This window comes from Mustela lutreola, chromosome 7 (genome assembly GCF_030435805.1).
Source record: "Mustela lutreola isolate mMusLut2 chromosome 7, mMusLut2.pri, whole genome shotgun sequence".
In the NCBI taxonomy this organism is placed as follows: Eukaryota; Metazoa; Chordata; class Mammalia; order Carnivora; family Mustelidae; genus Mustela; species Mustela lutreola.
This window is the reverse complement of record NC_081296.1, coordinates 3,789,445-3,928,568: the sequence shown is the minus strand read 5'-3', so window position 1 is coordinate 3,928,568 and position 139,124 is coordinate 3,789,445. Positions and strand designations below refer to the sequence as shown.

The 139,124-nt window shown below is 60.5% G+C and overlaps 1 protein-coding gene and 1 long non-coding RNA gene across 8 annotated transcripts; one reads left to right on the top strand and one right to left on the bottom strand.

Moving 5' to 3' along the window:
* Positions 1-44,421: 44,421 nt before the first annotated feature.
* Positions 44,422-83,389, bottom strand: LOC131835489 (uncharacterized). The gene is made up of 5 exons (XR_009355186.1): positions 83,053-83,389; positions 58,321-58,536; positions 55,810-58,143; positions 54,747-54,910; positions 44,422-44,541 (listed from the first exon to the last, which is right to left on the bottom strand). It is a non-coding gene; the product is annotated as an uncharacterized LOC131835489 (long non-coding RNA).
* RASGRF1 (Ras protein specific guanine nucleotide releasing factor 1) lies at positions 50,712-138,826 on the top strand. 7 transcript variants are annotated; one of them, XM_059179794.1, is made up of 29 exons: positions 50,713-51,402; positions 68,591-68,697; positions 74,616-74,763; positions 81,667-81,759; positions 83,996-84,249; positions 91,367-91,446; positions 93,134-93,327; positions 93,752-93,861; positions 96,615-96,733; positions 98,370-98,530; positions 101,427-101,490; positions 103,137-103,273; positions 105,213-105,295; positions 111,322-111,570; positions 112,224-112,280; positions 113,972-114,064; positions 114,207-114,580; positions 115,607-115,732; positions 116,936-117,106; positions 117,336-117,442; positions 117,850-117,962; positions 119,339-119,399; positions 122,301-122,404; positions 123,934-124,018; positions 126,916-127,113; positions 130,734-130,813; positions 135,518-135,635; positions 136,023-136,091; positions 137,520-138,826. In XM_059179794.1, exons 1-29 carry the CDS (start codon positions 51,127-51,129, stop codon positions 137,610-137,612), a joined length of 3,924 nt encoding a protein of 1,307 aa, XP_059035777.1. In that variant the 5' UTR covers positions 50,713-51,126; the 3' UTR covers positions 137,613-138,826. The 7 variants fall into 7 exon arrangements, with proteins under 7 accessions (XP_059035781.1, XP_059035777.1, XP_059035778.1 ...); XM_059179795.1 differs by lacking the exon at positions 112,224-112,280; XM_059179796.1 differs by lacking the exon at positions 113,972-114,064 and having other exon boundaries at positions 50,714-51,402.
* The last annotated feature ends 298 nt before the right edge of the window (positions 138,827-139,124 follow it).

Genomic DNA, 139,124 nt, shown 5'->3' with positions numbered 1-139,124 from the left:
CTTCTCCCGCTCGGGGAGGGTGGAACCCCATAAACACAGCCCCCGTGAGAGGCACGGACAGCGGCGCCTCAGCGGTCCTGGGGGAGCCCAGAGCAGACAGCATTTCCGTCCACGGGGAGTCAGCGAGGCTCTCCAAAGAGGGGATGTTGGCCCGGAATCCGTTCTCGTGGGACCTGATGTTCACACGTGCTGTGCGTGCTCCCGGCAGGGGGAAGTGCGAAGCTTCTCTTGGTAAGAGAATAAGAAGCCAGAATTGAGCACAAAAATCGAACGTTGATTCAGAATGAGAAAAGACATCACAACAATGACAGCATTTCAAAGCTGGAAAACATTACCAGCTTCGCCAAAATCACAAAAGGAACATAACATTTCTATTAATAGAACGCAACTTGCACCTAAAAGGCTTTTCTATTTTTCGCTTGCCCAATCCTCGATGGTCCCTGCCTCTGACAAGGAGCTGGGGGCCGTGTAATTTTTTCTGGTCGAGAGAATATAGATAAACCAGTCTTCCCTTCAGCGTGAAGGTTCAGAAGAAAAGAATTGTTGTGATAATGTCACATCCTATTACTTCCAAAGACAAGTAAATTTTTACAATTGCTACCAATTTGGGAAGCCATTGGGATTACTGGGTAGCAACTGGTAGCAGTTGGGATTGCTAGCCATCCTCTGTCAAGGATCCTTCCTAGGTGAACTCTAAGATTTCAAAGCGTTTCAAAGTGCTTTTTGCAAGGATTTGTCTTCAATGCTCCTTCAGCTGGAGACACACACTGATGTTCTCTTTGTCAATCTTGCATTTATTCCGAATTAACAGGAGACGTCAATCGTTTCCAAACAGGCTCACTCACACGCGGGTTACTCCTCCTTCACCGAATGACCAAAGCACCCAAGAACCAACTCATGGAAGGCGTCAACCTTCTTCTCAAGGGTGTCATTCACCCTCCCCGCAGCCTAGGTCCTGTCCGTTTTGCTGCCCATCTTTAAAGCTTCTGTTTTCTATTCCATTCATTTTTATTTGACTCCCCTCCTGTGCTTCCATTAGTAAACCGAAAGGCAGCCGAAGAAAGACACTTTTGTATGCGTGCAAATCAGTAGCCTGTGATTTCTCGTTTGTTTGCAGAAACTTTCCAAAATATCTCTCTGGCTGCTGTTAAAACGGTGTACTTGAGCCTCAATAACTTTCTAAATGAGGGCGCCTGGGTGGCTCAGTTGGTTGGACGACTGCATTCAGCTCAGGTCATGATCCTGGAGTCCCGGGATCGAGTCCCACATCGAGCTCCCAGCTCCACGGGGAGTCTGCTTCTCCCTCTGACCTTCTCCTCGCTCATGCTCTCTCACTGTCTCTCTCTCAAATAAATAAATAAAATCTTTAAAAAAAAGAAAATTCTCTCTCACCTTTTAAAAAAAAATAATAACTTTCTAAATGAACTTTCAGATTTTGTATCCGTGTTTGAGCTCCTCCTACAACCCAGAGCGGATGTGTACAGTCCTTAAAACACCGTGGGACCACACTGCAGGGTGTGGTCCGTGCCTTCTGGGGCTCCGGCCGCAGGACACGCACTAAGGACACCTGTGGTCCTGCCGGCGAGGTTCAGGCTTCGGGAGCCGGCTCCATGGCTGGGTGGGGGGACATCTGCGAATGTCCCTGCTGCCCCTCACTGTCCTGACCCTCAGGTGCAGGGCCAGGGGCCCTACTGCAGTAGGAAAGTGTCAGGCACGTCTCCAATGCCACGGACACAAGAGTCCATGTGACCAAAGGGCATCAGAGCAGGAAGAGCTGCGGGGCTAGGCCAAGTGCAGACAAAATATCTTACTTTGGCAAATTTCTAAAAAAAATTCATTGTCCTATAAACACATTGCTAGGGTCCCTTGCAGGGTTGGGGATGCTCAGAAGGGGCTGTGCAGGAGAGACCCTAAGGCTGACATCCTTTCGCTTCCTGTAAGTCAACCTCAGAGGACGAGAAAGGGTCGTCAGACGGAAAGGGAAGAGAATTCCAGGCAAAGGCAGCAGCACGAGCAAAAACAAGGTAGCCAATCATTCAAAAATGCATAACCCAGTAATAAACCCAGTACCGCTTGGGAGACAGCAGGCTGCTGAGAGAGATGCAGGTCAGATCACGAAAGGCCTGGGCTCCCGCCTGAAGAGGTTAGACCATGCCTGGCTCAGGTGGCCAGCATGGTGACCCCACGTTACACACACTTCCCTTCCACTCTGAAGGGGCTTTTCCCGTGCTTTATTTCCTTTGTAACTAAGGACATCTTTTAAGCATGGGAGCAGGTCCTGAAGATACCTGCCCTTTGAGAGCAGGACAGAGTACAAGTATGCGGAGGGCGGTGCTCTCTCTGAAGACACAGCGAGCGTCCCCCACTTGACAGCTCCTTTCCCCAGAGAGAGGCAGGCAGACAGGAAGCCGAGAGTACGTTTGCTACACCAAGAAGTGCCCAGTCCCCCAGGGCACATGTGGTCCACTGGCCACTGACCCCTGGCCTCTGGCTCATCTTGATTCAGACCTCACCCCTGAGAGGCTGCCGCACCGATACCACCCTCACTGAGCGAGCCAAGGCCCCCAGGGGCCCAAAGGACTTGAAGAAACAGGGCAACAAGGCCCAGCTGCCAAGAATCTGGCCCCCCCGGGACCGCGAGCCGCCGGGCCCCCTGCCATCATGGTCCTAGCCATTGTCACAGGACGCCCTGTCTGGGAAGCCGTGTCAGAGGCAGTCTGAGCCCGACCCCCCGGGGGCCACAGTCCTCCCCACCCCCACTGAGGCCCTTGGCCTCGCATACGGCACCGTCCATCATGTGCCCTGAGCCCTAACTATGTGCCCCTGCCTGAGGCCCTCAGCCCCTAGAAACGGGGGGTGTCACACCAGGGGTGTCCTCGGAATCACAGGTGAGAGGTGATCCGTCAAATCATGGTGGTTTGACCCCAGCCTTCTGGATCCTGTGAGGCCTCGCTCAGAGCGCCCGAGTCGGTGTCTGGCGGGTCCCCTCTGCGGCCCCCAGACTGAGAGACACTGTGTCCCGGCAGCCTCTGCAGGAAGGGCGGGGGAGGGCGGTTCCCCTGGGAAGTGCACACCCACCGCTCAGCTGCTCTCTGCACGCAAGCCCGGCTGTCCCAGCACGCCGGTCCAGAAGCTTCCGTCGCTCGCCCTGACAGATACCGGAGGAGGGGCAGGGTGACCGTCCTGGCCACTGATGACTGACTTCTGGGGACGTCTCCAGCTGGCGGGTCTGGACAGGGAACGGACGGTCAGACCTCCGTGTCGTGTGTGAGGTCCCAGTGGCCCTGGTCTCTGGGGCATGGGGTCCACCCCAAGTCGGGGGTCTTTACCCCTGCAGCGTCCGCAAGGAGGCCCCAGAGTCTCGCGTGGCAGGTCTGGGGCGCCCCAAAACGGCTTCATCAAGAGGTCATCGCTCCACGGCTCTTGACCAGCACCTGCCTTCGCATGTCCTCAGCCCCGAGGCCCCGAGCCAGCAGAAGGCCACCCCCTCTCAGCACTCCGGAATGCGGCCTCAGTCACCCGCCCACGTGCACTGGACCCAGCAGCCTTCTGGGCCGGCCTTTCTGGGCCTTCCCCAGGTTTGCCCCCTGCGAGCTGTGAGTCTTAGGGAACCTCTCCGGGCCTCCGTGTCCTCACTAGAGCAACGGGGTTACCCCAGGGTTGTAGCAAGACTGAGTCAGGGGTCCGTAGAGCACCAGCACCAGCGGGAAGGGGTGTCCGGACCAACGTTCCAACCGATCCTGAGAACCAGGAGCCGCAGCAAACCTCCGTCTGCCACGGGACGGTTCCCGGCTGCGGGGACCCTGCCTCCCCTCCTGGCCTCCGTCCACCAGCGGCCAGCGACAGAGACAGCAAGACCTCCCCCTTCTCCTGCCTCCTGCCTTCCTTTGTCACCACACAGTGAACCCCAGGATGCCCGACAGACAACTGTGTCCGGGTCATGCTCACTGAGCATGTAAACATGGGGGTCTGCATGGGGGTCCGGGGGCTGCCGTGACCGCGCCCTCCCACCAGGGAGCTCTGGACATCAGGAACACACTCTCAGGCTGGAGGCTGGAGGTCTGAGAGCAGGTGTCGGGGGCGTGATCCCTGTGAGGCCTCTGGGGAGACCCCTTCCTTCCCTCTCCAGCTTCCGGTGGCTCCAGCCTGCCCCAGCTTGCAGCCCCGTCCCTCCAGACTGTCTCCGTCCTCCTGCGGACTCCTCACCGGGGGGTCCCTCTGCCTCTCCCCAACTTGTAAGGGCGTCTCCCTGGGTCAAAGGTCCTCCCTAAATCTAGGGGGTCTCCCCTGGAGATCTTGAACTGAGGACACCGCAAAGCTCCCATTTCCATATCAGATCACACTCTGAGGTTCAGGAAGACGTGGGTTTCGGGAGGGTCCCATCCAACCCCCGCGGCACAGCCTTCAAAGTGAACGGCACTGCTCATGGCCCCTCTCCGGGCCACCGAAGCCACTCTGAGCGCAGCACTTGGCCACGGCACCTCTGTGCATGCCCGGGGGATGTGGGGGAGGGGGGCATCCGCGGGGGAGGACAGGACCCTCTCCCACCTTTCTCTCCCATGGCCAAAGGGCCACACCCGGGGGAGCGTGGCCTGGGTCACGAGCAGCCTACGGACATCTCTCACGAACGAGCCGAGGCTCCGGCACGTGTGGCTGCAGGGGTGACGTCTGGGCTGTGGGGCAGCAAAGCTGTGAGGGAACCGTCTACAGATGCAGGGAGGCTGGGATCCCACAAGGGCCACAGAGGCCGGGTCTGCAGGGACACAGCGCTTGAAGAGTCTGGCAAAGGCGTGGCGTCCTCCTCACCACCCGCCCGGCTCAGCCCCGACTCCCACTGAGCAGCGGGGGACTCCGCACGGCCTGAGGCCACAGATGTGTCTGGAAGCTCCCTGTCATCTTCCCTGAGCTCCGGGGTGTGCCGGTCACTGGGTGCAGGAGATCTCCCCCAGCGCACTCACGGGGTCTGCAGCTCCATCCCGTCCACCCGCCCCTCCCTCCAGGGCCGCTACCTCCCCGGCCACACTGGCCCTCGCCCTCCCCGGAGACCCGGGCTGCTCAGCCTCCACACGGAGAGCACGGCGGGTCCGGGGAGTTCCTCGTCGTGGGCGTCTGTCTGGCAAGCAGTGGCTGTCTGCCTCCACCATGAGAAGCCGGGAGCGCCCACAATCCCACACCTGCATCATGATAACCAAAAATGTCTCGAGATATGCCCACGTCGCCAGGACCCAAACCGCGGCCAGGGAGGCACCGCAGGCCCCAGACCCCGCAGAGCAGCCCCCGCACCCCCGCCCCCTCCTGGCCACCGCAGAGTCCCTCCCGCCTGCCTCTCTGCGTTCTCCCCACCCCCTTCCCCGGATCCAGCCCAAACTCTCTGCCTTGGGGTTCAGGGCTCCCCGCTCCGCCCAGGCCCTTAGAACAGCCCCCTCAGCATCCCCCCGAGGTCAGTCGGGCTGGCTCACCTCCGCCCTATGACAAGCAGAACTTCTCCAAGGCCTGGCCGGCTCCTCGCCCAGCCAGCTGGAGTTCACGATGGGCCGGTCCCATGCGCTCGAGCTTTCCGAGATGATGGCCGTGCTGCGCGTGGTCTGCGCCTCCGGGACGGCGGTCGCCAGCCACGCGTGGCCGCTGACCGCTTGACGTGGGCCCGTGGGACTGAGGAGCTGGATTCTTATTCTCACGGGGAATGAATGAAGCGTCCAACGCAAGCCCCGTGTCCGGAACGCGGCTCCCACTTTCTCCGACGCTCTCCCAGGTCACCGGGCGTCCACACGGCGTTAGAATCTACCGAAATCGTTCAAAAATCCCACCATCCAGGCAGTCGGGATCTCGGGGGTGGCTCCCAGCCTTAGCCCTCTTACAGCACCGCTTACACCCCACATGCGTGTAGGGTTGGGAACGGCCTGCTGGGCCCTGCTTACCTCCCCACCCCCCACGCACACCCCCAGCCCCAAAAACTCACCCTATGCCTATGGGTCCGAGGCCACCTCACCCTCTGCGCCCCGACCCACGTCCCAGCTCCTCTGCCCGGAAGGCTCTCATCCACGGAAATCCGCGGCGGAGGCCTGGCTGGTGGTCTCCGGAAGCCACATATGGGACAAGGGCAAAGAGCAGGTTTGGATGACGGGGGGCCGTCCTGGGCTGGGAAGGGTTGCGTCCCTCAGAAAAGCCGGGTGGGGGCTCCTTGTCTCCAGACAGGCCGGGGGTGTGTGTCCATGGCAGGGCGGGCTGGGGGACGGCTCACGCGGGGTGGCGGCTGGTGACGTGGACTTGGGCTCCTGGCAACGTCACGGTGCGCCCCACTTCGCCACCCACCTCCGCACCTGCTCCTCCAACGGGCAAGACACGGACGACAGCCCCTCCCTCTGCAGGCTGTTGAGGGGCGAACACCCAGGAAGCGCTGGGAACAGCACCTTGTCGCGGCATGCACCCGATCCGTGTTACCGTCGCACATCGTGTGATTCGCAAAAGCTCCTTCGTGGGCAGAGCGCCGACCCTGGTGTCTTCCATCTTCGCTACAGCCTCTGAGGTGAGCCCCGTCATCTCAGCCCCATTCTACAGATGAGGGCTGTGGGACTTGCCCCGAGGTCACACCGCCAACAGGTGACGTTCCAGAACGGAACTCGGGCAGCCGGGCTCCGGGGTCCCCCCTCCCTCCCCACGCATCCCCTGGCTGAGTCCTCGAGCGCTCGGCCCACCGGGATTTCTCTCCCGTCTTACAGACGGAGAAAAAGGCTCAGGGGCGTGCGGGGAGCCGCCAAAGATGGCACAGCAGGAGACGGGCAGGCCAGGCTCAGCATCAAGGGCCCCCCACGCTGGTCCTCTTCCACGGACAGAGGGCTCCTTGCGTCTTCTCGAAGCCGACGGTTTCGTGAACACAGCTCACCAAACGGACATGTTTCTGACTTGATCGCCCAACTCTGTTCCCACAGTCTCTGGGCTCTTTCCTATTAATGACCGCTATTAATTTCCACTATCTCACGGATCATCGAATTTCTTCTTTTCTACCAGTCCTGGGTCCAAGCGGCAGTTCAGAGAGGGGACGGCGGACCCACCGCAACGGTGCATCCCAGCACAGTCACCCACCTGCCCAGCCCAGTGCCCAAGGAGCCAGCCCGAGGCCCTGGCCCTGGAAGGGCAGCCAAGCAGGGGTGGACTGGATGGCTCTCCAGAAAGAGGCTGCTGTCGGCCCCTTGGAACACTTAGTGCCCCAGCGCGTGCCAGAGGTCTGGACGGGGGTTAGGGACCTCGCTCCGGTCCTCACTGCCAATGACTGTCTGTCCCCGACCAACACCTGCACGGTTAGTGAGCTCCTGGCCTGCCTTGGGATTCGGCACCTGCTCCCGCCAGCTTTGGGGTGGGGGTGGCAGGGAAGCCCGCTGCACGTGTTTGCACCTGCACAGAGGGCTCCCCTGGAGGCCAGCCACACCGCGTCAGCGCACCCTGAGAAGCAGGTGCTTTGTTGGGAGCCCCTGTATGAGCCCAAGGACAGCCCCAGGCTAAGTGCGACTGTCGGACTCCACCCTGCAAGGGAAATGCGGCCTCCACACCCAGCCCCACGCCCCCTGACCTCCTCCTGCCACAGGTGCTGGCAGGGGCAGAGCACATTACGGGGGCCACGTGCCCCGGCTCAGAACAGCTGGGGGAGGGGCGGGAAGGGACAGTGTTGTTCAGCCTCAGGCCGACCTGGAGCGAAGGGAAAACCCCAACACCAAAGACAGTGCGGGGCCAGTGGCCACTGTGTCCTTGTCCACCCCAGGGGCCCTGGGGGCTCAGGTCAAGGTGGGGCTTGGGGGTGGGGCGTGCAAGGCCTTGGCAACCGCAGCCAAAAGGCCAAGGAGGGAAAGTGGGGAGCATCCCGGACAGAGAGGTCACCTCTCCCCCAGAGTGGCGTCTGGGGACGCAGAGACACCCCAGATGACTCCAGAAGGGACTTCGGGGACATCTGGCCGGGAGAGGGACGGGGACACCGGTGGCACCAGCCAGCTGCCATCCCAGAAGAGCTAGGAAGGACGATGTGCCCAACCAAAACGGGGAATCTGAAAGCCAAACCCCAGGCCCAGGGGCAGATCCAGGCGGACCCGGGGCTCCGGGCTCTGAGGTCAGTGTGACCCCAGGAATGACTCTGTCAGGGACAGCCAGATGGGGTCCAGTGGTCTCTTGTGCCCCATTGGCTCAGAAATGCAGCCTCCTCCTGGAGCCGGGGGATGGAAAGGGGGCGGCCCTGTCACCTTCCCTCCCGGACACCATGGCCCTCTGCACAAGGACAGAAGGGTCGGCAGGGACGGGCCCGACAGAAGCATGTCCAGCCCCATGGACATGCGTGCACCTGGCGTGGAGGCAACCAGCTGAGCTCTGGGACCCGGAGAGCAGCAGGAACCCATCCAGGGTCATCTCGCTGGTAAGCAGCAGGCAGAGTCAGCACCAGAGGCTGGACACCTGTGACCCCACGGGACGGAGGACACACTCTTGCTCACACCCTCAGGCTCCCCCACCGGCCTCACACACAGCCTCTCCCCGTCATGCTTCTCGTGTCCTGTTTTCGGAGCCCTGGTGCTACTGCTCAGCACTTGGGGCACCCTGCAGGCTCGATCGCACAGAATGGAGCCCTCTTTCAGTTACAGGAAGGATGCGGAGTCCCTCTCCTACAGGTAAGGGAGCAGAGGCTCAGAGAGGTATGGTAACTCACCCAAGGTCACACAGCCAGTTGATGGCAGAGCTGGGATTCGACCCCTTTGCTGAGACACCGCCCCTCCCACTGGCAGAACGAGTCTGTGTCTCCACACACCTTCCCTGGCAGTGAGAGCCTGTGGGTGTCTGTCCTCTCTGGTCCCGGCCGGGAAGGACACACAGCCAGGACTCAGGCTTTCAACCTCCCCTTGTAAAACTCGCTGACTTCAGCGGTCAGGTGCAAATGCCCTGATGCCCACTCAAGGGAACCCTGAAAATCCAGGGGGGACGGCACTGTCACTCCAGACCTTCATCCGGTTCAAATAAACATCCATGTTCATCCGTCGACAGGGGCACGAGATCAGTGAGGTCACAGCACCCCAAGAGTCTCTGTCATACAAGAACACCAACCGCAAGCAGGTTAATCAGACACAAACTCTGAGGTTTTTAAGTGGGAATATAGAGGCAGAGGCCCCGTCATCAGCTGGACCCAGCAGAGCCGCGACCCACCTGTGCCCGGGGCGGGGGGTTGGGGGGAGCCACCGGGAGCCACGGGGAGCGGCTGTGACTCAGTCTGACCGCTGACCCGGTCGGGCCGGGGAAGGCAGGCACGAAATGTCAGGAGCCCGTCAGGGGAATGTGGCTCATCGATGCGGCATCTGCTTCTGCCTCTGGGGAGCTCCGAGAAGTGCTCTGAACGGAGCTGACAGGTCCGTGCATCGCCCGCTCTGACCACATCTCCCAGACGGGGCGGCCCCACCCACAGCCGCTGGGACCCATGGCCCGGTCTACGCGGGACCCTGCGGGAGCAACGGGACACGGTGCCTTCGCCAGATGATCACCGTCAATGCCCATCACAGAGCACCGACGCGAGCCGGGCACCGGTCAGCAGAGTCCCGCTTAACCCCCACCACACCCCTGCAAGGTGCCTATCGCCGACCCCACTCAGAGACCGGGAGCTGAGGCTGGGGGGAGGGAAGGCACCCCATCCCACCCCACCCCACCCCCGAGATCATCCCGGCCGGGAGAAAGTCATTTCTGCTCCCATGTCCTGCCGTCAGACCTCACCCGGGACGGACTTCTCACACCACCCCTTCAAGAAGATGCTCACCTCCCCACTAGACAGATGGGAAGACTGAGGCCCAGAGGAGTCAAAACCCACAAAATCCCTTCCTTCTTCCTGAGTCCCAGGGCGGGGGCAGCACTGAGGAAATTCAGAGAAGGATGTAGGTTGCATAACATGCCTCGCTCCTCGCCAGAAGCTGCCAGCGCCCACCTTCCCCATTCACGAATCTGGGCGATGAGTGGTGGGAGTTGGGGAAGGATATTTAAAAAAAAAAAAAAGTGTCTTCAGTCAGGGAATTTCACAGGATAATTATATAGTGAGGACACAAATTAGCAGAGAGGGGCCCATCAGCCGCAGCAGCCCCACGTCACCGCCTGCATCCCCACGCGCACAGCCGCTCACGGCCTCGGCGGAGCGCGGCCCCTGGAGCCTGGGCACACGCCGGTCTCCCACTCGCGGACACACACCGTTGGGAGGGTCCTCCGAGGCCGGGACCCTCACGCCCGTGCCCCACGGTTAGGGACCCGGAGGCCCCAGAAGAGAAGTTCTCCGTTTGAAGTCACCCAAACACGGGCCCCGGTGGGTCCCCCAGCCCCGGCCCCATGCCTCCCGGAAGCCCAGAGACAGAAATAGACCGGGCTCGGGCTTCCAGAGTCCAAAATAAAGGCATGCACAGGGCTGCGCATTGTTGCCATGGTTATCGATGAGAAGGGCTCGGTTACAGCACAGCAAATTAGCTAATAACGAGAGAGCAGCTCCCAGCAGGGGCACACGCCGCGTGAGCAAATGGCTCTCCTAACGCGGTGGCAAGCTGGACCGCAGCGGCAGGGCGAGCGCCAGTAGTCAGTGGGGGTGGGGCTGGTCACGGTGGCGCTGGTGAGAGCTGCCACCACGTGCTCTTCCCAGGCTGTCCCCACCCCTCCCGACTCCTGGAAGGCTCACCGCGGTCAGGCTTGCTTCGGAGGCCGGCAGACAAGGGGGTGGGTTCTCTCTAGGACCCACAGGGCGGCGGCATCTGGCCCTTCGTGGGATGCGTAGTCAGGCCTGGGGAAGTCTGGGGTGCTGCCAGAGACAAGCTTCCCGTGAGACGCGGAGTGATTGGTCAGAGGCAGGGGGTATTCTCTCCGTGTCCTCAAGCTCCCGAGTTACCTGGTTCCTGCCCTTGCTGGGGCGGCACCCCCCCATCCTCATCCGGTGCAGCACGGCTTCCCAGACCCTCCCAGCAGCAGGGGGAGAGGGTCTCCCTTTGAATGCATTGCTGGGCCATGAGGGTACTAAAGTCCATCCATCGTCTCTGACCCAAGAGACTTGTGTCTCCCCGCAGCGTCTGTGAGACAGGCTAACCACCTCCGAGGAAACTGGGTAAAACCCCATCCTGGATCGAGCACCACCAGGCCCGCGCCTCGGGACGCACGCAGCCTCCGTTCCCTCAGCCTGCAACATTTCCCCTTGGCGGTCCGCACGGCTCGGTCTCTAACCTCTTCGGATCTGTGTCGCCCCCGTCCTGCAAGCTCCGGAGCTAGGGTTTGTCCGGGGAAACGTCTGCGTGAAAGGAAATAGGGTGAGCAGGGGAGACCGGGGTGAGCGAAGTCTGGCCCCACAGCAGGAGAGAAGAAAGAAGACATCATGCGGATGTTAGAGTTCCGGACAGGCTAAGGAAGTTTTAGCAAAATCCCGGAGCCCAAACGTGCCGACAAGGGATCCCAGTCTCTCCGGAGGGGTCAGAAGCGGGCAGGAAGCCGCGGTGGGGGAGGCGACTCTCCGAGCAACCACGTCCCGTCTAGCCCCTTCCCACCTCCCGGCTTTCCGCCTTTTTGACTCTACCTGCCTTTCACTGATCGTACGGTTACTCGCTCACTTGCCAGTTTTCTCTCCTTGCCACCAAAAGGCAAGCTTCATGGTGTGGGTATCTTTTTCCCCCAGAAATGAAGAGCTTTAATCGTCGGCCCACCCAGACGACAGGTCATGGCCAATTCGATAAGAACCAAGAGCGGCAAAGAGGGAAACCAGAAGGAACCGTGCCTGCTGGGTGGGGGTGGGGGTGAGGGGAGGCCTCCACCACCCCAGAGACCTGTCATCACAAAGGGACAGGAGCGGTCCACACCAGCTTCGGGCTGCTCAGAAGCCAGAAGGACTCCCGGCGTGGGAGTCACGGTCACTGCTGTGTCCTCGGTTGTGGAGTCGTGTGTAGCACTTGCAAACATCGTTAGACGAATGAATGAACCAACGAATGGATGAAATAAGAATGCTTCCTGGTAGGTACTAAAGGGCCACGTCCCGCTTCTTCCCTGTGTTATGGACTAAACATCTGTGGCCACCCCAAATCCATAGTCAGAGCCCCCGAACGGGAAGACATGGGCACATGTGGCCCCTGGGAGGGAAGAGGGGGGCGCTGGGGTCATGAGGGGGGAGACCCCGTGATGGCAGCAGCGCCCCTATGCGAAGAGACACGGAGAGCTTCCTTCCTCCTGCACACCTTAGAGGAAAGGCCACATGAGCGCAGGGTGCCAGGAGCCCGTCCACAAGCCAGGGACCTCGCGGGAAACCGAATCAGCCAGCACCCCGAGCCTGGATGTCCAGCCCCCAGAACTGTGGGAGACAAGTGCTGGTTGTCTAAGCCACGCAGGCCGCGGTATTCTGTTACGCAGCCGGGATGACTGAGACACCCAAGCCCGTGGTCCGCTCACACTGAAGAGTGCTCCAGAGCAAACGTTGTGTTCCCTAAGGTCCGTGTGTCCGTGTTTCTGGCTGCTGCGATTCACAAGGGGACAGGCATGGCCCATTTGTGGCTGGCGGTAGCAGGTATACAGGAGGGTGGACAGGGGACAACACCCTGTGGTCACACCTCTACTGTCCCACTCACTTCAGTTCCGGCCCAGACATCCCAGGACATTCCAACCCCCAGAGCCCTGATGACGGGGAAAGCAGGCTGGTCCCGTGGTCGAATCAGGCCCTGAGCTGCGGGGCAGTGTTCCCTACCTCGTTGCTATGGCAACAGAAGGCCGCTGCAGGTGCCCCGGTCCCTGACTCCAGGGCTGCACTCCCACTGCATCTGAACGCGGCTGTCGGGCTGGGGACGGGGGAAGCAAACACGGAACGCCCTCTGGAGCCCCAGGGGACTGCAGGTGACAGCCGGCAAACAAGGCTGAGGCTGCTGACTCTCCCTGGGGATGCCGCCCCCCTGCCCCGGTGCCGGTGTGCTTGAGCCCGGCGCCGCCCCCTTCTGGTGCTGGGGCAGCCGGGCACACCAGAGCTCCTGTGACTCCTGCACGGGCAAGCATGGGGGGTTGGGATTCAAGCAGGATGCTTCCTGCAGGCTCCACTCAGCACCCCGCCACCACCAGAAACTCAGGACTAGCCTCGGACCGGAGGCCCAGCGCCCAGACCCAGTACTTGCTCCACGTCCACCTCTAAGTCAAGGGTGGGAGTCAGGCTGTCCTGCATCCCCATCTTCTGGCCCTTGGGCCGCCCCTCAGACCCCACTCTGGGCCCAGCCCGGGGCATCTCCAGGACCTCAAGGGTGGGCCGTGAGCACCGCTCCCAGACCACCCGGCACAGCTCCCAGGCTCTGCGGTCACTCCCCGAGCTGAGGCCTCCAGTGGGCTCTTCTCCCTCCTGCCCCCTCCCACCCTGGGGCCCCTGTCCCGGGCTGGGCCGCTTTCTCCTCTCCATTTGGCTTGTCACAGCCGCGTCCCCAAGCAGCCCCCGCTGCCTCATGTTCCTCCTGATGGGCCGGGTCATGGTTTGGGCTCAGGGATCCCACCTCCTTCACAAACAGGACCCCTCCGACTCCCGGCCCCACCCTCCCCCGGCCAGACTCACGACCCATTCCTTAGAGCAGATCAAGAGTGGGGGAGGTGGAGGGGCACTGCGGCCTGCCCACACTCCCTGGCTTCCCCGTGTCTGCCCCCACCCCGAAACCCCCCTCCTCTAGGCCCCCACGACAAGCCCACACAGGCCAGCACCAGCACACAAATCCTTGCAGAAGCAGCTGTCCCCCTGCCAGACGTGTCCCCGAGGCAGCTCTGCCTGGGCCAGGCCACCTGTCTCGCCGGGTAGAGGCCGTCCTGGGCAGCTCTGCCTGGGCCAGGCCACCTGTCTCGCCGGTAGAGGCCGTCCTGGGCAGCTCTGCCTGGGCCAGGCCACCTGTCTCCCCGGTAGAGGCCGTCCTGGTGTGGTCAGCAGCGGGGCTACCTGTGGCCACAAGCAGCAGAAACCCCGCCCAGAACGAGTCACCCATCTGTGATCCCAGCAGGGCCAGGTAGGGCGGCTCCAGGTGTGATCAGCTCAGCGGCTCAGCATTATCACGGGCCCAGGTTCTTCCTGCTCTCGCCGCCCTCACGAGCTCGCGGCGGATCCCGTCCTGTCCCCGCCGTCCAGCGCACACCTGCAAGCACACAGCCCCGAGCCGGGGTCCTCACCTGCAGCCTTCCCGCCACATCTCACGGGCCTAAGCCGAGCCCTAAAGGGGCGTGGACATAGGTGATTGGCTGATGAAATGAGGGGTCACGCCCCTGGGGCGGGAGCAGGGCCCAGGGTCTGCAGGGGCGGGAGGGGGTGTGGCTGTGGGCGTTCACCGGCTCTGCCAGGTGTCTGGGCTTCAAAGCCCCGGAGCAGGTGTGTTCCTCCCCCCACCCCCCCCACCCCCCGAGGACTGGCCGGCGCTGAGGGCTAGGGTCGGCGAGCAGGACACGGGAAGAAAAGGAAAGGTGGCCCCGGACACCGGAGACGTTACGTGGAACCGAGAAATGGTGAACGTGGAATAATGGCCTTGGGGTTGGAAATAAAAAGAGAGGACACGTGCAGGAGAAGTTGTAGCCTTAGACTCGGGGAGCCTGGTCTCTGCTTGGACGCAGAGGATGTGGGGCGAGGGGGTGACTCATGGCTGGGAGGGGGCCAGCCAGGGCGCTTGGGGGGCAGGGGGCATTGGTGTGCCTGGTGCTGGACATACTCATTCTGGATGACTGAGGGGGGGCCGGCATGCCCATGGGACCACACGGCCTGCAAGGCCTTTCCCTGCTCATGGGTCTGGTTTGTTCTGCACAGCGGCACGGCGGGGCCGGTATTGGGGTTCCCCTTGTACAGATGAAGATGCTGGCGCCTCCTGGTAGCATGGGCTTCGGGTCCTCAGGGTGACAGAGCCTGGAGCTGGGACAACATCTGGGCCCCAGGGCTGGGGGAAGTCAGGCTGGTCTGGCCTGGGATCGCCAAACTGATTTCCTGGTCCTCAAACGGTGGCAACCCTGGGTTCTGAAGTCCTCTGGATTGACAGGTCCTGCGCTCCCCGGCCTCGCATGGGGCCGTGCACACAGCAGACGCCCCATAAGCCTTCAGCCTGACTTCCACTGAGTCAGGGCTCCGCTCTGGCCCCAGAAAATAACCGATTCCCTGAACAAGTAGACAAGGACCCTGGGGCCCCCCAGCCCCAGTGGTGAATCCCACCCCCCCATGTTAAATTCAGCAGGAGCTACAGATGAAATGCTGGCATTGCCCCAGCCCGGGAGACCGTTGTCAGGCAGCGGCTCCAAGGCAGCCGCCGCACGTGCGCCCTCTGGCCCCACAGTCAGGGTTGGGCACCTGGCATGGAGGCCTCACAGCTCTGCGTGGGGACAGAGAGGCGGTGGCCAGGCATGAGGGTCGCTGTCCGTGTCCTGTGTCTCCTCCCCATCCCCCAGGCGGGCATCCGCCAGCCGGGCATCTGCCACCTGGGCATCCCCCCGGGCGGGCAGGTGAGTCTCATCAGCCCCGGATTCCGCCTCTGACAAACACAGACGGAGCTCGCCAAGAGGCCGGATGCAAGTTTAGCAGCGGCCTCAGGGCAACCAGCGCCTCGGCCCCACCGCTGGTGCACCATTTTCCCTGCTCCTAGGCCGTCCTCCTGCCCGGGGGGCCACAGGCAGGCAGGATCCGTGCCTTAAAGACCCTCCTCTGAAAGCCGTTGCTGGCTGGGGGAGGGTACTGGGGTGGGGGTGACACCTCCTAAGGGGGTCTCAGTTCCCGGGGCATGACCCGTGCCCCCCTCAGCCACATCAGTGCCCTGACTCTGCAGCCCCCCGGGCGGAGCCAAGGCCCACCTGGCTCTACATAGGGATCCTTAGGTCACCTCACTCGATCTTGGTGGCCTTGGGCCGACCGGTGTCCTGGGGTGGGCAATGATGACCCCTTCCCCTTCATCCAGCCGAGACCGCTTTTCACTCAAGAGTGAGTGCCGTGCGTCAGCACAGCTCTTGAATCACAGACTGTGACTGGGCTCTCAAGTCCTTGGGTCGCCTCCCCGAATCCTTGCAAAAACAGTGTGAAGTAGGTACTACCCACTTTTAACCCATTTTGCATATTGGAAAACTGAGGCTTGTAGAGGTTAACTCACAGGACAGTGTGTATCTGCGTCTGTACAATACCAGACCCCCTGCTCTGAAAGGGCTCTGGGACCTCCCCGCCCCAACCCCCGGATCTGAGGCTGGTGCTACCACTGGCCTCCCATGGTCTGTGCAGTAGAGCCTGGGCTGAGCTCAGACTGTCACTGAGTGACCCTTGCTGGCTATGTGGGCCTGCGCATGTTCATCAGCCTCTCTGAGGCTCAGTTTCCCCATCTGTAGGGGAAGAAGGGCGGCTTTGTGATGTGTCCGCGTGGCTAGGCTGCATGACATTTCCCAGGATCCGCTTCCTTGTGTGTCTCCAGTTGGGGTGGGCCGAAGGAGCCAGGTCCCGGCTGGGTCTTGCTACCCCCTATTTCCCCTCCTTCCAGCTCTCTCCTCAGCACCCTGCTCTGTGGCATTCAAGGCCCAGCACCCAATGTAAATAAAGAGGCTTCCGGAGACTGCTTAACCTGCCCCACATTGGGAAGGTTAAAACCTGTAAGATAGATAGATGATTAGACAGATGGATGATAGACAGACAGAGACAGATGGATGGACAACGGGTAGAAGACTCAACGGATGGCTGGGGGAAGCGCGGGTGGGTGGTGGGTGGTGGGTGGTGGGTGGTGGATACACAAGTGAGTGACCCAAAGGCTTGCCGAGTGGGAAAGGTAAGGAACATAGGAGGAGTGTTAAGTCCGTATCAGGAAAATGAACTGGGAGAGTTTGTGTATTTTTTTCCTCGCTCGTTTGCATTTTGTATTTTTTTTACTCTATACAATAAAAAAAAAAAAAAATACTACAGAAATTTTAAACTAGAAAAGGCACGATTTTCAAAGCTATCCTCTCCATGGGAAGGGGTGACTGCGTTCTGGATCCGGGGCCCCGTCCAGCGTAACCTGCCGTCCTGAGTGACGGCCGAGTGGGCAGTCAGCGTACCTGCAGCACTGCGCGGGGCCTGCGGTGGCCCCGTGGCCGCGTCTGGTTTCAGCTCTGAGCGGCAGAAAGCAGGCTTGGCGGGAGGCAGGGAGACCAGGCAGCGGGCTCTGGAGCCGGAAGCGCTGTCAGACCCGTTGCCGTAGCAACAGCACAGCCAGCTCCTCTGGTTAACTCCTGCGAGAAAAGGCAGGACCAGAATTAAGGTGAAGTTAGAGTACAATTCGGACTGTGGGCAGAGCCCTCCCTCCCCCACACCCCTGGAGGCGCGGGCGGGTTCCCGGAGAGCTCCGAGACCGCTCTCTCCGCTAGTCCAGACACCGAACTTGAACCGGCGAGAGGGCGGTATTTGGGAACGGTCCTTACAGCGGTGCTCGCAAACCCGGCCAAGGGCACCCTGGGCACTTGGCTGACACGCAGGGTCGGCCTCCAAGGCAGGTCTGCGGACCACACTGAGTAGCACAGCCCTGGCCTGGACGGTCGAGCCTTTGCGGAGGAAGAATCCAGAACTCTTGTGCTTTGTTTCCTGCCGTCTCCTCGGGGTCCGGCCCGACACCTGACGCGGGTGACGAGGGGAAAAGGCAGGAAGGAGGCTCAGGACGTGCTAGGGGACCCCACAAGCACACGGGTGACCGGGTGAGTGCGGGGCCCCCACACATCGACACGGTCGTCTCAGCTGAAACCTGAGGAAAGAACGGGGCTTTCTTCTTGCCGGGACTCCTGGTTTTACCGGCTTTATCCTCCAGAGATCATTGTTAATACAGCCCCATCTTCCTGGCGTAACTGGGAGCCTACTGTGGGCCTTGCTCAGTGTCTTGTGGGCTTAATCCTAATAGTGGACTTTCTTCCCTCTCGGCACTTAGAGATTCCTTTAAACAACCGTATCGCATTCCATTCTGAAAATACATCATCATTCCCTCCTGCTGGACATTCCTCATTTGACGCGTCCTGCTGTTTCAAAGCAGGCTGCCCGAAACTCCCTTGTAAACCCGTGTCTGTGCACATGAAAGTTATGTGTTGGGTAAACACCTCGAGGGGTCTAGATGTGGCTGGTCAAAGAGTAGGATCGTGTCTATGATGCTAGAGAGTGTTCAGCTGCCCCTAAGAGAAGTTGCACAGATTTTATTCTAATAATGTCTGTTTCCCTGCGCGTTTAACGGCTGTCCGTGTTTTGACTTCATCCGTCTGGCCAGTGAACAGAGAGTACCTGCTTCCACGTGATTCATTAGGTAGGAATGAGATTATGCAACTTTCCCGCTGTTTCTGTGCATTATATTAACTCGTGAAGTGCTATTTTATTTCAGAAAGTTACCGGTTTTTTAATACTGATTGGAAATCAGCAGCCTCCCCGGATTCTTACTGCTGCTAGGAGCTTTTCTCCGTTGATTCCTTGGGCTTTCCAGTTATATAAGCAGAGCGCTTGGAAAATGACCGTTTTGCCTCTTTCTTTATGACCTTTACACCTTGGTGTCTTGTCTTATTGTTGAGCGATGCAGAAAGACTCTCCAGTGGCAATGCTGATGGTGGGCATTCATGATTGTTCTGGACCTCGTGTGTGTCAATCCGTTTCTCGTGAAGAATGATGCTACTTCTGGCTCGAGATGGGGTTTTGTCCTATTGAGGAAATATCTGTGACTTTAGCTTTTTCCTCAATTCCTAGTTCATTAAAACATTGTTTAAAGCAGGCTCCACACCCAGCACAAAGCCCAATGTGGGGCTCGAACTCACAACCTTGAGATCAGACCTGAGCTGAGATTGAAATTTCCCTTTTCCCAGAAAGTAATCCATTTTTTCATATTTGCCTGCATAGAGGTAAGTAAACACTCCCTTAAAACTTGTCTAATTTCCTCTGTCTACGACTATTTTTCAATTCTTGCTTCTACTGTGGCGTATTTGTGCTTTGCGCCTTTCTGCTCGCGAGGCTTGCTGGCGCTTTACCTTCCTTATCATGAGTGCATTTTTCTCTTAGCTCCCCCAGGTTTGGACTTTCCTGCTAGTGCCCTGTTTTCTGAGCCAGGGCCTTGCGTTCCCGTTTTTGTTCACCTTCTGTGCCTTCTCCTTACCGTTGCTCCCCTGCTGTGTTTCCAGCCTCTTGGGTTGTGAGAACCGATTTCCAGCCCTTCGTGTTCCGCCGTGGACGGCTCTGAGGCCGGCGTCAGCCGGGACCCCGGTCAGTGCCGGCCCACACAGCTCCACCTACACCCACTTCCTCCGCGTGGGTGAGGATGAGACGAAGCTCAGAGCTCGGCTCCCGGCGTGTTGGACGCACGCTGACGTCCAGCAGCCCCGGCGGCCGGCGGCGGCTGTGTCGCACATCCCACAGGCAGAACCGTTCCTTCGTGGAACCTCTCCCGGGGCACTATGAGTCCCAGGTCTCTGCTCATGCCTGCCACAGCTCCGTGTGGGCTCATTCAGAGCCCTGATAGGCAAACAGTGGCGCTCGGGCCCTGCTCACCCTGTGGGCGGCTGGCGTCCATGCCTTGTTTCTCGGCGTCTCGGCTCCTCACATCCCAGCCCAGTCCTTCCCTCCGTCGCGCTCTCTCTGCTCGGCTCAGCGAGGCGGCGTCGCCACCGAGTCCCTGCTGCACCGCGGAGATGATCTCGTTCGGGAGCTCTCGGTGTCTGCATCTCCTCCTTTCTCAGACGGGGATACGCGAAAAGCTGCCTCATCCCGTCGGTGCCTAGACTAAAGAGATGAGGCATCACAGCGTCTAGAACAGTGCCTGGTGCTTACTAGGTGCTCAGCAGACCGCAGCTGACACAGCTGCGGGACACGCTGTCCCGGGTGGCAGGCTGCGTGGCCACAGGCACCTGCGGGCTCACACCACCCACGCCTCGCAGGACAGAGAGGGCCTTTGCCAGGAGCTGAAACACCTCGGCGAGGACTCTGTCGGCCCGATACGGGGCAGGTGCTCACCTCTGAAACAATCACGAGGTCGGGAACTTGCTCACTCGTCATGGCGCTGGCCTGGCCCACGCACCCCAGTTCTGCGGCCGGATAATACCAGCCACCATGGTTCGGAATAAGAAACTCATCAAAACAACAGCATTTGAGGCAGAGATGGTTTCCCAAAGAAAAAGAGGACTTACTCTCCCCAGAGGAAGGATCTGGAACCACGGCGGAGTCGGTACATGCCAGCCCCTGAACACCCACCGCGTGTACACACACGGGCACCCACTTCTTCCCACACACGTCACTTCTCAGTGCCCAACACCGTGGGACAGTCCTGCACGCACGAAATATACACACACATGTCTGTCGGCTCCGGGCGCGGCCCCCGAGAACCACACAACCCGGGGTTACAGGATACACTGAACCACCGCAAACACACGCCGTGTGCAGAGCCGGGGGCTGATGGTGCAGACAGACGCGCGCGCACGCCTGCTGAAAAAAGTGCACATGTGGAGATCAGCAAACGGTCTCCCTTGAGGAGTGTGAGCCAGCGCCGCTCCCTGAGGGTCATGAGGACTCCATTCTCCCTTCTGGGCGCCCCAACGTCTGCAAACTCCCCTTGTCCGTTATTCCCCACGGCCATGTGCTCGAGGGGCTTGGGGGACGGCTCCCGTTCTGAAGCATGTGTTGCCCTAAAGCCTGTGTCCTGTTGGCATAACTAAGAGGTCCTTGAAGTTTCCTTTGGGTTTGAGCAAACACAGACATACTTTGCCAGTTCTAAAGTATTAGACCACATAAACTCATTGAAAATGCTGATATTCAGCCTGGAAAAAATATGTTCTGGCGTGTTCTTTGAGCAGGAAATCCCACAATAGAAACCCTGCCGAGTTATGGTCTTTGAACTCAAACCCCTCTCTTGTCATTTCTGTTAGTTAGAAAGAATCCCTCTAGAAATTCTGGACTCAATTCTGACTCAACTTTGGGTACATAGAGCTCTCCTGCATCCTCATACTGAATCCGAGTTTCTTTGGAAATTTTTACAGAACGACTTGATTTAAGAACACTTGAAAATGACACAATGAGTTTTCTGGGATCTCCAAACCTCAGTTCCTTCATAGCCACATGCGAGCTGAAAACCCCACCCATTCTCCAAAAGTTCAGTGGGGACTAGACACCTACTTTTTGTACCATACAAGGTGACCGAGGGGCACAATCATAATTACATTATCAGACACTCTTGCCTCCATAGTTCTGAGTCAATGTCAGCAAGCATTCTGCTTGAAAACCGAAGAAATGCCAGTGTACCGACGCCAGGGCTCTGTCCGAGACCGCAGCTGGGAATTGATTCACGCCTACAGACCAGTCTCCTCACCCATGCTTCTCGTGGGGGGGCCTGTATAGAACAAAGAAATGTGCTGCTTACAACGTAAATTCGCCTTGCTTCCGTTGCATGGGTGCGCGTGGCTGGACGGAACAGGCTGGCAGTTACCCGGTTCTTCTGGTCAGCACGGACCACTGTGTGCATCAGGACTCCAGGCTGACGGCACAGCAAAGGGGTTCCTAGAGTCAGGGCGTCCTGCCCTCTGAGTGGTTGAGAAAGCCAAGACTTGAGTCTAAGGTTCTCAGATCAGGGACCAAAGCCACACCACAGAACTCTTCTTCTGCCGCCCCCACGTGCCGCCACCCCTGAGGCCCCCTCACGCCAACAGTCAGATGCCTGGACGGCACCTGCCTCCGCAGACGGGGTATACCAGAGGCTTCTCCCCAGCTTGCTCTCTCACATCAGAGCCTCAGGAGACATATCTGGTAGGTAGGTATGTGGTCACGTGCCCGTGTCCTACAGCCAAGCTAGCTGGGAAGTAGGTCCCCAAGGTCCTTCCTCAGGGAAGCATAGGACTTGGAAGTCTGGAAGTTCTCTGAACTCACAGTGTTCTAAGTACCCATAGATGTGGCCATTCTACTAGAATCATCAGAGGACATTTTCCAGCCAAGAAATCCACATGTGGAAACTTACACTACGTAGGGCCCAAGTTCCAGATCTGTGGGAGGGACAGAGCTCGGCTCCCACGTCCGGCAGACTGGCTGGTGGGTAAATGTGATTGGGACTAAGAACGTGCCTCAGCCTTCTTCCCCCCCAAGTCTCATCAAGTCTTCCCTGAATGACCACTGTTGGATGGATGCGCTCGGCTCAGAAGGATGCTCTGCTCTCTACACGACGACAAGGAGACCCCTGCTCCCGGCAGGGAATGTGGGACTTCCCTTGGCATTCTGAGTGCCCTGTTTCCCCCTGGCACACCAGGTTGGTTGTTCTCAATGTGACCGGTTGCTGGACTTGGGATCTGCAGGTTCGGGTTAATGGGGCAATTCAGAGGCCCCTTTCTTTGGGCCCCTGCTTCCTGCAGTTCAGGAGGTGTGGGGCTACAGTAAAGCCTCGATCTGGATTCCCCGGCTTCATCGGATGAACTACATTGTCCTTAGGTCCCGGACCGCTCACCCCCGCAACCCCCAAGACGGCGGCAAAAGAGCGAGCAAGACTCTCCTGGGAGACTCTGGCCGTCCCTGGCACCGCGGAAGCCGCTGTGAGGGGGACGCCGTCTGTGCCCTGTCCCACCTGGCTACCAGCGCCCCCGCAGCCCTGCACCGAAAGTACGCGGAGCTGGGGTTGATAACAGGGAACATTTGCCAACCCTCCTACAGAGATCAGACTCAGTAAGAAAGAAGGATGTTGTTTGAAAGAGAGTGGGTCTGCATTTGCATACCGTGATCCTGAAGGCTCCCCGGGAGCTTCTGATCCAAATCTGATACGGAGGTTGGAAGAGAACAGGCCAGATTCTGATTCCTCCCCCCGCAGCGCGACACCGTCGGGCAAGGCGAAATGACGCCGAGCCAGTCTGACAGCGGACGCCGGGGGCCTGGACCACATGATCCTGTTTTTCTCTGTGTCTCTGAAACTAACTTCAAAGCGCACGTTCAGTACAAGCCGCAACCTCCTGCCTTTCCTCGTCCGCTTCTGGGCCCCTCGGCACTCACCGCCCGGCATGGAGCAGCCGGCTTCCAGCATCGTTTCTCGATGTATCCGTTTACGGCGGGTGGAATCCCGCGGCGCTGGGTGAGGAAGGGGCTGTCTGGAGCGCCTCCCCCTCCGCCCTTCCCCACCGTCCTGCGATACTTCCTCCTTCCTCTGGGCTACAACCTGAGCAGGCCACTAGCATGCACGGCACCCACTTCCTTCCTCCTCGGGCCTCGGAGATCAGAGATTGACAAACGCAGTCAGCTCCCGGCTTTTGCCGAGGGGGGCCTGGAGCGCTCCCCATCCCTCAGGGGGCACGGCGGAGCACGGCCCCAGCTTCCTCGTAGTGAGAACCACCAAGCACTCTGGGGCTCCGGAGTGAGCTCCTGCCATACGGTCTTGAAAACCAGTCGCTTCTCAGAAGAAAGACTAGTCGGGGGAGAAGTGAAGGTTTAAAATTCTCCCGCAGTATTACAGCTTCTCCGAGTTCCTTTCTTTCTAATAAGAGCTTCAGACAACTTACTTCTCCTGCTTGGTGATGAATTCGATCCTTTATGCTCAAAACATCCCGCGCCCCCTCTGGTCCGTGGGCAGGCGGGTACCTCGGGGTCTGGCCAGGAGGATGTCAGCCCTCGCTCCCCGCTGCCCTGAGGGCCCGGGGCCGGGCTAGAGCGGCTTTTTTAAGCTTCATTTTGACCGTAACTCTCACTTCTAGTGGGATTTAAATCCCAGCAGCATGGACTAGTGTCCCTGTTTCTGGAACCTTCTCTGTCTTCCTTCTGAATGCCTGTGACAGGGCAGCTTGGGTCTCGATGGCCCCTTGGTAAGGACCGCACTGGTCAGCACTGGTTTGAGTTTCTGGAGCCATCGTGTTTCCCACAGGTTGGGAAAATGTACTTCCACCAGGGGACATTCAGAAAGTGGGAAGTGGGACTCCGAGATTAGGTTTTGTTTCAAAGATTCAAAATGACTTTGTTCCGTGTGTATAGAGTCAGAATGGGCCGGCATCGCCTTGCAGAAGGGCTCCTTCCGCAGATTCTGAGTCACAGTCCAGGCGGTGGAAGGCAACGGGGCTTGGAGATCTGTCAGGAAGAATTCCTGGGAGACTCGGGGGTTTTCTGTCTGGACCCGTCTCCCAGGTTCTCTCAGGCCGTAGACGGTTCCAGGCCACCTGCACACGGGTTTTCTGGAAGAGACTCTGCCAGGGACACAGACCCACGGCTGTGACTCATGGAGGCACGGACCGCACATTCCTGGGGCGTCGTCCACACAGGACCTCCCCCAACTTGCGGCAGGCCCCCGTGCCCTAACCTGTGGGAAGTGTTGTTCAATTGGGTCTAAGCGGAGTCTGGAAAATCGAGTGATTTTTGGTTTTTCTGAAATGGCAAAAAAAAAAAAAAGCAAACGAACAAACAAACAAACAAAAAAACCCTACAACATTATCTGGTCAGAAACTCCTGCGTCCCTCAGGGCTGACGTCAGAAGACCCCTTCCAGGGCTGATCCCAAACGGGAGCCTCGTCTCCTCGGGCAGACAGCAAGCGACGGGAGAACGTCACACGCTCTCCTTCTCCGGCTCTAACCCCAGCGCCCCTTCCTCTGGGCGCTGAACAAAGTCTCGTCCCGACACCCTCCGCGAGCGCTGCCGTCAAACGTGTGCTTCGGGGGGCGCTGGGGAAGCGTTGTAAACCAGGAAACCACCCCACCAAGGTCGAAGAGAAAGAAAATCTTATTATCGGGTAAGCATTAAAGCAGACTGAGGTACGCATCTCGGGCAACCCGCCGAGACACAGACCCAGGAAGGAGCCGCACACTGCACGAGCCACGCGCACACCCCCGACGGCGTCCCTGTCCTCGAGAGAAACGCGAGCCAGGCCTCCGGAACAAAGGACAGAGACTGGGGCGCGGGCCACCAACTGTACCGGCCAACGGGCTTCACCCGAAGGGAAGACGAACGGCTCGCGTCCTAGGGCCCGGGATGGTTTTACAACGTGGAGGCTCCTGCTGTTCCCCAGAAACCGGGACGGGAGAGCACCGCCTGCCCAGACCATGACCTCTCAGAGACCATGACCTCCGGGTTCTCCACCAAGACAGGCCTGGACCCTGAAGCTAGCAAGTAGGCGTATCTCGCTTCTAGAAAAGTTCTGCAAACACTTCAAAGAGGCAGAGAAGCAACCTACAAGTCTTCCGAAGCGAAAGCTCCCAGAAATGGGAAGGGGAGAGATGCTCCTCCTGTGTTGAGAACTGAGTCTCCTGGTTTCGGTGTGTACTGACGGTCCCCTCCATGGGCACGAGGAAACGACAGGCAAAACTTTCTTTTTAAATAAGTAGATTCTGAGGTGCTGCTAGGTGAGGAGGGCAGGGATAAGTCCTTAAAGCGGCAGCCGAGGGGCGTGGAAGCCCCCACTGCTGGTGACGTCCGGCGTTTCATGCCGACGGTTCGCCGATGTTCGAGTAGCTTCAAAAGTCAGCGACTGCGTCACCACCGGCAGTTGCCATGGAAGCCGAATTGGTGTTGCCTGATACGGTGGGTGACGGACGGTCGGGAGCTCGGGTGCGGGAAGCGCGTCTCTGTGGGAGCGGCTCGCTGCCAGGCCATGTGCGGGCAGAGCTCGGCCGAGCCGACCGTGTGGAATCGGGGTGTGAAAGTCAGGTGGACGCAACCCAGCTCTGGTGGAGCTCTGACCAGCCGAGAGCCGGAAAACAGAGAAACGTTGAAAATTAGGGGGGCTTGGGCATCTCCTCGCTCACGAGTCCTTACAGAGGGCCAGGCTGGGGTCAGCCCAGGCTGGCACAGAGAGGAGTGGTCACCGTGCACTGCGCAGTTTCGGTGACTGCGCCCACACCACCTGCCCCAAGCCTTCCCTGCGCCGGGGCGCCATTTTGTGGGAGAGCATGGAGGTTGTGGGGGCAGAGGAGGACATCCGAGGTCATACCAGAGCAGGATCTAGGCTCTCAGCTCCCCCGTGGGAGACGCTGTCAGATCCAAACACACTGGCTTCCCTGGAGGAGCGGGTGGTGGGTGTCCAGCGAGAGGAGGGACTGGAAGAAGCGTTACTGGTAAGTTTGGGTCCACCTTATCTGGTGAGATCCCAAGCAGGGGGAAGGCTGGCGGCACCGGGGGCAGCAGGGTGAGGACCGAGTCCGTTTCACTTCCACTCTTCCTCCAGGCCCTGGAACAGGGCTGTCCCTGAGACCCCACGTCCGTGTGCTGCACCGCCCACAGCGTCCCCGCTCAGCCTCACGTTGCAAGAATTCATTCAACAACCACTCAACAACTTTTCTCTGGGGGGACCTTCTGAGCGTCCGGCCCTCACGTCTGGTGAGACCGGGATCTGGAGGCGTGCTGCCCTGTCTCCTACTGCCCGCGCTGGGCGGCCTGTGGTCACGAACACACGCCCTGGACGGGCCCCCTGATCTGTCCAGCTTTCTTCCCGGAATCCCGCCGAGTTCACTATTCACCCTCAAAGTCTGATCTCCCAGCTTTGCAGGGACCCCAACGAGGACATTTCATCACAGAGGGGCCCTGGGAGGCAGCCGCGCCGGCCGGCGTTCTGGGATCGGGTCGCTCGCTGGCCGGGGGCCTCAGGGATCCGAAGGCCGTGGTAGGTGCCGTGGTGGGAGTCCCTGCCGCAGCGTCTCGGGGACGACACAGAGGAAACGGGGCGCACGCTTCAGCACTGGCTCTGGGGCACAGAAATGATGCTGCTGGTAGCGTCCGCAGAAGCCGTGAGCAAAGCAACAGCTTCTGACCAGCCTGGAATCAGCCCAGGGCATGGAGTTAAAGCCAGAGGCGTCCCTGAGATACTAGAAAGGCCGTAGCTCCAAAAGCAAGAGCGCCCGGTGTGCTGAGAATCACGCACCAGCACAGAGCCGAGCGTGCCGCCCGTTGGGGACCCTGCGGCTCCTACTTCCAACCCCAGCACTCCCTGCCCGGGGGCTCCCTCCGGCCCCGCGAGCCTGCTCAGCTCCCTCTCTAGGCACAGATGGAGCAGAAGCCCCTGGGCCCTTGCCCCCCTCCACAGGCAGCTCCAGGGTGGCCCACGTGCCCCCAGAGGTCCCCAGGAGCCGCCCCCTTTCTATAACACCCTGTGTCGGCTTCCTCCCTCCGTCTGCCTCACTTCCCCATCCCCCACAGTACATCCCGGAGTCATCTCCCAGACAAGCCATCTGCACTCAAATCCCAGGCCAGGGCCAGCTCCTAGGACAAGCCCCTCGAAGACACCGGTAGGACACGTTTCTCTGCCTCCTGGTCCGTGGGTGTGAGGAGGGTGGCAGCCCAAGTGCCATTCTGTGTCCCCGACGGAGGCGTTCTGCACCTGGGAAGCAGCCTCCCACGGGGTGGGAGCTTACAACCAAGGAAGCCCAGCTTTCGCAAGGGCGTCCCTGGGAGCCACGGTGACAGGGACTGAGCCGGCTTCCCAGACCCTTGTCTTGTAGGTCCCGGCAGCACTGTCCACCGACAGCTCGTGGGCTCGGGGTGCAGATAGCATCCTGGAGCCTGGCCCCCAGTTTTGGGGGTGGGTCCCAGAGCCCGCACCTTAGCTGAGACTTCCCAGGTCGTTGCACTGTTTCCTGAGGCCGGCTCCTTCCGGCTGATGGGTACGCAGGAAGCCCCCCGCCGTGTGCCGCCGTCAGCCATCTTCTTCCACGCACGGGGTCCCTCGCCTCAAGGCCGCAGTAGTGATAGGAGCAGTGCAGACGGAGCGCGGGCAGCCAAGGCAAGCAGCCTCTGCAGGAGCCAGGAATGCGACAGAACAGACTGCTGCCTCATTAGGAGGGAAGGGGGTCTCCCTTAATCAGCTGTGACCGCCTGGCCGGCAGCTGCCCTCATGCAGGGGTGCCTTACCGGGGGCTCCCTCAGCCCTGCCTCTATCCTCACTGATCTGTGGCAACTCTCGAAGCACTGACGACACTCACGAGTCACCACCTGTGTCCTAAATATATTCCCCAGCTTTACTTCACTTTTAAGCTCATTTTTGATGGGTTTGTAGATACGGAAGTACTCACTTCTGGTTTCGGTGAAATCCATCCATACTTTCCTTTACGGTCTTTGCCTCTGTGCTTCTAAAACGTTTCTCCATCTGAGGTTAAATGCAAGCTTCCCCAGTGGTCTCCAGTCTGCTGGTGACTCTCTCGCTCTGTAAAACTTTCAGGTCGTTCGTGTATTTGGTGTGAGGGAGGGATCTGGCTCCCCCGGCAATGAGGGAGCTGTCCTGCCGGCCTGGGGTGCTGCCTTCCCGATCCTGCGTCGCTGGTTTGAGACGCCGCTGCCTCTAGCACTCAGCTCTCTGGGCTCCTGGTCCGTGTTGACATTTTCTCTTCCGTCCCAGCCCTCCATCAACCCCGGCGCCGGGACTAAACTATTTCAGTTGTCATAGCGTGACGCACGTTAGTACCTGCTTGGGAACGCTCCCTTCTTTGCTAACCATCCCTAAAATGTTCCTGTTTTCCTACATCCTTTGACGGGAGGCTTCCTTGGGAGTCAGAGGGAGCTGTCCTGCAGCATCACAGAGGACAGAGGACAGAGGACAGGCTTCCAGGTTCCAGGACCAGCGGGAAGAATCTGAGGGTTAAGACCCGAGGGGACTGTGGTCCAAGCACACACGGCTTGTCTTGGTCTAGGACCGGAGATGATCTCGTTGCCGCGGGGGCGGGGGTGGTCTGCCAGCCATCAGGCAAATAGACTCTGACCCAGAGGGAGGGTCTCCCCGTGCACACTGAGAAGCACCGACAAAACCACGCCTGAGGTTCCTCAGTCTGCCAGCAACACGGAGGGCTCCGGAGGCTCTGGACAGCGGGGTCTGCCTACGTCTGTACGGCCGGCTCACTGAGGTGACCAGGGAACGTCCACAGGCTCCCGTGCAGGCCAGGCTCCCGGTGCGGAGCTGCCAGATCCGAACAGGCTCGTGGACCATGAACATCAGGGTCTGGAAAAAGAAGGCAAGACGACCCTGGAAAGCCCATCCTCCAGAGCTGTCGGCCGTGTGGACAGGGAAGGGAATTCGGGCTGTCCGAGGTACAGCTTCCCACAGGGACGGCAAGCAGGAGAGAGCCAGTGTCCATAGACACATCCAACCTCCTCCCTCTCAAGCAGGAGTTACAGCTGAGAAGAGCAGCAGTGACTGCCGATCGGCGGGTGTGAACAGGGCCGGGCAGCCGCAGACAACGACCCATGGATCTCTGGGCCCCACGACTCAGGGGCCCCCCTCCCACAAATCGTAACCCTGCTCAGCTGCAGAAGCACACCGTACAAACCTCGGGGGCGTTTCCCAGATGTGTGTGTTTAAGTGGGTCCAACAGATTCACTTCACTTTTTTTTTTTTTAAAGATTTTATTTATTTGACAGAGAAAGAGAGAGAACAAGCAGGGGGAGCAGCCGAGGGAGAAGCAGGCTCCCCCCAATGCGGGGCTCAATCCCAGGACCCTGAGATCATGATCTGAGCTGAAGACAGAGGCTTAACCCACTGAGCCCCCCAGGCGCCCCCAGATTCGATTTTTTTTAATGTGCTTTTTCATTTATGGGGTATGTTCTGATCAGCAAATAATTTGTTTCTGGGGCACCTGGGTGGCTCAGTGGGTTGAGCCTCTGCCTTCAGCTCAGGTCATGATCCCAGGGTCCTGGGATCGAGCCCCACATCGGGCTCTCTGCGCTGCAGGGAGCCTGCTTCCTCCTCTCTCTCTGCCTGCCTCTCTGCCTACTTGTGATCTCTGTCAGATAAATAAAGAAAAAATCTTTAAAAAAAAAAAAGAAAGAAAAGAAAAGAATTTGTTTCTGAAATTATCCCATGTTTTCAAAGGTTCTGGGTTGACTGTTTGAGCTCTTAGAGCATTTTCATCATTAGAACAAAGAATTTAAGAATCTAAATTCAGCTTCATAAATCTTATTCACTGGATTTTTTTTTTTTTTTTTTTGCATGAAACTGAAAGGCCTGTGTGGACATATACCGTGGTTTGTGAACAAAATGAACAGACCTTTTTCTCGTCGGGTCTGCAAGGAGTCAGGAGCAAGGACGTGCAGTATGGCATTGGGGACATCGGCCCGGGGTTGGAGGCCAACCAGGGGTCTGTCCCTGGCAGAGCTGACAGCAGTGGGAGAGGCCCATCCAGAATGTTCTACAGCAGTTACCATCAATAGGTTAGAGCTATAAAGATCGATCTTGAAACAGAGGGCCATGTGGAGAACCAGCAAGGAACAGTAGGACTTACGCCAACACCAATAACACCGATGACAAAATACACATCCACAAGATAGCCGCGTACGTGGACCAGCAGACAGAGGACAACGCTCAGGAAACACACGGGGACGCTCTCCCATGGGGAGAATGGTAACAAGCTCGGGGAACCCAGATCAAAAGGAAATAGAAGAATAAAAGACTATTTTAAAACACGTTTCCCGTTTTTCTTTTATGAGGACTTCGTATTTAAATTGTGGTTTTTTTCCTCTTCTAAATCAGGAAGAAAGCCTTACACCCACAGTACTCTGGAGAGAGATGAATATTCACCATCTAACTTCTGAAATTGACATTTATTTTGTGATTCAAGAAGAAAAGTTGGTGGGAACAAGTCCATAACTAGGGAATTCAGCCCAGGAAACTGGGAGAACAAATTAGGTTTTATTAATCGAATTTGAACGGGGTCTACTCGTCCGCTTGGGAGATTCCGTACCTGGCGATCTTAACTTGGAGGGGGAGAAATTTTAATTAGTGACTTTGCTTATTTTTATGGGTATTCGTCTTGTGCCCTGCAGCTGGGCTGCGCATTCACCACTGGACAGAAAAGCCTGTCGCCCAGACCTGACATTTCCACCGGCGATGACTTTCGCCAGCAGACGGCCATGGGACCCACGGAGAAACCCCGCGGGACAGCCAGTCTCCGGCAGCGCACGCTACTTCTGCTGGTACGAGGCGCGGGGACTTGCACGCAGGGACTTGCACGCGGCCGTGTTTTCTGAGCCGCTTCTTCGGAGAAGGTTGGCAGCACCCGTTAGCCTCCGACGAGGCCTCCCAGCTCCGAGCGGCTGGGGAGCGACCCTGAGCGGCCCACGGATTACTCGGCATTCCCTGCGGCCTCCCGGGCCCGTCCACGGAGTTGGGCTCACCCTTCTTGCCCTTGGGGGAGGAGTCAGAAGTCCACGGCCCAGCGGGGAGCCGGCCACACTCGTTGCTGAGGCGTCCGGCGGCTCTGGTGGGGCACGGACCTCTCCGCCGTTCCCTGTCAAGCCCCGAAACAGAGGCGGCATGCCTTGCCCCGACTCCCCACTTCCTCCAGCTGGGTGTGGGGGTCTGGGACAGATGCTTGAGGAGGCAAGGCCCGTGGCGCTGGCCGGGCCATCCAGGGCTGCGTCACACCCCAAACAGCAGCTTCAGGCAAGAACCATTTTCCTTGGCTGCCATCGCCGAGGGTCAAGAGCGCAGACAGGTGGCAGGTGGGGTCGTCCGTGTGTCCGGGCGCTGCCCCTGCCTCCCGCTGGGGACGGGGCTCCCGGGGAGGTCTGGGTAGGCCACGGTCACCCATCCACTGGCTCGGTGCCCCCCCAGTGTGGTCGGCCTCTCCCGCATGTGTCCCTCCAGCAGGTCGCCGTGGGGTTCTTTACAGTCCGGTGACCATGTCCTGAGAGAGAAACCAAGGCACTTCACAAACCTCTGCTCTCAGCTCACTGGCTCAGGTCCCCTTGGCCAAAGCGAATCACAGGGCCGAGCTCAGAGTCACTGTGGCAGTGACAGCAGGGGGACGTCCATCCTGGGAGGCACAGTTCCTTGGCAGCCACCAAAGGGACAGGCTAGCATGAGACGCAGTCACGGCTCTCACCGCCAGAGGACGCCACTGGGTTGTGGGGGGGAGGTTGTGGGCAGCCCAGGGACCCAGGCAGGGGGAGCCAGGGTGGCCCTGAGAAAGTCCGTGGCTGGATCGGCTCCAGGGGGCCTGGGACCACCGGCAGTGTGGCCGCTGCAGCTGAGAGACCGTGGTGACGAGAGGCCGCCAGAAGTGGGAGTGTATTAGGGTGTCCCGGACAAGCCCCCCAAAACCCTCCCATGAGCTCCCAAGGGGGGATGGCCCCCAGCCCCCCAGCCCCTTGAGTGGGGGGTTCGTGCCACGTCCGAAGCCTCCAGCAAGGCTGGCTGCTCACGTCGTGGTTCCCACCCCCCTCGGTCCAGCCTCCCTCCCAGAGAGCCTCGGACACCCAAACAGGACCTCCAGGTCTGCTTCCGAGGAAAACCAGGTTAGATGCAGTGGGGTCGGGGCCCACAGAGGATGGTAAGTGTCCCTCCCAGGACCTGACCCATGGTGCCCTGATCCTGGGTGCAAGCCCTGTCTCCTGGGGTGGCCACCAGCCGTCCCTGTTCTCGGGGGCCAGCGTGCCATTCCTGTCCTGGGAGATGAAGCTGCTCCCTCCTGTCCTTGACGCCACACTGACCCCAGGGCTGGCTTAGGCCGGAAGAAACGTCCTGTTCTGACTCAAGTCCAGCCCTGAGAGAGCTCGTAGCTTCCCCTCTTCTACTTCTTGGAAACCAGTCTGGCTGGGGAGACCCCGCCTGTCCCCGAGGTCCTGCCAGCCCCGGGGGCCCTGGAGACGTCTAGGCGCAGATGCTCAGAGGGCAGTGACATCCAGACAGCTCCCTGAGTCTCTCCGGATAAGAACCAGGCCCTCCTCCAGCCCCTGGGCCAAGAGCTGTGTGCTGCTGTCCGAGGAGGTGCCGCGTCAATGGTACGCGTGTGCGGCGTGGGGGCCGAGGGCTTGGAACAGGCTGTGCAGGCTCCGTGCCCCCCTGGCCTCCCACCCACAGAGCAGGCCTCAGCCACGCCGGCCCAGGCTGCTGAGTCACCCGCCTCCACTCAGCTGACCTCCCTCCTGCCCCCGCCGTGCCACATCCAGCACCACCACCGGCCGCAGGGGAAGCCACTGCGTGGGGTTCGGCTCAGCGGCCTCGCTGGCTCCGGAGGGCGCCTTCATACCCCGGCACACAGACCCCGCCCCAAGGGCTGGAAGCCTGGCCACCATCCCTCTGTCCCCAAGGGCTGTGGAGAGGGCGACCTGCCCTGCTCTGGATGCTGGGTGCAGTCAGAGCCATTGGGGGGCTTCTGGAGTCTGGCAAGCGGCTGGGAGGAGCCCGCCCGCCCTCTGTGGGATCCCGGGGTCTGGGAAGGGGGCAGTGGGAAGAACAGGGCTCACCGCCACCGGGCTGGTGGGCTGGGGGGACCCTGGGACGCCACCACCATCCCGCCGTCCCGGGGGCCGCGTGCTCAGAAGAGGCTCTGGCAGACACATGGACGGACCGTGGTGATATTTGATGGGGCTCTGCTGACCTGAAGGTTCTAGCTCGGAGCGTCCTATCCCTGAGAGCCTTCTGCCGGCCGGTCAAACTCTGTCCGTCCTCTGTAGTCACCGTAGTCTGATTGTCGGCCGGGTGGGCCTGGGCTCCTCCCGGCTCCTGAGGCCTCTCCCCAGAACCCTCCCTCCCCTGTGCACCCCGGCAGCAACCCTGGGGAGCCCCTGGCTCTCCCTCTGGAAGTCCCAGAACCGGCGGCTGAGGTCGCCGTGGACATGCTGCTGCGCACAGAGGTCTGAGACTCCTGCCCCAGCCCCGTCCCCGCCCTCTCAGTGGACTCGGATTTGACATCACGCTCCAAGCGTCCCCTTGACGTCAGCACCAGAATGGAAGTCCGTCTCCTGCTCCCTGGGTACAGCTCGGCCCGGCCTCCAGAACGCAGCCTCGGAGATGGGCTCGCTGAGCATCGCTTCTAGTAACAGCAGCAGTCACAGGGGCCGGACAGCCAGCCCCTGCCTGCCTCCAGGTGAGCGGCAGACAGAGGCGTTTTGACACCCGGACGACAGGCGGGGCGTCCCCTGGGTCCAGGCAGAAAGCAGTTGCCGCCCCGCCGGTGCCGCACTCCGGTGTATCACCTCAGACTCACAGACACTGTCCCTTACAGACATTTACTGAGCGGGCCCCGTGCTCACAGACACTGTGCAGAGCAGAGATCACTGTGTCTGCTCTAGGAGAGGGAACAGAGCCTGGGCCGGATCCGAGGCACCCGAGCTCCCGGTCCTAGGGCTGGGGCGAGCCCAGGTGTCCAGCTGCCCTGCCCCAGCTCTGCAGGCAGCACCACGTTGTCTCTGCTTTGGTCACAGGCACTTCCCGTCCCCGCCCCGCTTCTAGGCCTCCTTGGGTCCTAGCAGGCCCAGCGGGTGCCTGACCCCTTTGAGACCCAGGAAAGGCTGTGCCAAGTGTCCCCAGGGCCCCTGCACTCTGTCTTCTGCATCCATGCCAACCCGGTCCCTTCTGTGATGCCTCCTTCTTGGTCTGGCCTTTTCCCTGGTGAGACATCAGCTGTCTGGAACCCTCAAGCTGGAGTCTGCCTGGGGCCTCGGGCAGACCTCTGTGTTCCCATCACCACGCCTCCAGTGTCCTGTCCTTCCGCCTCCCTGCTCCCAGAACGGTCTCCCGCATTGGGCACGACCTGCCCCGCCCTTGGAACGCAGGGGCTTAGACCACCCTTCTCTCCTGATTAGAATCAGAATGCCCCCTTTAGAATATCACCCCTTTCCCAAATATCCAGCCTGCAGGAGTAAAGGCAGGACTCATCACCGCGAGGGTGCTTGGCAAGAAATCACGGTCACCTAGACAGGTTCAAGAAGGGTCACCCCCACGCTGCAGAGGGGAGTCTGAGGCCCAGAGATGGAGGGAGCACAGGTCTGCCAGCCATTGGTGATTAGTACCTGAGATGGTTTATGGGAGATGATGCGATAAAAATGCGGGGCTACGGTCCTGTGGCTATAGCAGAGCTCACCTGTATTTTTCACCACTAGAAAAGGTATCCCTTCCTTGGACAGACCCCACTCTTCACCAGGGCAAAGGCTTGGCCAGCAGACTAAAGGCTAGATTTCAGGTCCCACTTGCCTCTTCAGCTAAGCACTTTTGTGCAGTGAAGCACCTGAGCAACTGTACATGGCAGCCCCGCACATAGAACTCTGAAATTATTTGCTTAAGTCTCTGCTTCTTCAACCAGACTTAGGGCTCCTTGAGAGCGGGAGTCCTGCTTTATTAATCTTTGTACCTCTCCCAGTCCTGGCAAAAAGCCTGGCAACAAAGGGGCTCACAGAAGCCTATTGAATTAGTGAACGCATCAATGCGTGAATGAGCAATTCTTTCTTCCCACTTCACTACTTTCCTGACATCTATTTGCTTCAGTGGCCCTACCTGGATACTGCTTAATTTTCTTGAAGCTGTAACGACTGCTGTGCCTCAGTTGTCCCCATCTGTGACCTGACAGCACTGACTTCTACGCACTATCCTCCTCACAGGGCCACTGAAGCAGCCGCGTGCTCTTACCTCCCTGGAGAAAGGTACGAGCTTTGGCTGGGCTTTGTGGACGAGATCCCCACAGTCCCCGTAAATCCGCGTCTGCGCTCCTCTCTCCCGCACGCCCCGCTGGCTGGCTGGAGTTATTCTGGGCTTTTCCTCAGGTGTCGCGGGTAACGCAGACCTCACCAGTGACAAGCTGGCAGATCCACTTACAGAAAGCTGCTCCTGAAAGCTCCTAATGATGCCATGAAGAGACAGGAGGCAGGAACCGGCAGTATCTGGTCTTCGGTTTAAGGCATAAATATCTGAAAATGAGTGATTCCTTGGAGTCAGCCTCCCAGACGGAACACTTAGTGCCTGGTTACATAAAGAGCTCCCCGAGGCGGGAGGTCGGGGCGGCGCGGCAGCCAGGGGAGCGAGGCCCCGTGGGGGTGTGCGTGGGGGCAGGCATGGGGGTGCCCGGGGGACCGGAGTGGGCATGCCAACTTCCGCTCACTCCACTGGGCACCTCCCTTGTGGCAGCACATCCCCAGGAGCTGCAGACACGGCTGGAAGGGAAAGTTGCAGAACCCAGAAGGAGAGGGACCTCCCTCCCCTCTCCGGAGAGCCAGCCAGCCGCGGCAGAGCTGCCCCAGGGCAATGAGGACAGGCACGGGTTTTCTCAAGTCTGGACTCAGGACCCAAAGCGCTTGTTGTGCATGGAAAGGGGGCCTGGGAGGCCGGGCAGAGGCTCAGCGCCCCACCCCACCCCAGAGACAGGGAGCAGGGGCGGCAGGAGGGGCGCTGGGAACAGCTAGCCGCCTGCTCTCAGCCGCGGGGCCGGTCCTGACTTGCTGGATGGACCGGTTTCTGTGCTGGGAAGATGCACCGTGCACGGTTTCAGGCACCAAGTAGAAGTTGGGAACAGGGTGCCGACAGCCGGCTCTCACAAGCCGGTACAACACAGCACAGCAGGGACACGGAAGCGTGCATCCCCTCGGTGCAGCACGTGGGGCGGAGAGGAGCGGGACCTTCCACTGGGCACCAGGACCGAAACCCAGCCTGCCGCAAACGGTCTCCGAGCCTGGCTTGGCGTGGAGGCAGAGAAGCCGCCCCCCACGCCGGGCATCAACCACTTGGGCTGCGGCATAAGGCTGCGGGAGTGACCATATGGGACAGAAGAAGACAATTTCTGCTGACGTTTCTGGCCGGTGCAAACCGTCCTTCTCACCCTAACCAGGGCTGCTCCAGGCAGTGACTCAGCCACAGTGACTGGGAGCTCATACCCATTTTTAATTTGGTTTACAAAAATAAAATCCTGGTTGTTCTTACACAAGCCTGCTGGGATGTGAATTCACAGCGCTGCAAAGAATGGGCGAGCCTTCTGATTTCCAGGGGGGAGGGGCGGGGGGGGTCCTACCTGCAGGTTTCTCAGTCCACGAGAGACAATGACACGAGCATTCACATGCGCCCCACGGAGCATGATGAGGACCACGGGAAGGAGAGCGAGCACAGCACACGTTTCCGTGGCATCAGATCTGCAAAGAGTTCTCAGGCAGGAGAGCTGTCCCTGTCCTCGGGACCTCGCCAGGGTGGCCGCTGTCCCATTTCACAGATTTGGATGCGGAGGGTCAGAGAGGCCCAAGGCCATATGGTCCTTCCGTGCATTCTCCTGCGGCTCTTCTGTCTGCCACGCTCCGTGTTCTTGGCTTTACTGCCAAGAACTCTTCAAAAATAATTTCCGGGACTCCTGGGCGGCTCAGTCATTGAGCGTCTGCCTTCAGCTCAGGTCATGATCCCGGGGTCCTGGGATCAAGTCCCACGTCAGGCTCCCTGCTCAGGGCAGATCTGCTTGTCCCTCTCTCTGGGCCCTTCCTCTCTCCAACCCCGCTTGTGCTTGCTCTGTCAAATAAATAATTTTTTAAAAAAGAAAATCATTTGCAACCAAGAAGTCTTTTCCCAGCCAAATTATCAACAGAGGAATGGCAGATTAAAGGCACTTTCAGACATCCCGAACCTCAGATTTCTTATTTCCTTCACACCGTTTCTTTGGGTATCGAATGTAAAACAAGAAAGAAAAACGCAGGATCCAGAAAGTAGAAGTTCCACCCCAAACGGCATCCCTCCCGCGCACAAACACGGCCACACCCTCGGTCTCCCACCGCGTCGTTCTGTCACCGTGAGGATGCTCTGCTCGCTCTCTATGGGGACCTTCTGGGACACGACTCAGCCCCAAACTGCTCTCATCCCAGCCGAGCGCCCGCGACGTCCATCCGGGTCGTCAGGTGAATGAACGGCCTGTTGCTCTCACCGGGACAGACCGCCACGGCGGAACCAGAGCACCGCTGGCGGGGTCGCAGTTGCCGAGGGACGCTCCGGTCGTTTCCTGTTTGGACTATGGCAAGAAAGCGGCTGTCAGCGTTTCTGGGCAGAGGTTTATGTGGACTAAGGTTTTCATTTCTCCGGGATGAATGTGCAGAAGTGTGCGTCTGGGTCGCGTGGCGAGCACACGCAGAATCTTGTAAGAAGCCGCCACCCTCTCCTCCCCAGGACCCGCACCACTCCCTGTTCCCACCCACAAGGCAGGAGCGAGCCTGGCTTTCCCCGTCCCAGACTCCATTTGGTCTTGTCACTGTTTGTTGTGGGAGCCGTGCTAATGCTGCAGGAGGGGAACTCCGCGGGAATCCGCACCCCCACGAGCCCTCCCCCACGAGCCCTCCACATGCCTCTTCAGCTCAGTGTCCCCTCACGGTCCTTGTCCACTTCCCACTTGTGCTGTTCCTTGTCTCCTGTCGTAGACGTGAGTCCCTTCTCAGACACGTGACCTGCAGCTATTTCTCCCCGTTCGGGATTTGTCCTTTTCTCCTCTCGACAGAGTCATCTGTGACTTTGATGCCGTCCAAAGTATTGATTTTTCTGTAATAGATGGTCTTTTGGTTGCCAAACCTGAGAACTGTGCGTCAAACCTGTGTCCTGTTTTCTCCTGAAAGTTTAACCCTTCTAGGGTGATTTTTTTCTACCTAGGATCCATTCTTTTGAGTTCATCTTTTTGCACACGACATGAGGTTTAACTCAAAATCAGCATTTTTGCCTACGGCTCCCGACGGCCCAGCACCTCGGCCAAAAGTGTCACCTGCTTCTGCTGTGTTGCTTCTGCACTTTTCTCAGAAGTCAGTCGACTGAACTCGTTTGGGTCCATGTCTGGATTCTTCTGTTCCGCTCGTCTATGTGGCTCTCCCTCCGCCAACATCACACACCCATACAATGTCTTAAAATCGGGGGGGGGGGGACCGGCTTCCCCACTTTCTTCTTCTTTGTAAAATCGTTTCGGGGATTCTGGGCCCCTCACGTTTCTGTGTGAATTTTACGGTGACCTTGTCTGCGCTGCAGAAAGCCTTGCTGGAATGCTGATAGGCACGGCACGACACCGGCCCATGCCAGGCCGCGCGCCCCACCCCACGGCCGCTGCTCGGAGAGTCTAGATCCCCATCTGCGGCCTCTGCTGTGCTAAGTGTACAATCCTTTGTGGATCTTGCGAGACTTGTAATGAACAAACGGTTATCCAAAGCTAACTTTCTAGGCTTATAGGCTTAGAGTTCGTTTTGGGGGACACCCAGACAGCAGGTAAAGCATTATTTCTGGGTGTATCTGCACTGGTGTTTCTGGAAAAGAAGAGCACTTGAGTCAGTGGCCCAAGTGAAGGTGATCACGCTGACCAGCGGGGGTGGGGCACCTCCGGCCCACGGAGGGTCTAAGTGGGACACGAAGGTGGAGGAAGGGTGACTTTGTTCTCTGCCCAGGCCTGGCCCTCTACCTCCTCCTGCCTCGGACACCGATGCTCCTTCCTGGTCCTCGGGCCTTCGGACGCAGACCTGGACTTACACCACCCCCTGCCTGGTTCTCCAAACGAATATGCTCTACCCTCCCCCTCCTCTGGCCAGTGTAAATGGTACCATATTTTCAATTTTGTTCTTCACGTATTTAATGCTATTTAAAAGAACTATAATTACTTCTTACAGGTTCGTCTTGGATCCTGGAATCTTCACTAACTTACTTCTTGCTTCTAGGATTATTTTTTCTTTATAGGTTCCTTGGGAATTTCTAGGCAGACCCCCACGTTGTCTGCAAACGGGTGTGGTTTTCTGCCTTCCTTTCCGATCTGTGTGACTTTCACCTCCTTTTCTGGCCTTCCTGGGCTCTCCAGAACTTCCAGCACTATGTTGATTTGCTAAGAATTAACATCAGTGCTACACAATCTGTTCCAGAAAATAAGAGAGGACGCTATACGAGACCAATATTATCCCGATAACAAAATCAGACAATTACAAGTCAGAACAGGAAAACGACAGGTCAGTCTCCTTCGCGAATGTAGACGCGAAAATCCTTAATACAATATGAACAGCTAGGGACCAGAAGTGTATAAAGAGAATGACACACCAGGACCAAATGGGGTGCCCCCAAGGACACAGGTCGGATCAATACGTGAAAGCCCATCATCGGTATTAGCAACCTACCGTGTTAATAATGCACCCTAGTGACAGACTCGGAGAAAAATCACATTTTATTGTCAACCCATATGGAAAACTATTTGAAGACATTCTCGGCACTTCGGCACAGCATGACCTAATCCCTCTTAACCCAGGAACCAAGAGGAGCTTCCTCAACCGAATAAAGAACATCCGTGTAAACGACAAACCCACGGCTAACACTAGACTCCGACGGTGAAAGCCTGACTGCTTCCCCCGAGTTCAAGAACATGGCGAGAGCAGCTGTTATTGAAGCTCATGTACATTTGGGAATATTTTTTCCCGGTATGTAGTCCCTGGGCTGGACCACCGGGAGAATCCAGAGGCACACAAGAGAGTCAAAAAAAGGGAGTAGGTCCCCGAGACAGTGGACATGCGTCCCACCCCACCCCACTCCTGGCCCGTGAGCCCTCAAAGATGACACAACGGGAATCCTGGGTCTGTCTGAGGGAATCCTGGGTCTGTCTGAGGGAAAGGCTGCCACCCCAGGAGCACTAGGCCTCTCTTCCAGGTGGGCTTTGGGAAGAGGCCTGCCTCCCGGAGTTGCACCCCGCCCAGCGTGAGGCCAGGGCAGCAGCACGGGACTGACTCCGTAGGGTCTCTGGGCAACCATCCAAGGAAGCTCAGGGCTCCCCACTCCGCCAAAGCAAAGCAGGGAGGGGTAAGCCAGACCAGCGTCTCCTGCCCGTGGTGGTACAGAGCTGCTGGGAGAAAGATCTGAAAACCCCAGGTACCGGGGATCGTGGTGCAAACCCGGCCAACAGCATCTCACCGCCGATGACCTCCCACCCTCGGGGTTCCCCACCGCCCAGCACTCACGCACGGCCCTGAAGAAAAGGGAACTGGGACTCCACGAACTGAAAAGGCCGAACCCCCTGGGCGTCCTGTCTGCCTCCCATCAGAATCAGGCTCAAACTAGTCACAAAGTTTAGTTCCCGGAAAACACCTGCTTGTCGGTGGGCGCGGGCGGCCTGAGCGCCGGACAGCTGTGCGCACGGGAATGCCGGTCGGCCGTCACCTCTTGGCAGCCTGGTGGAGAGTGACCAAGAAGGAAACCTAGAAAGCTCGATTTTGAGATGTCAGATTCCTCCGATCCACTTAGGGGACCCTGGGAACGGAGGGGGGAGGAGGAGGAGGGCAGGACAAACCCTCGGGCTGAAGGAAAGCTGCGGCGATGGGAAGACACATTCCGGGCTTCACAGGAACCCAGCGGCGTTCAGGAGCGGAGCCCAGGGGCCCACAGACCTGGGACGACAGTGTTGGCCGCGCGAGGAGCACGAGGCTTCCCTCCTCCTGCTCTCACACATCAGCACCCAGAAATGTGGGGTCCAGTCCTTCCCTTAAATCAGAAAGTCCACACTTACGGTTAAAAGGCCGTGCTCCAGAACTCTTATCCACAAACGTCACGAGGATTCAGAGGGTTGGAAGAAGCAGAAACCAATGCTTCTTGCCTCCTGTCTGGACCTGTGACAGACTGAGTATGTGGTTAAGAACCTTCAGGCCCCAGGCGCCAGCGAATGTCCCCTCACCCCAGCAAATTAGAACCCCCTGGCAGATTCGACCTTCTTCCTCAACAGAGAGCAGCTGGCAGCTGGCGACCCAAGCTCCGTCTGTTTCCGCCCGGCTCTGGGTTCTGCCCTCAGCTCCCTGCACACCCAGTTCCCTCACTCAGGGCCTCGTGTCTGTCATCAGATGCTAGACAGAGCATCCCACTGCCGGGCTCTGAAATCCTTCCCCAGGAGCTGAGGGCATTTTTCCCACCATATGCCACACCAACCAGGTTGGGGGCAGGGACGCAGCCGGGCAGCCACCGGCACCCGGCACCAGACCCTGAGCACATACCGAAGTGGCTGTGCATGGACACCTGAGCCATTCTGAGTTTGTCCCCCTTCCCAGACTCCTCTGGGCTCAGCAGGGAGAAGGGGCTCCTAGATGGGACTAGACTTCAGCACTTGCTGTCTCCACATCAAGCCGCACACGGCAAACCCAGAAGGCAGAGCCGTTCTGTGCACTTGCTTTCAGCTCTGCTAACGATGGTTCTTCTGGAGGCGAGTGCCAGAAAATCCAACTGGTCTAGAGGAAAAAAAAAAGGGAGGGGGGAGTTTGCTGGCTAATTTAACTGAAGAACAGATTCGGCTCCAGCTGGATGCATGTGGTTAAACAACACCATGCAAACCCAGTCTCTTCCCTTCCATCCACCATCTCTGCTTTTCTCACGTGGGCTTCAGTCTCACTCATGGTGGCAAGACAGCTGCCGCTGCGCCGGGGCTCACATCACATGGTCTCAGCCTTCCGGGTACCTGGCTCAGGTCACATGACTATCCCTCGTCCACTCACAAAGGCCAGAGGGATGAAGCCTTCGGATTGGTCAGGCCTGGAGCTGGGGGTGAAGTCACTCTTCCTCCGAACCAGGTGGACCCAGACGTGGGGAAGTGTTGCTGCTGCTGTTACCAGAGGAGGAGATGCGCGGTAGGGGGCAAAGAGACGTCCCTTCGTCCACTTCTTTGGCCTTTGCTCAGCAGGAGGATGAAGCCCAGACCTGGAGCCCTGCCCTCTTAGTCTGCTGAAGCCCGGCAGTGAATGTACCTGCTCTGGATGTGTCCCAGGCACAGTGTCCAGGATGCTGAGCCCTGAGTCCCCACGAGCAAACAGAGCAAGAGTTGCCAGTGGCCGCCCCCACCCCCCGTGAGCGGCCAGTGAAGACCCGACTGCCTGCCTCCCCACCACATCAGCACCAGAGCAAGGCCAGAGAGGCTGAGGACCCGCGGGCTGGACCAAGGGCAGCGTTGGAGGGAAAGGAGGGTGCCCAGCACCCGTTTGAGCCCCTCAGAGGCTTCACCCCTGAGCCCTGGCCCCTTCAGCTCTGGCCAGGGACGCATCACCACTGTGGGACTCCAAAAGGGTGGCCTTCCCTGGGCTCCCTGTTCCCCCCGACCTCGGAGTCTGAGCATCCCGTGCAGGTGTGCTCTCACTGGAGGGCCGGCACGTGCGGCGGCTGCTGGACCACCTGCCCCTGCTCCCCCACACCCTCTCCCGCCGCCTTTCCTCACCTGCCTCTGCGTCCCCGAAGCTGACTTTAGGGACCTCACTGGCAGGCTCCCAGCCCTCGGCCTCCTGGCTGGGTTTACCCAATAGGAAGTAAAGCCACAGATCCCGAGGGAGGGAGAAATGGGGTGTTGATTGCCCCGTTCTCACTCTGCCCCATCTCGGAGGCTGTCTGTGTCCCTGTACGGAAGGCTGTAGCCCCTGCCGCCCGGCCCTGTCTCTGGCTCAGCCCCGGCCCCTTCCCGCCAGTGTGGAAACAGCGTCCCACTCACTGCTACTGGGCCCAGGACCTTGCCCCACCCCTTGTGGCTTCCCCGCACCCCGACCCCGCTGTGTAAATGGTATCCCACTGACCTCTCCTGCTACCCTGAACGCGCCATCTGCTTCCCCCCAGCATCCTGTCCGAGGGGCCGGAGGCGAATGAAGCCCAGGCGGCACCCTGAGCCTCAGAGAGAATCATGGCCCTGGATGTCCCTGGAGGAGCGGGAGCAGCCCATGGCCCCGGGACGGGGGGAGGCAGGCACGGTCAGGGCCACGTGGGAAGTCGAGCAGGGAACCACTCAGGGCCAGCGTTTGGCTGAATGGGAAGCAGCTCAACGTCTGGCCTTCACCATAACCCGCATGCTGGCTCCATGACCTTGGACTTCCAGCCTCCGGAACCACGAGGAGTGAGTGTTTGCTGTTGGTGACCAGCACCCAGTTGCTAGAAGAACAGCCTGAAGCCAGAGAGCCGCCCTGGGCTGTTGGACAAGCGCAAACCAAGCCACTTCCCGAACCAGAGCCGCCGTCTTCAGGGTTCGCTTGTTCCGGAGTCGGTCTACACCAGCCAAGACCCTCAGCTGACCTGGGGGTTTGCGCAGCGCATCTGGGCTCCTTCCCAATGTGCTCGAGGAGCCGGGCCCAGCGTAAGCTCCGGAGGGCGCGCACACGCTGAGAAGTTGTTCACTAAGCCGCTGCCCGCTGCAGGCACCTCAATCATGAGAAAAAACTCTTTCATTGATTTTCCTTTCTGACTGAAAAGAGCAAATCAGCCTGATGAGAATAGATTCATCTTAAAATCCCTCTGAATCCACTTTCTTCAAAGCCTCTCTCATTTCAGCCTCCACGAGAAGCCCGCCCCCGGAGAATCGATACCGGGCCTGGGAACGATTCCTCACCTAGCGACTCAGGAAGCCCTCTCCCCCAGAACGTTCTGGAACTCTCTGTAACCGTGCCACGGGGGGGCACGGGGGGGGCAGGGGGGGCTCTGGTAACAGCCGAAGGTCTGCCTTCTCCTGTAAACACCAGAGACTTTGACTGTGAGCGTCTCAGAAGTCTGCGCGCGCCCCTGTCCGATCTGTTCACTGTAGTAACTTTTTGTTACGAAAAGTAAAAAAATATATAAGGATATGGGGGAAAAAAGAAAAATATTGAGTTAAAATGAGATGCAGAGCACATATGCCTACTCCCTCCTACTCCCCTAAAATGACTCAAAAGATCAGATTAGCTGGGCCTGATTCCAGGGAAGGGGTGGTAAATCTTTGACTGATTTTTCATATTCTTGCCTGCTTATAAGTCAATTCTAGCTGTACAAATGTAACAAAATTGGATCCAGAGAGAATGGAGTGGCGGGAAAGGCGAGCCAAGACCCCAGAGACCTGAATTCTGCCTCTGGCTGGCCATGACCCTCCTGGGGGACTCTGAGCGTGGCACTTCCCAACGGCAAGATGAGGAGGTTGGACTGACTTCTTCTTCCCGTTTCCGACCCGCTCTGCATCTGTTAGGGCCCAGGAAGCAGAGAGAACATTCAAATTGGATCCTTTGAGATCCAATAAAGGGACGATTTCCAAGTGCCTGGGCTGGGAGTACGGAAGTCAGCAGTCCTGAGGCACAAGGGAGGGCGTCCGGCCCCTGGGACCTAGAGACCCAGCCGGGCAGGGGAGAGGCGACAGCCCCCTCACTCGCTCTCCCTCCAGGGAAAGGTGTCTCTAGGGCCAAACGCAGGCAGAAGCCCTTGATGGAGCTGGGAGCAGGGACAGTGACATCTGCCCCCAGCCCCCACCCCAGGGCATGGAGCTGGCAGAGAGGGTCCGGCTCAGACTCCTACACAGGTGACTGGGCTGTGGTCCTCTGTGCTCTGCTTCTGGTCACTCGCTGTCAACCCTATACTTAGCTCACTCACCCGTGAACCTTTCCCCTCTCAATTCTCGATGGCCAGGAAGCCCAATACCCAAGTGCACGAGAAGGTGCAGGGCGGTGCTCACGCACACGCCGGTGTTGGGATGGGGATGGGAGGTGCAGCACCGGCCACCGGCGGCCCATCTGGCCACTCAGAGGCCCTTCATGTTCGCAGCTGCTAGTTTAGCCCAGGGGACTGGACCGCACGGAAACACTGCAAATACTGGCTTCCTCAGCCCTGGTACTCATGACTGCAGGTCGCAGCTTCCATGCACGGCAGCTAGCTCCCCCGAACACAGACGACCGGAATTAGGGATTCGTCCCTGCGGAATACGATCGAGTGAGCCGACCTGCTACACAGTCATCAGACTGAGCGTGCGCCCTCTTTCCTGGGACCCGTGCTAGTTACAAGACTGACCACATACAGGACACGAGAAAAACAGCAATGCATCTCAAATATAGGAAGAGTACAAACCATGTATAATTATATGTTATATTTAACATATTTAAAACTGTTATGTATTTTATACAGTATATATATTATGTATAATATGTAGAAAAAATATATTCTACATATGTAACTATATAGCAATGCCATTGAATCTGGAAAACATCTGCACTTAAAGGAAAGGGCATAGTCTTAAATACTAACCAGAAGTAGTAAAAATGAATAAATTAAGCATTCAAGAAGTTGAAGGAAACAACAAACAGATCGAAAAAAAGCGGGAGAAAGAGTTTAGTAAAGACACAGGTGTGTGCGTTAACCAACTACAAAAATAGAGTTAACAAATAAATTTAAAGCTTTCACAACAAGAATAATGAAATTAAAACCCTTGCAAAGAAAGACAGATCATTTAAAACAGAAAATCAGTACCTAAGAAAGGAAAAACACAGATGGAGATAAATCAGAAAACTTGGTAAGTCAGTGTTCAGTCTATATAACAAATTGGAAAATGTAAACAAATGATTTTGGAAATTATAAGTCACCAGGATTGACTCAAGAAGAGATAAACAAACAAAATAAAACAAGGATAATGTAAAAAAAAAAAAAAAAAAAAAAAAAAAAACCAGGGTTAGATGGGAGGGGAGTTATCTACTGGGAAATGTATTCCAACTGTCCAACTGGCAAGCCCAGCACATAAATTAAAATTTTAAAAGCAGGAAGAATTACGGATAGTAGTGGTTTACAAAATACGTACAGGAGTGGTAATAGTTTTCTTATATACTAATCATGTCCAGCCTTTTAAAAATAGAAAATGATCATATTTTTATTGGAAACAACAAAATGTAATACCCAGAAATAAACTAAACAGGAAATGTATAAGAGAAATGTAAAGAAATGTATATAATTCTGTCAGAAAAATTTAAAGGACAAAATTTGGAGTGATGCACTCTTTTCTTGAATAAGAAGACAAAATGTCATAAGGTATTAATTATTCCTAAATTAATAAATATTTTCAATGTCATTCCAGTAAAAATCTCAATGAGACTTTTCTGGAACTAGATAAAATTAGTAATGAATTAGCCTCTTTCAGTCAGATATAATTGACATGTAATGAATTAATCTTGAAAAATGAATGCAAGCGTTATTTAGGAACATTTACAAATGTAAAGCCACGGGAATGGTCCTGTTCTACCAGGACTCAAAGTGGTTAGTAAAGCAGTAGGAAATAAAACCAGGTGTCACTGGTATAAGACAGACAGACAAAACAACAGGACAAAAAAATAGCCTCTGAAATTCCCAAATATAGTTAAGTACACAGTGAGCGTACAACTTCACATCAGTGGTGGAATTTGGATTATGCAAACAAGTGCTTTGGGGACAACTTATCAGACATTTGGGAAATTAGGAAAAATTAATAAGGAACCAGATCCCAGCCTCACTCTCAAAAATAAACTCCAGGGCGCCTGGGTGGCTCCGTGGGTTAAAGCCTCTGCCTTCGCTCGGGTCATGAATAAAATCGTTTAAAATAAATAAATAAATAAACTCTAAAGTAAAATTATGTGTGGAAAAGTGAAATATAAAAACCAAGAAATTTTATCTTTTTTTTTTTAAGATTTTATTTATTTATTTGACAGACAGAGATCACAAGTAGGCAGAGAGGCAGGCAGAGAGAAAGGAGGAAGCAGGCTCCCCGCGGAGCAGAGAGCCCGACGCGGGGCTCGATCCCAGGACCCTGGGATCATGACCTGAGCCGAAGGCAGAGGCTCAACCCACTGAACCACCCAGGCACCCCCAAACCAAGAAATTTTCTTGAAGGAGCTAGGACACGGTTGGTTGGTGGGAGAGTTCAAAGTCAGAAGCCATAAGGAAAAAGATTTGTCTATAATCTGAACCATGATTGAAAGCAAGCAACAGACTGTGGAGATTATCTGCCACGTGCACGGTGGCGATCGCAAGTATCCCTCGTGTATGGAGCACGGTGACAATTCTACAAGAAAAATACTAACACGTCTGAAGAGAGGCGTTAACAAGAAACTCACGAGAGAAGGAATGCAAATGATCATAAACATTTAAAAAGTGTCTAACCTCTCAAGCAATCAAAGAAGTACAACTTAATACAAGAAGGGGATGTCATTTTGCCCTTTTCAAACGGGGAATTCTCAAGAGGCAGAGACTGTGGAGCTCCAGGAGGGACAGGTGGCTGAAGTGGGGCAGCTCGTGTCCCCGCGACAGCCACGCAGAGTAAAACACCTCTCTGGAAATCCAGTATCCCCCGTACCCATGTTTCCCGCACACACTCCTTAACCTAGAAACGCCCCTTTCAGGAATCCGGCCCGAAGGACCGAAGTGCGTACATGAAGACGTTAAGCACAGTGTTATTCCCGAAAACCGTGACTGGGGAAACAGCCTAAATGCCCAACCATGAGAGAGTGACTCCTCAAATTCGCGGTCATACAAAGACACGGCCCCACACACCGCTAAGTGAAGGGAGCTGGGGGAGATTTCAAATAGCCTGCGCTGCAAGAAGCCCGTTGGGTAAACAGATGAGCATTGAACTAGGGTTAGCATTGAACTAGATTAGACAGCAAAAATAGAGGGGGGGGGGAGAGAGGAGCTACGCTTTTATTGTCTAGATTATGTTACTTTTTACAAAGAGCCTCATTACACTCACCCTCAGAATAATAGGGCTGTTTCCACTGGCTGGGAGGTCACGGTGCAAAGCCCTAGCGTCTGCCCAAGGAGGCAGGGTGGGCGGCGGCTGACGGAGCTGGCCCAGAAACCTCCGTTTCCAAAAACGCTTCTGACTCCACACTCTTAATTCTTCATTTTTTTAGGTGGTGAGAAGGTTATATATATTTTTAGTATAGTGTCCAAAGAGCAAATTCCCTGTAACACCTGCCGCCCCACAGTACACACGGGCTTCCCGTATCCACAGTGCACGGCTGAGCAGCCCCCGCATACATGCCGTGTCCCCACCAGGACTCAGCAGGACTTGCTACTTCTAAGGTGATCAAACCCACCAAAATACTCCTTAATTCTCCTCCTTGTCTCCTTATTTACAGACACCTGCTCCCCAAACTCAGGGGAAGACGGTCTTCCTCCGGCAGGAAAGGCACCTTGTGCTGGCCTGCGTTCCACACAGCAGAGACTGTGTTCTGTTCCTCACGGGGGCCCCGGTGGCCCAGCCCAAGGCCCGGCACAGACGAGAGGCCCAATGAACCCCAGGGGGACAGCTGCGTGTGAACGAATGAAGGAATGAACACACCCCATCTCTTCCCACCTCCCCAGTGCTCTAAATCCCGCAAAGCCGGTCCGCACAGGTGCAAGGCCACATCACAGGCGTTTATGCCAAAGTGCCCTCAGACCCCGCTGGCAAGGAGAATCTGCTCCCGACCAACAAGACCCCGGGTGATACGCGGGTATGGACAGAGTCACGGGTTCTGTGGCACGCTCCGCGTTCCCCAACTTTGCTGCACGTGAAAATGGACAACCCACTCCAGCACTGCTGTGGGTGCTTGTCAAACGTCCCTGGATGATTCCGAGATGCAGTCCAGGTTCAAAAGGCAGGTACCATCATGGGTTTCTCTGTCATAGCAGCTTCCACCCGCCCAGCCTGGGCTCCTGCACATTGGAGAGGTCCTGCCACCGCTCCACCCCCCAAAAACCCAAGGACCACCCACTCAGCTGTACACATACCCTGGGGACACACCGCCCAGCTCAAAACCCACCTCTGCCACGTCTGGGGAAGCCCCAACCCCTGCACGCCTCCTCTTCCGCCACCTGCACAGTGGAGCTGCGGGGGTGGGGCTAGCTAGCCTCAGGCAGGGGTCTAGACAAGAGAGCCCCTGCCCCAGAGCGTTCTCTGCCTCTGTATCCGTCCCACGAAGAACCTCACTCCTGGAAACTGCTTCCGTAAGGAGGGCCAAAGAGAAGGAAAGGTGGTCGCAGTGTAGGGTCCCCCTGGGGACAACCCCGGCCGAATGTAGAGGCTTAGCCATCTCGCCACTTTGTTTTCATTATACCCGAAGAACAATCAGCCTCGCTGGTTCTTTGCACTGAGGTGCCCCCCCCCACCCCGCCCGGAGTCTGGGCACCGAGAGGACAGGCTAAGGTTAACACCGTTTCTCCCCAGCGCGCTCCCCGGGGAGGGACACAGGCCCACGCCACTGCGCCCGGACAGGGGCCGCTCCGAGCCCTCCCCCACCGCGGGGTGTCTTCTCCTCGTGGATTCCGCGGGCCTACCCAGGACTACGTGATTCCCTTCCCTTGCGCCACACCAGGGTGTGTGTGTGAGTGTGTGTGCGCGCGCGCGCGTGTGAGCGTGTGTGTGTGTGTGTGTGTGTGTGTGTGAGAGAGAGAGTGTGTGCGCGCGCGCGCGCCGGGGGAGGGAGCCTGCGGCTTCGCCGCTGAAACATGGTGTCGTTGCTTCCTTCCTCTCCCGGGCCGCGCGGCCGCCCTTCGCCGCTGCGCACAGGCTGGGCCAGGCCGGGCGCCACGCGGGGTCCCAGCGAGGCCGCTGCCCTCTGCGGCAGCCGGCGGTGCGCGCTCCCCGCTCCGGCGCCCAGGCTCGCGCGGAGGCCCGCGCGCCCTCCCGGTGCAGCATGCGGGCGCTGTGACGTTCTCGGATAAATGCCGCGCAACTGTGTAGGCGAATGGGAGCTAAAAATAAGAACGGAAAATCTATCATTAAGGTATCATTGCGCCAGAGCAGCTATTTGAAGGCTCCCGCGGTCCCTGGCGCCTGCGTTTGAAGCCCGCCTTTAGGCTTCGGGGGTATTTGCAGAAAACTCCCGGCAGCGGCTCGCCAGCCAGACCGCAGGGTGCAGGGGGCGGCGCGCGTAATTATGGCAACACTCGAAATAAAATAGAATGAAATAAAATAAGCGCTCACCTAACCCCTCCCCCATCTCACCCCCGGGGCGTCCTCGGGTCGCTGGGGAAGCCGCGGGGAGTGCGGCTGGACGCTGAAATGAATGTGACCCGGCGATTACGCAAAGAATAGGACCGAAAGCTGTTCCGGATCCATTTCGCCAACCGCCCTGCTCGGATTAGAAAAATAAAGTACCGGGAGGCCGCCTTTGGGAGAGCAAAACGCCAACCGGGACTTCACCCCCGGTCTACAGGGCGCCGCGGTGGGGCGCAAAGACGCAGAGTCCCAGGGTGGCAAGCCTCCGGGGTGCCCCGGGGTTAAACGAACATTGATCTGATTTAGTTTTTAACACCCGAAGGGGAACATTGGACACCGGGGTAGAGGGGCAGGACTCGTGTGTGTGCGTGTGCGCGTGTGTGCGTCCGGGGCGGGGGAGGGGGCGCCAAGGTGCAGCCTGCGCGCGGCTCTGCGCGGCGGCGGGCTGCGTGCGTGTCTCTGTCCGCGCTGCTGAAACCGGCTCTTCGAGGGATCGGCGTCACATGACTCCGCCTGCCCCTCGCCCGCGCGCAGCTCGCCAGTCCCTCAGTTTGCCCCGCGCCGGGGGAGGGTCGGCCGGCATCTCCTGAGCCCCGAGGCGCTGAGGAGCGGAGAAGAGGTTCCGGCGGGGAATGGTACATCTCGCTTCCAGAAGCCCCGGCTCCGCGCCAGATCCCGGAGTGTAGATATTTGGGGGGAGGGGAGAGCGACCAGGAGCGAGCGAGCGAGCGAGCGCCAGAGAGAGGCAGCGCGCCGCGCGCACGGAAGGGGGGCTGCCGGGTGCCGCGCGGAGAAGATGTAAGCGCGTGGGGTCTAGCTGGCCTCCGAGCACCATGCAGAAGGGGATCCGGCTGAACGATGGCCACGTCGCGTCCCTGGGACTGCTGGCGCGCCAGGACGGCACGCGCAAAGGCTACCTGAGCAAGCGGAGTTCGGACAACACAAAATGGCAAACCAAGTGGTTCGCGCTGCTGCAGAACCTGCTCTTCTACTTCGAGAGCGACTCGAGCTCGCGGCCCTCTGGGCTCTACCTGCTGGAGGGCTGCGTCTGCGACCGCGCGCCCTCCCCCAAGCCTGCGCTCTCCGGCAAGGAGCCGCTGGAGAAACAGGTGAGGCCAGCGCCGCGTCTGACCTCCCAGCTCCCCGGCCGCGGCCCCAGGCACCCCGAGCCCTCCGCCGGCAGATGCTGCCCGAACTTTGGTCCCTCCACTCTGGGCTCCCTCGGCGCGAGAGGAGGCTGGGCTCAAGCGGGCGGGTGACCCCGCCATGGGCAGAGGGGGCAGGGACTGCGGGCAGGAAGTAGGCGCCGGCTGCGGCTGCCCTTCACCGGGCGAGCTCCGTGGGAGGCAGGGACGCAGGGGCCGAGACGCGGAGGTGCCGAGAGCGACCGGGTGCGGGAAGAAAAGGGGCTCTGGGAGACCAGTCATGGGCTGGGAATGTGGACCCACATCCGGCCAAGCATGGTGCCTCCCACCCCGCGACCCTCTCGGCCTCAGACAGCCCTGATCGTCTGCGCCCGGCCGGGGCAGGGCGAGACGGAGGCGTCGGAGCGCCGGGCCCCCTGCCCCGCGGCCGCCGGGAGCGAGGAGAGGCTGCGCTAGGGCCGCAGGGGCCGGCGGGGTGCGGTGGAGCAGCGGCGGGCCCCCGGCGGGCCCCCATCCCCAGCACCAGACCGAAGCGTTCCAAGGACCCCTCTGGCGCGCGGAGGCCAGGGCCCGGGGCTGCTGCGGAGGCCGCGGGACGGACGGGCGCTGCTCTCCTCCCCCTCCCCCTGCGCCGCCACCGCCGCCGCAGTCGCGGCCAACGCGCTGCCCTCGCGTTTCTGGAGCTGCAGGGCTCAGGGACGGGCCTGGATCTGCCCCGGGGGCGCAGGCGGGGTTGGGGGGGGTGCCTCTGGCTAGAGGGAAGGAGGAGCGACTGAGAGGGAGAGCGATGTTTAAGCTCGATGCGCTCCCCAAAGGCATCTGGTCAGTCCCCATGCCTCCAGGAAAGGAAAGTCAAAGATAGTAGGTCCTAAAATGTCATGGCTGGAAGGGACCTGAGATCCATGGTGGTGATGGGGGGGGGGGGGGCCGAGCTGCAACTAGCTGGTTATTGTCTGAAGAAGGACGCTGAGACCCACAGAGATGGTACTGTCCAGTGTCATACCAGGCAGCCCCTTCGGATTTCCAAAAGACAGCTGAGATCTCAAAGCCCCTGCTGCATGCAGACTGGCGGGGTTGGAACTGGCCAGACTGGAAGCCCCGCTTGAAGTTGGCCACCTTGTTGTCAAGACCGGCCTGAGCCCAGCCTCTGCAGTCCACCTTTGCCTTTCCTGCTCTTGTCTGGTGGGTGCTGAGGGATGATTTCTGGGGACTGGCATATTTGGGGGTGGATCTCTGGAGATGCCAGGACACAGGGCAGGGAGAGGCTCCTTGCCGGCAAAGCCGAGCAAAGAGCAGGCAGGTCCTTCGGCTCAATCGGGAGGAGGACTGACCCGAGAGAGCCAGACCCCGACCAGGCCAGAGTTCTGCTTTCAGCCCCTGCCAAACCACCCTCGCCAGCCTTCCAGAACCTCGCCGACCTTTGCCAACCCAAGTCCACCTGCACCTCCTGGTGGCCCCAGCCCCAGCCCTCTTGGAGCCCCTCTACCCTCAGTCCCCAGCTCGAGCCCAGAGCTGAGTGCCCAGGGAAGGCAGGGAGAGAGGGAGGCAGGAAGCCAGGTTGCCGCCGGCTCAGGGCACCTGTTCTCAGCCCTTCAGAAGCCAGAGCCGGGCCTGAGACTCCATCTCAGCCCCGCGACCATTGAGCTCTCTCTGGGACCTTAGTAAACGCCCTCAACTTTTCTGAGCCTCTGTGTTGTCATCTACAGAATGGGGATAAAAACGCTCCCGAGATTTCCAGATCACAGTTAGATAACGTATGTGAAAGTGTGCCCAGGACGCACTCGAGCTGGGTCTCGGGAAGCTGTAGCTGATCTGAAGAGCCGGGAACAGAGGCCACACAGAGCGTTTCAGCTGAAGGGAAGCTCGGGGAGACCCTACAGCCCATCCTCCCCAGTGCGCAGACAGACAGACAGAAGGCCAGAGAGGGGAAGTTTGCTGCCTGTGAGCAAAGTACGTCAGGAGCAGCCTCAGACCAGGAATTCACCCGGAGTCTAAGAATTCCTGAAAAGGGGATCCTACGCTCATCTCAAATCAGTCCTGGCCTGAGTATCAAACCACACCAGCAGCAGATTTTGGAAGGGACAGGACTGCAGAGCCCACCGGTGGTATGCACACGTTCTCCCTGCTGTCTCCCCAGAACTCCGGGGAGCCCCAGAGGAGAGCAGGACAGGGCAGAGAGGAGCAGCGGACGGCCGGATGCTGCCTGGCTCACGTGCCGATTTCATGAGAGACATCTGCTCTGTCTCGTGCCCTGACATAGACCTTCCTTCCATTTGAGTCCAGAGCCAGGGTCTGGCTAACGTGAAGTACGTCCTGCTTCCTCGGCCCGTGCACATCTATAAGAATCTGTAACATTTCCCTTCTGTATCTTAGAGGAAAACTTGTCGCCCCGCAGCTGCTCAATATGTCTCATGGGGTTGGGTGCCCCCTGGCAGCCAGGCAGCCCAGACGTTAGAGCCATCCTGTCCCTGGGTCTGCCCTGCGTCTGGGCCCACAGGAAGCCTAAACTGGAGACGTGCTGGCCATGTGCCCTCGCTAGGAGGCCTCGAAGGTGCCGGCAGGTCAGCAGCACAGGCCCGGATCTGGTGAAGACCTGCTTGGAGCCGGACATCGTTTTGTCCAGATCTAAGCAGGCAGCTTCCCGGTGGAAAGGCCAGGGCCAGGAAACCCCGTCCAGCAGCAGGAGCATGTCAGGGACCGAGCACACAGTAGGTGCGCAGAGTGTGCTTGTAAGATGTCCATTCCTCCCTTGGCGTGCTGAGGGTTGACAGGGCGCCAGCCCAGGACCCTGAGCCCCAGGCACGTGTTCACATGGCATCCTGATGCCCTCTCTCTGTGGGCCTGTCTCTGTGTGAGTCTGATGGCACCTGGCACAGCCCCCTTCCTGGAGCCCCGAGCTGGGATCCCACGTCTCACGCAGGCAGACTGACCCAGCCTGCTCCCGTGCCCAGTGGCCGAAACCTTCTCGGGGCCGCCTCGGGCAGTGGCTGGCATGAGACTCCTTCCTGGGCTCTCTCAGTCCGCAGCCGCCCTGCCTTCATCACAAAGCACGTCCTCCCGTTGCTCCAGCACATTCCACCCCTCAGCCAATCAGAGAAAGGCAAACCTGAACGGAGGGGGATAAGGTTTTGCTAAAACAGCACCCCTCCGACCGGAGCTGGGGACCCGGACTGCTGCACTTGTACCTCCCGGAGAGGCTCTGCCTGCCCGACGTGGCCCCCGCAGCAGCGAGGCCCCCAGGATTAACCGTTCCCTCCCCCAAACATTTCTAGAGCTGAAAGGAGGTTGAAGAGACGCAGTAATTATACCTTAATTGGGACAAGGAAATACCAGGTCACCGCCGGTCTGCTCGGCTGGTGCTGGGAAGGCGGCTCCGGACCGCGCAGGCGCGAGGCCACGCTGAGATCTCACTGCCTTTTTCTGTGCGGTGAACATCGGGCTCTGGGGACCCGGGCTCTGCTAGGTCCTGTGGCTGCGGGGGGAAACAGAGCGATATCCTCAGGGAGCTGCCGGGGGCTGGGTGGGGAGCCCTCCCCAGGAGTGCCCCTGCAGCTATGGCCAGTCACTGGGGAGTCTCCCTCCCCGCCCCTGCCTGGGCTCCCCACAGGGCTTGCCCAACACTTTCACGGGGTCCCACCTCCTGCACTCCCGTGCCCCCCTGTACAGCCCCCACTCAAAGGACCTTCCTCGGGCGGGCACACATCCAGTCACCACAGCAAGCGTCTCAGAGTGACCATGGCTCCCACTGCCTTCAAGGAAAGAGGGGATCTGTCCCGGGGGACCCCCAGGAGCCATGTTCTGCCCTTCCGTGAGCCCTGACCCACTCCCCACCCTGCTCTTCCTCGCCCTACACAGGCCTCTTTTTCCTACCCCAGGGCCTTAGCACCTGCTCCCTCTCCCTGGAAGGACCTCCCACCCCACGCATGTCAGTGACCTCGTCCTCCCCACCCCCGAGGTCCCAGCCTTGGCCTCCCGCCCATGGACCCCAGGCTTTTTTTCCTCCACACTGTGGTCACAGTCTGCGATGACCATAAATTTCCAGGTGCAGGAGAGCAGTGAGGGGCACCAGCTGAGGTGGAGATATGCGGCGGTTGTAGCTGACCATCGATGAGAAGGGTCGGAGCCCCGACGGGGTGAAGGAACCGGGTCTTTACGGCACAGACTTAGGTATCACCACAGGACCCGCCCTCTGGCTGGGCAGGAGGGACTTCCACGTCCCTAGACCCATAAATACGGAGGAACAAAAAATGCAGTTTACCGAGCACCTACTGTGTGCCAAGCACCTGCTATGGGCCGGGCACCAGAGTGCCTGCTCTGCGTGAGCTCTCTCCTCAGTCCCCCCAGCAGCCCTGGGAGCTTGTCCCTGCTCACCCATTTTCGAGACCGCAACACTGAGGCTCAGCACTGTCAGGTAACTTGCTCGAAGCTCCGGAGCGTGTGGGGACCGGCGGGCAGGTGACTGCAGAACCTGAGCCGTCCTCCACCGACCGCTGGGCAGTTTGCGTGTGCCGTCCCCCGCCAAGAAAACAGAGCATCACAGCACCTCAAAGTCTGTCACTACCGCTCCAGCGACTTGTGTGAAGGAGCTCTGGTTTCTGCTTGGGTCGGAGCCTGGCAAGTCCGATCCCATGAGCATAAAGGGAAGACCTAAAATACAGGCTTCTGTATTTTAGCATACTGTATCTGTACAGTCCGGTTTCCCCAACATCCAGGGGCGAGCGCCTGTGTGCACGTGGCCAGGAACGGGACTCAGCCCCCCGCGTGTGTGCAGGAGCACTGGTGACGTCTGCACCCAAGGGGGCTGGACTGCTGCCTGCGCCCAGCGACCTCCGTGAGGGCACCTGTCGTGCCCTTGGACACCTCCACTGCCCACCCCCTCCCACGGAGGAGCTCACAGCCCTTCCAATGCGAAGCCCACTCGCCGAGGGGTGAGTTGCCCACCTCTAGCAGCAAGGGTTTCTGGCCACGTGGACAGGCTTTGGACCCCGGCCCTTCTTAGGTGGGGAAGGTTGTCAGGCTCCCCAAGCCTCAGCTGGCACGTCTGTGAGAATGTAACAGAGCCTCCCCCGCATCCTGTTCTGCAGGCTGCAGACCCCTTGCCCCACACGGTGGGGCTCGTCCCAAAGGGAGGCCCTTCTGACCCCAGCTTTCCCGTCCATCTGTGCCTGGACTCCTGCTCGGCGGAGCTGTGGCACGGGTCCCGGGGGCCCTTGGCGGGTTCAGAGCTAGCCGACACCAGGCCCTGGCCCTGGACACTGGGATGGGGTGGTGACTCCTACTTCTGTTTCGGCGGGCTTTGGAAACGTCTTGACCCCAGCGTGCCTCTCTAGTCACTGGCGGCCACACCAGCCCCCAAATCTCTCAGGCCCACTCGCCGGTGTCCTCTCTCCCTGTGGCTACAGCGCAGGTGGCCGTCACCCCTCAGCGGGACTTAGGGGGTGGTCCCCCGCCATGCGTTTGTCAGGATAGGCTAGATTAAGCAGCAGCGACAACCAGGACCAGCATTAACACAGCGAGCGTGTTTCTTGTTCGTGTTCGACGAGCTGTGCGGGGGGCGTGGGGATCGCTGGAGAGCCGGGCTGATGCAGATTCGTCCTGACACTGGCCTCCACGGTCACCCCAGCTGAGGGGAGGGGTGAGCACAGCTCCCCGGTGACCCTGAGGCTCCCCCAGAAGTGGCCCACTCTGGCCACAGTCCAGTGGACAAGGCACGTCACGTGTCTGGCGTGCAGATGCCACGGGCGAGCACTGACCCTCTGATGCCCGATGGCAGAGCCCGGGGGCCCCGCCGTCTCCCTGCATCCTCTGTGTCCTGCAGCCGCATGGCTGTGTGCCATGAGACCTGTGTTAGAAGCCCGCCTGCCCGCCCAGCTCGAACACGCACAGAGCAACGGGGACACAGCAGGGCTCCTGCACGGGGGCCGTGGGGAGCCACGTGTGCCCACACGGGAAGGGGCAGTTCCAAGCCAGGCCTCCCGTTTCGTCGCACTCAGTGACTCTGTCATCCCTGGCCGGTGTCAGGACCAGCCGTCGGCCACCCGGTTTCCCCCAGAGCAGTGAGGACAAGTCCATCGAGGAGACAGCCTGGCTGGGAAGAGACAGTGACTGCCCCAGGCGGCCCGCGCCACTGCCAAGGAAAGTCCAGGGTTCAAGGGAGTCCAGCAAGCACAGCCCCGCCGGCCCCGGGGGCATCACGGAAGCTCCACCAGGGGGACACGCAGGACGGGGTATGGGAGTTGCAGGGGCCCCTGAAGCCTGTGGCCCCGCTGCAGGGCCCGGCCTTCCCCCGGAGCAGCATCTAGGCGGGTGTGTGACGGAAGCCAAAGGGCACCCCGGGGCCGGCCTGGAGCTCGCTCCGCATTCAGCGAGCCTCTCGAGCAGTGAGGCCGGGTCAGAAGAGGTTCCCTCAGGAGCAGCCACGCGGGACCTCTGTGGCCGTGGACCCACGGGCTGGAGTAACTTACCCGAGACAGAGCCATGAGCCATGAGCCGTCATGTTGTCTGTTTCAAACAATCTGTGCGGCGGACGCTACCCTCCCACTTTGTGAAGGAGAGAGCAGATGCTCAGGGGAGATGGTTCGAAGACCCCGAGGCCAGGTAATAAGTGACCCATGTGAACCGAGGTCAGCGGTCTCCAGACCGAGGGGCTCCAGGTGAACTCCCCAGAACACAGGTTTTGTGGAATGTGGGTCGATCTTCCAGAAGCTGAAAACAGAAGGACTCCGTGGCAGAAAAAGCCCCAGGAAGGTTCCTGCATCGCAGGAAGGCTCAGAGCCTCCAGGTCTCCCTGAAGAGTCCTGGACAGGATGGCGGGAAGCCAGGCTCCGCCCCCCACCCCGCGCCCCCAGCTCCACGGCCTGAGCCCGAGAAGCAAAGTGTCACCTGTTCGTGGTTTTGCTACCGCCAGTGAATAAGCCAGGCCCTGTGCCGCGGCGACAGACGTTTCCAGTCACCCGTCCAGCAAGCGGAGGCTGCCCTGTGCCCGGGCCAAGGCACAGTGCCAAGCTCCGGGGGCATTTCTCAGTTGGAGATCCCTGGGTCGAAAGGAAGGAGCTCGCTCAGAGCAGCTTAGCCACGGGGAGGACCGCCTCGGGACACCTGCAGCAGGAATGAAGGGAACACGTGCTGAACCCGTGTGCCCGGCCTCCGCGGCCAGGACCAGGAACCCGCTCTCTGTCCGCCCTCCTAGTCCGACGGTCCCCCGGCCCCGCCTCTCTCGGAGCCACGTCTGCGTCCTTCTCGGTCTTCTTTCTTGGTCTTGGCCTCCACCACACCCAGCCCATGGCTCGCGCCTGTCCGTGTCACCGCTCCAAACACCTGGGGACCTGGGGCGTGACCCGGGGCACATGCCCACCGCTGCTGGGGCCGCTCTCTGGGAGAAGTACTTCTGCCGCGGGCACCGCTGGAGCATCAGAACCCGCTAGGGGCTCTTAAAAATCCCGGTGCCCGAAATCCATGCCTCGCCCCATTCCTCAGCCCCCGCGTTCTGCTCTCAGGGGTCTGAGGAGGGACGCGAGCACCGCAGCCGGGACTGAGCCTGCCGAGCTCCTGGGAAAGAGCGCAGAAGGTCACCAGAGAGCAAGCCCGTCATGGCTTTGCCCGGGAAGGGGCGGGGCCGTGGGAACACGTGGCCTCGTGCCTAGGAGCGCAGGGGGAGCACGCAGGAGGTGAGCTAAGCTCTGGCTAGGAGGGGCACCCAGCCTTCCTGGAGGCCCTGTGTTTGTCACTGAGCCGTGAGGGGGCCAGTGTCCAGCTCCGTGGGGACACAGGCCGGAGTCATGCAAAAGTCACTCGGGCAGAGAGTGAAGCAGGAAGAACATCACTTTCCATGACCGATACCAGCTGTGTGCTCCTGGTCCTGGCACCACCCCAGGGGCAGGGCGTGGTCCTGCTTGTGAGGCCAGTGCTCACAGGTCTCCTTTCTGGGTCCGTCCCCCGTAACCTGCTGGGGGCAAGTGAAGGTCGACATGAGCCGTTCTTGGGCTTGGCTGCCCCTCCGAGTCCCCAGGAGATGCATGGGTGCACCCAGACCGATCCCATGAGAACGCAGGGTCCAGCCGTGGGGGAGACCCACGGGGACAGGGACACAGTGACCAGTGCTCTGTGGGAGCGGTCTGGCCTGGCCGCCCCGTGTGTGCTCCCGGACCCATCCCGGGACTCCTGAGGGGCCCTCAAGTCAAGGCACACGGCCCGACCTCACGCGGGGGCAGGCACTGCTCTGTGCCGGGTGTCCGTCGCACCTCGGGGTCGATGCACGAGCCTTGCTCCCGTACCAAAGTCAGGTGTGGTCCACCAGTGGATTCTGCAGCTGCTGCTGCCATCCAGGGTCATTCCAGCAGCTCAGGGGGCCTCTTGGGATTCAGACAGAAACGGACTCCCAGAGGCAGCCCCAGATCTGTTTCTGAGTTCATCCTGCATCCCTGACGTATCCTGTAGGATGTGAGTCCTGATCCCGCCCAGGACGCTGGGGGGCCACGGGTGTGGCTCTATGTTGCCCCAGAGAGTTCCCAGGGGTCCCCATGGTGAATTCCGGAATCGAGCTGCTCTTCCGCCCGGGGAGCCATCCTGCACGACCACGTGGTCATGTAGTCGTGGCAAGTGTGACTCAGGCCCTGTCCCGCGGTCCTGCTGAGGCCCCGTGTTGTTCTGGTCCTGCGGACTCTGAGAAGCCTCGAGGGCATCCTCCATGGTTGGGCATCTTTCCGGGCGCACCCGAGATGTGGTCCGAATGTCATCATGTGACCCCAGGACGTCCACTGTCCCGTCTGCAGCCGTGCCAGGGCCGTCACTTGCCCCTGCACAACCTGGTCATTCTGGGGAGGCCCAGGGGTGGCTCAGCTTCCGAGGTGACCTGGGGTCTATCTGACACTGTCTGAGGCTTTGGGACCATCTTGAGCTCTGGTGGGACCCAGAGTCACTGTTCCGTCTGATGCTGGCTGTGGGTTTTTCGTATATGGCCTTTATTAGCTGGAGGTACGGTCCGTGGAGCCCTCCTTTCTTAAGAGTTTTATCATAAACGGATGTTGAACTTTGTCGAGGGCTTTTCTGCGTCGGTGGAGATGGTCATCTGATCTTTATCCTCATTCTGTTGACGTGACCTATGACATTGATGGGTCTGTGGATGTCGAACCATCCTCGCATCCCTGGAACAGATCCCACTCGGTCACGGTATATGATCCTTTCAACGCGTTCCTGACTTAGTTTGCTAATATTTTGTCGAGGATTTTTGTATGTAGGTTCATGGGAACATTGGCCTGAAATTTTCTCTTTTCGTGTGTGGTGTCCTTGTTTGGTTTTGGTATCAGGGTAATGCTGGCCTGGGAAACTGAGTTTGGATTCACCCCTCTTCAGTGTTTTGCTCAGAGTTTGAGATGGACCGGTGTGAAATCTCTCTGTGTCCCGGAGCACCCACCAGGGAAGCGGGCTGGCCCTGGACATTTTGTGTCGGGAGGTTTGATTACTGAATCAATATCCTTACTGTGACTGGCCCGTGCAGATTTTCTATCTCTTCATGACTCGGTCTTGGAAGACTGCGTGTTTCTCGGCATTTATCCGGCGTTTCTAAGTCATCCTATTCGCTGGCGTATAATTGCACGCCGTGGTCTCTAGTGATCGCTTGTACTTCTTCGGTACCAGTTGTGACTTCTGCTCTCTCATTCCTAGTTTTCTTGATTTGAGCCTTCTCTCTTTTTTCTTACTGAGTCTAGTTAACGGTTTATCAATTTTATTTATCTTTTCAAACAACCATTTTCATGGATTTTTTTCTGTTGCCTTTTTAGTCTGAATTTCCACTTATTTCTGCCGTGACCTTTACTGTCTTCTTCCTTCCGCGGATGTCGGGCTGTGCTCATTGCTCTTTTTCTAGCTCTTTAGGTGCAAAGTTTCATTGTTTACTTGAGTTTGTCTTGTTTCTTGTCTCATTACGAATTTCCCTCCTGCGACTGCTTTTGCTGCACCCTACAGATTTTGACATATTGTATCTTCACTTTCATTCATCTCAGGGGTTTTTGTCCTCTTGGGTTTCCTCGTGGATCCACTTGTTCAGTAGTGTTTCATCTCGACATATTTGTGGTTTTTTTCTCCAGTTTTCTTTTGCAGTTGATTCCCAGCTTCACACCATTGTGGTGTCTGGAAAGATGCTCCGTGTGCGTTCAGTCTTCTTAAATTCATTGAGACTTGTCTCATGGCCTCACATATGTTCTCCCCTGGAGAATGTTCCGTGCGCACTTGACAAGAATGTGTTTTCCACTGGTTTGGGGCAGAATGTTCTGTGCAGAGCTGTCAAGTGCATTTGGTCTAACGTGTCCTTTAAGGTCACTGTTGCCTTGTCGGTTTTCTGTCCGGAGGCGCTGGCTGCCGGTGCAGGTGGGGTGCTAGTGTCCCCTGAGCTCTTGTGTTGCTACAGGTTTCTCTTTCTAGGTCTTTAGTATTTACTTTCTATGTCTTGGTGCATTTCTGTTGGGGACATAAATATTTACAAACCTCCCTGCTGGATGAACCCCTTTGTCATCAGTAACACCCACCTGTGTCTGCTATTGTGGACTTTATTTTGAAGACTTCGGTCTGATGTAAGTGCAGCTACTCCAGCTTTCTCTGGGTTTCCACCTGCACGAAGTATCTCTTCCCATCCCTTCACTTTCAGTCCGCGTGTTCTTATGCCTGTGTGTCCTGACCTCTTGCAGGCAGCATACAGATGGGTCTTGTTTTCTGCGTGAATCCATTCAGCCACTCTGTATCTTCTGGATGGAGAATCTAGTCCGTTTACACTTAAAGGACTTATAGATAGCTGAGTATTTATTGCCATTTTCTTCAGTGTTTTGCAGGTGTTTTGTATTTCCTCTGCTGCTTTTCTTGCTCTCTTCCCTTGTGGTTCGATGCCTTTCTTCAGTGTTATGTTTAGATTTCTATCTCACACTTGTGTATCAGCTACAGGTTTTGATTTGTGGTTACCTTATGGCTCACACGCATCAGCCTACAGGCGCACCTCACGGCTGTTGGGGGGTCGGTCCTAGATCCCTACGATAGAGCGAATATCACAATAAAGCAAGTCAAATAAATGTTTTGGTTTCCCACACATATTAAAGTCATATTTGCCCTATGGTGTTGTCTATTCAGTGTGTGATAGTATGATGTATACAAAAGCAGTGTACCTTCCAGATACTAAAAATACTTTATTGCTAAAAAATGCTAAGCACCATCTGAACCTGCAGCAAGTCAGAATTACTGATCACAGATCACCATAACAAGTATAACAATAGTGAAAAGCTTGAAATATTGCAGGAATTACCAAAAGGTGACACAGAGACATGGGTGAGCAAATGCTATTGGAAAAATGGTTGATGTGGGGTTGTCACAAACCTTTACTTTGGAAAAATGCAATAGCTGTGTGCAGCAAAGCAATGCACAATAAAATGAGGTGTCTGTGTGTGTGTGTGTCTGCGTGTGTCTGTGTCTGTGTGTGTGTGTCTGTGTGTGTGCCCTAATCTGTTTGAAGTCAATAGCAAGTTAAGTTGGAACACATTCTGAAACTTTGCATTTCTTCTCGCTCTCCCCAGATCTTACGCTTTGATATCACATTTTACATCTTCTTATTTTGTGTATCCCTTAACTAATTGTTGTAGTCATAGTCATTTTTTTTTAAGATTCTATTTATTTATTTGAGAGAGAGACAGTGAGAGAGAACATGAGCGAGGAGAAGGTCAGAGGGAGAAGCAGACTCCCCGTGGAGCTGGGAGCCCGATGCGGGACTCGATCCCCGGACTCCGGGACCATGACCTGAGCCAAAGGCCATCGTCCAACCAACTGAGCCACCCAGGTGTCCTGTCATAGCCATTTTTATTGCTTCTACCTTTAACTTTCCATCTGGCTTCACGAGGAATGAACCCCTTGCCTTTACAACATGTTTACCTTCACCAGTGAGATTCGTGTTGTCATTTGTACTCTTTCTTTTTTTTTTAAGATTTTATTTATTTATTTGACAGAGATCACAAGTAGGCAGAGAGGCAAGCAGAGAGAGAGGAGGAAGCAGGCTCCCCGCTGAGCAGAGAGCCTGATGCGGGGCTCGATCCCAGGACCCTGAGATCATGACCTGAGCCGAAGGCAGAGGCTTTAACCCACTGAGCCACCCAGGCGCCCCTCATCTGTGCTCTTGTTCCCAGTTAATGCCCTTTCTTTTCAGCTTCAGGAAGTCCCTTTAGTGGCTCTCATAGTCCTGCTCCATGGTGATGAACTCCCTTAGCTCCTGCTTGTCTGGAAAACTTTCTCTCCCCCTCCGTTCTGAACAATGACCCTCCCAGGTGGAGTAGTCTTGGTTGGAAGTTTTTTTCCCTTCAACACTTGAATATATCCTGCTGCTCCCTCTGGCCCACATAGTTTCTGCTGAAAACTCTTCGGATAGTTTTATGAGGATCCCTTGTACCTAAGCAGTTGTTTTCTCTGGATGCCTTGAAGGTCCCCCTTATTTTTAACTTTTGATGTTTCTATTATGATGTGTCACGGTGTGGGTCTCCCTGAGTTTGTGTTATTTGGGACTCTCTAGGCTTCCCAGGCCTGGGTGTGTGTTTCCTTCCCCAGGTCAGGGTCATTCTCAGCCATTATTTCTTTAAATACATTTTCTGTGGCTTTCCGGGGGACAGAAGTTTTCTTCTCTTTCTGGCACCTTTATTATGCAAATGTTGTTTCCCTTAATGTTTTTCCATAGGTCTCTTGAGCGGTCTTTGGTTTTTTAAATTCTTTATTCTTTTCACTGCTCTGTTTTAGAGTGTGTTCCCCTGCCCTGTCTTCAGCTGACCGACCCTTTCTTCCACTTCGTCAGCTCTGCTGTGGAAGCCCTTTATGCACTTTTTTTTTTTTTCCAGTTCAGTTTTGTATTTTTCACTCTGTGACTTCTGTTTGGTACCTTCTCGTGTTTTCTCTCTGTCCATCTGTTCTTCTCCTGAGATCATTGAGCTGCTCTGTGACCTTGAGTTTGAACTCTACATCAGGTAAATTACCTGTCTCGGTTTCATGAAGGTATTTTTCTAGAGTTTTATCTTGTTCTTTCATTGGGAGCATAATCCTCTGTTTCCTTATTTTGCTTGGCTGTATTGGCTTCCATGTATCAGGTGAAACAGCTCTCTCCCCTCATCCTAACCCAGTGGCCACAGGAAGCCTGGGGGTGGCTTTCAGTATGCTGTCTGGGCAGCGCCCCGGGGAGGTTGTCTGCCATGAACTGTCTCTCCAACTGCTTCAGTACCTGTGGGACCCAGAACCACAAGCCCCTGACCACCAGAGCCAGATGTCCAAGGGATGTCCCTTGTGTGGACTGTGCACAGCTGACAGGGGCTGGGCCAGAGGATACCCAGAGCCTCCTGAAGGCTGTCGGGAGAGACGAGGAACCATCCCGAGCCTATCCAGAGCCCCGGGGAAAGACACAGAGCACACATTCTCTTCCTGACGGGGTCTCTCCCTCCCAGTGGGCAGGTGTAGAGGTGGGTAGATGGGTGGAGCCATGGATGGACAGGCAGGGGGATGGAGCTGTGGATGGACACACTGATTGTGCAGGTGCAGAGAGAGAGAGCGTGGAATTCAGAAAGACCAAGAGCCCGGTGTGTCCGCCCACTACCCACTTCACGGAGGAGGGGCCAAGCATCCCAGAGGAAGGGCCCCAACCACCCCGGGCCGCACTGTGCTCAGACTCCACGTCCAGTGCCCTTTCTCTGACCAGGAGGCCACTTGCCCCTCTTAACTCTGGGTCCCCTGGCCCGTTGCTGTGAAAAGAACCCTGGGTGACTGGGGAGCCCAGGCACAGGCCCTGCGGGGCCCACCTCACCTCTCCAACCACAGGCCCTCCGTGAGAGGGCAGTCACCCACTGTACAGGTGCCTGCACCCGCACGGAACACTGGGCCACACCCACAGGGGACTGGCCACCTTCCTGGGCCTGCCCTGCCGGTGGCTGACTGGGTCTTTCTGCGCGTGGGCCTGAGGACCCAACGTTTTCCTTCCATTTTCCTCAGGTCAAACTGCCTTTTCCTTAGCGTCTTCCAGGAGCCTGGAATTCACTCCTTTTCTCTGCATGTGGGGACTTCGTTCTTTCCCAGCGGATTTTACTTCCTCTCTCTGTTTCTGTGTCTCTGCTGCTCTCCTCTGTCTGTGTCTCTGTCTCCGTCTCTGTCTCCATCTCTGTCTCTGCATCTCTGTCACCAGTGTCTGTCACCATCTCTGTCTCCATCTCTACATCTCTGTCTCCGTCTCTATGTCTCTGTCTCCATCTCTGTCTCTGCATCTCTGTCTCTGCCTCTGTGTCTCTCTGTCCCCGTCTCTGTCTCTATCTCCGTGTCTCCCTTCCCTCACCCCCAGCCCCACACAGAGCAAAGCCTTGTGCATGTGGCCACCGTGGTCAGGATTCGCGTGACTCAGGAGGGCTGGGAGGAAGTTTACTCTCCCTTCAGGGGCACTAGTCACTTGGCCCCGGGCTTAGGGAGACCAGGTGTTGGGGGAAGCGCACACACAGAGGAAGCCCGCTGTCCCCACGCCCTCTGAGGCCCCCACAGGGCAGCCCGGGCCATGGTTGGCCACAGAAGCCCTGCTGGGCTACGAGCCACCCACTGTTTCCTGGAGGGGACCTTGTGCACTGCTGAGCATCTGGCCTCTGCGTCCCTGTGGAAGGGAGGGAGTCCGTGTGACTCCTGGGCAGGGAGGGGAGGGGGGCATGCAGGGAGGGGAGGGGGTCATGCTCCCAGCAAGGCCAGGTGTGCGAAGAGCCCAGGCCCGAGCCTGGGACACACCCCACAGTGTCCCCTCTAGTAGAAGCTCCCAAGTGGCCTTCCCAGCACACCCCTTGTCCTCTGCCCCAAGGATGCCCCGGCTTTCCTCAGAGCTCCCTCCAGCACCACCAGTCTGCTTGCCAGGAGCCGCAGTGACATTTCCAGGTCATGCCCGCCCCCAGACCCCCAAACCCACCCCACCACTAGCCTGTGCTCCTGGACTTCCAGCCACCCATCACCGGCTGGGTGCTGTCTCCAAGAACAAGAGATGCAGGACACTCGTGAGGAGCCTGACCACGGCCACAGGAATAGGAAACAGGCTGGGTAGAGAGGGACAGGTGGGCCAGCCTCCTGGGGAGGTGGCTGGGCGGGAGCAGGGAGGGAGCCTCTGGGAGCCGATCCTGCCCTGAGGTGAGGAGAGCTGATGCTTGAAAGCCGAGGTCTCTGCTGGCGGAGGTCCCTGCGGGCGAGGTTCAAACCTGGAGGCTTCTAAGCCGGCTGCCTGTTGTTCTGTTTCCTGCTGAGGTGGGATTGCAGTGGGGTTTCAGGGGGCCTGGGGGCCAGCAGCCTCGGGCTTCTCCACTATGCTGGCCTGGCCGACTGCGAAGCCCCTCACTCCCCACAGCTCAGAAGGGCCAGGCTCAGGGACCTGTGCCCACCCTGCCCCTCCGGGCATGGGCCGCTCTGCCCCCTGCCCCGCCCCTGGCAGCTTGGCAGGGAAGGAGATCCCTCGGCGGGCCAGGGCCCTCGGCGGGCAGCACCAGGACATCCTCCCTGGGGACCCCAGGCAACCCACGGTACAGCTGAGTGTCCCCGCTTCGGAGTTAGAACCCAGAGTCCCACCCGTCTGTAGGCTCCGTGGGCTTTCTTCCCACCCCAGTGCCAAGCCCTGGCTGGAGTGGACGGCAGGTGCCTGGGGAAGGTCTGCTTTGCAGCTGTGTGACCCTGGGCAAGTGGCACAACCTCTGTGCAAAACAGATCACACCTGCTCCACCTGTGGAAGGCGGGAACCAGTGAGCTCGCGGGAGATGAGTGCAGGAGTGTCCTTCATCTCTCGAGAGGTGGAACGTACTGGGTACCTGCTGCTTCCAGGGCGGGGCGGCGGGCGCCCACCTGAGCCTTCTGAATTCAGTTATTTGAGGCTGTAGCTGACATTTCGTTCCACAGCCCCAGTTATCTGTTTCCTAGGAAACAAGAGAGAGACGCTGACTCTCCAACCGCGCGCACACACATACACACACACGCACGCACACCCCGTGGCCGCCACCAAGACTAACAATTAACAGAAATACAGTAAATGTCAGCAGACGCTAAAAATAGTCTACGCGCCGCACCTCGGGGGCTGCTCCCTGCCGCCCGGCGCCGCGGGGGCAGGGACAGGGACAGCACCCCTCCACGACTCACCGCCACACCGCGGCCCGGACACACCTCTGAGCGGCGGGCCTGCGGGTCCGTGTCTGCACCCCACCGCCTGCCTCTCTCCCACCTCCAGCGGGATGAGACCAGAGGTGTGCGCGGACGCAGTCCTCCCAGCCCGTCCGCCCTGGACACCACCACTGGGACCCTGCCCACCTCGTGTCTGGCACTTGTGTTCCTGCCGTCCAGCCCCTCACAGCCCGAACACACGGGGCCCTCCGGACACCTGTGCTGCCCCCACTTTCCCTGTCCAGCGCACCTCAAACCTGGATGGACCCGCTCTCCGTCGGCGGGGCAGCCATCCTGCACTCCCGGGCTGACCCGACGGGCTTTCTCCGCCCCCACCGCCCTCTGCTCTCTCCTCCCTCCCAGCGATGACCGCAGCAAACAGGTGTGCTCGCTGGGCTGCGGGCACCGTGCGGGGAGCTGAGCTGCCTTAACAGGGAGACTATAACAGATGCGTGTGTGCTGTCGGCTGCTCTGCTTCCCGGGAGCCAGCGGGGGTGGCGGGGGTGCTGGCCCCTGGCCCTGGGCTTAAGGCGGGTCCAAGTCACCTGCACCCCACGGCGGGGCTTCCGGGGGTGCTCCTCGGGGCCCTGTCTGTTCATGCTTTCACCCCAGGACCGGAGGAGGGCTTGATACCTTTCTGGGAGCGGAACACAGGCACACGGCCCTCAGCGGGAACCCACGTCCCAGAGGCGGTCCCCCGTGGTGTTTTTGCCTTCCTCCCAGCACACCTGATGGTTTAAAACTGGCTTTTTTGCAATTTGTTGACAAATCAGGTTTTGCTTCCTTCCTATCCTAAGTGTAGGCTCTGTTCCATGTACAAAGCCTGCCTTAGACGAGTTTGAAAATGTTTACTGGAATGGCCTTCCCGGGCCCCAGAACGAGTCTGCAGCTGGCTGGCGTGGCCGCGAGCGTCCGGCCCGAGAGCCGGACGGAGGGCCGCGTGGACACCCTGGTGACCAGAGCTGTCTTCTTCCCGGTGCAGCATTACTTCACCGTTAACTTCAGCCACGAGAACCAGAAAGCCCTGGAGCTGAGGACGGAGGATGCCAAGGATTGTGACGAGTGGGTGGCGGCCATCGCTCACGCCAGGTACGTCCTGCCCACCCCGCCGTCGCCGCCAAAGAGGCGGAACACAAGGGCCCTGCCCGGAGCAAACCGCGGCCCCGAGGGGGAGGGCAGGGACGGGAGGGAGGGAGAGAGAAGGCGAGTTGTAAGGAGGGCTCTTGGCAGGGGTCCCCTCGGATCCCAGAGCTCTGGGTCTGTGCCACCCTCGGTGCCCCCGGGAGCAGGGAGACGGGAGGAGCAGCCTCCCGCCAGCTTCAGTGCACCGGCTCCTTCCTCTCCAGTAGGGGAGCTGAGCCCTCTTTGGTTGGGGTCAAGGATCTTATGGCTACCAAAGCCTAAGCCCGGGCTCCAAGCCAGCTGCAGCCACGGATCTGCTGCGTGACCATGAACAGCTCCTGCCTCTCCTCGGAGCCTGTTTCCTGTTCTACATAGGGAAATCTCTCAACCTCTCTGAGCTCGGGGGTTCCAGAGCTCCTCCTCATCCCCCGCAGGGCATGCCCCTCCCTGGAGGGGCCAGACAGAGAGAAAAGCTCAGGCCTCTCCACGTACGCTGCGGAGAAAACAGGGCCCCACCGTGGATAGAGTCTTCCGGGTCGTGGGGAAGTGACAGGCTTATGGGCTGGGGTGTGGCTCCCCAGCTGACAACCCCTGACAGAATCAAGTCTCATCCAAGGGCAGGGACCCCCAGAGGCACCCCCTCTCAGCGGGTGATCTCTCCGGCTTAGTGCAGACTGCTGTGTCTCTGCGTCTCTCTGCTTGTTAAGTGTAAGGTCCTGAGGGCAGAGACCAAGTCTGATTCTTCGGGTCCCCGGGGCTTACAGGGGCATGAGCAGGTGGATCGGGAGAAATCAAGGGTGAACGACCGGACGAGGGTGGAGGCAAGGTTGGACGCCGAGCGGAAGGTGAAAGATGAATGTGTGGAGGGTAGATGGACGATAAGTGGACGGGTCTCAAGTACGTGTGATGGTGGATGGACAGTGATGACGCGTGGATGGTGTGTGTGTGAGTGGATGGATGGATGGATGGATGGACGGATGGATGGATGGATGGACGGATGGACAGATGGATGGATGGGTGGATGGACGGATGGACAGATGGATGGAAGGATGGACGGATGGACGGATGGATGGACGGACGGATGGATGGATGGATGGACGGATGGATGGATGGACGGATGGATGGATGGATGGATGGATGGACGGATGGACAGATGGACGGATGGGTGGGTGGATGGATACCAGGGCCCTTCTTTGAGCCCTGGAACAAACCAGCCGACCACAAGCCCTTTACAATGGCCATAGCACTAACTATGACCTCGAGGTCAGGCCATGTCCTTCCCTGTTCTCAGGGAGTATCCAGTCCAGCCGGTACTCACAGGTGCACTTATAGAGTCAGGCTCTGACTGTGGTTCTGGGCAGAGAGGGGTGGATGCAGGTGTCCCCCAGGGACATCGTGTCCACTTAGGAAGACATTAGACATGGTCGCAGCTAGCTCTTGCACACAAAGGCCCTGGTGGATACAGGGCACCATGGGGGAGAGACACTACTTCCATCTGCAGGGAGATGAGGGAAGCTGGATATAGGGTGACGTCTGACCTGAGCCAGAGGACCAAGGGCGTAATGGGCTTAACTATGAGCGCTTTGGCCCCCAGCCCCAGTCCCACCCCCAAGGCGCCGATGTACGAGAGAGACCTGCAGGATTAATGAACAGACACAGTGTGGGTTTCGGAAGGTGAAGTGTAATCGGGTCATAACGGGTCTCGAACACCCAGCTGGGGAGTTGGACCTTTACTCTGTGAACAGCGGGAGCCATCAAAGCTTTTATACCAGGGGAGTAATGCCGTCAGAGCTACAGTTTGGCGTGGAAATTGTCAGCGTTGTGCAGGATGGGTTCACGGCGGAAGGACCCAGCCTCAAGAAGAGCCGGTGGGCCTCCGTCCCCCCACCAGGAGCCAAGAGCTGGGCTGTTCTGAGAACCACATGAGTCTGCTGACGGGGAGGGGCTTTCTACGTGTTGAAGCGATGCAGAATGCAGAGTTCTCATCGGTTGTACCTTCTGAGGACCAGGACTGCGCTGGTTTAGAACATATATTGATACTAAAATGTTTCAGAGACCGTGTGAGACCCTGGAGCCTCGCCTGGCGGAGGTGACGGAGACCCAGCGGAGGCCGGGCTGGGGTGGGACCCCGTAAGGCACACACGCAGGCAGGCGCAGAAAGTGGCTCAACCACTACAGAAAATTGTTAGACAGTTGCTTAAAAAACAGCCATTTAAAGATTGCTAGGCTGGCTCCATGACCAGCAATGTCAACCTTTCGGTGTTTATAAGAGAGAAGCAAAAACATCCACGACCGGTCCTGTGCACATAGCTCCGTGTATAGTAGTCCCCAGACTAGAAAGAGCCGAGGTGTCTGTCCGCAGACAGACAGACGTGCAGACAAGCCCCGGTACGTCCAGGCGACAATACCGCCCAGCACCGGAAAGGCGCCCGCCCGAAACATGTGTCACAAAATGCTGAACAGCAAAGTCAGCGTGCCGAGGAGGAAAAGCCACATGCAAGCTAGGGCACGCCATCTGAGTCCAGTGGCGCGAAGTTTTGTCACAGGCACAGCTCGCTTGTGGCGAAGGACTCTGAGCTGGAGTCGCCTGTGGGGTCGGGCTGGCTGGGGGTGTGAGGGGGCTTGCCGGGGGGACAGAAGGTTCTTTCTCCCAGGTGCGGTACGCGCAGATCAAAGCCCGACACCATCAACCATATGCTTTTCTCACCTGCACCTTCCAGTCTACGCACATTAAACCTCGAATTTTAACGCAGGGTTCTGCAGCCCCAAACCTCGGACCTCCCCCTTCTGTGACCGGCAGAGAAAACAGCATCTCAGGTGCTTCGAGCGATTAGGTCAGGCCCACCAAGACCGTCTCCCCATCTTCAGGCCCGCTGTGTCCTGTAGCACCACGGAGGAGCAGGGGCAGAAGCACATCAGATCTGTGGTCCCAGGGATTCGGAGCGCTTACACCCCCACGCGGGAGAGGCCGTCCTGGGGCTGACTTACACGCATTGTGTCGCTAGGGGGAAAGCGCAGACTGTGAACCCTATGTAGCCTCAAGCCCAGTCCATCGTGAGTGTGCGTGAGTGTGAGGTGTGTGTGTGGGTCAGGAGGGAGCCTGGCTCTGTTCCACAGCTCTGCTGAGCAGTGAGCAGTGTTGCCCGAACCTTATTTGGTTTCTGTATGCATTTACGTACTAGATACATTGTACGTACCGAGGTAGGCGCTGTGGGGTCCACAGCGTGCTCTCCCTGCCCGTGCGTGCACCGTCCACACTTCAGGGAGGGCGCGGGGTGTGAGCCGAGCAGCTCCCGCTGTCGGGGACTGGAGCCCTGTTCTAGCTCCAGCTGCCGTGCTCCCAGACTGTCATTTAGGGGAAGGCACGTCCCCTCTCGGGCCTCGGTTTCTTCACGTATAAAATTAGGCTGTGGCTCCCAAGTTTCTATCCAGCTCTGAGTCTGAGTCTCCAAAGGCAGTGCTGCCCAGAGAGGTGCTCCGTACCTCGTTACTGGAGGAGAGGGCGGGGGAGGCGGGGCAGCCCAGATCGGCTGCCCAGGAGATCCTGCTCCACGCCGGGCGCCAGCATCCATGACAAACCACCCAAGTCCCGGATTCCCACAGCCCTGGAGTGTGGAGAAATGCGGCAGTGTGAAGACAGACCCCACCGTCTCTCCACTGAGCTCCCTTTGCAAGCTAAGAGAACGGAGCCTCTTGGGAAGTGGGAGAAAGAAACTTCGAAACCTAATATTCTCCGTTCACACTCATTCTGGTAGGGGAGCCGAGTCCTCATCTTTGGTGAACGGTCCTGCCAAGCAGAGTCCACTCTCGCAGCCTCACTGACTTTTAGATGGGGGAAGGCTGGGACGGAGCGTTGATATCGGGGTCAGGACCCCCCCCCCCAGGGATACGCTCCAGGTCCTGCCACCATCAGGCCAGCAGGAGCCAGCCTCCTCTGACCCTGTCAGGGGACCGGGCTTTCTCAGCCTCCGAAGGGCCCCCACCCCTGCCTCCATGCGAGGCTGTTCCCACGCACGACCGCCTGGGCTCTCATCATTGAGGCTGAGAGCACGTGTGTGTGGCTCCCGAGCCGGTGACGAAAGCCAGCATTGCTAGCCTGGCGCCCACTGACCAGCCGCATTCAGGGCCACCAGAAAGCCATGTAAGAAGATGCCAGACGGGAAAGTGCCCCTTGACTGAGCACATGGGGAGCCCATGGATGACCCCCGACAGTGACCCCAGTGCTGTGGGTGTGCTGCCGCCCCTGGCTGCCCCAGCCTAGGAGCAAGTGGGGGGACAGATGTGGGGACGAGTGAGGACAGGCTACTCTCTGAACAGCCTTGCTGCACGGGTGGGAGGGAGCTGGGTGTGTCCCTCACGTGGAGGGACTCAGGCCTCCCTATGTGCCGAAGAGAGACAGCCCGTGGGACAGGGACCGCCGCTGACGCTGAAGGGACAGGCATTCAGGGGTTCAGGATGGAGCGAGCAGGGCCTCCGCGGTCTGACGGGAGGGGACCATGGTCGTCCCAGCGCGAATGCGTCACGTGTGCTGAACTGTCCCTCACTGGCGCAGACCCAGGTCACAGATAAGCAAACTGCGGCATGACCCTGAGGTCCCCGGGCTCCTGGGTATGCGAGGGAGCGAGCGCGGCCGGACCCAGCGAGCGGACTGGGTCTGAGGACCGGGCTTCCACCAGAACCCACACCCGCAGGGCAGCGGCAGCCGCGAGGGGTGGGGGGTGCCGGCGGGACGCAGCCGGGGAGCCAGACGGTGACGTGGCAGGCTGCGAGGCAGAACACGGCCGCCAGCGGGGTGGGGGGCGTGGAGATGGAAGGGGGCGGGGGCTCCGGCCGCTGAGGTTGGCGGCCAGAGACCGTGAAGCCCCGGCTGGGAGGAGGTTGGGGACGCGGGCGGGGGAGGGGAGGCTTCCGAGGGCACCGGGCCGGGGGGGGGGAGGGGGGGGGGAGGCTTCCGAGGGCACCGGGCGGTGGGGGGGAGGGGAGGCTTCCGAGGGCACCGGGCGGGGGGGGGAGGCTTCCGAGGGCACCGGGCGGGGGAGGGGAGGCTTCCGAGGGCACCGGGCGGGGGAGGGGAGGCTTCCGAGGGCACCGGGCGGGGGAGGGGAGGGGAGGACGAGGTGGGTGAACGGACGGGTGAGTGGGGAGCAGGGTGGGCTTTCCCTCGGAGTCCCTGCCTGGCTTCCCCGATGGGCCCCACTGAGAGCTTCCCTTGCGAAGCCCGTGGGCCCTCCTTTACGGAACGGTGTTTCCCCAGCTCTGGCGCCGCCAGTGGCCCTGCCTGTGCTGTGGGGTGTCGGGGAGAACCCTGGCCCAGGACACAGCTGACCCGGCTCCCCCCTCAGAGGCCTGGAACCTGGCTGGTCTTCCAGGTTGCCCCCAGCCGTGATGCCCTGCAAGTCTGAGGCCTGTGAACGTACACAATGCTGGGCTATCTCTTCTGCCCTTTGCTTATCCTCTGGGGGCCCTCTGACCTGACTCTAACCCTCCAGTCTTGTTGCCAGTCTCCCCCAACACAAGCCTCCTGACCAAGGCCACCCTTGGGTGGGTGTGTGCCCAGAGACCTGGGCTGTGGGACATCCCCATGGTCTGGGTCGGAGAAGACAGCATGGCAGCTGGAGCCAGAGCCAGGCCAGGAAAGAGGCAGGGGGAATGGGCTTCCGACAGAAGAGCCGCCTATGCAAAGGCCCAGGGGCCTCAGTGGGTGAGAAGGCCCCCCATGGGACCCACAGGTCCGAGTGCAAGACGAGATCTGGCAGGGAGGCCTCAGGCGCTGTGTGCGGCAGTGGGACCTTCTCCAGAGTCCCGCCGCTGGGGGTCCCACCTGGGGCTGGACCTGCGGATCTCAGGCCCGTGGCGTGGTAACCTGCGTGTCCACCTGCCCGCAGCTACCGGACCCTGGCCACGGAGCACGAGGCGCTGATGCAGAAGTACCTGCACCTGCTGCAGATCGTAGAGACAGAGAAGACAGTGGCCAAGCAGCTGCGGCGGCAGATCGAGGACGGCGAGACCGAGATAGAGCGGCTGAAGGCGGAGGTGACCACCAGCTGGGCCCCGGCCCCCACCACGGGCTCCTGGAAGGGCGGGGCGTGGGGACACGTGATGGGCAGAGAGGGATGGTGCACGGTCCGATGGGCATTCAAATCCCACCTCTGCCCCCAAACTCTGTGCCTCAGTTCGTCTGTCGGTGAGATGGGTTTTTTATCCTCACGCGGCAAGGCTGTGAGGCTGGTGCGGGCTGATGGGCGAGCTGCGGAGCGCCTGCCTGGGGCCACGCTGACACAGCAGGGGTGCGGGGCCCCGGAGGGTCGGGGTCCAGGCAGGGGCTCCAGGCAGCTGTCTAGGGGCCACGCTGTCGTCAGGCTGAGCCCACTAGGACCATGATACCGAGCGTGTCTGTGAAGCCGCATCTCCCGGACCTCGGCGCCGACCTCCAGAGTTGGAACCGCGCTGTCCCGGCCTCCCGAGCAGTTCCCTCGGCGGGAAATCGGGCAGTGCTCTCCACCCCATAGGCACCCCTGCCAGCTGTGTGCCCAGCACAGAAGGACCTGACCCCTCGCCCCATGGCGCACGTGGCACCATCTGGCCATGTCGCCCCAGAGCCATGGGCTCGGCGCTGAGGAGGGGAAGGGGAAGCATGGGCTCGGCTGGCAGACTCAGCCGAGTAATTTCCAGGGCCCACCACAAGGGAAAACGCAAGGCTGCGGCCCAGGCTGGGGAAGTCACCCCCGTCCTCACAGCCCATCACCCCAACCCGTGGCGGGCAGGTGACCTGCAACTTCAACCCCCACAACCTGTGCACTGGGATGGGGGTCACCCACCGAGTGCACCCTGCTGTCTCGCGCCCTTCCCTGAGACCCCACGGATGCGCCCTGGACCCCCCTCATCCTCACACTGGGGCTCCCGCAGGTGAAGTCCAGTGCCCCCGCCTATGCCAGCCTGTAGCCGGACAGAGGGCAGCTGTGGGGGTGGGGAGCGGGCAGCGGGAGCCCATCCTGGGGCTGGAGAGGGAGAACACACAATCTAGGGCCCCGGGACCCTGCAGTGTCCCACCAGACGTCACTTACAGAACAGAAAATTCTAAGAGAAAAGCACTAAGAATTTCAGGGTGGAACCCTCGGAGGGGGGAGCCCCAAACGTGGGTCCCGTCTGGCGCTCGGAAGCCAGCTCTGCCCGGAAGGGTCAGGCCGGAAGTTACCAGTCCCGCCGTGTTGCTCCGTCGCAAAGCTGCAACGTCCTCTCGGGAGCTCCGGTTGAAGCAGACGCCAGAACTCCGCATGCCTCCTCCGGTCCTGCGCTCGGCACCTCAGACGGGCCTCCCCAGTCCACCCTCAACCACCCCGAGAAGATCCAGGCTCAGCAGGCCGCCCGCCAGAGCTCCCACAGCTGGGCGGGGGCCGGGGCGCGCTGGGATGGGGGCCGGGGCTGTCTGTCTGCTCGTCAGTCTTTCCCCTCCGCGCGCAGTTGCGGGACGGGAGCTTGTCCCGCCTGTCAGCACCTGCTTCCTTCGGTGTCTCACCCAGCCCAGCACACATCCTGGAGTCCGGGCTGCACCCGTGAGGAACCGGGGCCCCGGCCCTGACCCCACGTTATTGGCTTTATGAGCCAGGCTGCCCCGGGAGCCTCTGACGCCGTCACTCCGCCCGCAGCCCCCTGAGCAGGGCCCACAGCCTCATCCTCCCCGGGCCTCCTCCTGTGCCCCGCGTCCAGCCGGAGCTGGGAGCCCTGCGCCCCACACCCCACGCCCGGTCGTCCCGCCTTCCTGCCTCGTGGAATCCTAGCAGGTCCCGCGCCCCCTCCCAGGCCCCCGCCCCAGCCGGGGGTGCTCACTGCCCCGGCTCCCACCACGTCCCCACCCCCGCCTGCCTCATCGGAGCCGCTCCGCGCCGTCCGCCACCCTACCGGCCTGGTGGGGGCCCCTGGGGGGCCAGACCGCCCTCACGCTCCCTCCTTACACCTGGCACGAGGTACTTGGTCAGTGAATATGTGGCCTCAGGCTCCGAGCTGGCCCAGAGGGACAGCCGTGCCTACCGCCGGGGTCTGGGTGCAAGGCCATCAGCATCGTGCTGGAGCTCGAGGCGCCAACCCGGGCAGGAACGAGCTCTTCTACTGCGGGGGAGGCCGTGGGGTCACGTGGCGTCCGGCCCAGGAGGTTTCAGGGACGAGTGTGTGAGAGAAGATGGGGGCTGCGGGGTGCCCTGTGTCGCTGGGGAGCAGAAGGCGGGTCCGTTGTGTGTGAGTGTGTCGGGGGCAGGAGAGGCCGAGTCAGTGGGAATTTGGAGCAGGCGTTGGCCTGAATGGGTTACATCAGGGCAAGAGAGCCTTTAAAGAAGACCGAGAAAGAAGACCGTCTCCGTGGAGCTCTCGGGCTATAGTCTCTGTGTCGCACACACACACACACCCCTGCGGGGCGGGTGGACACAGCCTGCTCCAGGAAGTAGGCCGCGTGGGTGTCAGCAGGCCTTGGAACGTGACCGCTGGAGGGATCTGAAGACACTGAGGGCCACCGCAAAGGGAGGGACTTATGCAAGGTTGCTCCAAGGTCACCTGAGGGATGGAGTCCCTCATGGACTTGGGTCTCCTGGCTCCAGACCCTACCCCTGGCCCCGCGCCTACCCCTGGGAGCCAGGTCTGAGGAAAGGGGGTGTGGTTGCCATCCACGGTGTCGCCTGGATGCCCCGAGCCCCTACAGTCCCCCTGCCCTCCGCTAGCCAGACGCAGCTGCTCGAGCCTGTCCCGCACGTCCCCGAGGACACGCAAGGGCTCACCTTCTGCCCTCCCCCTGCACTGCTTGGTGCCCACGGGAGGCCACCTCATGCGTCCGTCAGGGTGACGGGGTCCTCGCCACAGGGGCTTCAAGCAGCAAGGGTTGCTTCTGGCCAGCGGGGTGTCCACTCCGAACGCTCGCTCGGAGTCGGGGACACAGCCGGCGGGCCCCCCAGGCTCACACGCAGGGAAGGGAACTGCGAGCGAGGCCCACCGCGGCTCACGCGACCGTGGACTCAGCGCATCCCAGAACCAGGCCCACGCTCCAGGGGCTGAGAAGCACAGTCCTGCCTCGTCTGTCTGAGCAGGAGAACCAGAGTCCACAGAAACGTAACAGCTGCCTGACTTGACCTCCCGCTTCCATCCCCCGACACGGGCTCTCGTGCACAACGTGGAACAGACGTCCCGAAAGGTGTGGACGCAGCAGGGGGCTTCCAGAGCTGAGTCGGAAACCAGCTTACACACAGGACACACCCCCGTCCCCACGTCCCCAGCCCTTCCTACCGCAGGATTATTTCCCCGGGACCCCACGCGGCGGGGTGCACAGGCGCTGGCTCCTCGCGGCCTGCAGCAACCACCGGCTGACCTTCAGGAGTTCCGCGGGCTGCGCGCTGGACTTGGGTCAGCCGGCCGTGGGCCCGGTGCGACAGCTCACCGTGAACTTGGCAGGTGCTCTCGGCAGGGTCTTTCCTTCATAGAGCCGGCCATTAGCATTTCACGGTCTCCTTCTCTTCAGGCCCCACTGCATAATCGGCCAGGCGGGGCACGAGGAAGAGCCCGGGGCCCTCAGAACATCCGAGTGGCTGCGGCCGAGCCCTCGGCCACACCTGGGCCCGCGCGGGTCACGCTCCCAGTCACCAGCCCCGAGGCTGCGGCCTGTGTGCCTCGCGGCTGCCTCTCCCTGTGAACACACGAGATCACTCCCGAAGGAGGTCGGCCCCGAACGGTGCGCCCCCCACTCTCTGGCTTGCCCGACAGCACCCCCTCGGGCCCCGTGTCTCGTCACCACACCGCTGGAGACCTACAGCAAAGGGGCGTCCACCTCTGAGAAGACGCGTCCGCTCTGGGTGTGCCGCTCGGCAGCATCTTACGGTTTCAGCAGCGACCCTGCTCTGGTTGGGGCTCGGAGGTGAGCGTGCAGGGGTGAGGCAGGCCAGGCAGGGGAGAGTGGGAGCATAGACGCAGCGCTGATACGTCGTTGGCTTGGAGCGCGCGGAGTCCTAGGCCTGGCTCTGGAAGGGAGCAGCGAAAACCTCAGTGCAGGGTTTAGATCAGTCCTGCAAACCAAGCTTGCCGTGATCCCGGCACGGAAGGTAGAGCCGCGAGGAAACCGCTCCGGAGGGCGCGGGAGAGTGCAGCGGGCCTGCTGTCCGCACCGGGATGCACCGGCATGCCGGAGGCTCGCCTCCTGTGTCCCCTGGGGCCATGTCCTGCCCCTGCTTCCCTGGCACACCGTGTCCTGTGTGCCCCATAGCTCTGTCCACATCATCGCCTCCGCTGGAAGCCCTCCGTCCCGTAGCCCTCCTGTCGGACTCCCGTTCACCCTTCGCAACCTCTTGCGGACAGCCCTTGCTGCTTCCCTGGCGAGGCCCTCCCAACGCTTGGCTGCACGTCTGCTCTGCCTTGTCCTATTGGGCTGTCTGAACCCCCTGTTAGTCCAGGAGTGCATCCAGGGAGGGGTCTGGCGCCTCCACCTCCAGCTGCGTCTCGCCGGAGCCCGGCACAGAGACGTCACCAGGATATGCGGACCAGGTGGGCCCAGGAGGATGGAGATGGGCACGTGGATGGCTTGGAAGAGGCCAGAGGGGATCAAACGGGGAGGAGAGGAGGCTGGGCCGTGTGCCGGCTGCTTGGATGTAAGGAATACAAAGGTCTTCAGCCAAACCTGGGCTGTTCACAAGAAGGAACACCCGAATAAATCCCCCACCAGCCGCTGCGTGGACTGGGTTCAGGATTAAAGACGGCGTCTCGGGGATGGTGGGCAGCAGCCGGGGCTCTGCCCCAAAGCAGGGTGGCAGCGAAGGTTTGCCTGTGACGAGCCGAGAAAGACTGACCGTGGGTGGCAGGTGGGCAGGGGCCCGCCGAAACACCAGGCGCGGAGCCAGGATGGGCAGCCAGTGTCGGATGCCAGCCGGGGGTCCGGCAGGAGCCAGAGTGCCTGCTTCATCATTGACAAGGGTCTACTTGAGCCAGCCCTGGGTGCCAGCCGGGCAAACCCGGTGCAAAGCCAGTCCCCCCCCACCCACAGAGGGCACCTGCCAGGTTTCGAGAAAGGTGGCTGGTGGGAGCTCCGTGGGGCTGGGGCTCCAGCCACCTCCCGACGCCCACTCCTGGCAGGAGGGAGCCATGGCCCAAGACCCCAGCACCCTGGAGTCTGCCCACCCAGTAAGCTCCTTAAGTGTGGCCTCCAGGGCTTGCGGCGCTGCCCGAGCACGGCGCCTCGCGCCTGACCTAGTTGCATCTATTTTTCGCCCCAGTCCCTGCTGAGGACTTGTGCTGGAACACCTCTCTCTGAGAAGGTCGCCGTCAGATCTAAACTCCGGCTGCACACACACACAGTCACGCGCACACACACCACCATTGCAAAGAGAAGAGGGTTTCGGTGTGCAAAGCTGGGGGAATGCTGACTGTGCACCTCCGCATTCCTCAGCGAAGAGTGTGCCTGTGAGTATGTGCGTGTGTGTGTGCACGTGTGCCCCTCGTCCCTCTGGAGCACAAAGAGTCAACCTTTATGTCAACCTGCGGAAGTTCTCAGAATTGAAAAAACCCAGGGTGGGGGAAGGGGGGCGACATGAGAAAGGAGAAAGCTCCGCGGCCCAGCGCTGCTCAGATGTTTTCCGCCACTCTGCGAGCATCGCGGGGGTAATTTTAGCAACCAGGGGAGTGGAGAGCGGGGAACGGTTCCATTTTGCTTTCAAAGTGCTTGATTGTGAGAGCCCATTCATCCTGCGGTTCGGCGAGTGGCCTTGAGGGGCCGGAGCCGCGTTGTGCAGTGCCAGCCGGCTAGGCGGCGGCGTCTGGAGGCTCCCGAGCTGCTATCTTTAGCCACGCGAGGCCCGGCGGGGGCAGAGCGCTCCTGGGGGCCAGCTCTGTGGTGCTGCCGTCGCCCGGGTTCTCCTGGAATCCGCGTCTGTGCCGAGCACCAGGCCCCGGCGAGGCTCCGGGAGCAGGTGGACACGAGCCGCAGCTGGGACGGAGCAGCGAGCAGGCGGCACCTGCTCGGAGTGGCAGGGAGAGCACGACCTGGCCGTCCACTCAGGGAGGCCCAGGGGACCCGCCGCTGTGTCGCCCGGGGCACCCCTTCTCCTGGGCACCGCCCCTCTGTTCTTTCCCTGAGGCTGTGCTGCACTCTGATGCCCACGTCAGACGACGGGAGGCTTTCTAGGGCGGCGCAAGTGTTCCTCCCCACGGCTGGCCCCTGTTTCTAGGCCAGCAGTGTCCACAGGGGGCTCCGGGGCAGAAAAGGGTTTCCGGGCAGCCCAGGGGGGAGGGGAGGCCAGGCTAGCAGAGAAACACCGCATTTCTCTGATTCCAGCAGTTTCGTCTGAAAAAAATAAGGGACTACCAAGTATCTATTTACAGATGAAGGGATTGCAAAACGGTATGTAAATACCATGAAAAATTCCCCGGGCCTAACAAGGAAGGCCTGGTGACCCCCGCGGCAGCGTGGGCAGAGCTGGAGGGCCACACCTGCACCGAGTGGGATTCCAGTCCTGGAGGAGGTCGGAGAGGAGTCAAGTTCATAGTCAGAAAGTGGATGGGGGCTGGGGCCGGGGAGGTGAGGGGGGCAGAGAAACGTTGTTTCATGGGGACTGAGAAACATTGTTTCTTGGGAAGAGATGGGAAGTTCTGGAGATGGATGGCAGCGACGGTGGGCACGTATTGTAATGCCACTCAGCCGTGCACCAAATGGGTGAAAATGGTTAAATTTGAGGTTAGCTTGCCAAAGTTAAAAACAAAGGGGCTGATGGTTTGGGGCAAAGGGAGGAGAACCACAGACTGAGGCTTCCTGGGGTGCCAGCCGCCCACAGCCCTGGCGCCGGGGCTCCGAGTCCAGGGCTCCCTCACTGCCTAGCTCTGCAGCCTTGCACAGAGCAGGGGACACACGCCGCGGGGCCCCTGGGGCAGGTGGCAGGGCGCTCACTCACCCCACGACGCATGTCTCCATTACAGATCGCATCCCTGCTCAAGGACAATGAACGCATCCAGTCCACCCAGACCACCACCCCCAACGACGAGGACAGTGACATCAAGAAGATCAAGAAGGTCTGTACCAGCCTTCCTAGAGAGCCTCCTGGCACTGTCACCCCTGTCCCCCTGCCCCCTTGGCAGGCCACCCCCCACCTCAGCCTGAACAGGTCCCCTGAGCAGCACAGTAGGGCAGGTTCTCCGAGCTGCCCCGGGGTCATGGCTCCACCCTGTTTTGGGGGTAGGACGGGCCCCAAAGCAGAAGGAACCCAGATTGCAGGCTGCAGCTGCGGGATTTCTCACATCACAGGACAGGCCCTGAGGACCCCCTGCCCCCACTCCACTGACACGCCCCCCTGCCCCTCCCCCCTCCTCATGCAGACCCTTCCTCTCACAGCTGCCCCCTCTAGTCCCACACCCACCTCGGCAGAGGAGCCTCTGGTCCCCCGAGCTGTCCCTGCTGGTTTGAGAGTCCAGAGGTCGTAGGAGGCCCTGGGGACCCGCCCGGTGGCTGGGGTACCAACCAGCACCTTGGACCAGCCAAGGGCAGCACAGGGAAGGGACACGTGTGCGTGTACAGGCTGCCAGGCTTGAAGCCGGGGAGCCTGAGTCACCGTAAGACAGACCGGTGAAACCTAACAACCCTGCACGTGGAGGGGGGCAGAACGCCTCCGGTGCCCCCCAGACCAGAAACCACACACGGGCATCCCCCAGGCCGAGTTCAGCCTCCCGGCATGTTTGGGGTTTTGAGCCCACACAGTGTGTTTTTTTGTTCTTTTTAATTTGTTGCCAGTGCTTTAAAAGCTAAACATTTCCCATGAAAATCTGGATTTTGTTTCTCAAAAATAGAAATAGCTAACATTCATTAAGCACTTTCTATGTGTCAGACGCTATTCTAGGAGCTGTACGCAGATTAATTCATTCCTAACTGAGAACCCTCTGGGGTTTCGTTATTATCTGCGTTTCACATACGGGGAGACTGAGAGGCAGGGAGGCAAAGGGACGTGCCCAAGTCACACAGGTCGGCGTTGCACGTGACGCTAAGCCCCAGGCCCCCAGCTCCAGAGGCACGTCCTCGGGTCCCCAGACACAAGACCTCCTGGAAAACACGAGGAGGCACAGCCCAGGGCCCGCCTCCCACACAAGCCCCATTAGTCCCACCGGCCGGCCTCCTGCATCTGGAGGACCCGCCAGGTCCCCATGGCCCTTGGAGTTTGCCGCCAGGTCCCAGCCAGGCCCCACCCTGGCAGGGGCACCCGGGCTCTCCCTCTGCCCTCTGGCACCACTGGGCTTCCCAGCCACGACTGAAGCCCTTCTCGCGGGAACATTGTAAGTACCAGCTGAAGTCCGCCCCCGTCCCTCGATTCTCACCGTCCTGGGGCCTCGGCAAGTGCTCCCGCGTAGAGAGAGCCTCCCTGTCTCGGAAGAGAGGGGTCTGGGCTCGGGGCTGGTCTCCTCCCCGGGGCACACGGCCCCGGCCTCAGACCTGCAGCCTGACCCCTGAACTTGCTGTTCGTGTCCCCCTTTCTGCTGAGACTAACGGCCTCTGTGCCTGGTCCTCAGCGGGTGATCCCAGCACCCCCAGGCGCTCCCCCCAGCAGCAGGAGCCGCCTGAGCTCTGTGGGGCTGGGAGTCAAGGTCCCCCCCCCCCACTCAGTTCTTGCCGACACACCGGCGGAGCTGAGCAGCCTGACTCCCAGCTCAAGTGTCCGCGTTCATTCCCCCCGGAGGAGGAGGAGAAATCTGGGCAGGCGCTGGAACCTCTCCGAAGCGCTAATGAGGCCCCAAGACCGAGATTAACTCATTCGTCATGTTCTGTTCACTGGCTAATCGCCCTCTCTCCGGAGGAGTGTTCACTGAAACTTCTGGGCTTTCTGGCCAGTCCTTAGCCGAGAGGCGGGGGGAGACTCCAGGCACAGCCGGCAGGCCTCGTCCTCCGGCCCCTCCCATGAGGCAGACTCGGGCCACCCTTTTTCTCCTTCAGAGGGGGCTTCTGCAGCCATCCGGGGGGCTTGTTAAGAGGCAGAGGGCTGGGCGGGGGCCTGGCACCTCCACTTCCGGCAAAAGCTCCCGGCAGATGCTGCCACCACCACCCCCAACCGCCCTGGGGTCCGGGACCCCCTCGTTAGCCCCGCCTACCGATGGGGAAACCCGCTCGGAGGGGCCGGTCAGCTCGCCCAGGACTTCGCAGGCGGCGGTGGCTGGCCAGGCTTCCCTCCCCGCACGCCCAGCCGGCAGAGGGGGCCGGGGTGACCAAGCCTCGGTCTCTGCCCCCCCACCCCCGTGACAGAGCGCGCCCCCCGTCCTCCCACAGGTGCAGAGCTTCCTGCGGGGCTGGCTGTGCCGGCGCAAGTGGAAGACCATCATCCAGGACTACATCCGCTCTCCGCACGCCGACAGCATGCGCCGGAGGAACCAGGTGGTGTTCAGCATGCTGGAGGCCGAGGCCGAGTACGTGCAGCAGCTGCACATCCTGGTCAACAACTTCCTGCGCCCGCTGCGGATGGCCGCCAGCTCCAAGAAGCCCCCCATCACGCACGATGACGTCAGCAGCATCTTCCTGAACAGGTGCGCTCCCCGAGGGGCAGGGCCGCGGGGCATGAGACCACGCACAGCAGAGCCTCCGCCAGTCGCGCCCAGCGCAGCGGAGCCAATGGCACCCGCGGCGTGGAAGCCCACGAGCCACGCGGCTCCGAGCCACCCCCTCACAAGTGTGGGTGTGGGGCACACACAGGCCATGCAGCGGTGGGGGGAGGCATTCCATGCCCCGCGTGTTTGGAGATGCGTCTGATAGTCAGAACCAGCTGGGCTTAGGGGTGCCGTGGGCTGCGAGGGGCCGGAGGCCGGGGCTGCTGGAAACCTCCTGCGGGGCACCAGACCGGCCCCCCCAGCAGAGGACCGTGGCTCCCACGGCCTCGGTGCTGACACTGAGAAGCAGATCGGATTGGTTTCGAGTTTTGAGTCGGGCTCCAAAGGCTAGCAGTGCTCCATTCCTCATCTTGACGTGGCCATAATGACCTGGAGGCCGGGCTCTGGGCCGCGGGGTCCACCTGCCCTGCAAACGCACCTACTTTTCCCAAACAGCGACTGCAGGGTCCCTGTGGCTCGCGGGGCCCCAGGAGGCTGAGTGGGCAGCTGCTCTTCCTCCGTCAGCATCTTTCTAAAAGGAGTTTAAGAAATGGTTTAAATAATGAGCTTCTTGGTGGGCTCACCTTGGGTAGACTGGATGAAAAGCAGCAGACTTGAAACACAGAACCAGAGCACAATGTTCGAGCGACACCCCCCCCCAGGAATTAGGGTGGGCCACTGTGTGCCCCGAGATGGCCCTTCAGCTGTGATCTCGCCAAGGTACGCCTCTCTCGGCTGCTTCACTCTGACCGGCCCTCACCCAGGCCCGCCCTGAGACAGGACCCAGGGGTTCCCGGGGCAGGAGGCCTGTGGGGCTGCCCGGAGGTAGGGGAGAGGTGCAGACGCCAGTCAGGGTTCCGGCTGGAGAGGCCCAGAGTCGCTGGGGTGGGCAGGCCTGAGGCCGTGGTGTGGACGCCGCTCCACGGTGGGCCAGGAAAGAGACAGGCTGACGGGGAGGGGAACAGCATGTGACCTCATGAGACTTTCTGCAAACAGAACCACGTGCATACATACAAGGTTTGCTTCTTAATATGTTGAAGACAATTTTTAAGCATTATGTAAATACCTTTATTTCCTAAAGAAAGAAAATCCTTTACATTTTTGTGAAATCAGGTAACGCTTACTCCAGACACGACAGTGGGGTCTTTCCGACACAGCGACAGGACGCGTCCCTTCCTGAGCACCCTGGGCAGTGCGCTGGGGTCCGCGGACGTGCACACGTGAGCGTGGACATGGTAACCCACCGTGTGCTTCTCTGTTGGGAAGCCTGGGGGAGAACCAGGGAACCGCATCTCCCACAAGTGCCAGGGCCACAGGTCCCGGACCACACCTGCAGGCAGCGCCCTGCCCTGGACAGCTCCAGGGAGAGGGGCACACACTTGAAAATCCACTTGTAACTTTCGACTCCCAAACCTCAGCTCGGACAGCCTTCCTGGTAACATAGTCAACACGCTATCTGCTCGTTAAATGGTTTATAGACCATATCCTACACTAGAGCAAGCTGGAGAGGAGAAAACGCTTCAGAACATCACAAGGAAAATACATTTTCGGTGCCATTCTGTGTTTATCAAGGAAATCTGCGGGTAGCAGCTGTGGAATTGGAACCCAGGCCGTGCGGGGCCCCCTGTGCTGTGGGAGGCCTTAGTAGCCTTCCGTGCTTGCATTTTAGGCCACGATTGCAAGCCTTTGCTGACCCTTCTTACGGCCTCTAAGAAAGCTGGGCTTTGTGTCTCTTGACTCTTTCTATGATTTTGTTAGCCTCTTCATCCATCTCTAACGGAGCTCTTTCTGCCTGGCGTCTGCGGTTACGAGTTTTCAGGCCAGCTCCCAGCCTTTGTTCAAAAGTTGTTTGAAAAAACAACCCATGGCTTTTATCTTTCAGCGAGTGCACGATCTGGTCGGAGGCCTTTACCTAAGAATAAACAGGAGGGAGGAAGCCCCCTCCTCTCCTGGCACCAACCGCCTACAAGGGGCAGGGGGCCCACGGCGGACGGGCGCTCGCCGTCGCGGTCTCACTGACCCCGGTCCAGGCCGTGGCAGCCCGAGCGGTTCTCCTGGCCTCCAGGAGCGACACTGCCTCTTACAGGTGTTGGAGGATCCAAAAGGGGTTCACACGCAGCCTCTTGCCGGAGCTGTGCGTGCAGTCCTCCGTGGGAGCGCGACGCCAATGGAAGAGTCGAGCCCCGGAGATGCCCCGGGAGAACGGAACCCATACCAAACGTGGAGGCCACGCTTCCCTCCTCCTCTGTGAGGCCGGCATCACTCTAGCGCCCGAAGCAAAGTCTGTCTCCTGTCAGATCTCAGAGACCCGGAACATCACCAGGTTGGATCCAGGAATACATCACGACCCAATGGGACTTACCCCCAGAATGCAGGGATGGTTTGACAAGGAGAAGCCGTCCACGCCTTCCCGTTTGCTCTCTGATTCAAGTTAGAGAACACCACGAGCCTATCTGGGGAAGCACATCCTGTGCGCGGCTGGCTCCCTCCCCGGGCTCTGATCTCCAGCAGGAGCAGGCGGAGGGCTTCCCCTCCCCGCGCCCAGGCTGCAGGAGGAACGGGCTGGGAGTGGTTGCCCTGCGGTCATCAGCAGGACCTTCACTGTCCCTCCTCTGTGCCCTGGGGTGCACAAGGAATGGAGGGCGGATGCTTCCCCTGCTGTCGTGACAACCCCAGCCAGCACATAGCTGGAGGGAACATTCTGGACGGCACTCACCTCGTCACGGTGGCGCCTCACGGAACCAGCTTTGCACCTGCGTGCTTTCCAGTCTCCAGAGACGCCCCACAAGGCTGGAGCTCAGAGAGGTTGCAGGGTGTACTCACGGGCACACAGCCATTGTGTGGGCTGCAGTTTTAGCCCAGCTGTTTCCTTTTAAGCTCTGTGCTTCCCCACCACCCTGCTCAGTAGCAGGCTGGGACCCCATCCCCTGACCCCCAGCCTTCTCCCTCTGCTCATGGCCGCAAGGGTCTGGATGTGCACTCTGCCTTGCCCCTGCACGGCTGGAGAACCTTCCCTTGACCATGAGCCCCACTGCGAAGCAGCCCCTGGGACATGGACTGCCTGGCACTCCTGCCTCCGACCAGAGAGGCCACTGTGCCACTTAGCAGAAGATATTCCCACACAAAGCTTTCCCTGGATTTGCTTCCAGGCTGAGTGGTCCGGCACCCTTGGAAACCTGGTGCTAACTTGGTAGTTGCTGGAGCTGCAGAAGGACCCTTTCCAGACTGGTGGATTCCTGGAAGTTGCTGCGGGGCAGGGAGGGGTTCACGGTGTGCCCACCCCCCCAGCAGGGGAAGAAAGATCTTCTGAGTAAACACGTGCGGGAGGTTTTGGTTCACGCCGACAGTAAGCTCGCAGACTGGGGCTGGTTCCTGCGGTGGGAACCACGCCCAGCGCCCACCCCGCTGGCACCACAGGCGTTGCCGGGGACCAGAGGCATCCCTCCGGGGGGCAGGTGGCTTGTACATCGATGCCGCTCTGACCGATGAGCAGGTGCGGCTTGCCGTCCTGGGTTGAGCGGGATGGTGAGACTGGGGGGTGGGGCAGCATGCCCCCATGAGTTAGTCGTGTCTGCACCAGTGGGAAGGTGGGTAACAGGCCAGAGATGGACCAAGTGTGGGGCAGGAGTGCAGGGACCATGCTCTGTCCACCTACCCTGGACTGGCCTTTGGGGGTCACACTCCTTTCTGGGCTCAGGGAGCACCCGGCAGAATGAGCACGTCCCAGGTGTGCTCTGCAGACAGGTCCCCGCCTCTCCCTCCAACGTTTTTCCCACCCTGCCATCCTTGACAGGTGTCTCCTATTCCGTCTTCACATCTTCTCTTGGCTGTCACATCCCTGGTCACCGCATGCCCCACCATAGGCTTAAGTCCCTGCTTGTGTGTTCCCAGGGCCCCCTGCTGCCTTTGTGGGACCCGTCACACTTAAATAATGACTTACCCTGTGTCTGGGTCCTTCTTGCTGTGGGTGGGGTCAGGGTCATCATGGACAGCTGCCCCAGCTCCACACTGCACAATTCAGGGATGCTCTTCGCATGGGCCAGGGATCAGCATGGTTTTTCTATAGAGTGCCAGATGGGAGGTACTTCAGACGTTGTGGGGCATGTGGTCTGTGCTGAAACAATGCAGTTACAGGCAAACCATGAACGAATGCGAGTGACCGTGCTCCGATGAAACTTCACTATGGATGCTAAAACATGAATGTCGTGTATGTTCACGTACGATGAAATGTTCTTTTGTCTTTTTCCAAAGTGTCTCAAGATGTAAAAACATCTCTGAGCTTGCAGACTGTACAAGAGCAGGGCACGGCCGCCACCTTGGAGGGAAGAGTTCAGTGTTAAGAGTTGCTAGCTTCACCCAAAATAGTCTATGAACGTAATATAGCTCCAGCCAAAGTGCTGCTCAGCTCGATGATCTTGAAGCTGAGCTGAAGGAACAAATACGTAGAAGTGGGTTACAGTGTTTCCAAGCAAGAACAATGAAAGAAACATGCCGCACTTTAATTAAATTGTTATAAAAGTTTATAAATATATTAAAAGGAATGAAAACAGCCTGAGGGTTGTGTGAGAAAGTAAGATGGAAAGTCTAGAAGCAGACCTAAGACCGTGTAAGAAGTCATAAGGGTGAGAAGCAGCGGAGAAAAGCAGCAGAAACGGCAGGCATGTGTGATGGATACGGTCGGCTGACCTCTCTGGGGAGGACCGCGCGTCTCGCTCCCGCTGACTGCCATTGAGCACTTTATGTAAAAATTAAGCAACAAAGTAAAACAGATGAGTGTGTGTGCAAAAGCAGAGGACAGAAAGAAAGGATATGCCTCACAGGGCAAAATAAGAAAATTCCAAAAAATAAAAAGTTAGAACAGCCAACCCACGACCAGTGGTCCGATCACTGAGCAAATGTGTCTACAATGTGTACGTTAGGTTGTGCACTTACTGTGCAGGGCTATCTAAAATTGAGAAGAGACAAAATAATGACTGGACATGGCTACAGAATTCCTAAAAGAAGGAATTTGGATGGACGCTACGTAGAGAAAATGTTTGGTGAACATAACCGTGATTTTTTTTAAAAAGCAAATCAAATCAAAATGAGATCATTTGATTTTCTTAGAAGATCGGTAATGATAGTAGCTTCTAGAGAATCACAAGGTTACCAGTGAAATTCTCTCCGTTTGTACCTTAAAAAGGGAGGCTTCGTCAACTGTATTTTTATAGTCCCAGCTTACGATGTTCCTATCATGCTACTGCAATCCTCCATGCAGTGTTGGAATTTAAGAAAGTTCATTTCCTCCCCGATGCCTCCTGAGAAGGTCTCGCCTGGAGGTGCCTGGGAACGACTCCCTGAGCGTTGCTGGGGCCGTGCTCAGGGTAGCCCAGAGCTGCCTGGCTCCCTCGAGAGCCCCTGAAGCCCCCGATGCCCAGTCTGCCATCCCAGATCGGACCCTCTTCCCCTGGTGCATTCCCACACACACCTGGGTCAGTCTCTTGCCTTTAAACTGTCCAAGTGGTCTTCACACGTGGCCGCCAACGCTCTAGGGATTGGTGTGCATTTGTCAACTCGACAGACTAGTCGGCCACAGAGAGACAGAACCTAGCCCTGTCAGAAGTCCCTCTATAGGGGACCTAAAATTGAAAAGGCCTCCAGCCATGTGGGGTGGCCCTGGTCAGGGAATCAGGTGTCTCCAGGCTGGGGGGACCATTCTTACGGGACTTCAGGGAGAAGACCGTGGAGTCTCCATACCGAGAGGACCCAGGCTCAGAACGGAGCCCAGAACAGCTCGCCCCCTCAGAATCCTGTTCGTGTTCTCCCTGGTGCTGTTTCCCTCCATCCTACGTGTCTGGCTGACCTGACCGAGCTACAGGCTGTGCTGTTCAGCCTGGAGGTGTCGTCTGTGTGTGTCTCTCTCCCCGACTCTCCCCTGAGCTTTCCCCTCTTCTCCCCCTGGGGTCTCGGGGCCCCTCCGTGCACAAAGGAGACCCCACGTTCGGCTGCCCACAGGCCCGTGACCCCCGGCACCTTCCACCCCTGTCCAGTCTTGTGGTTTCGAGGGAGTGAGGCTCCAGGGGACATATGGCACTGGGAGGGGGGACAGCGCGGGGGTTGGTGGGGGGTGTGAGAACAGAGGCTTAGAGGCTCAGGCTGCCCCACCCCTTCCTTTTGGGGCTTCACTTTACCCATCTAAGAATAAGGTGCACGACCAGACTCCCTGGTCTGATTCAAGGCAAGCCCCAGACACACGGGGGACCCCCCCCGCCAGGTCTCCAGGTGGCAGGGGCTGGGGTGGTGAGTGGCAGCAGAGAAGGACCAGCTGACAGGGACGGGGGTTGCCGGAGGAGACAGGAACCTCCCTTGTCCTCAGAGGGTGAGCTGTGGGACCAGACTGGGGCTGTTCTGGGGCCAGCTGCCCGGGGGAGCGCGCATTCCCCGGGCACTCTAGGTGGTGACAGAGCCGGTGCTGGGGGAACGCTAGGATTGCCACTTCCCTAATTGTTGCACAGGGTGGTGGGGAGCTAGTGTTTACAGAGCGCCCGCTATGCCCCAGGCACGGACAGCGTCCCGTTGCTTGCAGGGGTTACCTCGCTTCCCCTTCCTATTTTGTACAGAAAGATCTGCGGCTCAGAGAGGCATAGCAGCTCGCTCGAGGCCACACTGCCGGGGTCAGGACATAGGCAGAGCACGGCCCTACATCGTGTGGGTCTGAGGCCGCAGCCCTCTGTGCACCCGTCAGTGGCCTTTACTCTGTGCTCTCCAGAGCCCTGGGCTCCTCTGGGGTCCCCCGGGGTCAGTCCCAGATCCAAGAACTTGGGGAGCCCAGGGAGGCTGGTGACCCCTGACTAGGGGCCATCTTGGAACTCTCCTTGTAACAGAAGGACCTGTGTACTCGTCCAGCCCTGGGCCCCCCGAGCAACACAGGCCATGCTGATGGGCTTTCCCTGAGGGCTCCGTGGAGGAAGCGGCTTGCTACTGGCGTCCGGCCAGTCCCTGGCTGCCGGCTTGGGTGGGGGCCTCCTTCAGGGGCAGGAAATCCCCGGGACACAGCTCACCCCGTGTTTCCCTGCAGCGAGACCATCATGTTCCTGCACCAGATCTTCTACCAAGGCCTGAAGGCCCGCATCTCGAGCTGGCCCACCCTGGTCCTGGGTGAGTAGCCCGCCCCCCGGCGTCCCTCTCCAGGGCCGCCCTCCAAGCCAGCGGCCCTCCCATCCTCCTGGAGCGCAGCGGTGGCCCCTTACCAGCCCCCCCAATCCCTCAGGGGGAGAAGGGGAAACACACGTTGGCAAAAAACGTATTTCTAGGAGGAAGCAATATATTTTTACTTATCTACTTTTCCCTCTTAAAAATAATATCGTTTGAGAAAATTTGAGAATCCAGAAAAGTAGAAAAGGTTTAAAAATATCAATCATCATTCTTCCTCCAAAGAAAACTGCCATAAACATCTCAGTGTGTTTTCGTCCAATTTTTTTTTATGCATAGATCTTGGATTTTTTTCCCCATTTTACATAATTCCAAACATACTGAATTTAGATTTTGAATCTTGGTGTGGGGTGTTGTTTTTTTTGTTTATTTCCTTTTTTTTTTTTTTTTTTAACTTACTTGACAGCACAACTGTTTTTGTCATCCTGGGCGCATGCTTTTTGATGACTGCGTAGTTCTCCACAGCCTGTCCCTGGCTCTTTGGAGTCGGTCCCAGTTCTTGGGGCTGGAAATAATTGTCTCTGTGTGTGACATTTCCTCCTGTTTACAGAGCATTTCCTTGGGAATGGTTTCCAGAAGTAGAATTTCTGGAACGAAGAGCTTCTTGGCCCTTAGGTTCTGGAGGCCTCGGGGTAGGGGGCACTTTTGTTTGTTTTTCTCACATCAGAGAACCCCACTTTCCCCAAAATCAGAATACGAGCACCCCTGGGAGACAGGGCTGCCCCGTGGGGCGGTGGACAGCCCCGCCCAGGAGCTCTCCTTCCCAGTCTGCTTTTGTTTCTTAGTGGGGTGTGTAAGCCGTGGGGTCCGAGTTGAAGGGAGAGTCTGGGGAGATTGGTTGGGCTCTGGGGGACTGAAAGGGCAGGAGGACCCTGGGGCCGCAGTGCTGGGGAGGTCTGGAAGGACGGAGGGACAGATGGGTGAAGGGCCAGACTCAGGAGGGTGTGAGGTGTGGTGGGAAGCCTGGGACCGGGAGTTCGGAGACCTGGTTCCAGGACCGCTGTGGACCCACCTTGTGACCTCAGTCATCACCTCTGTCACAGGGGGGACACTCTGGGAAGGAGGCCTCTTGGGGGCCCACCATATGACCCGGTGAGGGAGCCAGAATGGGGCATTGGGGTCACCACACAGTTACAGCGGGGGTGTCATGGACCCGTCAGGAACTCTGGAGCTGGGCTGGCCCCTCCCAGGTGCTGTGCTTTGAGGCTGGGGGCCGCCTTTACACGCCCGCCTGGGCCAGTCACGCGGTGGGGTGTGACCTCGCCTGGAGGCAGCCTCCCTCCGCCGAGAGGGGTTCCCGGCAGGAAGGACCCAGATGGGGACCCCTCCAAGTGTCTGCATCTTGGAGGGGCGGGGGCTGCCGCAGTGCCCTCTGCACCGGCTCTCCGGGGCCCTCTGAGACACGGGTCCAGACTGGTCGGGTGTCTCTACAAGTGTGATTCTGCTGGGACCCGCTCTCTGGCCCTGGGGGGAGGCAGGGGTGCCGGAGCCCTCCCCACCGCATCGCGCACCGCAGGACCGCAGGACCGGGGCTCCCCAGGACAGGGACTCCCGCGGGGGGCGGGGCTCCCGCGGGGCGGGGCCGGGCCGGGGGGGGCGGAGTCCGACCCCGCTGAGCCCCGCCCCTTTGCAGCGGACCTGTTCGACATCCTGCTGCCCATGCTGAACATCTACCAGGAGTTCGTGCGCAACCACCAGTACAGCCTGCAGATCCTGGCGCACTGCAAGCAGAACCGCGACTTCGACAAGCTGCTCAAGCACTACGAGGCCAAGCCCGACTGCGAGGAGCGCACCCTGGAGACCTTCCTCACCTACCCGATGTTCCAGGTGGGGAGCGGCCGGGAGAGCAGGAGCAGGGAGGGCCGGTCCCCTGCGCGGCGCGGTGCCCCTGGTCCTGAGCCCCCCCCCCCACGCCCGCCCTGCCCCTGCGGCACCCAGCCTCCCGCTCCTCCGGGCTCCGGTCCCCGTCGGGCCCCCGCCAGGCTCAGAGGGCGGCCCGTTTCCCTCCTGCGCCCAACTCCTGGGGTCCTCGCAGCTGACGGTCGCTCTCGGCCTCCTCCTCTGTCTTCCTGTCCGTCTGTTCCTCCCTGCCCACCCCCCCACCCCCCCTGCCTCTGTCCCTCTGTCCCTCTGTCATCTCTAACCCTGCCTCTGCCCTTCTGTCCGTCTCTATCCCTGCCTCTGTCCCTCCCCATGCCCCACCCCTCTGTCTGTCCCCATCCCTGTCCCCCGCCCCCCTGCCCCGCCCCAGATTCCCAGATACATCCTGACGCTGCATGAGCTCCTGGCCCACACGCCTCACGAACACGTGGAGCGCAACAGCCTGGACTACGCCAAGTCCAAACTGGAGGAGCTGTCCAGGTGAGCCCCTCCCCTCGCAAGCCCGACCCCCAGCCAACGGGGGAGCCCGACCCCTGGAGAGCCTGACCTCTGGACACTGCCCCTCCCCTCATAGCCAGGCCACGGCCAAGGATGCCCCACTGGGAGTTTCAGCCTCAGGTCATGAAAGCTGGTGTGTCCAGGGTAGGAACTGGAGGCAGGGCTCAGCCTACGGCAGCAGGAAGGGGAGACTCCGCAGGCAGGAGTTCATGGCCCGGGGCAGGTTCCTGTGGCTGGTGTGTCCCTGGCACGGAGCCTTCAGAGAAGTACACTCACGGAGGTTCCATTTCCTTGGTCCTCCAGTGCAGTCGTGTCCTCCCCACGGCTCTGCACACCCAAGGCTGTGGTCAGCAGCCCGTGGTGTCAGTGAGGACACGAACTGGGGGCCTTCAGTCAGGGCCCCACACCTGCCCCTCCCAGTCTCCGGAGCCTGGAGGGGACAGGGGAGCCTTTTCTCTGCAGGCGCAGCAGCCGAGGGGCCCCAGGGGAAGAGCGGGCTGTGCTTCCAGGACCCTGTGGGACAGGGATCAGGTCTCGGGCCAAACAGCTGGGCACCTAGGGGCCGCCCAGCACCCCTGGCAACACCCCGAACAGGAGATGATGGTGGCCGGTGACAGACAATAGCTGTGGGGTGAGGGGGGAGCTCAGATTCCCGGGCATTTTGAAGGTGGAACCGGCAGGAGTCTCCGGCCTCTTAGCTGGAGGGACGTGGCTGGAGGGAGTGTGGCAGGTCCTGGGCTGAGCTGCCAGGAGGCTGGAGGAAGGTGCGGGAGGTGCGGCGTGCAGAGATGTCCTTCCTGTTTCGTGGACCAGAGACGGGCCGCGGTGGCAGAGACAACAGGAGGGGAGCAGGGCGTGAGAGTCCGGAGGTCAGGGGAGCGAGATGTCAGGGGTCATCACAAGCCCGGGGAGACCACCCGGGGGCTCCCCACTGCAGCGGCAGACGTGAGGAGAGGCCTTGTGCCCAGAGACTGGCTGCCGGAAGCTTCGAAGGAGGGTTGGCCCGCGGGGTGTGGAGCCCGACACAGCCCTGCCCGGGGCCCTAAGAGGCTTCCTGGGGCCTGTGAGAGGCCGCGGGTCAGGCCACGGCTCCCCCAGGGCAGAGGCGGGATCTGGGACCCGGGGCGGGCAGAAGGGGTTAGCAGGGGCGTGAGTGCAGATTCACAGAACCTCTGTCCTTCTGAGTCGCCGGCGGCTGAATCCTGCCCCCCTCCCCAGGGAGAAGTCCAGGCGCCCCTGTGAGGCAGTGACGCTCTCTTTCACCATGGGGTGCCCTGTTCTGGTGCACACAAGGGTGCAGGGAGGGGGGCACACGTGGGTCCAGGGGCTTGGCCTGAGACCCCGATTGCCATCCCCCAGGGTCCACCTACCCCATCACCTGGACCTGCCCCAGCTCAAGGCCCTGGTGCACAGCAGCCCTTCCCCCTCTCCCTGCCCAGAGGCCCCAGGAGAGTTTCAGGCCCCTGGCTGTGTTCACAAACACCCTACCTCCCGGGGACCGTCCTCCACCGGCCTCTAGGCCTGCCCCCGTCCTCCTCACCCCTACCCACCGGGCTCCCAGCTCCGGCATGTGCGTGAGCCCGCATCTGCGCACAGCCTGGGACCCCGAGGCAGACCCCAGCCCGGGACTCGCATGGTCTGAGCAGCCGCGGGGCCACGCATGTGTCCCAGCAAATCCAGGCTCACTGCTTCACAAACGACTACCCTCCTGGGGGGAGCCTCGCCGTCGGCAGGAGGGATGGGTCCCGTCCCCCGTGGCTGCTTCCCCGGTCCCACGTCCCTCCGAGAGACAGTCTGGGGCTAGGCTCTGAGGACAGACGGCGCCGCGGGGGGTGCCACAGCCGGAAGAAACAACTGATAAAAATACTGTCTAAGTTACGACCCGCCAATCGCTGTCTTTCACCGAATTGCCACGCGCCAGACACAGGCCAGTGCCTGAAGCCCATTATGTGCAAGGGCTCCGCGTGCTGACTCCACCACGCACGCCCAGCCTGAGTGGTGTCCTGGGGTTTGACGGGGTAACGTCCCTGCGGGAACCGCCAGCCCATAAGTGGCAGAAGCAGCCTCTCCTGCAGCAGGTGGGGCACTTCTTCCAGTCTCTCCTTGCCCCTGGACATCCCCGGGCCTTTCCCTGATGCCCGCCTGATGCTTCCTTAAAAGCAGGTAGATGGCGCCACCTGCTGGAGGTGAGGGGCGGGAGGTGAGGGGCGTTGCGGCGGTCCGGACAGGACAGAGTGGTCTCGTCTCAGATCAGTGACCTGCTGTGTCCTGCTTCCCTCCACATAAACAGAAGTCGGTCTCTCCCTGAGCCAGCTGCATTGCCAGCGCCCCTAAATGTAGCCGTTCCATAAGGAAACAACCCTCTAAAGAACATTCTAGGGAAACAAATGGCAAGTGCAAAGACCCTGAGGCAGGGCCGACCAGGGTCTGGTCTATGGTTGGAAACAAGGCCGTGGTGGACTGAGGGGAGGAGTAATGGACAGAGGGCGTTGGCCGAGCTCCCCTCTTCCTCCCTGTTCTGTTGCACGTGGCTCGGACTCGGGTCAGACAGACCTGCTTCCTTGGGTTTCCAGAACACAGTGAGACCATGCCTGCCCATAGAGTGTGCGGCGCGCAGGGGACCCTCGATTCACGACCGCAGGCTCCGAGAGTCCTGGGGCCAGGCGTTCTCGCTGGGGCTGGCCAGAGACTTGGCGTCCCCTCCTCCCGCCCCAATGGATTTCCCGTCCCCGCAGGATAATGCACGACGAAGTGAGCGAGACAGAGAACATCCGGAAAAACCTCGCCATCGAGCGTATGATCATCGAAGGCTGTGAGATCCTGCTGGACACCAGCCAGACTTTTGTGAGACAAGGTACGCCCCCCCACCCGGGCACAGGTGGCCGTGCAGCAGGGCGGGGTGTCCCTGGGACCCCTCCAGAGGGTGTGCCTGCAGGGGGTCCCGAGGCCACTGGAGGGCCGTGGGCGTTACATCCACACATGGATACTGTGGGCCTCACCGTGTCCTTCCCTCCAGAGGTAGACACGCTTCTCCCTAGGTGTCTGGTGTGTCTGTCGTGTGTCCCAGCAAACACTGACCCGTGCTTTTCACAGGGGACAAGGCCAGATACAGACTATTGGGTCACAAGCCTTTCCAGCAGAGGCAGTGTGGCTCAGTCCCTCTGTCCTCTGCTCATCGTCCGTGGTCCCTTGCGGAGCCGCATCCAGAAGGCTCAGTCCCAAGGAGGGCCAGGGAGACGCTGGCTGCCCATGTGGGGACATTGGAGCTTCGATGTCCCCGAGGGTTCCACCATCCAGAGCCCACATTCTGTGGGCTGCAGCTTCTGCTTGCATTCCCGGGGGTCCTCTATGCAGCCCTGGGACTCTCCGAGCAGAAGAGAGGCCCCACCCCAGCCTGGCCGGCGGGTTTGCATGCATCCTCAGCTTGGAGTTTTGCTCTGAGCCACCGTGTGGCCCCTGTGCCCTTCCCCAGGCTTAGCCTGCCCCCCACCCTGAGCCGCACTGGGCCTGCGCTGGACACGCCCAAAGGATGACCCCTCCTGGCGCAGGCAGCGTCCCCGCAGGCTAGGAAGCCACTCTGTTCCCCAAGCAGAGTGTTTCCTTCCCTCCCTCGGGGCTGTGCTGGACCTGGAACCAGGCAGGGGGATCCAGAAGCGCTTTCTCGCTTGTTCGACACGTGCTCGTTCATGCCGGGCCAGCGCCAGGCCGCAGGGACACCCCGGGTTGAGACCTGCCCCACCTTCCGGAAGCAGACTGCAGGGAGAGGGGGCCGTGAGGAGACAGACGCAGGGCGGTGGTCCAGGCCCCGATGGGTGCGGGCGGGGGGCAGAGCAGGTGAGGGAGTCGGGGAGGGCTTCCCGGAGGGGAAGGACTAGTGGGAGTTCACGGGCCAGAGAGGAAGGGCTTGCCCATCGGGGAGCAGCTCTCGGAGCCACGGTCGTGAGCTAGAGCTAGGGTGGCCGAGGCAGGACACGGCGCAGGGGAGGTGTGCGCGTGCCTGACCCGGAAGGCCTTGAGCAGGTGGGAACGGAGGCGTGTGGTGTGGGGGTCGGGTGGGGGTCTTCCTCCCTGGGGTCTGCTCTCAGCACAGGGTGTTCGGGATGGGCACGTCTGGCTCTGCGGCCCGTGAGCCACGTCTGATTGGTGATGTCTGCGTGGCACGGGCTGTGCATGGTGCTGATTCGTCTGGGCCAGCCCCAGCTCCCCACGTGGGCTGCCCCCCACGCCCCAGCCCAGCCCCACGTGCCCCGAAGGGCTCCTCCACCTGCCAGGGCTCTGGCCGGGGCACTAGCGGGTCCTGCCGGAAGCCCTGCTCCGCGTGCCTCCACCATCTGGCTGACAGGGCAGAGGGGACACTGCCCGGGGTGCACCCCTGCTGCCAGGAGCCGGGACTGCCCGGGCCTGGCGTTGGGACCCGCCGCAGCTACCGAGCCGGCCAGAGGCGAGCGAGGCCCTGGGAGCAGGGCTCAGGGTGCGTCCTCCGCCCACAGGCTCCCTCATCCAGGTGCCCATGTCCGAAAAGGGCAAGATCACCCGGGGCCGCCTGGGCTCCCTGTCCCTGAAGAAGGAGGGGGAGCGGCAGTGCTTCCTGTTCTCCAAGCACCTCATCATCTGCACCAGAGGCTCGGGGGGGAAGCTGCACCTGACCAAGGTAAGGGCCGCTGGGCCCGGGCTCGCAGGGGCTGACGCGGGGCCGGCCGGTGGGCCAGGGCGTCGGAGACACGGGCGTGCGCGTGCGTGCACCGGCTCCACGGCGGGCTGGAGTGAGCCGGCCGCAGACGGGTTTTCTAGGGAGATGGTGGGGAGTGGGAGGGTGAGTCGTGTCGGGACCCCCGCGGGAGCCCCCACACGGTACCAGCGCAGAGAAGCCAGGAGGTCCAGTGGAAGCCCTGAGGGGTGCCCCTGTGTGTGTGCGTGTGGGCACGGCTGCGGGGGAGGGGCCGACAGACAGAGCGGCCCCGGACCTCTTCCCTCCCTCGGGAGGCGCTGACACAGCTGCTCCCAGGCCTGCACCGGCATGGCGGTGTGGGCACAGGAGCACTGGGCCAGGCCAGGGCTCACACACGGGGCCGGCCCCACACGAGCCCCACACACTCAGCTGACTGGCCCATCTGGAAAGGGAAGGGAAACACTTACCCAGCAGGGGAGACGCTGTGAGGCTGAAGCTGGCTTTCCCGGGGCAAGGCCTCTCCGTGGCCCTCCGGGTGAGTGGAGCCCTGCGATTTCCCCAAACGCAGGAAGCTCCGCTGCGTCATTTGTGGTGGGAGGGAACGCATCCCACCTCCCCCCGACAGTGAGATGGTCAAAAGGAAAAAAACAAAGAGGGATCAGCACCACAAACCCTTCCTGCTCCTTCACAGACCGCAGGGCCTTGGCTTGTGCTCTCCAGGTCTTTCTTTCCTGGAGGACTGCCTTCCTCTCCCGGTGCCTGCTCACATGCCACTGGCCGTGAGGTGCCCCCGGGCAGCATGTCCGGCTCCCCAGCCCAGCACGCTGCTTACCTCACGGCTCCAAGCCCCGTGCTCCGTCTGCAGAGAAGGGCACCCATCCTCGGCAGGGGCTCTGCGGGCACACGGGCGGCGGGCAACCGGCGCCGAGTTGAGGCCAAGCACATGTGCCTGTGGGCACAGTCTCCGCTGCAGGCTTGCTCCGGCAGGTCCTCCGTCCGAACACACCGCAGCCTAGAAGGGACCGTAACCTCCTGCGAGCTGCTACAGCTTCCAGCGCTGGCATCTGGGACGGTCCTGCTCCTGGGGACGTGCGGCCCGGTCAGGGGTGGGCCACACTGGCGAAAATCGTCCACAGTGAACACAGCAGTGTCCACCGAATTCAGACCAGGCCTTTCCTTACTTCTGAGCGCCAGGGCTTCCACGTGAGGCTCTGGCCGGGCGGGTGGGCGTCCCTCAGCAGGCGGCCAGCCGCGGGCAGGCAGCGCAGACGGAGCCTGAAAGCGCGTGGTTTCCTGTTCGTGGGTTTTCTCCTGTTTGGGTGGGGACGGGAGGCCGTGTGAGCCTCTCACATCCCTCGGCACGACAGACACGGGGCTGCTGCTCGGCCGCCCCCACGCCTCGGAGTACCCAGCGGCACAACAGGACTGGACACACCTGCTTCCGGGGCGCTGCGAGGGTCAGGGGAGCAGGTGCAGAGCAGGCACGCAGCCCGGGATGCGGCAGGAGCTCGGCAGGCACAGAGCATGGTCGTTCTTGCTGTGGTGACAGACTTACAGCAGCGACGGCCACAAGCGCTTGCAAGAGAACCACGGCGGGCAGGGTGCTCTCCGGCCTGCTCTGTGGGCCTCCCCCTCCTGGAACCACCCGTTGAAGCGGATCCTGGGACGCCCCCCATCTGACGGGCAGGGGAATCGGGGCGTCTCGAAGCCCCCCGTGGCAAAGCAGGGATTTGAACCCACGCCGGCCGTCTGGCTCCGGGGCCGATGGTCTGAAACACAGGCGGAGAGACGGCTTTCCGACGCCTGGAGACACGTCCGCGAGAGTGAAGACCCCGGCAAGGTCTACGGCCGGAAGAGACTGTCGAGCACTGTGGGGCGTGGCAGCTTGTCACGCCTTGGGGCTGGCCCAAGGGGTTGAGGTGCAGAGCCAGAATGCAGGGTTTGGGGCTCTGCATCCCAGGGACGGCCTTCTGCAAACGGCACAGCCGGCTCTCTGCGGCCACCGGTCCTTGTTGAGGTGTCCATGCCCGGTGACAAGCTGCCCTGACAGAGGGCTCACGGCGTTCGTGGTCTCACCTCGGCTGCTGGCAGGGACGGGGGTCTCATGGGATCACGTCCAGGCCTGGGGCCTGCACCAGTGTTCCTGGGGTGGCCTCCCCACCTGGTCCAAGGGACACCCGGAGAGCAGGCAGGAGGTGCACCTGAGAAGCTGGCCGCCAGCCTGGCCCACACTCAAGAGAGAGGAAAGCCAACACCTTTCCGGGGTGGGTATCGACATCTTCCACCACAGCCCACGTTCATGGCCACTGTTGTCACAGCACCGGGCGTCTCACGCCCAGGAGAGGCTTCCACACTCGAGGAAGAGGGCCACTTTCCCAGGCGTCCCTCAGAACAGGCAGCCAGCAAGCGACCGGGCGAGCTCAGGCCTTGAGTTTCTCCCTGACCCCAGCACTAGCCGCCAGGTGACTGGGGCACCTTGTGGGCAAGACCTCTCCCCCAGATCTCATCGCCCCTGTAAAATCAGAACGGGACCGTGACGCGTACGGACAACGGCCCCATGTCCCTTCCGGCAGTGAGACGGTGTGGCCCAGACTCAGGGGTCCGCACTGTGCAGGCTCAGGGCCCCCCACGGCAGCCCTCCCTGACTCTCACTTGGGGGACCCCGATGAGACGGTGCCACCTGACCCACTCCACGGGACTTCTTACACGAGGACAACGTCCCTCAACACGCAAACCACCACAGCCACGGGGAACACGACACGGGCACACACGTGTGCGTACGCACGTGCACACCTGTAAGGCTGTGTCCCGCCACGGTCCACGGGGCTCTGCCCCCCGCGCGTCCCACTGACTCAGGCCAGCCCCTGCTGTCTTTCAGAACGGGGTCATCTCCCTGATCGACTGCACCCTGCTAGAGGACCCGGAGAACACGGAGGAAGACGGTAGGACACCCGCTCACCCGCCCCATCTGCCTGGGGGGACGGGAGGGTGCTGAGGGGTGGCCGGCAGGTGGGAACCGCCGTCCACTGTCCTGTTTCCCTCCACGCTGCTCGGGCCCCTGGACATGGGTGCCCCATTCAGTTTGGGGTCCCAGCTCCTCCGTGGGCACCCCCATTCACATGTCCATGGGTCCCGCCCACAGTGGCTCCCCTGGGTCCCGTGGAAGGGGTCAGGAAGGCGCCGCTCTGTCCTCCAGTGGGGGCGTGGGGACACACAGGGTGGGCGCCTGGGCAGGGAGGGCGACTCGTGGCGAAAGCCGGGGGACGGGCGCGCTGGTGTGCAGGGCTTCTGTGGGGTTTCCCTGCCCAGGCGTCACCGGGGGATGGGCTCATTGTTTTAGGTTGGGGGTGGGGCCACTACTGTCGATTGTTTGGGCGGACGTTGGTCCTCTGACCATTCTGCTCTGTCCCCCCGCCCTCTGTGGGGGGACCCCAGCGGGACTCTGCGTCTTCGCCCTTCCCCAGACCGGGGATCCTCAGAGCAGGGCTGTGTATGAGCCCTCTCAGATCGGGGGTTTTGCAGAGGGTGTGGGCCCTGTCCATCCACACTCAGTCACATGTGCCCGGTCGGCCTTTCCCGCCCCCGCTCGGGGAGCCGGGTCGCACGGCCCCCAAGGGAAGGACAAACACATCGTGCGGTCACCCAGAGCGCTCCTGGTGCCTGACCTGCTCTAATCCCAGCCACGGCGGGGCCACGGGAAAGCCCCGACTCAAGCGGAACGGTCGGACCCCACAGCCCTCTTCCCTCCAGGGCCAAGGGAGATAGAGACCTGGCCCCACGGGACCCCCAGTCCACACGCCCACTCGCAAGCACCCCACGTCCCAGAGCAACCAGCCCCGTCCCATCCCTGAGCCACCACCCAGCCCAGCACGGAACCCTAAGACTCTAGAGGGTCAGAACTGGAAGCCTGGGGCCCCAGAGACGTCCCGTCCCCTCTGTACAGGAGGACGTTCGCAGCAGGGGTGGGAAGGGCACCCTTGGGGTCACGTAGCCAGCGACGGCAGAGAAGGGCCCTACCCACTTCGGCCCCGCGCGGTACCTGAGCTAACGAGAGTGCCCTGGAAGGCACCGTGAACTGCTCTCGCTCAGCCTCCGAGAGTCCGTGAAGTTCTCGGGTTGGGAACAGCATCAAAATTACCCAGGACGTCGCTCTGGGGGGCTCTGCCCCGCACTGAATGTCCAGTCCAGCCTGTAAACGTTGACGATCGGAAATTCCCCTTCAGGCCCTGGGATCACCCGAGGGCAGCGGGAGGGCCCGGTGGGGAGGCCGGTTCTAGTCCTGGCTTCCCCGTGGTCTCCGGGTCTCCTGGACGTCCTTGCTCGGAACCTCAGCAGCCCATTGGCGGGATGACGGCAGAGGCCGACCCTCCACCCAGGCTCCCCGGCTCTGCCGCTGGGACGGCCTCGTGGGTTTTGAGCTACTTCTCAGTCTTTGCTTGTGTCCGGAGGAGGCAGGGGACGTTCTCCCGGTAGCAAGGGGCCCAGTGCCTTCACTGTGGGTAAGACGGGGAGGGGGCATGGTGAAGATGTTTCCGAGCTCAGGAATGGCCCTGCTCATTCTGCTGACTCTGTGTTTTGCAACTGGAAGCCAAAGGAGCCAACCAAGACATAGATCACTTGGATTTTAAGATTGGGGTGGAGCCCAAGGATTCCCCGCCTTTCACCGTCATCCTCGTGGCCTCGTCCAGGCAAGAGAAGGCGGCGTGGACCAGCGACATCAGCCAGGTAAACCAGGTCACCTGTCCCTGGAAGCATGTGGTCCCTTCGAGTCTGAGCTTTCAGAGCTCTGGGGGCAAGGTTCTAATGTAAAGGACACAAGTCCAGCCCTGGCCAAGCCTGAGGCCAGCTGTCCCCTCCCATTGACAGAGTCTGGAAAACTGGGCAAAGTCTGGGCAGTCTGGGAACCCCTTGTACTGGGATCATGCCTTACTGTGATTTTTAAAACTCCAGATTCTTGGGCTCCCCTGGGTTTCTTCCCCACAGCCCAATGGGGAAGTTTCAGGAACCAAGTTTCAGGGACAAAGCCGGGGAATCCACCTTTTAGCACGTATGCCCCAGGACATTGGCACACACAGAAAAGTCTGAGCACCACCCCTGTGGGATGCTGGACATCACAGAGCTTCGGGACACAGGCAGGGCCCTCCAAGGCCTAGTGTCAGCTACGCCGAGAGAAGGCTTGGCCTCTCTCCTTGACTGCACGCCCGTCAGAGACCAGGAAGCACGGGGACCAGTGAGCAGCTCCGGAGGGCTGTGGGCTCATGCGGGACTGGGACAGACGGGAGTCCGTAGAGGCTGTCCGTGGCCCCGGACAGGACCGGCCTCTCCCTGGGTTAGCGCAGCCCCGTCCCCGTAGCGGAGGAGCCCCCCGGGCCGTCCCTGCAGCTGCCCCTGCAGACTGGGTGAGCCTCCTGGGGAGCAGCGGACAGCGGGAGGAGGGGGATGGCCAAGCTGGGGATTCCCGTCATTTGAGGCAGGAGGCCTGCGGCAGAGGCTCTGCTCTATCTAGTGGTGGGCCCCCCACCACTGTTCTTATGCCCCCTTTCCAGGCTGCCCAGACGGCCCACTCCGCCCGCCTCTGGCCTGCCTGCCCGTCTGGAAACTCCAGGAGAGCAAGGCAGCTCAGGGGAGCATGCAGCGGGTATCTGCCCCTTCTGTGTGCAAACACCTGTTCTCAGAGCTCCCAGTGTGCCCTGGAGAAAACCCCAAACCCGGAAACTAGGAAAGAGTGCCGAGGCCAGTGGGGGCCCCTGGTCCTCCCCTGGGGCCCCGATGTCTCCAGGGAGCCCTGTCCACAGCCAGACACCCTGCCTTCCGCTGCTGCAGTAGAACCAGGGCTGAAGGGAACCTCTGAGCTGTGGGCTGGAGACGCTGGGCTGGGAAGCGCAAGGAGCAGGAACCTCCCTCCGGCAGACCCCCTCCCAGAGAACGGGGGGGCCTAGCCCTGTAGGAACGCTGGTCCCGGCAGCCCAGGTGGGCCTCCCCCGCCCGGCCAGCTGCCCCGACACACGCGCCCTGGCAACCAGGAGATGCTGAGATGTGCCCGCGGCAGCGATGGGGACAGGGCAGTGAGAGGGAAAGGGACCCCGTAGAGATGGACTTTCCGTTTGGGAGTACTTCTTACTCAAAGCGGAATGTGGATTTTGAGTTTCTCCGAGGCTGAGGGAAACGTGGGTTCCCGCTCCCCTAGTCCCAGCAGCCCGGCCTCTCCCAGACAGGGTTTCTGACGTGGAAACCGCCCGCAGCCCCAGATCGTGGCCGTGAGGGGGCAGAGGACCCAGGGTGCGGGACCGCGGGCACGGGGTGTGGAGGCTGATGCCGGCCGTGGTGGCCTGACCTGGACCTTCACGCCAGACCCCAGAGGTCAGCCACCGAGCGGCCAGGTCGGGCGCCCCCGTTTGCCGACAACTCAGCAAGGTCGGCTTCATCCCTGCTTCGAGGTCAGGGATGGGAAGACCCAGGGAGGCGAGTCCCAAAAGGTCGCTGGGGTCGGAGTTGGGCTCCGATGGGAGTGAAGAGAGGCTGTGGCTGACCAGCCCTTGCCGGACGATGCTCCGGTGTGAGAACCCCGCATCCCACTGGGCCCATGAGCCGCTCCCTGGGCGCAGCTACTGTGGGGCCTGAGGCCATGGCCTCGGCTCTGACCCCGCCCCACCCCCACTTCCAGTGTGTGGACAATATCCGGTGCAACGGGCTGATGATGAATGCGTTCGAGGAGAACTCCAAGGTCACCGTGCCGCAGATGATCAAGTAAGTGGTGGCCGACAGCCGGCGGGCTCCCGACCCAGGGGAGACCGTGGCCACAGCCACAGCCCTGTGGGCTCGCAACCTGGAGACGGCCACGGCCATAGCCTGGTGTGCGTGTGACCTGGGGATGGCCACAGCCCGGTGCGCGTGTGACCTGGGGACGGCCACGGCCACAGCCCGGTGCGTGTGTAACCTGGGGACGGCCACGGCCACAGCGCAGCAGGCTTGCGTCGGGACGGCTACAGCAGGGCACAGGAGCCTCCAGTCACGGGTCTCGCAGACATAACGGCTGCACCTTCAGGCCTTGGAGGCGTCTGTTTGTTATACTAACGCGCATTCAGACGAGGGCTCCGGCTTCATTTTTGTCATTTCCAAATGTGGATCTGGGGGGTCGGCTGTCGGCTGTTTAAGTGAGGATAGGAGTGAAACGTGATGCATTTATTTTAATGACTATTTTTTTCCTCATCACAAAATGAGCGCATTTCAGAAACACAGGCTCAAGGACGGCCGCATTTGTCCGAGCGGCTGCAGGGGCGAGGCATGGCACGCTGAGCCCGTGGTCGGAGCTCCCCGGGACCCCCCAGGCCCGCTGCTGGCCCGTGGTGCGCTCTCCCCGCCTCACCCTCCTTCCTGCCCCCGCGCGCTCCGCACGTGATGGCGGACAGGTCCCTTGGTGTTTCCGAGCTCGGACCCCGCGCTGTGAGCGGAAGAGGGTGACGCCTCCCCACCAGGAGGACATGCAGGAGGTCGCGTGTGTGGTTTTTGTTTCCCGCACAAAGAGCCAGCGTCTGTGCCGTCCGGGGCGATGTCTCCCACGACCCCCTCGGGAAGGCGCACGGGGCAATGTCCGGCGTCACCCGGCACGTCCAGACCTGCGTCCCCGAGGCGACCATGCCGGGCTGAGCCCGGGCGGCAGGAGCGGGAACCCGGCTGAATTCTCTCAGTGGCCCCAGTGCCACCGCGGGCGCCCGTGTCTCTTGGATGCAGCGAGGCCCAGGACCAATTTGTTCGAGCGGGAAAATGATAGCCACATGTGGGATCACGGTTGAGTGTGAGCCGGGCGCCCCTCATAGTCTGTCAGGACGCGTCATCCACACGGCGAAAGGGAGCCAGGCATCCCCTGCAAAGGAAAAACCGCGTTTTAAGCTATGACAACGGCAGAGGGAAGGGAGTGTCACAGCACAGGGTCCGCGCGAGGACCCACCAGCCGCGGGCTCAGGCAGCAGCGGCGGAGCGCAGCGTCCTGGTCCCAGGAGCGCCGAGGGAGCAGAAGCCGTCAGGCGTGGTCTCCGCCCTCCCTGACCCTTTAGTGAGAGAAACGCTGTGGGTCTGAGTGGGTCCGGAGGTGAGAGGTGACGGCCGCTGGCACGGTGGGACAGACGCCGCAGAGAGGACGCCAGAGCCGACCGTGAGGATAATGGCGGGGAAGGGCGCTCTGGGAGGAGGGAACAGCGTGAACGGAGGTGCAGAGGCAGGAAAGCCCAAGTGTTGGGAATGATAATTAGCCCCGTGGGGAAGCAGGACGGGCAGAGCGGACTGTCGCAGGGGGAGGTGACCGGTCTCCATGTCCACCGCCAGACCGGCCCGCCCAGACGAAGGTCCCGGAACAGGAAGGCTCAGGGACCCTGGGAAGGAGCTGAGCCACAGCCCAGCGTGTCTGTTCTGAACACGTGTGAGGAGCCGGGGCTGGAGCGGGCGTCACGCTTGGTCACTCGGCATCCCTGGCCCCGGCAGCCTTCCCCACCCGTGCGTGGCCTGCAGGGACCGGCGAGAGACCTGACAGGGAGGAAAGCCCCTGGGCCAGCCGCACCCCTGCTGTCCCCACTAAGCTGTCCTGGCAGGTGTGTGGTCCCAGGACGAGTGTCGCAGGCCTGAGCACGGAGTGTCCCCATGCCTCGGGCACGTTGCGTCCTGAGTGGTGCCCGCCGGGTCCTCCCATCAGTGGGTTCGGCACTCGTACGCCCGCTGAGTTCGTGTGTCCGCGTGTCCCACACGCTGCCCCCTCGTCTGTCCTGCTCAGAGCTTCCTCTCACTTTTCACAGCGCGCTTGGGATTTCTTACAGGATCCGCATCGTGAACGATGGGGCGGCGGGGCCGGGACTCAGACGAGGGGAACGCGACGGCGAAGGGTTAGGGTCTCTGCCCGGTGCCACCACGACGGAGCACATGGGCACCGAGGGCTTGGCTGGACGGCCAGTGGGCGGGGACCGTGCCTGCATCTGTGCCCACAAGCCTCTGCGTCCCCGGCACAGCCCCCACATCAGACGGACTCGGGAGTGGCCCGATGTGGGGTGCGAAGCCCCACGCTGCCTCCAGGCACAGCGCGTCCGGCGCTCTGGCCTGTGGACACGGGTGGACACAGGCAAGAGGAGCGTCAAGCCACGCAGAGAGCTGAGGACCCTCGCTGCGCCCGCCTTGGGCCCCAGGGCACTACAGTGGCCCCAGCATGTGGCCTTGGGGATGGTGGTCCTGGGGTCGGTGGGGGAGCGCCCCCCTGGAATCACGGCAGCTCAGCCACGCTCAGAGGCATCTCGCAACAGACGCCCCTGCAGCACGAGCCCCCGTCTTCCTGACAAGAGCCGCAGTCCAGCATGGGTTCCCACAGAGGACAGAGGCCCTGCGACCAACAGTGGCGGCCGGTTCAGAACAGAGGCGACGGGTGACGGGAGATGTTTCCAGCCTTCTCTGTCCAGACGCAGAAGGGCCCGGAGAGAAGGTGCTGGGAACAAACAGCACCAGAGGGGTCCGACGTGAGCCACGCCGTCCGGCACGGTCCCCGTGAGCATGCCGGGCCCGGGCTGGACACGCTGGGGCCCAGGTGCAGAAGGTGTCCCCGCTCCGGGGACAGACCGGACCCCCACGTGGCAGCCCCTGGGCCGCGGGCTGGACGCCGCCGACCGGGAGGGCCCCCTCCTGCAGACACGTCTCCTGCCTGGTTTTCTTTCTCGTCTCTTCCTCTGGAGACTCCCGGCACGGAGCCGGTCCCTCTCTGCGTCCCCCGTGGGGCTTACGCTTTCCCTCGCCGGCCTCACCCCGTTGCCACTGCCTGTTGGAGCCGGGACACTTTCTCGGGCGTGTGTGGGGCGTCCCTCCGCTGGCGTCCGAGCACCCAGGCCTCTCTGGCTCCTTTGACACCACGATCTCGTCGCCGGCATCCAGGATACCTCCGTGATCTCAGATGGTCCCGTGCTTTCCTGAGTCACGGCGGACCCAGAAGCCGAGGTCTTGTAAAGCGTCTGTGTCCTACGGCAGTTTCCCTGGAAGGGGTCGTCCCGCCTGTTTCTTCAGGAAGGGCCGTCTGGACGGCAGTGTCTGCCCAGGCTCCGTGGCCCTTTCCTCCTCCTGAGAAGGCGTCTCTGCTCGCTGATGGTTTCCTTGCCCAGGAATGTTTTGAATCCCAGGGATGTGTCCAGAGAGGGCCCTGGGGAGACAGCGCCGGCGCTCCTGGACGGGAGACAGAACTCATGACCCCATTTACCACCCATGCCTGGTCCGGAGGCCACTCACTTCGTGCGGTGTTGGCTAAAGCCTTGGGAGGTAGACCTTCCTTCCTGTTTCCACGTCACAGACCAGGGAAGGGAGGTAAGTCTGGTATCCGACGACACACAGGACACGGGGGACAGGTATCCTTCCAAACCATATATTCTGACTCCAAGCCTCGTGTCCTTCAGCAGACCACGGGTAGGACACCCGTTCTTGCCGTGACAGCCTGTAGGAGCTGAATTCCTATGTTTTCGGGGCCTTTTCCCCGGAAGCTCATTTTGATAAGGTTTCCAGGCTTGTCCTTTATTTGCTCCTTCTGTGTCCGAGTCGCGTCCCAGCGGCACACAGGGGAGATGTCCGGCAGCCGCTGCCTGCGTAGGGAAGCACGGTGGCCCGCGTGCGCAGAAGAAGGGCAAAGGCGGCTCGAGGAAGGAGACCTGAGGCCCCAGGGGTGCAGAGCCCTCGCCGGGCGCCCACTGGGAGTGGGCACCGTGTCCGACGCCGGGCTGCTCGCGGCCGCTGCACCAACACGGAGACCACGATTCCGAGATTCACGACGTCCAGAAGCGAGAGCCCACAGCTACCAAGACAGGACGGGACCGCCCTGTGAGACCGACAGAATGCCCCTCCCGGGGTCTCCCCACTGGCGGGGGGGTGGGGCGCTGCGAGCGGGACAGCGGTCGGAACTGCCGGCCATCGCCACGCCGGGAGAGGCCCCTGACCTCAGGCTCCCTGCTGAGAGGCATGTGGCCGTGCGAGCCCCGCCATGGGGTCATCAGACCTGTGAGCCAGGCGGCCGCCCCAGCACCTGTCCCAGAGGACGGAAGTGTCCCGCCACCAGCTCCAACACGGAAGGTCCCAGAAGAGCCAGGCTGCTCTGCTGGGATCCCACGCCATCGGGAAATCACTCTGGCCCAGGATGCAGGACTCAGGAAGGTCCAGGACCCCTGCCCAGCCCTGAGCGTCTTACTGTGGTCCCGTACCTGAGGTCCGGTGATATTCTGCTGGCTGAAGACTGACCTCCGTACTTTAATAGGCAGCTGGGGGGCGTCAAGGTGGGCATGACCTCTGCGGAGGCCGGTAGGGTAAAGGGACAGAGCTGCTGGACAGTCCCCTCCTGCCCCCTGCCCAGCCTGGGGGCCCCTCACCAACGGCCGTGGCCGTCGGCTTTGTCCGGAGTGGAAGGGAGGACAGCCGTGGGCGGCTGCGGGTGGAGGAATCACAGGGAAAGAAGGCAGGACAGTTGTCAGGAAACGTGAGAGCCCTGGGGACCTAACGCGGCGACGTCCCTGTGTCGCGCTCGCTCATGCAGGCCTGGTTCCTTGTATGGTGCTTTGTTTTGATTCGTGAGCTCATTTTTCGGAGGGATTTATCCGTGAAGGTCTTGCAGAGCCCGGCGGGGCGGTGCTCTGGCGGGCCCACAGCCTGGGACCACTCTTCATACCGGTTGGGGGTCCCTGATAACGACGTGGTACGTGGTCGTGTGCCCAAGCCATGGAGAGACAAAGGGCATGTTCTCAGGAGCGTCTGTGCCGCGTCCTCCCTTCCCTGGAGCCCGGGCTAACCCAGGACACTCCCCCTTCCCTCTCCCAGTGGGTCGAGTTTTCAGGGCCCCCGCCCAGCGCCTCAGCCGTCTGTAAGGTTCTCACCCCAACAAGACCCAGGCCTGGCCCTTCCCAGTGGAAACCCTAGGACTCCGTATGCCTAAGCGGCCGCTGTCCCAAGAACACATGAAGCATCCTCTGGTTTCCAGATTCCTCCAGGAATCTCCTTAGACCTTTCTGTTCCCACTTAGTTTTTCCTGAGATGGAACTCATGTAGCATAAAACTCGGTGTTTTTAAGTGTGCGGTTTGGGATTTTAGCGCATCACTGTGTTGTGCGAACTTCACGGGCGCCTGATTGCAGAATGTCTCCGTCACCCCCCAAACCCCCCTCTGCCCTCCCCCAACCCTCCGGCGGCCGGCCACTTGCTCTCCGTGTCGGTGGACAGGGCTGTTGGGGACGCATCGTAGAAATGAAGTCCTAGGATGTGCGGGCTTGGCTCCTGGATTCCCTCTCTCAGCGTGTCCTGCAAACCCGCGAAGTGGGGCCCTTCCCTGCACACAGCACCCGCTCCCGGCTGAGCCGTCCTCCACACATGGACGCACCCCGCCAGGCTGCTCTGTGAGCCGCACGCGGACCCCGGGGTTGCCTCTCCCGTGCGGCGTTAGGAATAGCGGTGCTGTGAACGCTTGAGGACGGGTCGCCCTCCTCTTAGCCCAGCAACACGCCGTCTGTGAGTCTGATAGGTTTTGTCCAGAATTTCTAGGCGGATACGGGGCTGTTGCTGGGAGCCAGACCCGGCGTCCCGGCATCCCGTTCCTGCCTAGGGCCACCCTCCCACCTTCCCCAGGTGCCCGAGCAGGCCGGCCGGCCTCTAGCAGGTGTCCGTGCGTCCGTCTGTCCGCCCACCCGCGGCGGCCGTGCGTCGGGGAGGCAGCGGCGGCCGGAGCGTGGGCTCGCGGGCGCGGACCGCCGTCTCCCCGGGGCCCTGCCTCCCCCGCAGGTCGGACGCCTCCCTCTACTGCGACGACGTGGACATCCGCTTCAGCAAGACCATGAACTCCTGCAAAGTGCTGCAGATCCGCTACGCCAGCGTGGGGCGGCTGCTGGAGAGGCTGACCGACCTGCGCTTCCTGAGCATCGACTTCCTCAACACCTTCCTGCACTCCTACCGCGTCTTCACCACGGCCGTCGTGGTGCTGGACAAGCTCATCACCATCTACCGAAAGCCCATCAGCGCTATCCCCGCCAGGTGGGCAGGCCCCTCCCGCCGCCGGGCCCCGGGCCGTCCGGGCTGGGGGGGGAGCAGAGCGCGGGGCTCAGGCTGAGGCTGCGACCTGAGTTGGAGGGGGGGGGTGCGGGCTCCCCGGAACCAGCCCACCCTCTGTGCAGGGGCAGGGAGGGCTGAGCGGCCCAGGCCCCACTGTCTTCCCCTCTGCCCGGGAGCTCTTGGGGGGGGGCGTCTCAAGGGTGCACGAGGCTCTCCCCACAGCACAGGGCTTCCCCGCCTTCTCATTTCAGAAAGAAGGGGATGGGGGATGGGTGGAAGGTCACAACGAGAGGCCGAGACCCTCAGCCCTTCCCTGCTGGGACCCCACCCTGCTGTGGAGAGAGGGGGAACCCCCTCGGGTGCACGTGGGCCGGTGCGGCCTCTGGGAGGCAGTCCGCCTTGACCTCGCGTCAAGACCCCCCGTCCAGCCCCAGCGCCACAGCGCGGCCCTGCCATTGGGCCAGCCGGGACCCGGAGAGGCCGGGAGACTCGTCCCCAGGCCCCCAGGCGTCCGGGGCTGCGTGGGGGCCCGTCCATGAGTTGGTGGAGCGGGCAGCGGCGGTGGCCCTCACTCTCCTTTTCCTCCTGTCCTCCTGCTGCCCTGCTCCGTCCGCTGTTCATCCGCCCGCCCCCAGCTCTGGCCAAGCCTCGAGGGGCCCGGCGGGTCACCGCGAGCCCTGGGTCCCTGCCAGGTGAGAACTCGGACAGGCGCAGCCCACGTCACGGGGTCCGGGCTAGCCTGGCAGAGGCCTGGGGCAGCCCAGAGAGCCGGCCTGGGAGCCGCAGGGTCCGTCCAGCTGCCGGGCACCCAGCCTCTGAGCCCAGCAGGGGCCTCCAGCCCCGCCCCACCAATGAGTCACGCGGGCGAGAGCAGCACGGAGCGAGGCCGGGCAGGGAGTGACCACACGTGGGCCTGCAGCCCACAGAGACGCATGGGGAAGGGAGTTAGCCTGGGGACGGCGAGGCCACGTCGTGAGGGTTGCTCTGTGGTCGTCCGAGTTCAGAGACCCGATCCATCCCCCGAGGGAGGTCGCTGCTCTGGGAGTGGGAGGGACCAGCAGGTGACTTCCTTTTCTGCCCAGGCCTGCGCGGTGGCCAGGCCAGCCCATCCCGAGCCTCAGAGCCCCATTGAATGCCCTCCACCCCCGGGGTGAAACTGGGGACAGAGCGGCTGCGCCCCACCAGCTTCCCAGGTCACTGGGAAGCCAAGCTGGTCTCAAATGAGCGCCCAGGATGTGAGGAGGGGTCGGGAGGCCTGGAGGCTCTAACCACCCTTCTTCCTTACCCTCATCTCTGCAGCCAAGCAGTCAGCCACCCATGCCCCGATGCCCCAGCCCCCACCTGCCCACACTGGCTCCCCGTCCACCTGCTCTGACTGTATCCAGGCGGGGCCGATCTCATTTCTCTGCTCTGAACTTCTGGAACCTTCCCAACCCGAGAAAGCTGGACAGACCCTCCCTCCCCCCGTGCAGGCTGGGTTCCCACGCGCAAACTAAGGAAACCCTTCCTGGGGGCGCAGGGGTCTGTCCCACGCAGAACACAGCACAGACACGTTGCACACATGTGAGTGATTGCATGTGTAACGACATGTGTGACGTATCTGCTTCCAGCCTGGCCCTCAGTGGTGGGCCCCGGCGTGCACAGGGAGGGGCCTGACCAGGACGGCCTGGACACCCACTTTCCACTCCCTGCCCCAGGCCTGCCCCCACTCCCATCTCTGAGCCTCGGCCTCCCCATCCGTAAACACGGTCAGGACCTGGGTAAGGGTGAGGTCAGAGCACGGGGACATCCATCAGGCCCCTGTGGACGGAGAGCCGGCGTCCCTGCCCAGACCCAAGAGGGGACACTGGCAGGTGCAGACCTCTGGCCACGGGCCGTGTCATCACACTGTCCCCTGCCCCATGCCCCTCAAATGTACCTGGTCAGAGGACCGGCCCAGCTGCCAGGGTCCCAAGAGCGTCACTTAAACTGTCTTCGCTTTTTGGGGCTTGGAGCCAAAGGACAGAAGCAGCCAGCATGGGAAGGAGAAGGCTTTCCCTTGCAACAAGTAGCAAGAACACCAGGGACGTTTCCCAGAGCTGCATCCCCCCAGAAACAATCTTGGGGAGTTTTAGGTTAAGGCCACTTGCATGTAGAGGGAGGGGCTCGTGCGATCCAGAATTCAGCACGGAATTGGGGCAAAGCCGCCCTGAGCGGGCAGAGCGCAGGTCCCAGCTGAGCAAGGTCGCGAGGCTGGCAGGCCGGCGTCCGGTGCCCACGCCTCCCTTGATCCTGGGTGTGGGTGCTCAGCGGGCTTCACTCAGGAATGTGTCGGGTCAGTCTGCACTTCTGAAGGGGCGCTGGCGTATTGCCCCTGAAATAACCGGGCTGTCCGCACCTTCAGTTCCCTCGAGATCCCTCCGCCCTCGGGTCTGTCCTGCAATTTCAGCATCTCCCCGGCGGCTCTGCAAGGACGTGCTCAGGCGAGCGGTGCCGGGTGGGTGCAGACGCCCGACGTGGCAGGGGCCCCTGTGTCCTGCTCCCCCTGGGGCCACCCCCGGAGACAGGGGGACCCCAGGCCTGAGAAGGCCACCAGACCCACGCTGACCCTTGGTCGCCGTCCCCCGTCCGCCCCGCAGGTCACTGGAGCTCCTGTTCGCCAGTGGCCAGAGCAACAAGCTGCTGTACGGCGACCCCCCCAAGTCCCCGCGCGCCACACGCAAGTTCTCGTCGCCACCGCCCCTGTCCATCACCAAGACGTCATCGCCGAGCCGCCGGCGGAAGCTGTCCCTGAACATCCCCATCATCACGGGTGGCAAGGCCCTGGACCTGGCCGCCCTCAGCTGCAGCTCCAACGGCTACACCAGCCTGTACTCGGCCGTGTCGCCCTTCAGCAAGGCCACGCTGGACACCAGCAAGCTCTACGTGTCCAGCAGCCTTGCCAACAAGATCCCGGACGAGGGCGACACAGCCGCTGAGAAGCCGGAAGAGCCCGTAGCTCTCAGCAAGCAGAGTGAGTGGATGCCGGGGGGAGCGGCCCCCAGGCCCCCGCCCTGCCCCCTCGTCCCCGGCCCCGCCTCCCAGCCCTCGCCCTACCCCCATGGCCCTGCCCCTGCGAAGTGATCTCACAAGGGGCTTCTCAGCCAGCAATAGAGGAGCCCCTGAACCCGACTGATTGTGCACAGATCGTGCGTGTGCATGTGCGTGCAGACGCTCGTTTCTAAAGAGAAGACCTGCCTGGGTCTCCAAACGGTCGTGTGTAATTTCACTCACTTTCCAGCTGGGGAAGCTGAGGACCAGATAGGTTAAGAGTCTTTGACCAAGATCTCACTTTTAACACAGTTCATCACTTTTCTCCAAAACATGTAAACCACGAGTGTGCTAAGCTTGGGGAGACTGTAAGTTGTTGCCGAAACCAGAACACGTGATCATGACAAGAAGTGCGGGAGCGCGGGCACGGAGCAGGACTCCCTGGGCCGCAGGGCCGATGGTCACCTGAGACGCTTCACACCCATGCACACACGCACAGGTGCACATACGGACACGTGCACACGCGCTCATCCCCAGACACGCGCTCACAGGCACACGCACTGAGCAGACACGCAATACACACACGCGTGTGCACACAGGTACACACTCAGACACATGCGGGCACACCGCCACACTCATGCACACATGTGGGGGCACAGGGCATGGCCCCTTGCTGCTCAGAGTGTGGTCTGTGACCGGCCTCATGGGCTTCCCCCGGGGGCGTGTCAGTGCTGTGCAGCCCCTCCAGACCCCCGAGTCCGCACTCGCATCCCAACGAGTCCCCATCAGAGCCCGTGAGAGGCCGACCAGCCCGGGGAGAAAAGCGCCATCTTGGAGACTCCCCACCCCTGCGGGCGCAGGAGGGACCCCACAGCCCCCTCCCCCAGAGCCATCCCGCCTCCTCCGGGGTGCAGATCCCGAACCGCTCTGTTCCGCTTCCGCCCGTTAAGAGGCCTGGACTTCCAGACGAGGGACTGGCCACACGTGACATCATTCCTTCTCTCTCCAGCCTCGGAAGTCTCGGTGAGGGAAGAGTCCGACAACGACCAAAACCAGAGTGACGATGGGGACCCCGAGGCGTCACCGACCAAATCGCCCACGACGCCAAAGTCGGTCAAAAGCAAAAATTCCTCAGGTACAGCTCAGCCCCGGGACGTTACAGACAGATTCCGGGAGGACGTGGGGGGGGTGGGCGGCCAGGGGGAGGGGGCGGTCTCGCTAGTGCAGATGAGGGACAAGGGACCCCGCGTGCAGGACCGCTGCCGAGCGTCACAGCCCACAGGGCGACGGCGGGGCTCGGGCCACTCCGCCCAGCACGGTCACCCAGACTCCACACCAGACGGCGTGGCCGACACCGGAAGGGCCAGCGGGGTGGATGGGCTCGTCCACGGGGTTCAGGTTCAGGGGCCAGGGGGTCCCAGTTACCGACCGAGGTCCCCACGTGAGCCCTTGCTCGCCTCACATCTCAGGACGGCCCCTCCCGCCCCGGCCCATGGACCCCCCGCCGTCCAGGTTGCCCAGGGAGACCCCGCAGGTCCCACGGCCACCCGGCCCTGGGCCCACAGCCATGGCTTCTCAGACTGACCACACTGCAGACATCAGAACGGAGTCTGGAGTGTTTGAAGGAAGCCACTCGCTCCCTGCAGCACCAATACCATGAGCTCGTCCTGACTGTGGCTTGCTGTCCAGAGACCCGAAGAGGACGGGCTGGGTTTCCAGAATCAGGGGCTGTGACTGCTACCGCTAAATACTAAGCGTTATTTGGCCCGAGCGTTTCACGGTGTGAGGCTGTGGACTTGCGGCCACACCCTCTCCTCTAATGGGACATCCACTGCTCAGAGTGGGTGTTTCTGTCCCTACTGCGCACAGACGAGGGACTCAGGGTATCTGACACATGCGAGGCCACACAGCGAGCCAGGCCTCACTCCGCCCCATCGTGCCCGTGAGCCTGTCAGCCACTGGAAAGGTTATGTGTTCATCCCAAATAGCCCAAGAGTGTAAGGAAGCTCATGATGTTGTCCCCAAGCAGCACGGGCCAGCCGGGCCCCAGGGGGTAAAGCAGAGCCGTGGACAGGGCATGAGCTGGGGCTTCCACAGACTGGCACCGCTCCGTGGAGAAGGCAGGGGGAGGTGGGGGCTTTCCCTACCCCAAGACCGCCCTGGGGGGGGTCGCTTGTCTCCCGCGGGATGTGAGCAGGGGAATGGGCCCCCCCCCCCGCCTGCTAAGCCCTGGGACCTGTGAGGACGGGTTGGCTGTCTTGGGGCTGCTCTGATATGGGGACCCCCGGTTCTCTGGCAGCCGAGGGAAGGCTGAGGGTCGGTTCCGTCCCCTCCACAGAGTTCCCCCTCTTCTCCTACAACAACGGGGTCGTCGTGACCTCGTGTCGGGAACTGGACAGTACGCGCAGCGCCCTGTCGGCGGCTTCTGCCTTTGCCATCGCCACGGCAGGAGCCAACGAGGGAGCCCCGAACAAGGAAAAGTACCGCAGGATGTCCCTGGCCAGCGCAGGTACGTGGGAGGGGTCTGCTCCCTCTGCGGGCACAGCCCGGCCGCAGCCCCGGACACCGGGTGTTCAGGGCTTGCTGCCCCCGGCCTTGGCCAGCACTGAACCCCCAACCCGAAGGCCCCAGGTGCTGGCACCGCAGTGGCCTGGCTGACCCCGGCCCAGGGCTTGGATCCCGACGAGCACCGAGCCCCATTTCTTGTTCTCCTGTACCCTGTGTCCCCTGTGCCGCAGGGTTTCCCCCTGACCAGAGGAACGGGGACAAGGAGTTCGTGATCCGGCGAGCGGCCACCAACCGCGTCCTGAATGTGCTCCGCCACTGGGTCTCCAAACACTCTCAGGTGGGTGGGCCCCCCCCGTGCTGGCCCCCGGGAGCCCCTGCCAGGACCGTGAGCAGGATGGCCTCGGGGCAGCGGGAGGGGGCCTAGGGGCTGCTCCGGTGCCTCCCCTGGGAGGGCACCAAGGACATTCCAGGGCCCTGAGGCCTGGGTCCGTCCACCTCTCTGCAGAGGGAACCAGTACATCTGCACCCCAGGGTCCTGGCCTTGGGGCACAGCCAGCCAGGAGCTGACCTCTGGTCTTGCCCAGAGTTTTACACCTGAGGGTCTCTAGGCTCCCCTGGTGCCTGCCCACGCAGCCAGGGCAAAGGAAGACAAGGCAGGCGGCCCCCCGCGTGTGGCGGGACCGGGGCGCCAGCTCCGGGCAGCCTGAGCAATGGCCAGAGCCGCCGCCACGTCTCCCCCCACAGGACTTCGAGACCAACGACGAGCTCAGATGCAAGGTGGTCAGCTTCCTGGAGGAGGTCATGCACGACCCCGAGCTGCTGACCCAGGAGAGGAAGGCCGCAGCCAACATCATCAGGTCTGGGCAGCCCCAGCCCCCTGGGCACGGCTACTGCGTGGGGCCCAGCCCTGTCCCCACACTACTGGCCAGGGGCAGGGAGCCAGAGGCTTCCCTCCAGGTGGGCTGGCCTCAAGCAGGTGTTCGGGTGTTGGGGGGGATTTGAGCCACCGGAGGGCTGTGCGCCCCGTTTCTGCGGACGGGTCCCTGGCAGGCATCTGTATGTCCTTCCTCCGCTCGGACCTGGACCTCCCTGAGGCAGGAGCTGTGCCTGCCCCCACCGCACAGCCCCCAGCTCCTGTCTGGTCCCGGCACCCTTGGTGCAGCCGCCAGCCACCCAGGGCCGTTAAATCTTAATGGATTGAGAGTCCAGCTCCTCAGTCACAGAGGCCACGTGGCACCCCCGGCTGCATGTGATGCCCAGAGAGGAGCGTGGGCGCCCCTGCCCAGAGCCAAGCGGCCGATACCGGCTGGCTCTGTCTACAGGCGTTGGGGGCGAGTGCGGGACTTAAACAGCTACACCGTCCACTTTGCCTGCCCCGGGGCCAAGTGTCTCTCCCTCAGGAGGGCGCAGAGCCCCTGAGCCCACGGACGGAGGCTCGTCAGCTCAGGAGCTTGTCCCGGACGCTGCCTCCGCTGCCACGAAGAGAGCAGGCTGGCGTCGGGGGGGCCCGCGTGGAATGGCGCCCTCGCCACGGCCGGCAGTGGCACCCCGGGCCAGACGCTCTGTACACCGTCACCTGGCTGTCAGGTTCTCTGATAATGCCTTCTGCGGGGCGGACTCCTGTTTGTCCAAGCGCCCATGGCCGCCTCATCCCTCAGAGGTCACCGTGCTGTCACAGTGTGGGCCACGCACTGTGGTCTGACTCCGGGTCCATCCTCACGCCCCACCATGGCCCACTGCCCACTCTGCACTCACCCGCCACCTCCTGCCCCCGCACACGGGCCACCTCTGGGCCTCCCACTGGCTCTGTTCCTCTGTCTGGGAGGCTCTCCTGCCCACACCGCCCCCAGGCCTGGCGCCAATTCCCCTTGTTCCTCCTGTCGTCCCACGGGCACTGGCCACAGGCCCAAGCCACGGGGGCTGACAGATCAGACATCAGCCCGCTCTTGGGCTCCTGGCCCTGGGGTGACAGGGGCCAAGCGTGCACACAGCCTTCCTGACACCAGGACACTGGGGCTGAGGGGGCCCCAGGAGAGGCCTCACCCAGGCTGGAGGGGCAGGGAGCTGAATCCTGAAGGTCAGGCCATCAGGGAGACGTCTGTGACCAACGGGCAGCGGGCTCCGGCTCGGGAGAGTGCAGAGCAGCCCGCAGGGACCTGCGTGGGGAGGGGTGACACCGAGGGGAGGCAGGGGAACCTGCTCACGGGGCTCCCCGTGCTGTCTCGTGCTTTAGGACTCTGACCCAGGAGGACCCGGGTGACAACCAGATCACGCTGGAGGAGATCACGCAGCTGGTGAGCCGCGCCCCACGCACCTCACAGCCCCTCCAGCACGGGTCCCCGGGTGCGGCCAGAAGACAGTGCCGCTGACACAGAGCAGCAGAAACGTGTCCTCTGCCCATTCTGCAGGCCGGGGGTTGAAGTCAGGTGTCAGCAGAAGACGCTCCCGGGGGGGGGGGGGGGGGGGGGGGCTTCCTGCCTCTTCCAGCTTCCTGGAGCCCTGGGTGGCCCTCGGCGTGTGCCCCTGAACCTCTGCTCTCTGCCTCCTTGTTCTGGGCTATCCTCACCCCGGCGTCACCCTCCCTAAGCATGTCTCTCCCTGCGTCCAAGCTCCCCCATCCCGGGGAGACACCGGGTCTGTTGGACTGGGACCCACCCCAGTGACCTCCTCTTAACCAGGGCACACGTGCAAAGACCCTATTTCCAGATCAGGTGACGTTCCCAGACACCAGGGAGCAGGAATCAGCACCACTTTTTGGAGGGAGGGAACTCACCTCCGCCCCTCCCCCCTCATCCTCTGCTCACAGCCCCCCTCCCCGGCCCCACCGGCTGGTCTCTGCTCCGAGGTCCCTGGAGGAGGCTAGGGGGTTCCAGCGTGGGGGGGGGGGGGGCTCCTGAGCGCTGACCCCCGGCCAGGCTCTCTTCAAGGGCAGCCCGTCTACACCTGCAGTCCCGCGGGGGATGAAGCAGCAGGGTCAGGGGCGGTGACGGGCCCCACCCAGGGCCTCAGGGTCCAAGCCTGAGTCCTCACCTGGCTCGGTTCCAACTCAAGAGCAAGAGCTCGTCCCGCACTCATGGTGCCTCATCCCCTGGAGTCGGAGCCGCCGTCCACCTATGCGGGCGCCCCCGGGGAGCGCTAGCTTGCTGCGAGCCGTTTGAGCTCATGGCGGGGCGCGCAGTGGAGAGGGCGGCGATGTGCTCCCGGGGCCCAGCGGGCCCGCGTCCTCCTCCAGGTCAGCCAGGTGGCCCCGGCATGCCGCCACAAGCCACCCCAGAGACCAGGGCCCCTGCCACCGTGGTGGCAAGGAAGCTGGAGGCCGACGGCCTCTGCCCGCCCCACAGCCCCATGCTGGCTCACTTCCCGCACTGGCGGCCCGAGCTCTGGGCGCTGCCGTACCCAGGGTGAGGACAGAGGACTTCGGGTTCTGGGCACACCGCTCCCCTCCCCTCTCCTCCTAGCTATCCGAGGCCTGGGACCCCATGGGGAGCACCGGGGGCACCTCCGGCCTGCAGCGGCCGACACCCTGCCCCCCACCCCCCGCGCCGCTGGCATGGAGGCTGGGTCCCGGGGCAGGAAAGGTGTTGGTGCAAAGACGCCACATGGACCCTTGGGGCAGGAGGTTGGCTGAGCCCTGAGAGTCCGGGCTCCTTCCCTGAGCGGTTCCCGGCAGGGACCAACCACAGTGCTGAGCCCTTGAGAGCATGAGAGCCCCTTGTTTCCGGGCAAACATCCTGAGGCTCTTGCAGAACAAAGCATCGCTGAGCATAGCCGCCCTCCAGCCCGGACTTGTTCCCGGAGCCCCGAGAGTGCGTGGGGGGCACACCTTGTGTGCACAGGCCCCAGCGGCCTCGCCAGAGAGCCTGAGGGCTGCTCACAGGGACACTCAGACGGGCCCCAAGGCAGGCGGGCCGGCTCTGCTTCCGCCTCTCCTCCGGGGTCACCTTGTCTCCCAGGTGACCCAGAGGGAGCAGGGCAAGCTCCTTGCCTTCTCTGCCTTAGCCTTCTTGTGGCTCACCCCCACGGGCCCTCAGGCCTGGCAGCTGTCCTGGGCCCCCCTTGGTGGCACCTGCTGTTCTTGTCCCCAAGTCACCACTTGTCACTCCCTGATGGTATCATGCCCCCTGCCATCACATCCAGACCTCTGGTCTGGGGACACTACACCCAGGACTGTGTGGGAGCTCTTCTTCTGCTTCCCTGCATGCTGCCCCTGCCCCATCCTGCGGCTGGAGCTCTCTGATGGCCAGGACTGTTTTCTGGTCCTTCTGCATCCAGTGTCTAGCAGGGACCCTCAGTGGCTGTTTGCTGAGGGAGCGGGGGAGGGACGGAGGGAGGCAGACGGTCTAGGAGAGGGCTTGCCCCCTTGATAGGAGGTGGACCTGTTCCCTTGTGAGCAGTGCAGGCTTGGGGGTGTTCAGCCCAGCCCCTGAGACCTTGGGCAGGGTGGCTTGCCCTCTGTCCCGTGTGGCTTAGCTAGAGGTCGGGGTGATTCGTGTTCCTGACCCCTCGCTCCTGGATACAGCCCCCCCACCCCAGGGCCAGCCCTGAGGCTCCTTCGGCTCTCTCCTCCAGCCCTGTCTCGCCCCTCCCAGACACTACAGGGGGCCTCTGTGTCAAGGACACCGGCATTTCCACATCCACCTTTGATCAAATCCCTGCCACCAGGACCTTGGTCCCCTGACAAGTGTTTCCCAAGGCTTTCCCCTGGCCGGGGATGCCAGGCAGTGGATAGCCATAAAGGTTGTGCCCACGGTGGTCCTGGGGGCCAGAAACACGGGAACCCCACGACGAGGGCCAGCCAGCCACCTTCTGGGTGCCCCGGGAGGTCATCACCCCGGTGAGCCCACACTGCTAATGGGGCTCCAAATGAGACATTCTGGAGCCAGCTATGGGTCCAGACAGAACATGAGGGGAGGGACAGGTCATGGGGAGCCTGAATTCACAGCCGGGATCCAGGCCCAGGCAGCCCGTGTCCTGCCGACTGACGTGGGCCAGTCACAGTCCTCCCGACGCCTCTGTGGTCTCAGTCCCATCCGGGACAAGGTAGCCTCCTTGCGGCAGGAGTGCTGACTCACGGAGCACGGGCCCGCACACGCTCCCGCCGTGCCCTTCCCGCCCCCACCCAGGACAAGGCTGAGATCGCACCAGAGAGGACGCGGGGAAGCAGGAGGTCCTGACTCAGGACTTGTTCCCCTCAGGCGGAAGGCGTCAAGGCAGAGCCCTTTGAAAACCACTCGGCCCTGGAGATCGCGGAGCAGCTCACCCTGCTGGATCACCTCGTCTTCAAGAAGATCCCCTATGAGTGAGTGGCCGTGGGTGCGGGCCCCCCCTCCCAGCAGCTGGCTGCATGGCCTCCCTGGGACCCACGCCTGGACATCCGGAGCCACGTGCACCCACCACGGGAATCAGAAGCGTGTGTGTCCACAGGGATGTGGGACAGGACTGTGCTCTCTTCCCTGGCCCCACGCTCTGCACACACGTGCGCATGCACACTCAAGCTTTCCCAGAAGCTCCCCTCTTCCAGAGCTCTAAAAGAGGAGCATGTGCGCATGTTAGTGTGCACACGCACGCATGTGTGTGGGTGTGCGTGAACGTGTGAGTGCGTGCACGCGTGAGAGTGTGTGAGTGTGCGCATGTGTGTGACTGCGTGGGTGTGCAAGACACGAGTGCGGTTGTGCACTGTGTACGCATGTGCGTGGGTGAGTGTGTGCACACCTGCTTGTGATTGTGCACACGTGTGTATGGGTGTGACTATGTGGGTGTGTGAGCACAAACACGTGAGTTGTGCGCTGTGTACATGTGCGGGCGTGCAAGGGTACACACGTGTGTGTTGGTGTGTGAATGTGCATACATGAGTGTGCACACCTGTGCTTGGTTGCATGTGAGTGTGCACACACATGTGCCCCCAGAGCAGGGGGCGGGGCCAGCTCTGGATGTCGCAGGAGCCCAGAGGCCTGGCGTCCCCGCCGGGACTGTAGCTCCTCGCCCCAAGTGCCGCTGGTAACTGCACCACTTAGTGAACTCATGCCAGCCTCCCTCCGCGAGGCGTGAAGTCGCTACAGTTTTCACGTTTTCATCTAAAGCTGACGTAAACCGCCTTGTAAGGAAGCATTTCTCGGATTTTCTGACAAGTGTCCGGGAATAGTCTCCCCACATTGGAACCTCGGGATCTGAGGCTCTGACACACTCTAGGGTATTTGGTCTCTGCTTCCGGAAACTTCCACCGGCAGTCAGTGGGGAGAGGGTGGCTGCATCTCGGGCAGTGGCGGGGTCCACCGGCGAAGCCCAGTGGCTCTGGGGGTCTCCTCTGGGAGCAGAAGCAGAGAATTGCTCCCGTCCTGTCCACAGCATGCGACTGGGGCCCCTCACCATCCCTACCAAATGCAGAGCTACCCCAAGAGGCCCGGACTGTCTGTGGCCTTCCCACAGGGTCCTCCCAGGACTCACACTGGCCTGCAGGCTCCTTGCCCCGCCACCCCTAGGCTGCAGACCGGCCTCTCTGCACAGTGAGTCTGAGGCAGGAGTGCTCCCCGTTGGGCCCGAGCTCCCAGACAGGGCCCCCTGGACTCTGCCTCCATGGTAGATGCTGAGCCTTCCCACACGGGGCTCTGGCCTTGTCCTGCCAGCAGCCCCGGGGGGAAAGTGGCTGCGTTCCCATTTCACAGATGAGGCTACTGAGGCCTTGAGCCAGTCCAAACCAAGCTAGACGCCAGCGCAGCTTCCCTTCCTGTCTGGGGCTCTGCGGGAGGTTCCACCCCAAGGGTCAGAGCCCTCACAGCAAAGGGCTGAGTGGGACAGAGCTCATGGCGCGGGTGTCCTCGCTTCCCACAGGGAGTTCTTCGGACAGGGCTGGATGAAACTGGAGAAGAACGAAAGGACCCCCTATATCATGAAGACCACCAAGCATTTCAATGACGTGAGTACGGGGGCCAGGGGCAGTGCCTGTGTCTCCCGGTTCTTCTTCACCAGGACCCTCGGGGAGCTGGGTGCACAGTGGACTCCCCACGAGGCATGGGACACCCAGGGTTTGTAGGCGTCATCATCTCACACCAACCCTTAGCCCGTGTGGTGGACACAAGCAGACCTAGGCTCTGAGGACGGATGCCTGCGGTCTCCTGCCGAGCTTCTGACTGGAGGCAGACGTGTCCGGGAGACTCCTCCACGGCCGCCCCGGCTCCAGCCCCACCCACACAGGGCCCCGTCCGTGCTGCCCCGTACCAGCCCCGAGGGCACTCTGAGCAGTGTCGTGGCACCAGTGAAGGCCCCTGATGGCTGGAGGCAGGAGCGTGCACTCTGCTTGTCCTGACAGCTTGGCCGGGGCTCCCTGGCCAATGCCCGCACCAGGGAGGCTCCGTGGCCCCAGGAGGAAAGGTGGGCGACCCCCCCACACACCACAGCTCGGGAGGGGAGCCCTGTAGGGAACCCAGCCGCGGAGCAGGGGGCCCGTGTCCAAGTGGAGCAGGTGGGCGGGTCCGCCACAGCTGTGCCAGGGACCCAGGGGAGCCAAGGGCCGGGACACGACGTCCGCGCTGGCTGCCTTTCTGGCTCATGCCGGCCGCGGTGCCACAGGCCCCATCATCACCAGCTTGTTTAAACCTGTCTCGCTCGCTTTATGATGGAGTGACCGAGGCCTGAGGGGGTTAAGTTCCATCCCCGACATTACGCGGCCGGATAGCCTGCTCTGAAACCACGAGGTCCACCTCTGAGGGCTGCCCGCGTCGCCACCTGGCATCTGGCCATGTCTCTTAAAATCCGTCCTTTCTGCCGACACGGACTGTGTGCCTCCCTGAGGAGACCATCACCACCTGCCGCTGTTTCTAGACCTTTCTCTGACCTTTGGCCTGTGATCTCTTTGCCTGGTTGAGTGTACCGACTGGGCTCTCCAGCATCAGGGCTAGAATGAGGGCAAGGGACGGAGGTGCCCGGGTGCACCCGCCCCCATGCCTGCGTCGCCCCTGCAGCCCGCGTGCACCCCCGCGGCCTCTTGGGACGGGCTGGGGTGCGGATGTTGTACTGGTCTGGGTGGTGCTTCCAGATCGCCTCTCTGGCTTCCCTGCTTCGGTGACGGTGGTTTGTCGGCTGAAAGAAATGATTTTCCTGGTTTGCTAATGGTGTTTACCGCAGATAAACGATGAATTTTATCAGCGATTCTTTCCGCATCTATTAAGTTGGGCGAACAGTCTACGCCCTTCAGTCTGCGGAGGCAGGAAGGCAGGTTTCTCTCCGGCAGTCACTAACAGTCGACCACCCCCGCGTTCCAGGGACAAAGTAACACGGCCGTGGTGTGTTAAACGAACAGTGTGTGATTCTCCTTCTCGTGTTGTGCATCTCTGGTTTTGGTGTCGAGACTATACTGGGCTCATGGCATAAGTTAGAAGATCTTTTTTCTCTATGTTCTGGAAGATTTCACTGAGCTACTCCTTCAAAAAAAATTGTATAACGTATACGTAAAACTAGTTTTGGGTTCAGTGTCTGTGATTGGAGAGAAAAAAACCTTTATCTCTTCAACATACTTAAGAGTTATAATATACAGGGGCGCCTGGCTGGCTCAGTCATTAAGCCTCTGCCTTCAGCTCAGGTCATGATCCCAGGGTCCTGGGATCGAGCCCCGCATTGGGCTCCCTGCTTAGCAGGAAGCCTGCTTCCCCCTCTCCCACTCCCCCCTGCTTGTGTTCCCTCTCTCTCTCTGTCTCTCTCTGTCAAATAAACAAAATCTTTAAAAAGAAGAAGAAGAAGAAGCGTTCTAACATATGTACTATTTTGCGTTATCATTCCTTCCTGATTCTCTTCAGCGGTTTCCGTTCTTAAATAGTTTTACAATCCATCCTTCTGATGTACATCCTTCAGAAATTACTTTTCTTGAGATTTTATTTATTATTTGAGAGAGGGAAAGAGAGCACGAGATGGAGAAGCTCAGAGGGAGAAGCAGACTCCTCGCTGAGCAGAGAGCCCGATGCAGGACTCGATCCCAGGACCCTGGGATCATGACCTGAGCCGAAGGCAGACACTTCTCCAACTGAGCCACCCAGGTGCCCAGAAATTATTTTTGAGAAGAGTTCTTGGCAGTAAGGCCCTACAGTTTTTATTCATCTGTAAACGTCCTTTTATTGCCTTAATTCTTTTAATAAACAGTAGTCTTTTTCTTACCTTTTTTAAGTAATTAGAGATTCATAGGAAATTGCAAAGAATGCTTTGGACCAATGCTTTGGTCCCACGCCCCAGCTCCCTGACCGCCCCCAGCCCCACCCGCATTGGATTTGTGCCCGTGTGCTGGGGAATTTATATGTGAGACCAGGATGCCACAGAGTGCGGGTCCTCGCTGAGCCCCAGTTGTATGATGGAGACTCTCGCAGAGCTGGGCTCTCCTGTCTTTTTCCAGGGGAACCGTGAACTTGCTTTGTAGGGTTCTCAGGAAATACTCTCTCATTTACTGGAGTGCATTAAAGTCACGTGTTAGTATGGAGTATTTATATTCCCATTTGGGAACTGGATCTTTTCCTTCATACTTCAAACCTTTAAAACCTTCGATAGTTTTTTCGTGTAGGATCTTCCAAGGTTCGCATCAGTTTAGGTTCCGAGGTAATTCACACGCTCCCATTGGGATTGTGAAGGTCTTGGTCATGGTGTTTTCTAGTTGGCACGGCCAATACATAGAAAAACCTCCCATTTTGGTGTGTTGAGTCTTGAAGCAGCCGCCCTAGCGAGTTCCTGCTAGTTGTTCTGGTAATAACGTTTCAGCGAACTCTCAGGATTTGTCAGCCTTGCAATACTTATGCCTCTTGTTTTTTCTTGTCTTATTGCATGGGCTTAAAGATCAGTAACTTGATTGCTTCAGAAATCATCCGCAATGAGGACATCAACGCAAGAGTGAGCACCATCGAGAAGTGGGTGGCCGTGGCCGACATCTGTCGCTGCTTGCACAACTACAATGCCGTGCTGGAGATCACCTCATCCATGAACCGCAGCGCGATATTCCGGCTGAAAAAGACGTGGCTCAAAGTCTCCAAGCAGGTGCGGGCGGGAGGCGGGCACCATGGCCGGCCTGGGGCTGGGCTGGGCTGGGGCACTGGAGTGCTGACCTCTGGACATCTGTAGGTGGGCACAGGACAGGGTGAGGGCCAACACTCCCAGCAGAACCTCTTCTCCTGTATCACCAGGACCAGGTATCTGGCCCACAAATGTGGCCCTGGGACCCACAGGACTTTATTGCCACTTAAACAATTAACACTGCAAAGCGGGACATGTAAGACAGTGACGACTGGTCCCCATGCTCTTCTCCTTGAGCTGGGACAAGAGTGGTGGCTTCATGTGGATGCTAGTCCAGATCTACAGGGCTGCCGAGATGGTGGCCAGGTGGTCCTGTAGGTTCCTTCCCGGGACTTGAGACTCACCAGCCCTTCTGGCCACCAGGGAGTCCGTGATCTTAAATGTGGGCTTGATCTTGATCCGTTCAGAGCACAATTCTGAAATATGGCTTCTTCCTCGGGAATAAAGTTCCCTACACTGAGGTCTGGAGGGGGCAGCTCTCCTAAGAGGATCACACGGAGGCCACCTCCTTGGTGCACATGGTGGGCTCCGGGCCCCAGCCCACACATGTGCAAGAGGCGGACAGGCTCTGCTGACGCACGGAACAAGCCTCTTCAGGCATGGATACCTTGGCAGTGGTGTCTGTTGCCCTGCCACTGGCTGGGCTCTGGGGGCCACGGGGTCTCCAAGGGGCCTGTCTCATCTGGGCGGCTCTAGATTTGCACACCGAGTGTCTCTCATGTTCTCTTCATTACCTGCCCCCGTATCCTCATGCCAACAGCAGGGCACGATCCTGTGCCCCCCAGGCAGCCATCAGGTCCCTCCGTTCCTCCTCCTTATCTAAGCAGCCCAACCCACAAGCCTGGGGCTCTTGTCTCCCCAAACACAGACACGCCAGGGCCAGGACAAGAACAGGGGCTCCTGGAGAGCAGAGGCTGGAGCTCAGGAGCTCAGGCGTGTAGGCCCATCTGGCCATGTGTGGCCCCGTGGCGCTGTGACCTCCTGTAGCAGGGGACCAAGCAGGCGGCTGTCGGACCCCGGAGTCATCCAAGCTGGCTTGGCCTGTCAGGGTTCAGGCAGGGCTGTCGGTGGAGTCGGATGGCCCAGTCTGGTTCTGTGGCTCTCTTCTCCTGCCCTCAGACCAGCCCCGCTTTCCCTCCACACAGGGGGCTCTGAGCCTCTCTTGCCTCGTTTTCGAGCATCACCCTTGGTCTGGAGTTGGGAGGGAGCCACTTTGACCATCCCAGAGCCTTCTGTTCTCTTAGGGGAATGCAAATGGAAGGCAGTTAGAGGTCAAGGTGCATGGCCTGTCCTGCATTCTTGGATGCCATTCAGGACCTGGGTCCGAACGTCACAGGTGCATCGGAAAGCGCATGCAGGCCTGCACACTCTGTGGCCAGCAGGCCCTGCTGGCTTCTCCCAGCCCTTCTGTGGGCCCCGTGCATCTACACAGCACCTGGCCAGCCCCAGCCAGGGACGGTCGCTATCCCTCTGCCGGTGTTCCCTCGATGCTTGAGACCAGAAGGGCCTGAAACACAGGCCCAGCAGCAGGCTTCTGTCGTCGGCTTGAAGGTGCTGTCCCAAAGCCAGACAGCATTCTGCCCAAGCCCAGGCCAGCCCACGACAGAGCCAAGCAGCCAGGCTGAGGTGGGGACCTCTGGCTCGGTTCACCATCTTCTCCCATCCTCATGAAAGCCCCCCCACCAAGTGCAGTTGAGCATCGGATGTGTGTGTCCCCTCCGGAGGATGGTCACACTCTCGCAGGGATGGACGTCTCTTTGGCCAACGATAGATACCTTGGGCCTCCTTGGGAGGGAGCAGCCTTGGCCGTCCTGAAGCATTCGGATGGTGGACAGGAAGGGATGACTTTCAGGGGGCACCGTGTTCATCTTTGTCCTCAACACCACGTCCAAGGCAGGCCCCTCGCTTGGCCTCTGGCTTTAGTGACCTACTCCAGGGGCCCCTCTTTTCTGCTTATAGGCAGAGATGCCCCAGATCCCAGGGCCCTGTGTCCCCTTGAGCTCCTGGCCCCGCCAGGAGGTGCAGGAGCTGCGTCAAGTCAGAACTCACTCTTTTAAGCAGTGACTTGGGAAATGTAGTGGGTCTCAGGCTGCAAAATCCTTCCTGGACAGAACAACGCCCCGGAAAAACACGGATGTGGGAGGAATCAAAGTGCCCATGTCAGAGCCACAGATTGGCCCCAAGTGTATACCCCAAACCCCCAGAATATCCTCCCTGGGTTCTCATGACCACTGGCGGGGGATCCTTCCCCTGGAGCTCTGTGGCCCCCAGGGCCTCCGGAGCTCGATTCTGTGGGGCCCACAGTCCCAGGATATCTTACTGTTGTTGCCCTTAGGGAATACCCGGGCCTCTTCTCCCATTCTCCAGATGTGAGTGTGGACACCCAGCGCTCTGCGAGTGCTGTCTGGCCCGTGGGCTCGCTGAGGGGGTCACAGCGCCCAGCCAGGCTCCCGTCCAGGACTCTCAGCCCCACATCTGGCCCCACACCTCAGGTCCTTCCTCCAGAGGCGAGTGGGGCAGTAGAAAATTCTGGAAAAGCACAGGGAGGACACTGAGAGGTCAGAACAGAGGTGGCCTGGGCATCCGGGCTCCAGGACAGATAGGTGAGGGCAGCCATCCCGGGAGAAAGCGGAGACCTGTGCCCTTGGCTCCATGTGTCGCTTTCACCAGATCCAGAACACACTTCTGCTTTGAGCGGGGTTGGTGTAAACCGATGATTGACTCTTCCCGTCAGTCTGAACGGGGTGCCCTGCCCGCTGCGCCTCTAGGGGAGCACATATGGGTCTCTTCACCCATCAGAAGGAACATGCTGTCGTTTTCTGTGGGCAGATTGCTCAGAAAATTCTGGCCCAAAGCTTATGGGTGCGGCCAGTGTGCCCTCGGCCACGGTCTGGACTGGGGGGACGGGAGCTGGAAAGAGGGCTCACTAGTCCACCGCCTGCGGTGTAAATGAGGGAGCTGGAGGCTGCCAAGGCACGGGCTCCCCAGCCCCACAGGGAAGGGAGTGCCAAGCCAGACCCAGGCCGGACATGCTTCAACCAATGCCGGTGTCCGGCTGGATGAGCAGCGGACAGGACCCTTGGCCGGCAGAGGGGAAGGGGGTCTTCCCCCTGGAAGTCCTGTTTTTCTAGAGGATCAGCCCATCTGTCGTTGACTTTCTTGATTCTTACACTGGCGTGAGGTCCTGAGAGCTACAGGTGAAGGGGAACCCCTTGTCCGCAGCCCTGGGCCTCCGTGCACGAGAGAGGCTGTGCTCTGGAGGGGGTATCTTTGTAGTGGCCGCATCCCACCCCCACCCCCCAGGCTCGGGGTGCCCAGGGTTCCCGCCAGGTCCCCCACGCCCCACTTCTGTGTTTCTGAAGGGTACGTGGACGCTGACAGATGCGTAGGATGTGGGTCTGTGTCTGAGTCTTCAGGAGGTGGGCGGTGAGCTTCCAGACTCCAGGGGTCCCCGGAAATGCCCCGTCCCATGACGGGCAGAGTGGCTGGAGTCCTGGAGCCCCGAGGGCAGCCCGTGGAGCTTGGGCTGGCACGTGGGCCTCGGGGCATGTTGTGTGTTAGTAAATGCTTCTAATTCTTTCTAGACGAAAGCTTTGATTGATAAGCTCCAAAAGCTTGTGTCATCAGAGGGCAGATTTAAGAATCTGAGAGAAGCCCTGAAAAAGTAAGTGTGTGTCATTTTGTCGCCGTTACCGTCTAAATCGCAGAACCGCATGGCAAACACATTCACCGGCCACAGTGGCTGGAGCAGATCTGTCTGTCTGTCCGTCCATCTACCCATAAGACCCCCAGGCAGCCCAGACTGCCAGGCTGGGTCAGCTCTGGCCTCCATAGTCTGCGGAGAAATCCCAGAGTCGTGGTGGCATTTCCTGGGAGAAAGAGAGAGGAGGGGGCCCTGGAAGGGGTTGCTGTCCCCAGGAGCCACCAGCCGTGACCCCAGACGCCTCCAGGCCGACACGCCCCTTGGCCCCACAGTTCAGTATTTCTGACATCAGGATGTGCCCTGAAGTCAATGTGTTTGTTTCATGGGATTGTGCCTCCTTTTTTTAACTGAGAATTAGTCCTCAAAACCAGAGAGCGTTGTACAAAAAATGGCACCTTGGAATCAAAGAAAGGCCGTTTTCCCAACACCTGCTGCTCACTGTTGGCAGAGCTCCCCCCAGCCGCCTACCGTTTGCAGAGCCTCCCCACCTCGGCCCTTAGACAGGATCGTCCTGCGTAGATGGCTGTCTCATGCCCGCAGGGTGTCAACCGCAGCCCCGGCCTCCGTCCACGAGATGCCAGGGCCCCTCCCCACGTTCTGACCCCCAGAACTCCCGCACTTATTGCCACTGTCCCCGCGGGGTGGTACCACCCCCCGGAGATCACCGCGGTATGGAGAGTCTCCGGTCCTGCTCCTCTGGATGCGGACATGGAGGCCCTGGGGCCATGGCACGGAGTGGCCTGCGAGGCCTGCACTCCGTGGTTTGCCCATGGCCGCTTCCAGGTGAACTCTCCCAGCACAGGAGAGCCCCAGCCCCTGGTGCCCACTTGGCCACACACTCCCGTGAGACAGGATTACCGTCACCCCCATAGCTGTGCGCTTTGGGCCACCGGGCTGGCCTCACCCCTTCTTCCCTGAACACCGTGGAGAGACCCCGGGCCACCCCTAGGGTCCTGGCTGCTTACAGAGCCCACGAGCGCTGTCCTGCCGTCATGCCAGATCGCATGGTCACTGCCCCCCAGCCTGGGGATGGAGCAAACCCTCCTCCCCGGCAGGTCCGCACACCAAGCTGCCAGCCCCAGCCCCCTCCCCACCCGTCCCCCCCGGCCCTGGCCCGCCCTCCACCAGCTCCGTGTCCCACCCACATGTGCCGTCTCTCTGGTACCCCCGGGCTGTGCTTGTGGGGGTCGCCCCACTGTGCATTCCCTAGCCTGTCTGCCCACCCGGGCACCCCTGCATCCACCTCCCTCCCATGGCTTCCTCGTCCGTCCGCCACCTCCATGGCTCCACGGCTCCTATCCTGTCTCAGTGACCCTGTGCTGTCTTCCCTCGTCCACATGGGCCTGTGTCAGTGCCTGGCCCAGGTGCCTCTGCTCCCATCATGCAGGGCAGCGGGGACATGGGATCCCCGGGCATCCTGGGGACTGACGCCTTCGTGCAAACCAAGTTCTTGTTTCATGGGTGCAGGGGCCAAGCACTGCAAGGGAAAGAGGTTGGGGAGACCCGGGGCAGAGGTGCCCTGCATCCCTTCTCTGGAGGCACTGTGGTTTCCCCATAGAGCTGTGCCGTGTGAAACCCTGGGGTCTGTCTCACCAGGCAGGGGGCAGTGGCGGCACGAGGAGCCGTGCGGAGCCTTACCGAGTCCGTCCCAGCCCGCGGCACTATTTAACGGATGGCCTTATTACCCGTACCAGCCAAGGCTTCACCCCTGCCTCCGACACCTCTTCGCCTCACCCACCTTTTCATAACCCCCCGAGTGCACCCGCAGCACTTGCCCTGGGCACCTGTCTGTCCCCGCCCAGACACCCTGAGCACAGCCGCAGCTGCCCTGTTCATTCCCCAAACCCACACCCTAGCGGGTTCCGTCAGGCTGTCCCCTCCTGTCAGCCCTCAGGGCCTCCCAAAGCTCCAGGCCGCAGCGTTTGGCTGAGATCTAAATTTGTCAGGAAAACTTTGTCCCCAGCCCTTTTGGGGGTCACTTCTGGTTGACCCAGTCTTAACCCAGCCTGCATTTGTCTTTCGGCACGTCGGCTGTAATTTGAACAGGCAGCCGTCCGTTAGAGGAGCCGGGGCTGGGCTTCCCCTGTGGGCGGCTGCCCGTGCGCGGACAGGAACAGGCATGGGGGCACCAGGCGGCTAGCTGGCCCAGCCCCTCCCCAGACCCCCTTCACAGGGGTGGAAATCCATCTGTCTGTGGGCCTATGCAGCGTCCAAGGGCTCCAACATACCAAATACCTCTTCCCACTTTGATTTTCTGCCCGTGACCACCCAGCAAACCCTGGTCTCCTGCTAATGAGACAGAGCAGTTTGTGTCCAGGTGGCAAAAAACAGGACTGGACTCTGAGCCCCACCCCCACTCCTGCCCCACGGCAGTATTTTCCCCCAAATCTGAGTACCTAATTCACTTGATCTGCATGCGGGAGGCTTGGACCCTGGCCCCAGGGGCTCGGGAACAAACAGCCCAGCCCCAATGGCCCTCACACCCTCCCTGGGGAGGAGCGGAGATCCTCAGCTGGAGGCAAAAGAGCGTGTGGGAGAGAGGCCTGCCCCCCTGCGGGGCAGGGCAGAGGAGGGAGAAGGGACAGGTGACCCCACAGTGGCAAGCCCACCAGGCTGACACATCTGACCTTCAGTTGCTGGTACCCTGGGGTCAGAGGAACCCCCGATCTTTTCCACTGGTCTGAGGCCTCCAGGAACACTGTGGCCACTTGCTTCCCCTCCCTACCCCCAACCCAGACAAGAGGTGCTTCCCGGCCTCCAGTTACCGAGTTCCTGGGTCAAGTGTGGACCCAGCAGGGCAAGCTGGGAAGCCCCATCAGAGACTGCCGGCCCGCAAGCTGCCAGCCCCCGGTGGCCCCAGATTTCCTTCTCTATCTTTGAACTCTGTCCCTGTCCGCCCCCGAGCCTGGGCCTCAGGCTCACAGCGTGACAGGTGGGGTGTGGAAAGCCTGGCCTCCAACAGTCCCAGACCGTGTGTCCGATGGGACCCAGAGATGCCTGCCGGTGACCTGCTCAGGTCTGGGTTGTTTTTTTTTTTTTTTTTTTTTTTTTCCCGCAACCCACAGTAAAAATAATACATACATATATGTTTAGAAATGTGTGTGCACATAACAGGAACAAAACTTCACAAAACAACGTATACTTTTGGTCCAGGCAATGAACTCAGATTTTTTTTTATTCTACTTCTGATTTTTTTTTCATTTAAAAAAAAAATCTGATCAACACTTGCTAAATTATTTTCAATGCCCAAGAAAGAGTCAAGACCTACATCTCAAAAACCATTTGTCCTGTGCCCGCTCTCCGCATCTCCAAGGGCACGCCTCCCACCCGCGTGCCAGCTGCACCCACATTCACTGAGCGGGTTTCCCTCTAAGTAATTCCATTTTCCCCAAAATAAATGTGAAGAAGAAGGAAAGAGGTAGCAAGGCAGTAAATGGAAAATCACCCTTCTGGTGGTGATACAAAGTTACCGCCAGAAATAGATACAATGTTGCTGAGCTCTGGCGGGATTGTGGTGTTTGCCCACACTCACCCTGAGACCAGCTGCTACTTGTTTAAAAAAGAAAGAAGTGGGGGAGGAAATGGACCATGTACGGAAGCCTACTACCCCAGATGAAAATCGGGTGTTTCTTACCACAGGAATCAATGTGATTTGATAGTGTCCAGGCATCCCCTAAACTCAACTTCTGAGCTCCTAAAACTGCTTTCCCGACCCGCTCCATGGTGTGAGGGGAGCCCCGGGACTCAGACACCCGGCTGGCTGGGCTTCCACAACCAGTAGGCTCAGGGGAGGCTGGGTTTCTGTTCTTGCCCCACCTCCACCGTTCTGCCTGCCACCCCTGGTTCTAGAGGAACTAGAGCGATGGGTGTCACGTGGCCTCAAGGAGACCAAGGTCAGAGGGTCTAGAGAGGGGGTCAGTTGTCCCTGCAGGTACATGCAGAGAGCCCCGGCATCTGTGTGCTGAGCTGAGAGGCACTGCAGGACACAGTGAGGGTCCCCTGAGGGCATTCCCTGGGGCTCTGCCAGAAGATGGGGGCCCCAGGACCCACCCCAAAATCAGCCCCACCCAGGGGCACCACCATAGGGCCGCACCCAAAGCCACGGATCAGAGTGGTGTGGTCCATCATCCAAAAATGTCCCCCCAGAATCACCTCTCATGGACACTGTCCCCCAATCCCCTGCCCATAAGCCACGTGCAGGAGGGTGACCTCAGAGGACCAGGGTTTCTTGCTCGGGTGCCCCAGGGCTTGGGCAGCAGGACATCCTGCAGGGCCTGATGTGGAGGCAGAGAAGTCTCAAGGAGCAGAAGGATGCTGGGGGCTGGGTCCATGGCTGACTGAATGGGGTGACAGCTGCAGGGCTCTTGGGGAGGTGATCCCAGAGCAGGATCGGTTGGAGAGTTTCACTGGAGAGATGGGGAGGGGGCTCTTCCAGGACAGGACAGAGAGGTAGGGGAGGCCGTTCTGGCTCAGGGAGGGAGGGGACTGTTGGTGGAGAGGCTCCAGGCCCCGCTGGGACCATGTCACCCATCACCCCAGTGGACTGAGCCTCGCAGCCAGCTGACCCTATAGGCCTGAGAGTTCCTAGGATTCTCGGCGAAGAGAAACCACTTAGCCTCGTGTTTCTAAATGAAAAACTTCTGTTTAATGCTGTTCGCTTCGAAGTTGTGACCCTCCCTGTGTCCCTTACCTGGGGATGTACCTCACCGACCTGGCCTTCATCGAAGAGGGGACGCCCAATTACACGGAGGACGGCTTGGTCAACTTCTCCAAGATGAGAATGGTGAGTTTCGCAGGGCAGTCCAGGGGCCTCCGAGCCCAGACCTGAGTCCCGGACCACCAGGCCTGCTCCGTTGGGCATGTGCTCCCCGGAGAGCCAGGGGCTCTCCCCGAGGCGCAGGCCGCATCCAGCAGGCCCTCAGATGAGGCCGACAGGCTGAGGGGTAGGCACCCATGGCAGGGTACATCCCACAAGCCAGAGGAGAAGCCCGAGGCTCGGGGTTGGGGGGCGGTCAGTGACCCAGCACGGTCACCCCGTGGGGGAAGGGCAGGGCTGGGTCTAGAACCATGGCTGTTGGTGCCCCTTCTGTGCTGTGAAGTGGAGGGGCTTGGGGGGGCGGGGGGCACAGAGACAGCAAACTGTCTTCTTAAACTGCCCACCTTCCCACAGATATCTCATATTATCCGAGAGATTCGCCAGTTTCAACAAACCGCGTATAAAATAGAGCACCAGGTGAAGGTAAGCACCCGCCCGGCCTTCGGCGCTCACTCAGGGGCTCCGTCTGGACCACCCTCGTCGCTCCCGGGCTCCCCTGGGCTTCACGCCTCACCTCTGGTACAGTTCTGGGCTGATTTGGGCCTCCCCACCCCCGTTGATGATCCCGTCCAATAGCCACCCCCACCTCGCAGGCAAGGGAGGCGGCGTTTACAACATCTCTGTGGAAAGGCATACGTCCCCTAGTCACACAGCTCACGGTTGGGAAGGATGGGCATTGAAAAGTCCCCCGCGGGGGCAGCGGGATCCCCATCTCTGGGCAAAAGTGAGCAGAGCCGAGACTTTTCCCTGTGACGTCACGGCCTAGCATATGCTCCAAGCCTCCCTTCCTTCCTCAGCAGCACATCTCTGAGAGTGTTCTGTCGGACAGCGGCAGAGAGACCTGTCTACACAGCTCTCCGCCGTGACGGGCGCGTGGGTCGGTCCGCCTTGGCCGGAACCGCCAGGCTGAGAGGGAGCACACGCAGGTCCCGGCAGGACGGCGCTGCCCCTGCGGGCAAGACTGGCTCCAGGGGGCAGGGGGGGACCTGCCGGGGGGTGGCTGCAGCAGGCAGGCCTGAACCATGCGAGCCCGGGCTCCTGGAAGGATCCGGAACCTGGTCCTAAGGACTGTGGGAAGCCAGGAAACAAGCTTATGGAACTAGTCGAATTTGCACATGGAGCCCGAGCTTCCCTGCCCCGGGGAGGTCTGGGCTCTGGTCGCTCGGGCAGCTCTGACTGTAGGAGCCCAGCCGCTCGTGCGGGGAGCGAGGAGGGAAGAAGCGTGGGGCCTCCGACTGTGCACAAGGAGGCTTTGGCCCAGAGTGAGCCGCGCGAGGCCAGACAGGGAGGCCCGGCCCTCACACAGCGCGTTTCCACTTTCCTCTCGGGGTGAACGCGGCATGGTGCTTTGTCAGCCGATGTTCAGACCTGTCTGCAACATGTGAACCCCCAGACACCCACTAGTAGATTCTACACTTGACATGGCCAATTGTTTTTTCAAAATTGGGGCGCCGAAAACCATGGCACCTGGGTGGCTCCGTTGGTAAAGCGTCTGCCTCAGCTCAGGTCATGATCCCAGGGTCCTGGGTTCAAGCCCCACGTCAGGCTCCCCACTTTGCATGGAGTCTGTTTCTCTCTCTACCTCTCCCTCCCCCTGTTCATGTTTTCCTCTCTCAAATAAATATATGGAATCTTAAAAAAAAATTTTAAAGCCCCAAGTGTCCGCCAGGGCAACGGCAGTCAAGGGTCATGCTGACCGATGTGACTTTGCCTTACTGTCAGGACGCTGTCAAACGACACCACCGAGACACCACACCGGTGTAAGGCCCATGAGCCGGCCAGCCGCCCCTTGGAGGACCTGCTTCCCGGGGTCCTGCGGCCGCTTCTCCTTCTGTGTCCTCCTGCCCTCAGGTGACCCAGTACCTGCTGGACCGGTCCTTCGTGATGGATGAGGACAGCCTGTACGAGTCGTCCCTGCGCATGGAGCCGAAGCTGCCCACCTGAGGCCACGGCCGCGCCACGGACACGCGCTGCAGGCCACGGGCGCGCCACGGACACGCGCTGTGTGCCGCTGTACATAGTCGCCTGGTTCCTGGACTTTCCTCTTTAGTATGTGCTTCTCCAAGAACACCAGTCCGTTCTCCTTCTTAGATTCCCGTAGACCGGAATAGGCGTCTCGGCTCCGTTTCCGACGTCGGCCCTCCCCGCGTCCCGCAGCGCCTGGCTCCTTCCGGCGACGGCGTCCGAGTCTTCCCGGCCCCTCGGTCTCTCGGAAGGGGGCACAGACTGCGTGCGGACGCGAGCCCGGGCGCCACCCTGCTTCCGCCCCCCCCCCCGGGCCGCCGCGCCCCCCGCCCCCCGCCCCGGGCGCCCTCCCAGCATGTTTCATGTCGTTGTTCTAACTGGGGGGTGGGGGGAGGCGGGAGGGCCGCACCCTGAAGTCCAGTCGTTCACAGATCTTCCCGCTGACGGTGATGCCAATTTCCAAAGCAGCTTTTTCAGCCGAAATCCCAGGGGTCCGAGCTCCCCCGTGTCCCAGTCATCCGGACAGAGGGGCGTCCTCGGCACCGAGAACCACGCCCCGCGACACCAGCGCCGCCACCTCGTGCCGGCACCGCGCGCTCCTCGCTCTAGGACTCTCAGCAGGTACCATGAGTAGCGTCTCCGTGACCCCGGCCAAGGCCCCGACACGTCCCCGGGGACACGGAGTCACCACACGAGGTCGCGCCCACCGGCGCAGAACGCGGCCCAGCCTCCGCGGCAAGTCGGGGACACAGAACACGTCGCTCCTCCTCTCTTAGCTGCCTAACGGTCTCTACAAGCTTACGTTGAGATGCCCTGAGTCCGTCTGCTTCGTGAAGCTCGTACACCGTAGAGCCAGGGGGCAGGTAACCGAGTGTTCTCCTCGCGCCCCCCGTGGTCCTGAGCGCCCTCCCACGGGTGCGGTGCCATCATGCTCACTCTGTAAACGCCACCACCGACTTCCTGCACCGCGCAGCGGCCAGAACGCGGGCTCACCCGAGCGGCAGGCAGGCTCACGACGACAGACAGTTTTGCTGTAAGCAATACCTAGTGGTGTGAGAATTCTATTTCAAGTCCTACAATATTTCAACTTATGGCTTGTTTGGGAAAAAAAAAAAAAAGATATTTCCATTTTTGTAAAAATATATGTTTCCTGATTACCTCTTGCTAATAAATCTCTTCTATCTCAGGGTGAACAGTGTGTTTTGATGGGTTTCATTCATTCACTCACAGGGTATCTGAGGAGCCCTCTGCTCCTTACCAGACCCCTGGTGGGGGCCGGAGATCTGGACAAGGACACGGACCTGCCCTTGGGGACTCGCGGTCTGATGAGGGAGACCGTTTCGGTGATCTGCTGTCCCTGGGACAAATCACCCCAATGTGTGAACAGCTTGGGACAGTTTCTGCGAGCTTTCTGAGTCCTGGGGGTTGAGGACGGGGCTCTCCTGAGGTCACAGCCACAGCAGCTTGGGTTACCCAAAGGCTCAACTGGGC

Coding starts and splice junctions, on each gene's coding strand:
- RASGRF1 (XM_059179794.1), top strand. CDS start 51,127: ATGCAGAAGGGGATCCGGCTGAACGATGGCCACGTCGCGTCCCTGGGA. Junction 91,447..93,133: donor CTGGCCCACCCTGGTCCTGG/GTGAGTAGCCCG, acceptor GCCCCTTTGCAG/CGGACCTGTTCGACATCCTG. Junction 122,405..123,933: donor TTCAAGAAGATCCCCTATGA/GTGAGTGGCCGT, acceptor CGCTTCCCACAG/GGAGTTCTTCGGACAGGGCT.